Source organism: Carassius auratus, chromosome 5, assembly GCF_003368295.1.
Source record: "Carassius auratus strain Wakin chromosome 5, ASM336829v1, whole genome shotgun sequence".
In the NCBI taxonomy this organism is placed as follows: domain Eukaryota; kingdom Metazoa; phylum Chordata; class Actinopteri; order Cypriniformes; family Cyprinidae; genus Carassius; species Carassius auratus.
Window position 1 is genome coordinate 11,532,565 of NC_039247.1, and position 141,784 is coordinate 11,674,348.

The 141,784-nt window shown below is 37.8% G+C and overlaps 11 protein-coding genes, 2 long non-coding RNA genes, 2 other non-coding genes and 1 pseudogene across 24 annotated transcripts in view; 8 read left to right on the plus strand and 8 right to left on the minus strand.

Annotated features, from left to right (window-relative positions):
- Nucleotides 1–8,464: 8,464 nt before the first annotated feature.
- LOC113075474 (immediate early response gene 5-like protein) lies at nucleotides 8,465–10,780 on the plus strand. The gene has a single exon (XM_026248196.1). It carries the CDS (start codon nucleotides 8,643–8,645, stop codon nucleotides 9,549–9,551), a length of 909 nt encoding a protein of 302 aa, XP_026103981.1. The 5' UTR covers nucleotides 8,465–8,642; the 3' UTR covers nucleotides 9,552–10,780.
- A 2,968-nt stretch (nucleotides 10,781–13,748) lies between these two features.
- LOC113075501 (serine/threonine-protein phosphatase 2A activator-like) lies at nucleotides 13,749–22,730 on the minus strand. Its single transcript, XM_026248215.1, has 10 exons — nucleotides 22,590–22,730; nucleotides 20,740–20,849; nucleotides 20,302–20,388; nucleotides 20,039–20,164; nucleotides 19,603–19,720; nucleotides 18,373–18,472; nucleotides 18,009–18,133; nucleotides 17,570–17,670; nucleotides 16,285–16,392; nucleotides 13,749–14,954 (listed from the first exon to the last, which is right to left on the minus strand). The coding sequence occupies exons 1-10, from the start codon at nucleotides 22,627–22,629 to the stop codon at nucleotides 14,880–14,882; spliced, it is 990 nt and encodes a 329-aa protein (XP_026104000.1). The 5' UTR covers nucleotides 22,630–22,730; the 3' UTR covers nucleotides 13,749–14,879.
- A 402-nt stretch (nucleotides 22,731–23,132) lies between these two features.
- LOC113075483 (carnitine O-acetyltransferase-like) lies at nucleotides 23,133–30,477 on the plus strand. 2 transcript variants are annotated; one of them, XM_026248205.1, is made up of 14 exons: nucleotides 23,133–23,307; nucleotides 24,977–25,255; nucleotides 25,372–25,490; nucleotides 26,021–26,074; nucleotides 26,218–26,383; nucleotides 26,512–26,686; nucleotides 26,841–27,019; nucleotides 27,139–27,239; nucleotides 27,327–27,446; nucleotides 27,547–27,669; nucleotides 27,801–27,936; nucleotides 28,457–28,519; nucleotides 28,648–28,785; nucleotides 29,066–29,548. In XM_026248205.1, the coding sequence occupies exons 1-14, from the start codon at nucleotides 23,281–23,283 to the stop codon at nucleotides 29,279–29,281; spliced, it is 1,896 nt and encodes a 631-aa protein (XP_026103990.1). In that variant the 5' UTR covers nucleotides 23,133–23,280; the 3' UTR covers nucleotides 29,282–29,548. The 2 variants fall into 2 exon arrangements, with proteins under 2 accessions (XP_026103990.1, XP_026103995.1); XM_026248210.1 differs by lacking the exons at nucleotides 28,648–28,785; nucleotides 29,066–29,548 and adding an exon at nucleotides 30,345–30,477.
- Nucleotides 30,478–31,124: 647 nt separating this feature from the next.
- Nucleotides 31,125–32,234, plus strand: LOC113075565 (uncharacterized). The gene is made up of 2 exons (XR_003280980.1): nucleotides 31,125–31,168; nucleotides 31,273–32,234. It is a non-coding gene; the product is annotated as an uncharacterized LOC113075565 (long non-coding RNA).
- LOC113075517 (E3 ubiquitin-protein ligase LRSAM1-like) lies at nucleotides 31,955–42,213 on the minus strand. Of its 3 annotated transcripts, none has more exons than XM_026248217.1 (25): nucleotides 42,028–42,213; nucleotides 41,641–41,738; nucleotides 41,485–41,541; nucleotides 41,296–41,340; nucleotides 41,139–41,216; nucleotides 40,978–41,046; nucleotides 40,229–40,313; nucleotides 39,854–39,975; nucleotides 39,637–39,727; nucleotides 39,324–39,433; nucleotides 39,197–39,226; nucleotides 38,990–39,112; nucleotides 38,710–38,849; nucleotides 38,536–38,580; nucleotides 37,860–37,930; nucleotides 37,482–37,581; nucleotides 37,064–37,151; nucleotides 36,838–36,912; nucleotides 35,978–36,058; nucleotides 35,598–35,693; nucleotides 34,665–34,763; nucleotides 34,448–34,579; nucleotides 34,268–34,337; nucleotides 33,998–34,161; nucleotides 31,955–33,817 (listed from the first exon to the last, which is right to left on the minus strand). In XM_026248217.1, the coding sequence occupies exons 2-25, from the start codon at nucleotides 41,710–41,712 to the stop codon at nucleotides 33,695–33,697; spliced, it is 2,166 nt and encodes a 721-aa protein (XP_026104002.1). In that variant the 5' UTR covers nucleotides 41,713–41,738; nucleotides 42,028–42,213; the 3' UTR covers nucleotides 31,955–33,694. The 3 variants fall into 3 exon arrangements, with proteins under 3 accessions (XP_026104002.1, XP_026104003.1, XP_026104005.1); XM_026248218.1 differs by having other exon boundaries at nucleotides 41,641–41,801; XM_026248220.1 differs by lacking the exon at nucleotides 35,978–36,058.
- Nucleotides 42,214–42,371: 158 nt separating this feature from the next.
- LOC113075548 (60S ribosomal protein L12) lies at nucleotides 42,372–46,004 on the plus strand. Its single transcript, XM_026248232.1, has 7 exons — nucleotides 42,372–42,549; nucleotides 44,138–44,211; nucleotides 44,473–44,571; nucleotides 44,658–44,739; nucleotides 45,424–45,510; nucleotides 45,764–45,876; nucleotides 45,959–46,004. The coding sequence occupies exons 1-7, from the start codon at nucleotides 42,513–42,515 to the stop codon at nucleotides 45,962–45,964; spliced, it is 498 nt and encodes a 165-aa protein (XP_026104017.1). The 5' UTR covers nucleotides 42,372–42,512; the 3' UTR covers nucleotides 45,965–46,004.
- LOC113088002 (small nucleolar RNA SNORA65) lies at nucleotides 44,833–44,959 on the plus strand. Its single transcript, XR_003285761.1, has one exon. It is a non-coding gene; the product is annotated as a small nucleolar RNA SNORA65 (small nucleolar RNA).
- LOC113088012 (small nucleolar RNA SNORA65) lies at nucleotides 45,563–45,690 on the plus strand. The gene has a single exon (XR_003285764.1). It is a non-coding gene; the product is annotated as a small nucleolar RNA SNORA65 (small nucleolar RNA).
- A 336-nt stretch (nucleotides 46,005–46,340) lies between the features above and the next one.
- Nucleotides 46,341–47,930, minus strand: LOC113075555 (DNA polymerase epsilon subunit 3-like). Its single transcript, XM_026248239.1, has 5 exons — nucleotides 47,786–47,930; nucleotides 47,521–47,601; nucleotides 47,307–47,392; nucleotides 47,102–47,220; nucleotides 46,341–47,002 (listed from the first exon to the last, which is right to left on the minus strand). The coding sequence occupies exons 2-5, from the start codon at nucleotides 47,584–47,586 to the stop codon at nucleotides 46,845–46,847; spliced, it is 429 nt and encodes a 142-aa protein (XP_026104024.1). The 5' UTR covers nucleotides 47,587–47,601; nucleotides 47,786–47,930; the 3' UTR covers nucleotides 46,341–46,844.
- An 8,971-nt stretch (nucleotides 47,931–56,901) lies between these two features.
- On the minus strand, nucleotides 56,902–59,168 carry LOC113075581 (uncharacterized). The gene is made up of 3 exons (XR_003280989.1): nucleotides 59,055–59,168; nucleotides 57,395–57,555; nucleotides 56,902–56,951 (listed from the first exon to the last, which is right to left on the minus strand). It is a non-coding gene; the product is annotated as an uncharacterized LOC113075581 (long non-coding RNA).
- On the plus strand, nucleotides 58,211–62,355 carry LOC113075569 (protein CYR61-like). The gene is made up of 5 exons (XM_026248253.1): nucleotides 58,211–58,513; nucleotides 59,079–59,292; nucleotides 59,506–59,853; nucleotides 61,056–61,258; nucleotides 61,548–62,355. The coding sequence occupies exons 1-5, from the start codon at nucleotides 58,439–58,441 to the stop codon at nucleotides 61,863–61,865; spliced, it is 1,158 nt and encodes a 385-aa protein (XP_026104038.1). The 5' UTR covers nucleotides 58,211–58,438; the 3' UTR covers nucleotides 61,866–62,355.
- A 2,754-nt stretch (nucleotides 62,356–65,109) lies between these two features.
- On the plus strand, nucleotides 65,110–77,148 carry LOC113075587 (LIM domain transcription factor LMO4-B-like). Of its 3 annotated transcripts, XM_026248275.1 has the most exons (6): nucleotides 65,110–65,483; nucleotides 66,676–66,813; nucleotides 70,724–70,969; nucleotides 74,270–74,366; nucleotides 75,726–75,884; nucleotides 76,123–77,148. In XM_026248275.1, exons 3-6 carry the CDS (start codon nucleotides 70,731–70,733, stop codon nucleotides 76,129–76,131), a joined length of 504 nt encoding a protein of 167 aa, XP_026104060.1. In that variant the 5' UTR covers nucleotides 65,110–65,483; nucleotides 66,676–66,813; nucleotides 70,724–70,730; the 3' UTR covers nucleotides 76,132–77,148. The 3 variants fall into 3 exon arrangements, with proteins under 3 accessions (XP_026104060.1, XP_026104052.1, XP_026104066.1); XM_026248267.1 differs by lacking the exon at nucleotides 66,676–66,813; XM_026248281.1 differs by lacking the exons at nucleotides 66,676–66,813; nucleotides 76,123–77,148 and having other exon boundaries at nucleotides 75,726–75,890.
- Nucleotides 77,149–102,693: 25,545 nt separating this feature from the next.
- LOC113075605 (tubulin beta-4B chain) lies at nucleotides 102,694–107,512 on the minus strand. Of its 2 annotated transcripts, none has more exons than XM_026248291.1 (4): nucleotides 107,344–107,512; nucleotides 104,197–104,305; nucleotides 103,986–104,096; nucleotides 102,694–103,900 (listed from the first exon to the last, which is right to left on the minus strand). In XM_026248291.1, exons 1-4 carry the CDS (start codon nucleotides 107,398–107,400, stop codon nucleotides 102,840–102,842), a joined length of 1,338 nt encoding a protein of 445 aa, XP_026104076.1. In that variant the 5' UTR covers nucleotides 107,401–107,512; the 3' UTR covers nucleotides 102,694–102,839. The 2 variants fall into 2 exon arrangements, with proteins under 2 accessions (XP_026104076.1, XP_026104082.1); XM_026248297.1 differs by having other exon boundaries at nucleotides 104,197–104,407; nucleotides 107,344–107,492.
- A 4,778-nt stretch (nucleotides 107,513–112,290) lies between these two features.
- LOC113075622 (uncharacterized) lies at nucleotides 112,291–119,658 on the minus strand. Of its 3 annotated transcripts, none has more exons than XM_026248304.1 (13): nucleotides 119,095–119,653; nucleotides 116,944–116,970; nucleotides 116,439–116,648; nucleotides 116,074–116,151; nucleotides 115,812–115,994; nucleotides 115,437–115,565; nucleotides 114,872–115,084; nucleotides 114,626–114,703; nucleotides 114,365–114,547; nucleotides 114,032–114,154; nucleotides 113,041–113,259; nucleotides 112,883–112,960; nucleotides 112,291–112,699 (listed from the first exon to the last, which is right to left on the minus strand). In XM_026248304.1, the coding sequence occupies exons 2-13, from the start codon at nucleotides 116,948–116,950 to the stop codon at nucleotides 112,539–112,541; spliced, it is 1,662 nt and encodes a 553-aa protein (XP_026104089.1). In that variant the 5' UTR covers nucleotides 116,951–116,970; nucleotides 119,095–119,653; the 3' UTR covers nucleotides 112,291–112,538. The 3 variants fall into 3 exon arrangements, with proteins under 3 accessions (XP_026104089.1, XP_026104103.1, XP_026104096.1); XM_026248318.1 differs by having other exon boundaries at nucleotides 112,539–112,699; nucleotides 115,818–115,994; nucleotides 119,095–119,658; XM_026248311.1 differs by having other exon boundaries at nucleotides 112,539–112,699; nucleotides 114,872–115,081; nucleotides 119,095–119,654.
- Nucleotides 119,659–129,821: 10,163 nt separating this feature from the next.
- On the minus strand, nucleotides 129,822–139,395 carry LOC113075640 (probable global transcription activator SNF2L2; annotated as a pseudogene).
- Nucleotides 139,396–140,384: 989 nt separating this feature from the next.
- Nucleotides 140,385–141,784, minus strand: part of LOC113075650 (KN motif and ankyrin repeat domain-containing protein 1-like) — a 13,808-nt gene continuing 12,408 nt past the window's right edge. For both annotated transcript variants that reach the window (XM_026248339.1, XM_026248331.1), the window contains exon 12: nucleotides 140,385–141,784. This exon is cut by the window's right edge. The gene's annotated coding sequence lies outside the window, so the exon portion shown is untranslated.

Consider the following 141,784-nt stretch of genomic DNA (forward strand, 5'->3'; position numbering starts at 1 on the left):
GTTCAATTTTATTCTTACTCCAATTTTTTAAAATAAATATATAATAGAGACATTGCCATATTTTGTAGATATTCTTACTCCATGGAATGTATTAACAGCTTTTTAATTAAATTTGATGTGTTTGACAGATATTAAAATTTTATTAATGGAAAAAAAAAACTTGAGATGCTCAATCTCATCTCTCTTCTATAGAGGACACCTCAAAACAAACCTACAAAAAGAATTCTGAGCAATGTTTAGAGGTTTTAAACTGGTCTTAATAAATAATATCTGCATAGTCAATAATAGGATGAATTAATTGTGAGATTAATCTTTCCCTTACTTGAAATGAAAAGCAATTAATTGAACGATAGAGAGAACTCGGATACCCATATGATTTTTTTTAAAAAACAGAATCAATGTGATGCTTAAAGGATAATTCAGAATCGAGCCAGAGACCAAGATATTTAAATAGGTAGACTTTAGATAGGAGTGACACATCTTCAAAACTAATATCTAAATCAAAATACTGCGGACGATGGCATCTTTTCAAGAAAACCATACTACAGGACTTTTTGTGCAGGACTCTTTGTTAACGACCTTTTTTTTTTTTAAACCAATCCAGTAATGAGTTCAAGTCTAACTGCAGAGAGGACTAAATATATGAAATATCATAATGAGAAGAGTAAATAACAGTGCCGTCTGCATAAAGCTGAATAGAGGAATGTAAACTAATTTCGTGAACGTCATTAATAAATAAACACAATAGCAAAGGACCAAGTGTTGATCCCCAAGGATGTGTAATGTGTATTCGATTATATGAATATAGTGTAGTACACAATCATAACTGCATAGCAACAAAATATCAAGAGTAACTTTATAGATGGAACAGAGGATGAAAAAGTAAACACCTTATGTTATTAGAAGAAGCCACTGCACTCCCATAGCTGGGTTATAGTAACTAAACTTTGAGTGTAGAATCAAAATGAAGTCAAATGAATTTAAATACAATTATTTTCTTAAATCTGGGTTCTTTATCAAATATATGAGCAAATACATGAATACTTTGCATGTGTGTTTGTTTGTGCTTGTGTTGGATATTTAAAAAAAAGAAGCAAAAAAAGAATTTGACTGTGTGTGTGTGTGTGTGTGTGTGTGTGTGTACCTGTGTGAGGGAGAGATACAGCTCCCTCTTTCTTTCATTCTCTGTATCTCTCCAGTTCCCCTCCCCTCCCCTCCCCTCCCCACCCACCCCCATCCCTTTGGTGAACACACCCTCAGTCCATGGCATGCAGATGAGTCTCAACAGGTTACAGGAAGCTGAAATTCCAGAAGAGCTAGAAAGGCTCAGACAGGAGAGGCTCATTTGTCACATATGACATCAACTCTCAAACATTTCCTAAGAAAGCCGTTGATTCAACTGAAAAACTAGGGTGCATCTTAAGCAGGGCTGTTTATTTTTTAATGATTTAGGTCATTAAAGGTGTTCTGTGTGGGCTGTTTGTTGCCAAATGTAGCCTGCCCGAAGAGATGACAATTTCAAACCTGTGTATTTTACACTTGCTTAATGCTTGCAGCTCTGTATTTATTTAATTGGAAAATAGTTTATTTGTATTAGTGAAAATAATCACACTTGGTTTTACCCTGCCCTATATATATATATATATATATATATATATATATATATATATATATATATATATATATATATATATATATCGCATTTTTTCACATCACATTTTCCTGCAGAACTAATGCAGATAGAAATTGTCCGACAGACTTTGGAGGAAAGCAGGCGACTTTCCGACCGTTCGCTCAGCTCGCTTTACGGGAATAGAAACATGCGGGGAGATACAATCATTACCATGGAAACCAATCTTGCCTGAGGGGGATAGGGATGGGGAGGTCAGGACAAGTGGTTGCCTTGGTAACCGCACACATCGCTCACGCTCAGAGCCCTCCCTTAGCGGGATGACGTATTGCAGAGGGGGTCGACGACTTTAATTGGCCGAAATTCAGCCTCTGGGCTTGACACCTCCCTCCCAACACAGTTCGTGCTCTTAAAGGGGAAATAAAATACAATTTGTGGGCCGGGGCTAAAAATACTTCAGCAAAGGATAAGTCAGAATGGAACATGAATATATGCTATGCAGGATTATTATGGAGACTGGTGTCCTGCTCTAGACGCATAAAAAATGAAAAGTCAGTTGCGCAACAGACAAACGCAGAAGGGAGATAAGAACAGTTGTTTTAATTGTGATATAATTCTGCAGCTAGCGCAAAACTCAAAGACTGAATGATTGTCTTGAAAACTCTCTCCCATAATAATGCACAGGTTATCCTACTTTTTTATTAATAAATAAATAAATGGGATAATACTCTAACTTGCAAACCGAGATATATAGGCTACATTTACGTTTTATTTGTTTTTGTCAAGGAGGCGAATCGTCAACACTCTATTGAAAGCGCGTGTGAAAACGTGGCCAAATGTAGCCTAACAAAGCACCAACATATTTAACTCGTTTTCCTATGATAAAACATAATGTTCAAAATCCAGACAGAAACATCTTACCGTACAAAGCACCGTCGCGTCATACCGGTAAATTTAATCTACCAAAGTTCGATTAAGAAAAATATGTTACAGATCAATGCGCTTGCCTCGTGGGTTATTCATTTGTGCCTTTTGAGATGTGTCAGGATGTGTTTTTATCTCAGCAGCTTTGTCAGTCATGTTGTAGTAGCCTATACTATTGTCAAAAAATGTCTACTACAGTCTAGAACGTATGGTGGCGTCCGACCCTGTGAAATTGCATCTTGCGATTTATGTTGAGTTGATTACTTTGCCTTTAAGTTCACAAGCCATCCATCTGCCAAGCGGGGAAAGCTCCGCCCTGATATTTCACCCACTGGTCCTCCTGCCACCGGAATGCCCGCGAGTGTCCTGAGCAACGCAAATCACACTTCAAATCCCACAATGCTCCTCCTTTGATTAAACTACCTCAAGACCGGGGAATGTAGTTTTTCTCACGTTAATTTAGAATAACGCTCATTGAACATTTTATTTTTGAATTCTGATTAGGCCTATATTTTAGTTCTTCAAAGGCATTTAACGACGCAGCAAGGAACAGAAAATTGTATTAGGTGAGCTTGTACAATGATTAAAAGATTGAAGGTGTTTAATAGGCTTTGAGTTAAAGTGTATTTCCGCAGTCCAATGAATGGTTGAAAAGTTATTTTATTTATAGGCTACAAAAGTCAAACGCAAATCTTCGTGGTAAAAAAAAACTATAAATAAATACATAATATAACTTGAATTAGTGATTTTTATTCAAATTAAAGGGACTTCCAATGCATGTCATTCATAGTAAGTTAATAAAATCAGCAAATATTACGTTTTAGATACTTCCATTACTGTTGCATGTTTTTGTAATCTTTGTTCTGATCCCACTGAAGGATGTTATTGAAGTATATAGCAATCATATCTCTTATGACAGACAATAAGAACGAGGTGATCACTTTAACTAACAAGAAAACAGTAAATCCTACATTCCTTCCTAAGCTTTTAGAAGATAATTAATTTTCTTTCTGATGAATACAGAATACTGTTTGCATTTCAGTGAGTGAAATAAGTATTTGATCCCCTATTAACCAGCAAGAATTCTGGCTCCCACAGACTGGTTATGTGCCAATGTGGAACACAGTTTAGTCCTGAAGTTACTCCTAATGTCATCTTGTTAGGTGTATAAGACTCCTGTCCACACGATCTGTATCTTCCCACCACTTTGGGCAAGACCTGAGTGCTGTCAAAGCATATCAGAGACAAAATTGTAGATCTCTACACGGCTGGAATGGGCTACAAGACCATCATCAAGAAGCTTGGTGAGAAGGAGACAAGTTTTGGAGCAATTATTCGGAAATGTAAGAAATACAAAACAACCATCAATCGGCCTCGTTCTGGAGCTCTGTGCAAGATCTCGCCTCATGGGTAAAGGATGATCATGAGAAAAGTGAGGGATCAGCCCCAAACTACACGGGAGGAGCTTGTTAATGATCTTAAGGCCGTCAGTCACCAAGCAAAACATTGGTAACACGCTACGCTGCAATGGACTGAAATCCTGCAGTGCCCGCAAGGTCCACCTGCTCAAGAAGGCACATTTAAAGTTTGCCAGTGAACATCAATGATTCAGAGAAGGCTTGGGAGAAATTGCTGTGGTCAGATGAGACTAAAATTAAGCTTTTTGGCATTGACTCGACTCGCCGTGTTTGGAGGGAGAGAAATGCTGTCTAAAACCCCTAGAACACCACCCCTACTGTCAAGCACAGAGGTGGAAACATTATGCTTTGGGGCTGCTTTTCACCGCATTGAGGGGCAAATGGACAGGGCATGTACTGTGAAATCTTGGTCGAGAACCTCCTTCCCTCAGCCAGAACACTGAAGATGGGTCGGGTCATGGATATGTCTTCATGGTTTACAATGACCCCAAAACATACCACCAAGGCAACAAAGTGGTGCATGAAGAAGAAGCACATTAAGGTCATGGAGTGGCCCAGCCAGTCTCCAGACCTCAGTCCTTCAGAAAATCTGTGGAGGGAGCTGAACATTCAAGTTGCCAGATAAGAACCGAGAAACCTAAATGATTTAGAGAGAATCTGTAAAGAGGAGTGAATCGAAATCCCCCTTGAGATATGTGCAAACCTGGTGACCAACTATTAAAAAAAAACATCTTACCTCTGGGTTTCAAAAAGGGTTTTTGCAACAAGTACTAAGTCATGTTTTGCTTGTGGATTAAATACTTATTTCACTCACTGAAATTCAAATCAATTTCTAAACTTTATATAATGTGTTTTTTGGTTGATATTCTATCTCTTTACATTGCACAAAACCTACCATAAAATTTACAGACCCTTCATTTTTTTTAAAGTGGGCAAACTTACAAAATCAGCATGGGATCAAATAAATATTTCCCCCTCTGTACCATTGACTGATTCACTGTCGCTGGGGGTAGTGTTTATGCTTTTTCTGTTTACCAACGTATGAGACTATAGGACATGAAATAGAACATGCATTGTAAATAAATGTTTTATGTTACTATAAAAACAGTTACAGGACTCTATATTACAATCTGCTCAAGCTCACCTATAACTTCTTGTGTTCTACACAAAGATGCAAGAAGGCATCTTGATCTGAATCTTGAAGTTTGATTTGAAGTCTTTCGAGTATAAGTTAATGTGCAACCAAGATGAAAATGTTAAGGTCAGATTCAGGTGAGAAATTAGCAAGTATTTCCAAATGTAATTTTAAAGCTATAATAAAAATCCAATGATTGGTCTCACAGTCTTTATATATGTTATTATAGAAGAAGATAGTTGCTTCATTTTAGATTATTTTCATATTATTATTTTTTTTTTCTAAATGAACTAAACTAAGATCTGAATCAGTTCTCTCTGAGAGACTGCCCAGCAGCCAGCAGCCAGCACCAGTATTTGACTTACTTTTAAACTATTTTTATAGCTCACTTGACAACAGAGTTATAGGATTTACATTTTAACGTTAAAAATGACAAATTTTAAGTTAAGCTAGTTTTAAGTTAGCCTGTCAGTAAATACAATTATTTAGTTCTTGTGATGGATATTTCATAAATGGATAAGACTTTGTTCCAGTGAAGCAGAAATGAAGCATAACTTTGTGTCTGAAAAAGAAGTAATACAAAAATAAATACTGCCCATACAACTTTTCTTAACTTTCTATGCACAAAAACATACATTTATTTTATATTTATTTAATAGGATTAAAAAAAAACATTTACATTTCAAATTATAATGAAACCTGATTTGATTGATTTTGAAATCTCCATTCATTATCCAACAAGTGTTTTATAGGACCATTTACACCACCTTCAGTCACTGAATGTGACACTCTTACCACACCCACTCACTACAAAATGTGAGTATTCTTTGAAAAAATGTGAGAATGCCTAGCCACTTAAATCTGTAAAAGTTAAAAGCAAGAAGCCTATAGTGCACCTAGAGACTGTTTAAAATGCTACTAATTCCTCATGATTAGTAACAACCCTCATGAGGGTTTGCAGATCCAAATACTGAAACTGACCCCAACATGTATGTAATCAGCATATCATTCTCAAGATAGATAGATAGATAGATAGATAGATAGATAGATAGATAGATAGATAGATAGATAGATAGATAGATAAGAATGAGAAGGTTAGTGTTAAAATGGTCACCTCTGAAGATACTGTTAGGGTAATATAATAGAATGGTATGACATTAAATGAGAGGTTAAGCATTTTTATTTAGCTCTATGTTTTAGACAAATTACTAGACATTAGATAAAATTAGCCTGCATTAGTATTATTAGTCTGAAGTCACTAGATATCTGTGAAGAATCCTGATGTACCTTAAACTTTATTTTTGGAAAGCAACAGGATATAATTCAGCTGATCTTTCAAAGGTAGAAAGCCTGCGTATTTGAAAATCTTTAAAATCACAAATGGTTAACATTATAAACTGGTTACTCTGCTTGGACACCTGCATGAAATTGACACGAACTGACTTCAAATATCTACCAAAATCACCTTGAGGTTAGATGATTTAAAGTACTTGCAAAAAAATAATAATAATAATAAAAAGAAAGAAAAGAAAAGTTAGATCGGAGAAACAGTCTGCATCATTTGCTGATGCCACTTGGTTGGATATTTTGTTTTCTAATGCAATGACATTCATACATTTTAAATGTGTCTTAAGTGTCCAAATAGTATAGAGTGGATGGATGCACTGCTGCTCAAATGTGTTGCATGAAAGGACAAAATTGACTCAGCAGTGGCAGATTTATTAGCTTTTCACCACTGAAAGACTGAATGTGCTTGCATGTATTCCTTAATTGCAAGAAACAGCTTATCATTTAGTAAATTACAGTAGTTTTTTTTATTATTAAAGATAGCTAATTTTCTAAATATCTTCATAAATCTATTGCATATCATACTGTACCTAGTAGACAGCTTTTCTAAAACCAGTGCTGCATGACAAAACCCACTTTCGAACACAACTAAACTGTGCTCTAAATGTGTACATAAATATCACTTCTTCATTGCAAAGATTCCATCAGATACAAGATACAGATTCAGGACAATTACATCTTCCTCATATTATAGGACTTAAACTTCACCTGAAATTATAAATGTTTGGTATCTTCACTTCTTTTTGACATTACATTGTTTTAACACATGACTGTAATGTGCTCTTTTCATCATCTGTGTGATGTTGTGAGTGTTGGTTACTTTTGTTGGTTCCAAAACATTGTGAAGATTTGGGTGTTCCTGCTGTGGTCTATCACAATGAGCAGTTAGAAAATGCAGCAACTATTTTACTTTCTCAGAACCAAATATGATATTTAGAAAAATCGGATATGTAACACAGTCCATATTTTCACATTGGGCAGATGCTGACTAAAGTACTAGAGTGGTCATTCAGATGTATTATTCTAGAATATTATGGAGTGAAAAGGTCAAAGATTTGGGTTGAAACATTTTATAAAGATTATATGACACGGTCCTTTGTGGAAGTTTGTACAACTGTTTCTTTCCTGGAACTAAGTAGCAGTTTAAAAATAGTTGTCATTTGTTGATTCTGAGCTTAGAACTGTCTGTCTGACCATCCAAAGGGTAAATATATCTGTGAATATCTGTTCTGAAATAAATACTTGCTAACTTTATTTGTCATCTTTCCTTTTTTGACTAAAAATTATATCAGTGTTGTCCTCAATGTCATCAATTAGAACTAAAATGTTATTGCACATAGAGTCTGAATACATATGTTAACCTTACTAAACTATATATAAAAACTATATTAGAGAACATAATGCAATAGATTCAAGACTAGTGTATATGCACATATAGCCTACTGATAAAGTTAAAATTACATTTGCTGTCTTTAAGTTTGAATCCTCCATTTAATTAATGTTTTTCTCATACATACCTGTAAGCCTATAATTTGTCAAATAAACATAGCTACATAAAATATTTATATTTACTTAGATATTTTATAATCAATAGTGTAGTGTTTCATGTGCTTGTACGGTTTTAAACCTAACTTGCCAATGAGTTTAATGTTTTAAAAATATTTATTAACTCATACAGAGCGTCAGCTGTATTAAACTTACAGTGCTCAGTACGTTTTAATGTATAAAAAAAATTATTTAAGTGGATTTATGTCAGATCTTTCAAGTGGTCTGTCCAGCATACATGACAAGAGCGCGCACTCCGAACTCCGATGTACATTGCGCCTCATGAGAACATTCCAGTTTGGTAAAGTCAGTTTGGAATTTGAATAGCACAGAAGAACCGCCTCTCTGTGATTGGACGAGATCAAAACTTCTGGGTGGGATTTGCTTGTCACTCAACGATATTCTCAGTCCCTGATTGGCCGGAGGCAAAGTGGGCGGAAAGTTCTTCGCCATATATATACCAAGGCAGCAAGCGCAGGCTAATGATTGCCTACGCTCACACATTGAGGCAGAAGCGACCACGTTCAATGTTTCTCCACAGAGCTGACTTAAGCCTTCATCCTCGAACGAAATCTCGTGATTCAGAGTGAAATAAAGTTGGTTCCCTTCGTTGGAGAGGTGGGAAAACATCACGACCCGGACCATGATCAGCACCATGGAGTGTGCAGTGGATGCACAAAGTCTCATTTCGATATCTTTACGGAAAATCCACAACTCCCGAACGCAGAGAGGAGGAATCAAGCTGCACAAAAACCTGCTCGTCTCCTATGTACTGAGGAACGCCAGGCAAGTCTACATGAACGAGAAGTATGCCGAAATCTACAGGATGCAGCAGTACGAGGAGGTGATGACCGTCTGCAACGAGATCCAGGAGCTGAACCCGCTCGATCTGGTGGAGGACTGCGAGGAGCAGACTGGGGACTGCTGCGGCAGCGTGAGTGAGTCGGCGAGCCTCTGCGGCGCGCTCCTGCCCGTCAGTCACCAGGCTCCTTCGGTGCAGCACATACAGCCTAGCAGCGCCTGCTCGGTGCCCCTAGCTCTCCAAAACGAAGAGGTCTGCAAATCGCCGGACCCCTCGTTCTACCGCAGCTGCTGCGCGGAAGCCTATCCCGTGTCCAACTGTGACTTTTCGCCGGTAAACAATATGCACTGCAACAAAACTACAGTGCTCGATTTGGACACGCATGTCGTTACCACAGTAGAGAACGGGTATTTGCATCAGGACTGCTGCGCTTCGCTCCAACAGTGCTGCCAGGGCGCGCAGAGCCCGGCCAAGAAACGCAAGCTTGACTTTGGGTACTACGTGTCCGAGATCGAGGAGGTACCGGATTTTACGCCGTGCAAAAGAGCGAAATTCGAGGACTCTTCTTACGCGTGCACGGAGCCCTTAGACACGTCGAACATTTCTAACCTCATCTCGATCTTCGGCTCGGGGTTCACGGGACTGGTGAGCAGACAAGCGGACTTGGAGCAAGCCTTAAACGGACAGTTCTGTAGCAAACAAGCCCTGGCGAGTTTAGGGGCTTGGACGAGAGCTATTGTAGCCTTTTGACTCTGTGGTTAATGCGAATACAGATACTTTATGAAATTGTACAAAGTCTAAGACAAATTGACTTATTTTTGCAGCAAAGTTATTTAAGCGTTTTTATTTTGGTTTGTTTTTAGTTTCGTTTCAGTGGGGCAGGCGGACAGTGGTTGTAGCCTACCACTTGTAATGTATCCTTTAAAACAAATGTCGATATTACAACAAACGTTTTAAAACGAAGTTGAATTTCGTTGCCTTAAACCCAACGCAGACTGCTAGCTATGGCCACAAACAAGTCTCTGAATGTTTCGCTCGTGGATTGTTTCTTTTTTCCCCCTCTCCCTTCCCAGGAACTTTCACAAAGATGTATTGTAAAATAACATTACAACCCATGTAATGTTATGAATAACAGGCTGCAAACGGAGAAGCCTGCACACTGCACGCTTATTTCTCTCACAGTACATAACACTTTAAGCAGCCTTGTCATATTTTCTAACATTTTAATGTCGGAACGACTACCAGTTTCCTAGTAGAACAGGCTACAACAACAAGACTCTCTGAGCTCGTGCTGTCCTTAACGTAGAGCTACAGGAAGAGGACTGGCGTATACAGACTACATTCTGTAATATCATACAAGGCAATCAAGTAGGCTAATGAAGGTGCAATATTTGAACCCCCACCCTGTCGGATTTTTTTGTTTTCTGTTTTCTGAAATGTGCTGTTGAAAGTGGCGAGGACTGGTGCGTTCTGTTGACTGCACTGACCTACAGCTCCAGTTCCTCTGAGTGTGTTTGTAGTTCGCCTACGCCAGTCACCTCATCAACACTGAACGTTGGGGCCGTTAATTAACACTACAACTCCCACAATGCACGCCGTGATTTAATCTGCCAGGTATTTTTTGTTGACTATCCAGTCTCTAGCGTTATCCATTTCCCGCCCCCTTGCTCTCAGAAAAAAAAAGTTTAAGCCTTCACAGTAATTCATGATGCCAGCATTTGCTTGGTTTTGTGGGTTTGATTTTATTTTCTACAAACTTAGACCTTTTGTTCTAAAAAGGCAATCTCATAAATTAGCCATACGTCCTCGCATTATATAAGCACTATGTGTACTGAATTAAAAACGTTTTCAGACGTATTCTCCATATTTTGTTGGTATTCTTGTATTTTTGTGCATATTAAATTGTATATCACCGGGTAAAACTGTTTTAGAAAGTATTTGTTTAAAATTTATAACCTTAATAAAAAAAATGAAGCCTACCTCGCATTGCCTCTTTTTTGATAAACCTACAGTGTTCATTATAGTAGCCTTAAAATTCAGGCCTGCTGATATTGAGCTTGACTAAAAGCAGCTACACAACAGAAAGGTTCCTTAGCACGTCTCATCTGCCATATATCAACAACAAAGTCATATTCATTGTATTTGCCAAATTTTCCATACCTCACTGTAACAGAAATGTTAGATTTATAATCAAGTATTAGCCTACAGAAATAAATGTAGAGCATTTCTAGATCTCAGTGGCTCCAAAATGGCCAAAACTGCACTTAAGTTCCTAAATTTATATTTTCAGCATTGGTTTGGATCAGCTGAAATCTACTTTTAGATATATGCCATTAACTCACCTGCGGGATATTAAACTGTCACCTGCAGGCCAAGAATAGAACAACGAATGAAAAGGAAAATACACATATGCACACCATTAAAAAGAATACAACAGCGTGTATCATTTAATGAAGCCTACATTCAAGACGAGGGTTTTGAAGCAAGGATCGGATCCCTAACAGCAAACATTGGCCTGTCACGCGCCTCACGTCCTATTGGCGGTCACTGGTTTTAAGGAGCGCGCACATTTTTTTGCCAGAAACTCCCCCTAAACTTGCAGACTGTGTTATCTCTGCTGTATGCCACATGGTGGTGTTCTTCAAAATCAATGAATGAAGGTATTAGAGCGCCTATGTAGCGGCACCTCGGGCTGACCTCGGATCCGCTTCAACCCCCTCCACCCCTCCCCTCCCCGTCCTCTCCCCGGTCTCTCTCTCATCTCTAGCCGAAACCTCTCTGCTTCTCTCAATCTGAGATACCGCAGTACGTCCGACACATCAACGTCCAACACACATAGGCTGTTATCAAGTCGTTGCCATGGCTATTTTCGACGAGCTGCCTCGCGCATTTTTAAATATCGCTAATAACGCAGGTAATTCGTTCGCGCGGTAGGTTGTGTAGTACATTATGACGTGGCGCTTAAAACCGTGCAAATATGTAATGCTTGGTTGCGACATGTCAGTGAAATAACTGAATGATTCAACAAGGTTAATGTCGGCTATATATATAATGAGCGTAACACTTTATATTTGAGATCCTTGTTTGTCTTATTCTGAATAGGCTGATTTTAGGGGAAAGTTGTCTAAGCTAGCGTTACCAAATCAATTTTTTAAAAAGTACCGCTTGTATGTTAGTTAAATTTTTTGACAGGAATGCACAACTGGTCTGTGGTGTGTTGCGAGCTCCTCCGCGTGGCCAGCGCGGGAAACGCTACCATAGAGAGCGCGCGCACGAAACGAATGCAGATTTTCTAATTGTACATGATGGAAGGATCCGCGTGCCGTCAATTCTACACGAACACAAACCATTCGACATAGATAGCCTAGATAGCCTACAACCGTTGGACGTGATGTATATACCCAACACACTTCTGTTTACACCTTCCAAAACGAGCCGCTTTGTGAAAAGGGCGCAGTGGTTACATTAAATGTTAATGAAGACAAAAGGCACGACTTTAATCTTATCTTATCTCAGCTGCGCCTGTTGAACTCAGCAGTGGAGCTTGCGTCTGAATACAATTGAACAGAAACGGGATTTGGGGGGTTCATGTCAATTACTCCGCCAGCTGCGCGGAGTTTCACAATGGGGCGGCTGGAGAGTGACTGGGCAGAAACTGAATATAACCGAAAATGACTCGACTGAAACAGAAAATCACAGAGAGTGAATTGGCCTGGCCTGGTCTTGCTGAGAACTGTGTAGATAAAAAATAAATAAATAAAAAAAAAAACCGATTTTGTTTCAGAGATCCCATTTGGATAGCATGGAAAGCTTTTCTTATTAATCATAAATATTATTTTTCAGCAACACAATTTTAGCTTGAATGAAATGTAATAACCATTGTAATCTGAAATCATATATATATGTGTGTGTGTGTGTGTGTGTGTGTATGTATGTATATATATATATATATATATATATATATATATATATATATATATATATACATCCCTTTATGAGCCAACATAACTTTTTATTTGAATGATATAGTTTTAGATGAATTATAGCATGTCACATAACAGGAAACTGTTGAAACTACTTGAAATTTCTGTGAACTGTATATTGTGATGAGGAAAAGACGCCCGATTCAAAAATTGTTAACCCTGGTAAGTCTCTGTACAATTAGAAGTGACACAACGTACTGATTAATTAACTTAAATCTTAATTGTGGTGGTTAGAGAGCACAAAAACAGTAAGTGTTATGTCCCATTATTAAATAGTTCCATTCAATCTAAAAAAAAAAAAAAATCAACATTTTAATTAAATACTAAAACTCAAAAAGCCCATTGTAAGACAGTAATGATTTTACCAATGGATATTCTTTTGAAATTGTGACTAGACTTAAAAATACGAGGCTGGTCGTAACAAATGTTTTAAGCAAATCCTTAGTTATAATAATCAATAATGTGATTTGAATTTATATATCTTAAATTAAAGAGCTGGCTGCCATTCCCAAAATCATTGTAGAGACCACTGGTGAGAAGCGTGTCAACAGTCTGTTTAGGCCTACAAAGTATTTCGGAAAGTCAGCCCAGGTCTGTCAGTTCTGTCAGGCCGAATGAACTAAGACAGGACTAAAAGGCATGTTTTAATGTGCCTCTTATTTTAAAATGATTTTATTCTCAACCCAGGACACCATTCATCAATCTAAAGTGCTTGCGATAATGTGCAGAACTATATAACACTTACACTGTGAATGATATTTCTTCTGACCTAAAAGTGTTCACAGATGCTTTGCCCGGTTCTAACAGGATAAAGAATTGCTACATTAATGCTTTTCACCAATATTTCAGTATTTTGATCATTTATCTTAAAATGTTACCCCTTCTGTGTTTGTTTTTGAAGAAAACTGAAACCATTCATTTATACAGAATGTAGTTTAGAAATGAAATATACTTAACTTCTGGATGCAAATTAATTGGTTTAATTTAGCAAACAGAATACAGGGGTATTAGCTGCACGTGGCTGTTCAGAAACTATAAAGGTATTTTTGTTATTTTACTCATCTGATTTTCAGTGAAGTGAATATGAAAGAAACAAGCACAGCGAAAATGTAAACCTAGAGTGGTTGACAACTTCTTAATGCCTTACATAGGTGAAAATGACACTTATCAAAACCTCTCACAACAAACACATACCTCAGCAATCTTTGATAACTGAACAGCAAGAAGTTTACTACAAGTGCCTTTTGAGACACTGATTCTCCTTAAACCCACAAACACCCCCCCCCCCACCACACACACACACACACACACATTATTGTTCATTGGCTTCAGACCTTTGCACACAGGAAACAGAATCCATTAAACCAAAACCAAGCCTTCAAACGTTCATCTTTCTTTATATACACATAAATATATATAAATGCCAATCCAGATGAAAATGTATGTGGATAACTGGATCATGAATGCTTACTGCAGGTGTCTAAGTAGTAGTACAACTTCCTGCTTGCAGGGAATAGATAAATAAAACCATTCAGACTAATTGCATCTTTTAAAGGGAATATCAGAAGTGGGATTTCATATGCACAACTAGTAGATTGTGAAGAGCAGGGCTGTTTATATCTACTGTCCTGCAGAGTTTAGTCCAGCTCAACTCAAATACTCCTGAACCTGATAATCTAAGTCAGGGGTAGGCAACATTGGTCCTGGAGTGCCGATGTCCTGCAGACTTTAGCTCCAAACCTTATCAAACACACCTGAACAAGCTAACTAAGGTCTTTAGGATTACTAAGGCTATAGGCAGATGAGGTTTCTTTCAGGATTGGAGCTAAACTCTTGTAAGAAATCGGCATCCCAGAACCGACGTTGCCTACCCTGATCTAGGTCTTCAGGTTTACTTAAATCTTTTAGGCTTGGATGTATTCAAGCAGGTTAGGGACAGAACTCTTCAGGAAAGCAGATCTTCAGGAGTAAGACCAAGCACCGCTGGTGATGAGAATGCATATTTAGGTTTGTTAACTTGAACTGAAGTGGTTTCGTCCAAAGTAGGAGTTTTGGTGGTGCTCTCTGATGAGGTGCAAATTCTTTTTCTGGTCTCTCATGGTTTGACTGGCTGGATGGAGAGCAGGCTGCCAAACTTGAAATGCTGGATGACGGGAAATTTTTCTAGACACTGGGAGAGGATGACAGAGAAACAGTTTGGTAGTATCAATCAACTTTACAGCAAGAGAATAGATTTGCTAGCTTTCAAAATGTCTAATGCTATGGAGTCCAAACAGACGAAGACTATATACAGAGGTTATATACCCACATAAACTACTTTTAAAAAGTGTTGTTGTTTTTTTTTGCTAACTAAGGCTGCAATTATTTGACCAAAAACAGAATTAATGTGACATATTTTTTACAATTTAAAACAACTTTTTCTAGTTTAATATATTTCAAATGTAATTTATTTCTGTGATGGCGAAGCTGAATTTTCAGCAGCCATTACTCCAGTTTTCAGTGTCACGCGATCCTTCAGAAATCATTCTCATCTGCTGACCTGGTGCTCAAGAAACATTTCTTATTATTATCAATGTTGAAAACATTTGTGGTGCTTAATATCTTTATGAAAAGGATTCTTTGGCAAATAGGACATTCAAAAGAACAGCATTAATTTGAAAGAAATCTTTTATAGCACTATAAATATCTTGACGGCCACTTCTGATCATTTAAATGCATCGCTGCTGAATAAAAGACTAGGACCATGGAACACTTTTAAAATGTAGAGGATCCTCAAACTACACATAAGGTCGACGGAGAGGTGAAGCAGGAACCTCTCAGCATGTATTTTTTTTTACAACATTGTAGAAAAAAGTGAAATTGAGACAAAAAGCACATTAAAGATACAGCATTAAATCAAACCATATGAAATAGCTGTCATATTCGGAAGAAAAAAAAAAAACATCTTTAGCTTTTGTTTAACTTGAAAGACATCAGTAACAGTGACGAGTCCCTGGCTGATGGAGGCAAAGAGAGAACCGGAGTGTGATGTATACGGGGGTGGGGAAAGACCGACAGGGTGAGAGAGAGAGAGGGAAGGAGGAGGGGAATTTGCAGACAGACTGGCCCCTCAGCTTCGCTCTGCACTGAAGGGAGAGAAGGGGGAGGGAGCACAGCCCTCTTCTCAACAACACAGGATGTGGGCTTTGGAGGAGGGGGTGGGACACCCGGTTCTTCCCCTCAAACACATGCTCAGTTAACTCTTTCAGCTCTGCTCTCGAAACTTCACAGACTGAATCCACGGCTTGCCAGTTAAAATGACACATTTATAAATGTCACATGTAGACTATGTGAGTGGGTATCCTGCAATTCTGCTGTCTGAATAGAGCTTTAATTGATTTGTTTCAGTTATGATAAAGCTGGATTTAGTGCATGAGCTACCAATAGACCATTTACATACTCTATATATCACAAGTTTTTCTCCTGACGTGTAAAAGTGTTTTAAGTACAATGATACTTACTTCTGCTTTATACATTCGTATGAGACCTTGATTGACTTTGGACCAATTAGGAACAGCGCTGATGTTCCAAAGCTGATTCGAGTGTTCAGCAAAAGGGCCTGTTTTCATCTAAAAGAGGAAAAATATGTAGCGATTGAGATGGTAGTAAGCTTAAGATACAAAGTGCAATCAGCATTAAAGCTAGATTTAATGGAACTATTTGAATTAAGCTAAAATATAAATTCATAGAGTTTATATAATAATGTCTCTGTTTGCGGAGGAAATCAAAAATACACTACCGCTGAAAAGTTTACTGTGGGTAAGATTTAAAAAAAAACTTTTAAAAAAAGTCTCTTTTTTTCAGCAAGACTGCATTTATTTAATTAAAAAAAGGAAGAAAAAAAAAACAGTAATATTATGAAATATTATAAAAATTGAAAACAGGTGTTTGTAAGTAATTTATTCCTGTGATTACTCCGGTCTTCAGTATCACATGAGCCTTCAGAAATCATTTTAACATGCTGAAACATTGATACCCCCCCCCCCCCAAAAGAAATATCAAAAGAACAACTTAATTCAGAAATAAGATTAACATTATAAATGTCTAAACTGACACTTGTGATTAAATTAATGCATTTTTGCTGAATAAAGTTATTAATTTCTTCTTTAAAAAATCTGACCCCAAACTTTTGATCGGTGGAATAAATGTGTGAAGTAAACAAACATAATACAATTATATGAATATTAACAAAAGACTATTTACTCTTCTGTAGCATTAGTAATCTGACGGTCATCATCATGTCACTGTATTATGAAGTCTATTCACAGGAGTTTATGAGAGGGGCTTGTGGGCCGCCTTTGGGAAAGAGCACTTTATGAATGGCAGTGCTGTGTGGCTTTACTCCACACACACACACACACACACACACATACACTGCTCTCATCAAGCTGGACTTTCCAGAGACCTACTAGCCCCTCAAAGAGGAATGAAGAGAAGGAAATGAGAGAGAGAGAGAGAGAGAGAGAGAGAGAGGGGAAGGGGAAAGAGAAAGGAGGGGGTGGGCTCTAGGGGCCTTAGGAGTGATTCACAACAACATGCAGGAAAGGAAGGAAATGACTCATACGAGTGGAGTCCAAGCACAACCTCCCTGAGAAAGAGAGATTTAAACTATGTATTTTTAAGTATTTACACGAATGAAACGTAAGAGTTTTTGTTTGTGTGTGATCCAAATTTCATCCTCCCAACTAAATGAAAATGAAAGGATAAACGGTCCTTCCATGAGTAGATGCCAGATGACACACACACCTCACTGATGAATTTAATACAATCCAGAAAAATGTAGTCTTGGTGGTGCTCGTTTACGACCTTCTCCTCCACAAAGTGTCTGGGCTCCAGGGTTGGGTGGTCTGCACACAATAGATGAACAAACATAGTTCAGTTACACAGTGTGACCACCAGGTGTCTCCATCAACCTGGATCCAGCCATTTCAAAATCAATGTATTAGCTCTAGGTCAGGGGCGGCCACCGTCAGTCCTGGAGAGTTCAGCTCCATCCCTAATCAAACTGGAGCAAAACCCTGCACGACTGTGGCTCTCCAGGACTGACAGTGGCCACCCCTGCTCTAGGTACAGGGTTTTTTATATAAACTAAAACTATTAAAAACTGTAATTAATCCAAAATTAAATACAAATATAAACATTAAAGAATTAGTGCCAAAATGGGCAACAAAGGAGGAGTCATTACCTATAAGCTGTGAGCTCCCCCATATAAAGGGTAGGAACTGAAAGTCGTCCAGACCCCACACTCCCTGACTCCCTGCCGGCTCCATCCTATACGTCTTCTGCAGTTTGCGCATCACTTGCAGATACCTATGCCAATCAAATCATAATGCTTTATGCAAATGAGTTCTCCACTGCTTTACACCATCAACCACAAAATGCAACACTAATATACTTTGTCAAAATTGTTTTGTTGGCATTTAGGGTGCAGTAAAGTGAAGACGTGCTCATTGAAGATGCTAGGAGTTACAGATTCAACATATTTAAAATAAGAAGTCAAGCAAAAAACAATCAAAATAAGAAGTCAAGCAAAAAGAAGATGCACTAACTTGTAAAAAACTTTAAATATGATGGCCAGCTGGTCCTCCTTGCGCAGAGCTCCCACCTTACAAAGACAGCAGAGGAACGCAGCAAATGCTGCTTCATGACCTGCACACAGAAACATGTGAACATTTAATTATTCTCACAAAAAGACTATCAGCATGAATAATGTCAGACTTAGTTTGAAACAAGAACTGTATAGTGTACTTTATTTATTATCATTCAGTGTCAAAAGTATGAGAAGCGCTCAAAGGCAAATGTTTTGTGTTTCAACAGCACCCTCTAGTGATCCTTCAGAAGAACCACATTAACTATACACTTGGATAGTCTTAAGAGTTTATAATGGACCCTTTTCACAGTCCCAGAGTTCTCTCAATCTTAAGGCATCATAGTTCAGTAAACATCTTTAGTCATAAACAGAAACTACAGCTAATGATTTTCACTTTTGTTCCAATAACAAAAGAAAGAAATCAATGATAGTGCCTTTATGATTACAAAAGAGGAAAAAATATTGAGAGACTGATTGCACTGGATGGAAGAGAGAAAGATGTCATCACTTCCTCAGCTGCTGTTTTTGAAACATTCATGCAGCTGTGTTAACTAGTTTTGTGTAAAGGCTGGAATACACTACACAGTTTTTGCCCCGATTAAGTCTGGAGAAGTCGTCGATCATTGACAGTCTGCAGATTTGGGTTTAATATGTTTGATATTTTTAGCCAATTTTAGAACACGAACGGTTTTTAATTCGTCACGTGTGTCCTAATAAAAAGGCTTATCTTTCTGCATGAGTTTGTTGTGATCAGAACAACTTTAAAATCTGGTAGTTTATCTTCAGTCATTTAGTGTATGATGTCCAGTTGTCTGTTCAGATTTTAAAAGTAGTGTAGTTTATTCCAGCCTTAATTTAGTGCCAATTCAACATGACACAAAGTATAGTGTTATAAATGTACAAACACTTAAAAAAAAAAAAAAAAAAAAAAAAAATTAACTGAAAACACATCATCACAGTCTGTGAAAAAAATCCATATAGCTGAAGTTTTAAAATTACAAATCTGAATGAGAAGTTCATGTTTTGTGTTTATTATTCTCTCTGATGTGACAGTTAAATTTATTCAAGAGTTATAGATAAAAGTGAGAAAAGATATAATTTCTCCTCAAAGACAACTATGGAAAAACACGCATGCACAAACATTTAATGAATAAAATAAAGATGTCTTCTTGTGTATCCCCTCACAGACCTGTGCCATAGTCAATCCTGGTGGAGTTGCCCACAGACTCTTTCAGGTAGACCGCTATCTCTGGAGCAGCCTCATGACGCTCTGACGGCAGAACGGCTGTGACCAGAGCCTCTGCCTCCTGCACACACAAAACACTCTCACATCATTTCACCTCAAACCAACAGCACAGAAGTCATACATTGCCATAAAAAAGTATTCACCTTAACCAATTCCCTCCTTCAAATACTGGACTGAAAAATTGCGTTTTAATTTGGAGAAACACAATATAAGAACAAATAATCAAAAGGATGGTGAATATTTTCTGAAGGCACTGTATGCTTAACGTTACTGGCAATGCTTGGCTAAGAACTGACTCCAAAGCAAACTAAAGCAGTAAAAAGGTAAACACTGGTAACATTTAGATAGAAGGACATTTTGATTTCATGCAGGCACTCACCTGGTCTAGTTTAGCATACCATGTGCGGTATGCTTTATTGCCGAAGCGAGAAGGCTGATCTACTGGTGGCGTCTCATCGATCCAGCGATCTAATGTTCCCAACATATCAAGCAGCTTCTCCACTGTCTGATAGCAGAGAAAAGCATAAAAGCACACTTCTATGAGCTGATCCTTGAACCTGCTTCATCATGATCAAAACATATTCACCAATTACTTCATCTATTACATCCAGCAGTATAGAAAAAAGCAGGACAGTGACCCACCTCAGACACCTGGTATTCACATGTGAGTTTCTTTCCCTTCACACCCTCATTCAGGGTCAGAATGAATCCTATGTAGTCAGCATATGCCTACTTACACAAAACAGAAACATGCTCAAATGCAAGAAACGTAGGGTTTAATGATTAAGACTGCCCTCAATATAACAATAGAGCAGCTTTTTATAGGCCAGAAATGTTCATATTTGTATTTACATTTCAAATAAGTCTAAAACAATTGAGCACATTTATAACAGGAATATTAAATGCAGAGGTTCTCATTATTTTTTTAAGAACTGTCTCTTTAAGATGTTAGATGCCACACAAGAAAAAGTGATTCCTATTCCTACCTCTACTATTACTTTTAACTCCAGAGATACTGGGGAAAGATCCATCTCTCAGAGTAGCAGATAAACTGCTCTTATAGTGGGCTGTACAACATACCTGTGATCTTTTCCACTTGCCCATATCAGGCACCATGCTGATCTCCTTCTTTGGCACCATGAAGTTGAAATCGACAGGATTGGGAGGCTTGTCATCCTCATGAGAAGGGCCTATGCAAGAGATGAAAAACATGATGGATGGGAAGTCGTGGCCTAATGGTTGGAGAGTCGTACTTGCAATCGAAGGGTTGCGAGTTTGAGTCTCGGGCTGGCAGGAATTGTGGGTGGGGGGAGTGCATGTACAGTTCTCTCTCCACCTTCAATACCACGACTAAGGTGCCTTTGAGCAAGGCATCGAACCCCCAACTGCTCCCTGGGCACCGCAGCATAAATGGCTGCCCACTGCTCCGGGTGTGTGTTCACAGTGTGTGTGTTCAGAAGGGATTAAAGAAGTTTCAGTAAGAGCTGAAACTTTTACTAAAGTAAAAAATGTCAAAATAAAAATATAACCAGAGGTGGACAAAGTACACAACTTCCTTACTTGAGTAAAAGTACAGATACTACTGGTCAAATATTACTCTGTTACAAGTAAAAGTTGTAAGGACCGATTTGTACTTCTTTTTAAAAGTACTTAAGTATCAAAAGTAAAAAGTTAATGTCAATGCATTGTTTTATTATTGTTATATTGTTGTATGTAATACTTACAGTACCGTATGCCTCTGAATCTATGCCTGCCTTCCTCCATATCAATATTAAATTATATATTTCTAGAACACAGCTCCAGTAGTGGGATTGAATGTGAGATTGATGCACTCAATAACGTCTACAATGGTTTCCTCAAATAGTGCCCAATATATGTTTTTTTTTTTTTTTTGTGGCTTTTAGTATGAATATGTTAGCCTTACTGTTACCTAAAAGCTAGTGTGCTCCAAAACAATGACAAAATACACATTTAGAAGACCAAACCCAACGAAAATCTGGATGTCAGAATCCAACGTCACATTAGCGTTAATCTCCAACGTTGGACAGACGTTGTATTTTGGTTGAAAAGATGGTTTGACGTCAAAACTACTTTCTAGGACCTTGACAGAAATGTAGTGGAGTAAAAAGTAAGATATTTTTATTTCAAATGTAGTGTAGTTAAAGTAAAAAGTTTCCAGAAAAAAATAAAACTCAAGTAAAGTACAGATACTCAAAAAGTGTACTTAAGTACAGTACTCAAGAAAATGTACTTAGTTACTGTCCACCTCTTAATATAACAATGTCTAAACACAACGTTCTTCACTGAGCACGTCCTTAATTTGTTCCCTTACATATAGATCTACTTCATCCACACACCCTTATGATAATTTTCTTACACAAAGAGGTTTCTTTCGAATCCTAAAGTCCACCGATATTATTGAAGTCTGAGGAAAACATATGAACCCCATATTACTGTCCCTAAGAGGACATGTTCTTCATTTTCTTACCAAGAATAATAAATAACATAGGCAAAGTTTGTTCCCAGAATACACGTTAGAAAATGAACTTTTCATCATTCAGTTATACACAGACATCAAAATACAACAACATGCTAAATGTGTTCCTCCGCTATGTTAATTACTCTGACTAAAATATGTTTTAAACAGCATTGTAAGTACACTAATACTGCAAATAATTAATAATATCGAGTCGTTTGTTCGCAGGAAATGCGTAATAAACTATACATGCGTCACAGCGCAGAGCTGTCAGACTCATCGATTCATTACATGAGGCGCGGTGAAGCCACAATTAAGCGTTTTTCCTGCACGTGCACATCCCTTTCCCCCTTCAGATGTTGAACGACAACATGTATAATCTGCAGATATATCACTGGTATCGTCGCTTTTGAATTCTCCGTGTTTAAATGAAGATTAGACTGACGTGAGTTACCTGACGACTGCTCAGTCTCCGCCATGTTTACCGTCAACATGAAAACACGACCCTTCAACTCTCACCCGCAGTTTCGCGTAAAACTTTTTTTAAAAGACTTGATCAGCGACTGTAAATTGCTGTGAGAAAATGTTACTGCGACTATCGTATGATTTGTAACATGCGTAATATGTAAATCTAGGCTTTTATTGCACGATTTTATTATAATGAATCAAAAGAAATTTTCTTAACAGTGTAAAAATATGAGTGGACTTATTTTAATTTAATATTTAGAAATTATAAGTTTTGTTATATGTGATGTATTATTATTTAGAATGTGCATGCAGTATTGTGTTGTTGTGGAACAGTAAAAACAGTGTTGGGATATTAAATTCTGGACCATGGGAGTCTTGCCAATTTGGTTTTTAACTAATTGCTAGACTAGACTTTACCTTCTTTATTTTCATCAATCAATGTCTTTCCGATTATCGAGAACGATCGATCATTCAGCAGAACGATGACGCGGGTCACGCGACCGGGCGGGGGCTAGGCTCGGAGTGTCGCGCGCGCCGTCTAGCGGTGACGCGGAGCAGCGCAGAAGCGATGGCGATTGTGTTCCTGCGGCGATCGCTCGGTGGACTCTGACCGCAACTGGTCGATTCCGTGCCTCCTCTCAGACTTGATTTTGGGGGCGTTTAAGTGAACTTCAGTTATGTTGGGCATTCTTGCCAGGACGATGGTGAGTAACCAATGCATATGGCCGGGCTTTTAAACAAATTCTGATATTTTATTTTTACATAAACAAGGGTAACAGCTGTCAGCCTGAGAGACATTAAGAATGTTTATGGTTTGGTAGCGGTGGTGCTAAGAGCAGTAGGAAGTGCAGACACACACTTCATGGCAGTGATAGAAACAGTGTTCACTGACAGTTGCCTAAATACTTATGCAGGTACCTAACACATCGTGTGAATTAGTAAATGTCTTTAATACATTTCTTTTGTTTTTCAATGAGCCCAAATGCTGACTCGTGTGTTTCATATTTGAGTGCTTCAATCCAGTTATTTCTAAATGTTTGACTATATTAGTTTGTTAATGTGCATTTGTGTAAATTAAAGTAAAGTTCAATTGCAATTTTCAATACAATTCAGTTCAATAAAAAAATTATTGCCAAGACAACAAGTTGATAGGAATTTGTCTTGGTAAAACTCTCAGACGTAAATAACCTAAAAGACAAACATCATAAGTACAAAAAAACATACAGTGTTCACCAACAATACCCAGCAACCAGTAAGACATTAGACCAAAACCCGCAGAAAAAAGACAATACCCCTTGGCAGAGAAAGTGCACAGTGCATACAGTTGATAAAGTGTTGCTAGCAAGGGTAAGTGCTGTCTCTGAGACGTGATGTGGAAGTCTTAATGCTCCTATATCTTCTTCCTGATTGAAGGAGATTAAAGAGATGGTGAGCAGGGTGAGAGTGGTCCGCTATGATGTTTTTAGCCTTTCTGATTATTCTGGTGGAGAAAAGTGAAGAAAGTGAAGGGAGACTCCAGCCTATAAATTTTGATGCTCTGCGTACTACTCTTTCCATCCTAGATTTGTTCTGAGCGATTGTGTGACCGAACCAGACAAGTATGGAAAAAGTGAGCACGCTTTCAATAGTTGACCTATAAAAGTGGGTCATGGCAACTCGGCCGACTCTAAACTTTTTGAGCTGCTGCAGAAAGTGGAGTCGCTGGTTAGCTTTACTGATCTTAAAATTAGTGTTCATCAGCAAACTTAGGCAAAAAACTGAACTAGTGTGTGATTGACAAAACTGTGTGTATAAAGAGTACAGAAGTGGGCAAAGGACGCAGCCCTGAGGGGCGCAAGTGTTCAAAAACTTTGACTGTGAGACGTAATCACCCATTTTAACCACCGGCTTCCTATCGCATAGAAAGTTGAAAATCCATTTGCAAAGTGATGTTCTAACACCTAGCTCCTGTAAAGTGTTGATCAGCTTCACAGGAACGATGGTGTTGAATGCAGAGCTAAAGTCAACAAAGGGCAGGTGAATATAGGATGTGACGGTATCAGTAAAGATGTTAATATCCTGACCATCAGACCAAAAATTACTCCATACCGTTGAGTCTAAGCAGTCGTTTAATGTGTCTATGGCTTGTGGGGACCATTTCCTAAAAAGTTTGACAGTTGGTTTCGCCACCAAGTTTCTGGCGATATTTTGGTATAAGAAAAATAGTTTTGTGGTCAGACTCACACAAAGGGACCCTGGCTTTTTGGGTAATAATATGATAAAACCTTCAAACATATTAACAGAGACCAGTGCCATCATATCATATGATCATATTATAAAAAGTTCTGTATTATCTATGTCTCTTTATTATCTAAGATATAATACAATTTGTAGGTCAAGGCTGGCATGGTGAAACCCTCCTGCTTGGTAAAGCCAGTGTCAGTGACACGGATCACTGGGCGCTACTTGGCCCACCAGGAGGGTCTGCCTAAGCTACCGGTGCCACCACTGCAACAAACATGCGAACGCTATCTGGCCGCCCTGACCCCCATCGTGGACCCGGATGAGCTGAATCACACCCGGAAACTGCTGGAGGAGTTTCAGAAGCCAGGCGGTGTTGGAGAGAGACTTCAGAAGGGTCTGGAACAGCGAGGGAAGAAGATGGAAAACTGGGTAATAACTTGTTAGGTGATGCTTTATCAGAAGTCCAGTGTGATTGGCCAGAATAACTCTTTTAAATGCCTTCTACTAATGTTGCACTATTGTCTCTCTATCATTTCCACTGCTAGCTCTCTGACTGGTGGTTACAGACAGCCTACCTAGACTACCGGATGCCTGTTGTCGTCCATTCAAGTCCTGGGGTCGTCCTTCCCCGTATGGAGTTCAGTGATCGCCAAGGCCAAATGAGGTCAGACCAAAAGACTGTATAAAAACGGGTCAGACCAGTGTGGATTCATATAAGAATGTGTTAGGATTAGACAGCTGTGCTCCCTGGGAATGACCTTGGTGTTGCTTGTGCCAGTTAAAGGATCTTAAATACTTTGTTAATATTATTCAGCGGTCATTCACATGAATTATACAAAGTAACATTACTGCACAGTGAGGCAGTGGTTTTCTGTTACCTCTATGGTGACCTTTATACAGACTAACCCTCTTTTGCCAAGTTGAGCTTTGCAATTCGGAGAGTATGAACTGTTGCTCTCAGTAAAGTGCTGTATAGTAACATTAACTCTAATGAAGCTTTCACACATGACTGCTAAATCTGGCCACAGATCAGCAGTAAGATGTGTTCTGTCAATATCTTAAATCATACAGGCCAAAGGCACATGACACAGCAGGAGCGATGTATTTATAGTAGAATAATTCATTGGCAGTATGTTGGTGTCAAGCTGGTTCAAAATGACTGTAAGAAAGTAAAAGTATTTTTTTTCCTCACAGATATGCTGCTAAATTAATCGCTGGAGTTTTAGATTTCAAGAGCATGATTGACAAGTGAGTGACACATTCCTTACTTTCCCCTGTGAAGTCACAAGCCATTCAGATCTCTGTATATGTTTTAGGTAAACATGAATATTACTATGAATTAAATTCAAGAGATGGTCCAGTCAGGCCAAATGTCTTTCCTTTTTGATTAGTGAAACATTGCCAGTGGAGTATCTGGGTGGAAAGCCTCTCTGTATGAACCAGTACTATCAGGTGCTCTCGTCCTGCCGGATCCCTGGAACAACGAGGGACACTGTGGTGAACTACACTTTGGACAAGAGACCTCCCACACATATCACCGTAGTGCACAACTTTCAGGTCAGTCCCTGTGCCAGACGTAGCTTCCAATGCTAGGTGAATTGAAAAATAAATTAAAAAATATTTTTAGTAAATAGAAAAAATGGTGAGGCGTCTTTTCATCTTGTTCTTTTTTTCTTGTTATGAAGTTCTTTGTGTTGGATGTGTACAACAGTGACGGCACGCCACTCACCGTAGACCAGATCTACTTTCAGCTGGAGAAGATCTGGAACTCCTCTTTACAGACCAACGAAGAGCCCATTGGCATCCTCACCTCACACCACCGCAACAGCTGGGGCAAAGCTTACAACAACCTCATCAAGGGTGGCCACTGCCAACACTTTTTATTTTTAGCTAGACATATTAGTGTCTTCAGTGCTAGGAGCTAAAACCCTGATAAGCTTTATATAATGTACATTTAATTTAGGGCTAGGGTTCTGTTTAGAGTGGTACTTAACTGATTTTGTGTCACTTTCAGATAAAACAAATCAGGAGTCTGTGAGAGCCATTCAGAAGAGTATATTCACAGTGTGTCTGGATGCTCCCATGCCGCGTGCGTCTGATGACTTGTACCGCACGCGTGCTGGAGGCCAGATGCTGCATGGAGGGGGAAGCAGGTGGAACAGCGGAAATCGCTGGTTCGACAAAACATTGCAGGTGTTGATGTGTGTGGGCTCTCACTCAGATATGAAGCCCTAACCACTGATGTTGACATTGATGTTAGAAAGGTATCAAGTATAAGATCCTGGTAATGTTATGATTAATACTGTTCCTAGTTTATTATTGGAGAGGACGGGACATGTGGGCTGATCTATGAACATGCCCCCGCTGAAGGTCCTCCTATCGTGTCACTGATCGACCATGTGGTGGAATACATGTAAGATTAACAGTGGAGAATCTGTTTTCCCATGGCTTGATTGTAAGCATTGCTAACACACCTAAGAGTTTCCTCGTTTTTGTACAGGAAGAAGTCAGAGATGGTCCGTACCCCAATGGTGCCACTGCGTATGCCTCAGAAGCTTAGTTTCAACATCACGCCAGAAATCGAAAAGGACATTGAGGAGGCCAAACAACACATGAACAAGTAAGAAATTGAGATATTCCACTAACTCTGTGCATTCCCAACATTTTGATCAATTGTTTTGTTGGGCAAACAACATGGCAGTATCTCTTCTCCTCTGCAGCATGGTACATGACTTGGACATGAAAGTCAGTGTGTTTTCCCATTTTGGGAAAGATTTCCCAAAGTCACAGAAGATGAGCCCTGATGCCTTTATTCAGATGGCTCTCCAGCTGGCGTACTACAGGTAAACTTCACCAGCACTGCCATTAATGGTATTTGCTTGATTTATTTCTTAACTGTAACATCCTTCTGTTGGTATTAGGACGTTCATGATCAGTTTAATCTTTCAGCTGATACACAGACTCATTGTTTCAGGATTTACAAGCGCTGTTGTCCCACCTATGAGAGCGCTTCCCTCCGCATGTTCAGACTGGGCCGAACTGACACTATACGCTCAACATCCATCGAGTCTGAGAAATTCGTCCAGGCCATGGATGACCCAGCCAAACATGTACGGTCACCTCTAGAAATTCATATGTTTATTTAGTCAGCATTAATTTGAGCAGAAGTGACAGTAAAGACATTATTAAAAAAATATATTTCAAATAAATGTTTTCTTTTGAACTTTTTATTCATCAAAGAATGCTGAAAAACTGCATCAGGTTTCCAGAAAAGTATTAAGCAGTGAAACTATTTTCAACATTGATAATAAAAAGACATGTCTTGACAGAAAATCAGCAAATTATAATTATTTCTGAAGGATCACGTTATACCAGAGACTGGAGTAATGACTGCTGGAAATTCAGCTTTGCCATTACAGGAATAAATTAAAAATAGTTTTTACTGTATTTTTATCAAATAAATGCAGCCTTGGTGAGCATAAGAGACTACTTTCAACCCCAAACGTTTGAACAGTAGTTCAAAATGATCCTCATAGTCATAATCTCAATATCATCCTATTATTTTCCAAATGCAATTGTAAATTTGATCCAGCATGAAAGAAAATGTGACAATCTCATTTTGATTGACAGAACACAGAGAAAGTGGCTTTGCTAGACAAAGCAGTTAAAGCACACAGAGCTTACACAGACATGGTGAGTAAATGCATGCTAGTGATGTTCAGTTGATCACTGTTTTGTTTCTGCTGTAAGCACATATGTCAGTCATTATTGATCCGCACCATATAAATTCCACATTCTTTCTCCCATGTGTGGATGCGAAGGCCATCCGAGGTCAAGCCATCGACAGACATTTGCTCGGACTGAAATTGCAGGCTATTGAGGACATGGCAGCCTTGCCAGAGATATTCATAGATACCTCATATGCTGTGGCACTGCACTTCAACCTCTCCACCAGCCAGGTACTGTCTCTGGTCCAGGGTCAGAGGTAACAAATTAAACTGAAGTGCATGTTAATAAACACGTTGCATTGTGTTTCACATGCAGAGCAATGCATGTACTTTACCATTAACTGTACTCATTTTTGGTAATGATCAACTGATCACCGAAATAAGCCAACAATGGCTCTTCAAATCTGCTTAAATTATATTGCTGCAATACTAAAATCACCAGACCATGTAAAATTTATGATTTTACATAAGATTGAATTGTAATTTTAATTTTTGCACTCTACTCTCCCAGGTGCCAGCTAAAACCAACTGTGTGATGTGCTTCGGTCCAGTGGTTCCAGATGGTTATGGTGTGTGCTACAATCCCATGGATACCCACATTAACTTTGCAGTCTCTGCTTTCAACAGCTGCCAAGACACTAACGCAGCACGTCTGGCCCAAGCCCTAGAGGACGCTCTGTTAGACATCAAGACCCTCCTGGAACAGACGCCCAAAGCCAAGCTTTAAAGTTGATTATGTCAATTAGACTTGATCTTTGACCAGTTCAATCAAGACACTTGAGTTTACAACAGCACTCAAGAGAACAGGATTTTTAAGAGGAGATTTTTATTGAGTATTTGACCAGTCTAGATCAGTCTGGACTCTGTTCGACCACAGTCTTTAATGAGCCTTAACACTAAATGACCATTCTTACCTTCTTGTATAATTATGTGTTTTGACATTGTTTGTTCAAACAGACAAAAAAATGAAATAAATCAATTAGGTTTGTCAACAGGTATCTCTGATTTGTGTTTTCTTTGTAACGAGTTCTCAGTACAGAGAATGTACCCGGTATGTACTGTACTGTGATAAAAAAACTCTTCTTCTTTGTTCAATGTTTTAATAAATATAATGTATTTTAAATTCTGTTTATAGATTTTTAAATTCTGTGTAGTTTTGGCTGAGGTCATATTCATCTGAATTGGTTCTTGTGCATTACAAAGTTTTTGCCATTTACTGTTGTCTTATTTGTTTTTTGTTTTTAATGTTGCATATATATATATATCTATATATATATATATATATATTACAAGATGAATTTGCTAGAGACTCAACTATGGACTCTGTGCCTCGTTATAAGAAATGAGTAACATTTCTTATGGTCTGGATAACCATTCAAATAACATTCATTTTACAGCATCACTTATTGTTACATGCATCATTAATCAAGTAAATGAGAGTCTAACTTTGTTTCATTATATATAGCACTCATCAGCTCTTTATACCTGTCCACAGGTTCAGCCCTGTAACTGTCACTTTCTATGATGACCAGGAAAAGATTGATCTTTAATGTTTGACTCAGAAAAGTTCTGTAAGGAGGCAATACTTAAACTGATTTGTTTGTTTAAGAAAGATTGATGCATTCTAAGAAAATTCTGATTTTGGAATAAATGATTCTGTTTCTCAAAGTGTTCCTCTTATTTACTCAAAAGCTCCAGTGTTCTGCAAAATTGTTATAATGCAAAAGAATATGTAAATTTAAGAGATTGACTGTATTTGGTGAAATGACCTCTGAGCCTGTTTCTTTCAGTTGTGCGTGGCCCGGTGGAACAGTGAGGCTTCATCGGACTCTGGTCCCAGGAGAAGGTCAAGCTGTTGATGTTGAGGACACAGTGGAGGTGGCCTATTCTGGATGACTTTTACAGAAACTCTCTCTGGGACAGGTGATTGTTTTCAACTTTGTAATTGTTATTTTGGTGTTGAACAGACAAATCACATTGTATCAAAATATAAAGATTAAATAAATGTTGAAATATTTATAGCATCTTTTAATTCTAGAGAAGTTTCTTCTAAGTAAATGATGCTGAGTGGAATCATTTACAATACTGCCGTAATTCTCCTAAATATACAGATTGTGTTTTTTTTGCACTTTGTAGTTGATTAGTCAGAGCTCATCATGCCCTCTTTGAACTAATCAGTTTACTGTCAATTTAAATGAGTCTGTCTGGCATGTTTGCTGTGCAGCTGGACATCTATAAATGTGGAAATTCAATGTCTCTGTATCTGGGCAAAGAAAAGCTGCAACGAGTAAAGCTTGGAGCAGGCAAAGCTCTGAGGATGAGCAGCTTTTGATCATATGACCGTGACAACAATGTATCATGGTTTCAAGAACAATATTAAGCAGCAGTGTTTTAAACAGTGATAATTAGAATTTATTTCTTGAGCAGCAAATCTGCATATTAGAATGAATTCTGAAGCATCATGTGACTCTGCTTTGCATAACTAGAATAAATTACATTTTAAAATATATTAAAAGAGAAAATAATATTGCAATAATAATGATAATGATAACAATAATAATTATGTTTTTTTTTCAATCATCTATCTCCCCATCCCAGCAAATTCCATAACAAAGTAAGATCTGAGCCTATTATGGTACATAACTTGCTGAAATGCTATATAAATGTTATATATTTAAATGCAAATGAATAACCTTTTCAATGGCATTTGTATTTAAGGAGAGTATGAGTCTGAAAAAGCTAGAGGAACAGAACCGCAAAAGAGGTGTGCCCTACACTTTTATTCACACTCCAATTTCCTGCTCTCCAGTCAGATTAAAGGCAAAAATAAGCCCTTTAAAAACCCATAAACATATACATTGACACACAACTAATTGGTTAACTGGGGCATTGGGCTCCTCCACTCCTCAAGCGTCAGCTGAATCTCCAGCAGAGGGTGACAGATTCAGACTCGGAGGACAAACACAATCACTGTGCTCAGATCAGCCTTTTGGAGGCACAGGTGGAAGGTGAGCCCAACGTTTCATTCGAGTTTGAACTCTACTTGACATCTGTGGTACACTTTGACCGTAAAAGTGGCGTAGCTGTGCGGTTTTGATTGGGACAAAAATCCTAAACCAGAACATTCAAATAAAATTTTCGTAAGCAGTGGTTCTTAACCTTTTTGACTCCACAAGTCCCCCATTTTTCACAACAATATTCAAAGACCCCATGACTTTTCCAGTTGTTCATGAAGAAGAATTATGGAACAAGTTATCATTGTTGATGAACACTGATCTACAGTGTGGAAGAGTGTCTGGATAATGTGTGTTTTTTAGAGCTTGTGAAGCAAGGAGGACAGTCCAAGCAGTCTGATATCCAGTCATATCCTTTTAATAAAAGAAAAAATGACACTAGAGCATTTTGTCTAACAGGTTTATTTTGCATTGTTTATTTTTTCTGACGGGTGTGATAACACTTAAAAATGAATAGGCAGCACTTCAGCGGATGTGGTTGGTTGGGTACAGTTATAAAACTTAAAAAAAAAATGACATTTTATTTTGAATATATAGACAACAAGGGAAAAAATGAAATGGCAGCAGATATATTGTAAATGAAGGTAACAATCTCACTTTGTCATCACAGATAAAGTGTATTTGTGTTGTATAAAATGACCAGAAACTTTATCAGTCTTTACTACAGTGTGTATATAATTAATAATAACCTGCCATCAGAGAGTAGGTTATACTACATTAACTCCTTTTACACATTCTACTTAGCATTGTGATGCTTTCATAGTTTTTTTTTCTTAAATCACAGATGCACAGCAAATAAAATAATATTTGTCCAGTCTGATCCATTCAGCATAACTATCACACAAAGAACTCGGATTTAAAGTTTGTGATGTGATGTAACATGCTGATAAACACTTAAAGCTCCTTTCCTGAAATAAGAAATGAAACGAATTTGGTTCTGTTTACAGACAGATTAAGTTCTTTTTTCATTCTGTGCATGTTCAGTGAGAAGCAGACTTGCATTTAAGAGCACTTAGATGAAGAGAGGTTAAAAGAAGTACACAGATTTAGGACACACTATTGCGTGTGTGCGCAATACTTCTAGTTCCTGAAACTGGATAGTCGACAGTATAAAAGGACTGATAGTGCATTTGTTAGGATGAACGTTTGGAGCGTTATGTTGCAAGTACAGTGCTTTCAGAAAGGTTTCAGCTTCAACCTATAATTTCCAATTAAGCTGTGTTGCAAAGTCAGTTCAAAATGAAGCCTTTATAAGGCTGTGTTCTGTAAATTAAAGTTTATTCAAAGAGTCACATTTATACTGAAAATTTAAGTCTGACATTAAAAATAAAAATTAAAAATTACTTTAACATAATTGAAGTATTAAAATACCCACTACTGGCATTGCAGGGTAAAGGCCCGTTCACACACAGAACAGAGAGGATGAAGATAACTTTAACCATAACTGTATTAGCATCCACACCAACAGTGGGCAGCGTTCTGTTTAATATAAGTGCGCTGTAGTTACGTCGGCTTCCACTTTAAATGCTCAAGTCAGAGCAGATTCTGATTGGTGTTTATCAGTAGGAAAAAATTGTTCTGATAATGACTCGAATTAAATAGTTCCTCTGTGATGTCTCTTCTTGATGTGAACATCCCTGATTGGTGATAAATTTGGTCTTACTGTACTGCGATGATGCTAGAATTACATGGAGGACAGGGCATGCGGGGGACTGTGGTGAGTGAATGAAGATTTAGCTTACTATAGAGAACATGCAGATATTTCAAATGTAGTGAGAGAGGGGTGTTGAGTTGACACCAAATACAGAAGAGGCTCAAGTGATTATAGTAGTACATCAAGGATGATACTAAAGCTCAACAGTCATTATAATATATCTACTCCTATTAGGTTTGAGTTACTAATACTTTGTAGTTGTTAATTTCTTGGAATCTGACACGATTATGATGAACCATAAAACTTCCCATTGGACAAATGTCATGCTGTATAAGCTATTTTTTGATTGGTTAGTTGAAGTTGGAGTGGAAGTTGGACTTCTAAAGTGCTTGAAGGTTCACATACTACGATTTCATGCAGCAAATGGGAGGAAGGAACAACAGCGACACGTGACGTATGATCCTGACCGGCTTCAGCCGTGGTAAAGACGGACACGCTGAGATATAGAGCCACGGCACAGAGGGCAGGACTGCAGAGCACTGCTGCAAGTCTGACAACAGCATACATGGCCACACGGCAGGAAGATCACCTGTGACTGTGACACAAAACAGAACAGGAGAGGAAATCAGGAGTTCTTTCAAAGCTGCTGAAAAGCAAAACTCTTGTTTGAAATAGAAATTCTTTGTAACAGTGCAAAAGTTATTTTTAAAATATTCTTAATTGAATTAAGAATTGTATAAAGAATATAATTGAGAATAAGAATTGTTTGCCTTACCTCATGTTCCATGCAGACCACACACTCAGAACTGCTGAATCTATCAGGACTTGTGGGGGTGAGGGGGGTGTTGGGGGTCAGTGGAGGAGTGAGCTGATGTTGAAGCGGGGCACTTGGAGCGGATGGACCAGCTTCCTGCATCTCTTTTGCCGTTTTAGGAAATGCTGAAGGGACAAACATCTTTTGATACCCTCAATCATAAAAACAACACTGAGCAGAATTCACAAATGTCTCCTAATTATGTCCTTGACTGAAAATATATGATCTTACGGTCAGACAGAGTGCGTTCTTTGGCCCAGTGGAGAAGAGCTTTCTGGACACCAACCTCATTAATCCCCAACTGTAATAAAAAACGAAGGTGATTTTAATGGACATAAACCTGTGATGACAAATTCTTAGAGACACACTTAAATCCTCTTATAAAACCTCTGTGTGGTAAAATTGACAGACCTTCCTAAGGTCTTTGGAGGTCATGTGTCGCAAGGCCTCGGCAGTGATTCTGTGGTGAGCTATGACTGGCAGGTAGTGTTGAGCAGAGAGTTTACACAGCAGATTCCCCAGATCCCCATCCACAGCTGCTTCCTGTGGAGAAATGAGAGGTCAGCAGTGTCCGTGATTCTGTCGTGTTCACCCAGGATCTTTAGGCCTGTAGGAGAGCTGCTCATACCTGCATCCGCAGAGACAGAGGTTTGGCGTCCAGGAGCCTCTGATACTGGATCATCCAGTAGTTCTGCTGATTCGAATCACTTTTCTGGTCCATCTCCACCTGAAGAGTAAAAAAAAAAAATTACAATAATCATACATAAGCATCTGTTGTTTTTATCAAAGTCCTACGCAAATTCAATACTATGTTGCTTGCTTGTTTACTTAGTGGAGACTACCATGCCAGAAATGTAGGTAATTTTTTTCCACATCAGTCAGGTTTAATGCAGGATTTCTCAAGCTGGTCTGTATTTTATTTTTATTATTGACAGAAATGGGCATAAAATAAAATATTTTTTAAAAAGGCTGTTAGATTTAATGTGTATTTTTCAGATAATAATGTCCAACCAATTACAGGAATTAAGCAGCAAAACACAATGCATGGCAATACAATAAAGTTTGAACAGAACTAAATAAATAAATGTGTTTAACTATTATATAAAAATTATTTTACTTTTTTTTTAAAAGGCTAAATAACATGTATTGTTTTGATATTGTATGCTGGCCAATAAGAGCACACTGTGCTTTTTGAAGGAGGGGCTTTGTAGAAATGTACATGTTTTAGAACGACTGTGCTTAGAGGATCTGCAATAATAACAAGTCAGTGAAAAATAATGCATTTTTTGAACATTAAAGCATGCTAACATATTACACCCAATTCACAACATAATGAGCTTTGAAAATAGCATCATATGACCCCTTTAATATGTATGTTATGATAATATTTTTCCATACACATTTACACCTAACTGAAAATGATAATTTTAGAAAATATCTTTGTGACCTAAATGTGATTTTTCCAGCAATGACTGAAGCATGTGAAATGTGTCAGTTAACCTATCCGATTTCCAGTGTCTCTTTTGTGAAATCAAATCAAAGCTGGTCCAGAATCACTCACCAAAACCATCCTGAGCTCCTCCTCCCTTTGGTCCTTTTGTTTGAGTAACTCCTGCAGCAGGTCACTCAGAGCAGTCCTCTGGTCAGCCAGCACCTCCTACCACACACACACACACACACACACACACCGTGAATACAGTGAAAACACACACAAAGGATTCATACTCCTAGAATGCTGTGAAAACTCATAAGGTGGTGTGAGCGTGTTATTTAAACAGGAATGGGATGAACTGACCAAGTAATCTGAGAGAGAAAGAGAGATGTAAAAACAAGCAAGAGAAGTGATGTGCGATGACAGACTCATCATTACTCCGCTCTACACTGCACAGCATGATGATCACTGACAGGAAACCACCCACATCATCTACTGCTGCTACGTACCTGCAGGTTCTCAGTGTCCAAATTCCTCCTCTTAACCTCCAGCTTTGTCAGCTGCATTAACTCTGCCTCTATGAGTTTAATCTATGGATACAAGCATACAGTAGGGGTGTGAATGGCCCCATGGAGACATGATAAAACAGCCACCTTTTGGGTTCTGCATCCAGTGAGAGGTGGGATGTGAGAAGCATGGGCGGACTGAAACCAAAAAAAGCTTTTAATGACTAGAATGACTACATCTGATGAAGAAGGCCAACTGAAACATTGCTTACTCTAACATTAAATAAGCCAACTCAAAAATACCCACTGAATAGCTTTGTTAATGATTATACTACCAGGTTTGGGGTCAATAATTATTTTTCTAAGAAATGCATACATTTATTCAGCAAGGGCACTTTAAATGTATCAAAATTCACAATAAGATTTACATTTTGAATATTACAAATAAATGTTTTTCTTTTTTCGACAAAAATAAGAAGCATCACAACTTTCAAAACTGATAATAAGAAATGTTTCTTGAGCACCAAATCAGCATATAAGAATGATTTCTGATGGACCATGTGACACAGAAGCCTGGAGTAATGGCTGAGGAAAATTGAGCTTTGCAACAGAAACAAATGACAGTTTTAAATACATTAAAATAGAAAACAGTTATTTTAAACTGTATTACTATTTTACAGCATTCTGATAAAATGAATGCAACCTAAGTGAGCATTAGAGATTTCTTTAACATCTGAATGGTAGTGTATATGTTAATAATTGACAGTTTAACTCCTTCCATCAACCAGTAGTATGATATAAATCCCTGTATCCATGGGGTCTTATTGGCTCTTCTATCCCAAAAGAAACTTTATTCAGCATACCTGATTACGGATATAAGCATGCACACTGTCCTTCTGGAGTTGGAGAGCTTCAAAGGCGGCCTTCTGCATTTCCTCCTGCAGACAAAGAGCCGATTAAGGTTAATCATTCTAGACGTACTAAACAAACAGTGCACCACCTGTATCTGCCTGTGGAGGGAATGGACAGATGGAGTGCAATCTAGTTTTTAATTTATGTATGTTGTATGTTAGTGATTTAAATAGTTACCTCTTGAAGGATCTGACTAATGGCTTTGCTTTTGTCTAGCTGCTGCAGGGACAACACTTGGTCAAACTTCTTATCCATATTGTCCAAACTAAATGAAGGAAAAAAGAGAAATTATTACACAAGAAAAAATAGGACAGTTTTCTCATTGCTGAATGAAAATTCATACTCATTAATTTTTTTTTTGTAATATAAGCACAATAACATGGTAAGCAACTTCAAAGTCAGAGAATGTTGCTTTGAAATCCATACAAGTGGTCATGTGACACGCATTTGAAATCCATGTTATATAGATGACTAGAGAAATCAGTCCCGCCTGACCACTTGTAGTCAGATCACAGAGATGGACGTTAATATCTAACAGAGTAAAAAAGTGCTAGGCAGAGTTCAAAAACATATGTATTGGTGGGAACTGAAGCACCTCCTGCAGGTCTCTGACACCAGAATCTGTGTCTTGGCTTCCCTGGCCTCCTGCAGTAACCTTAGAGAGTAGCTCTCTGACAGCATCCTCTGCATGGCACCTGCAAACATGTAGTCTTCCTCAGTACCACTGCAAATAGCTGAGTTTCTTTTAAACATTATGCATTTGGGCTTTTGAGACTTTTGTTTTTACTGATAAAGACGAAAGATAAAAATGGGTGGGGGAGAGTGGGACAGGGACACGAGTTATAAACATCAACTTGTCTGGATCAGCTTGTTTTATCAGAGGTTCTAATGATTTTCCTGAAATATCTGATATCTGAAATCACTGTAAAACAATAAGGCCATTTTAATGATAAACGCAATTTCTAAAACTCACTTGCCACTTCCTTCTTCCTAAGAGAGTTGGCTTCATCATGTGTGATGGCAGTAAGGTGTTCCATTCGTATACTGAAAACAACACATTCATAACAGTTTTTTTACTCACATAGAAAAAACATCAAGGTAAGTCCCAGATTTCACCATTTTGTTTATAACAACAAATGTTTGGGGTCAGTAATATTTTTTAAGAAATGATTATTAGTATTACTTTTTATTTCATTTTATTATTACTTTTTTTGTTTCAGCAACGTATGATGCATTGCATAGTTCAAAAGTGACAGTAAAGACATTTATGACGTTATTGTAAATCTATTTAAAATAATGTTATAATACTACTGTATTTTGGATCAAATAATGTGGCTTTGGTGAACATAAGAGACTTCTTTCAAAATATTCAAAAACTTAAAGCACAACTTAAAGTAGCACTCCAGGTCTTTCTGACATCTCCAAAAATACCTGAATGTAACAGTAAACATGGGCCAAAAGCTCTGTGTGCTGTAGCAGCACCTCAGCAGTAGCACTGCCCAAACAGCTAAGTACTTGCACTAAATCTAGAATGAGGATTTTTTAAGTGGTGCCATTAGACAGAAAGAAATTCAGTTAGCAAGAGCTGCATTGATGGCAGCAGCTCATATTCCATTAGAGAGTTTAATCCATACGTAATTTCCACTCACCGGTCTTCCTCCAGAGCTTGCAGAAACTCGGCGCTCTTTGCCTGGCTATAACCCAATGAGCACAAATGCACAATAAATAAAGACCCTTCAACCACACAGGACCAATGGGCTTATCATAATTAAAGTGATAATGTAGCTACTGAAAAAGCAAGGCATTTCAAAAGTTGTTCACACCGTTTGTTATCAAGCAAGAGGTCAGAGATGCGACTCATGACACTGCTCTCTGCCTGACGTACTTTATCCAGTATTTTCTGCCTTTCTGTTTCCTGGGTCTTCTGCTGCTGAGACACACCTAACTCCAAGCGCTGCTGCTCCTGAGAGACAGAAAAGCACAGAGACGTTTGCATCAAATAAATGCAGCCTTGCCCAGACAGACTTCTTTCGGAGGTGGGGGTGGGGGCATTTTGTACAACAGATTGTTTTTGTAATTCTATTTTACAATCAAATTGTTTACCAGTTTGACAGACAGCAAGACATCCTCTTTGCGGGAGTTATTGAGGAGGAAGAGCTGAGTGTGCTCTCTCTGTTTCTCTTCAAGATCTTTCTCAAAGGTCAACTTTTCCAGCTGTTTCTGCTCCTAGTGGAGAAAAAGAGAGAATGAGATACATACTACTTCACTGGATGGTCCAACAATAACAAAAAGGAACCAAATCAAACATACCTTTCTTTTCTCATAGTCCATGAATTTGCTCTGCAGTGTCAGATAGACAATGTTACATTAACAGATCAAACGCCACACAATATTTTTGGGCACTGTATGAAATGGCTGATAAATAGTGATGACTGACCTGCCAGGCTTTCTCCTCACCATCAACACAATCCACCTCCTGCTTCCCTCCATCATGCTCCAGCACAGGCAGGAGATACTGAGATGGAGGGCAATACTCCAGACCCATCTCTACATCCCATTAAAATGAATTATCAAATGACTAAACAAACCAGCTGCATAGAACGGCCTTATACCGTCACACATGGTTACAATAATATTTAATCAGATCTTGTGCATAATCTGTATTGTACACAACCTGTATTTATCAGTCTGCATCTAATCAGACTGATCTGCATCTAATATAGCTTAGTGTTTTTGAAAAATATCTGTACCTGAGCAGAGGTAGCGCTGCACTTCCTCTGTGCCGGCGGTGCACACTGACGCAGGTGGATATCTCATAACCTGTGCGTCCAGAATCAGGCTCTGCCACACCACATACACACATACAGACACGAGAATGTCTTTGCAGTGGTCACATTGCCATTTGAGCTTGTACAAATATGCTCCAACATCTTTATCTTAAACAGACTTAAGATTTAAAATACTCACTTCCAAAGTGCGAACACTGGCCAGCTCTTTAGGTAATTCTCTAATGCTGTTCTCGCTTATGTCCAGTGTACGCAGGCTGCTCATGTGTCCCACAGACACAGGAATGACAGTAAGGCTGTTCTCTATACCCATCGAAATATTTTGTTAATTTAAATGGTTTCGGCTTTTTCACCATTTAATTTAATGCCTAAAAGGTCTAAATAAAATAAACTCTTTAACATAACATTCAAATAACTGTCAAAATCTCTCTGAAGACAATTCATAATTACCTGGAATCTACTGTAGTGGTCTACAGAAGATGCTTAAAAATGGATGTTAGTGAACACGTTTTGGTGCGCAAAAAAAAAAAACATTTTAAAAAAGCACAAAACAAACCTTTCACATTAAGCGTCTGTAGATGCCGTAGATCTCCTATAGAGTCCGGCAGCTGTTTTAATCGATTCTTCTCTACATTCAGCACCTTAGAGAAGAAATCAAGGTTGTATGTAAGCAATAAATAGGATACTAATTATCAATTAAAAACTATTTGAAGAAAATTGTTCCTTGCTATCTAGAGGATTTCTTTTGTTGTTGTTTTGGATTGAAGTTTATTTTACTCACCAAAACTGTATTTAAAAAAACAATACAGTAAAACAGTAATATTGTGAAATATTATAAAATAACTGTTTTCTATTGTAATATACTTTTAAAAAATAATTTATTATTGTGATGACAAAGTTGATTTTTAAAAACATTTTTCAATGACTCATGATCCTTTTTTAATCATTCTAAAAAGGAACATTTCTTATTATTGTCAATGTTCAAAACAGTTGTGCTGCTTAATATTCATGTAAAACCATGATACATTTTTTTCAGTATTCTTTGATTAATAGAAACATTTATTGGTTTTTACTACTGGAATTCTTTTAATTTAATGCACCCTTGATGAAAAAAAAAAACGTATTTAAAAAAATAGTGACCGCAAACTGTTGACATTTAAATCTACCTACCGCTAAACAGTGGTATATGCAGAAATTATGTCAACAGGTCTTTTACGAATCAGCATCAGTAACAGAATTCTGTTTTCAAATGCCAAGTAAGAAAAATAAATTCACATCAGCTTTGTTCATATACAATAAATATACCTGTAAGGACAAAAGCTGCCCAATGTCATCAGGAAGAGATGTGAGCTTATTTTCATGAAGGTCCAACACCTTAAAAATTGCCACACACAGATGTTGTTACCAGACAGAAGTGTAAAATGGTTATTTGCATGGCACTGTTGTCATCAATCAATTTCTCTCACCTTTAAAGTTGCTAAGGCACCAATGCAGCAACCTTTAGGAACAAGTGACCTCAGGTCATTTGCGTGAAGAATTAACACCTGCAGTTAAAGTGGAGAGTGCTATGAAAGATCTATTCCATCTGACCACCAAAAGTTCAGAAAGTAAAAAAAAACTCACTTTCTTCTGGAGGACTTTACATATCGAGAAGGCACTGGAGGGAACCTGCAGACAAGCATTGAGTAAAAATTGCTGTGATATGGATGGAATCTCAGATATCTAGCAATAATTCATCCTGTAATTCATCCTCTATCTTAGACCAGCATTTCACCAATATGTAAATAATGATTTTAAGCTTCTGTAATTCACCTCTGTGAGCTCACATGCAGAAATGTCCAGAATATCATCAGCACCTGCTTCTTTGGCCTGCACAAACCATGGGCATGTGTGTTAAGATTTGATGCAGTGCACTATGACAGTGGGACATGTTCCTAAAAACAAAAGCCACTTACAAGAGAAACTCACCAAGCACAGCTGGTACTGCAGGCGTTTTATGGCTTCCTCGCTGGGTTTCTTCTTTTTGGAGAACAGAAACATCCTGAAGCCAGTTAGATTTTGTTTGTCTAGTCAAAACCAAACATCCACAGAAGCCACTGAATGTTAGTGTGACACTTGTGTGACACTGACTGTGGGGTGTTGACAACCCCAAAGAAACAAAAAACAGAGTAGGACAGCGGGAACAAAGTCAAGTATGACAAGAAACACACAAATAAACATTGGTTCTATTAAAAAATATAATCACTCGAAATTCATAGCACTATACAAATGAACGTTATTTTTCATTAGACGTAAACGTAAACTGAAACCCTGTTTTGAAGCCAAATATCGCACGATATAAATAAATGTACATACCTTGCGCGAAAAGACGAGTGTACGCGATTAAACGCTAAACTGGCAAAATTATTTTTTCAAAACATGAGCTCCTGGAAATGTTTCAATATCAATTTATGGTCCGTGTTACCTAGCATACTCCGTCTCTAGCAGCACACACACACACACGCACGCACACACACACACACACACACACACACACACACACACACACACACACACACACACACACACACACACACACACACACACACACACACACACACACACACCAGGAACAACTTCTCGGAAGTTGTGAATGACGTAATGCTTCGCCGCAGTGTGAAAGGTTGTTCACTTCTCGCGATACTTCGTGGCCTATATATTACTGGCACCACGCTTTATCGGCCTTTTCCATTTTCGCTGTCGTGGTGAAGGTGCAACAGTTTTCGGTCGTCCCGAATCCGGGTTCATCCGACACCCTCACCAATTCTAATCGAACTGAGCTCAACATCATCTGATACACCATGCCTCCTAAATTCGATCCCAACGAGATTAAAGTCGGTATGTTTGGAATACGGTAAACGTTTTAACGGGTTTCTGATTAACGTTCGGTCTGAGCGGCCTAGTCTGCGCGCAAGGGACTAATAAACGAGTAGAAGGGTAAAACTACAAAAAATTAACGTGTAGGTTAGTTTAGTCATTTTAAACAAAGTGTATATATAACAATATATGTAGGCTAACCTAGAGGCGTGGATTTTGAGCTCTTTCTATAGTATGTTTTGGGATAACGTTAGTGTCTGCAGTTTATCCTTGCACGTGGTGCTTTGAACGATTAGGTTTGACGATTTGAATGTGTACTACACCGGTTTCTTGTTGTAGTTTCACAGCACTCAGGAAGTGTATGTGGACATCTTCAAATGTTAGGACATCTTCAAATGTTAATCCACAAAAAGCGAACAAACGTGAACGGCAACGTCAGAGTAGCATTTGCGGTGTATCTTGCTTTATCCATCCAGACTATGTAGATATTTAAACTAGTTAAACTTTAGGGGAGTTGCAACGTTTTGGAAGTTTCTCATAAAAACTACGGTTCTAGTATTAGTGCATATCTTAGGGTTAGGTTGGGAACCGAGTAATGAACCCTTTTATCCTTCCGTCTAGTGAAATCTAGGGGCTCATGAAGTCAGTTTTACTTTTCCTCCCGTTAAATTTTTTCAAACCGTTTTAATGGTTGCATTTTATCAAACGCGTGTCTAATTAATTGGAATCATGAAACACAATTTAACAATTTTAAATTTAACAAAATAAAGACCCTGTGAAACGATTTCCTCAAACTCAAGTGTTTTTTACCAAAATCTGTTTTCCCTGATTTTTTTTTTTTATTGCATTTTAATACTTCCATTTTGTTGTAATAATCAAAAGTATCTTTAAGTGATTTGTATAAGTGTACCCCTCTCCTCCCCGATATACTGTTGTGTATTTACGTTTTTTGGCTCCGTCAGTTTCTGATAAAAAAAATAAATAAATTCTGGTAAATATTTCTTAAATGTTTTAGTTGCATAAGTATTAATGCTATAGTTCAGTAAAATGTATATCAGTCACCGTTTAATGTTAAACTGAAGTAATATCTTTTTTTAAATTTCCCCCTGAAAATACTGGGAAAATGCTCATGAAGGGACTTTCTCAGAGCAGTTCTAGGTTTTAATGTTCTATCGAGGCTGAAAACAAATTGTGACATTGTGCGTTATACAGTAAATTATGCCCGGATTCCATTAGTTTTCCACCTCGCCGAAGTCCCTGTGTTATTTCTGTATGGTGGTCCATCTCTGCATGCTGTTCTTGAAGCACAATAGCATGTGTGCTTTAATAGGGTTTTAATCTCAACGCCAAAAAGAACATTCTGTACAGAATAGATTTGCTGTAATGCTGCACAGGTCTTCCTTTTTTACATTATCCAGGTATACCTATTAGTCCTTTGAGTTATTTGCAAAGGAACTTTTTAACTGATGCGTTCAGATCAGTTTAAATGAATGGTGCTCAATGCAGAGTAGTGTTTTAATTTAACCCAACCCCCCCTCCCAATCTTACAGCATCCACTGGTTCTGTGATTAAATTCTAGTAAAAGTAACTTTTTGATTCTTTTTTTCAGTGTACATGAGATGCACAGGTGGAGAGGTTGGTGCCACTTCCTCGCTGGCCCCCAAAATCGGACCTTTGGGTCTTGTAAGTATAACCATCTTAGTCTGTATTGTTTGAGCTTATTTATAAAAAAATAAGCCCCCCGCCACTGTCCTAGTCTGTAAAAGTGACTTTGAACAATCCAGTGGAGGCTAATAGTGGAATACCGGCTTTTGGAAGCGGGGCGGCCCCAACCTAATGGCTAACTCTCTGCGCCGAAAGGCCTGGAACAAACCGCTTGTGTCACAGCACATTGACTCTTTTCCATGCTGTATTGTAATTTTAATTTTCTGTTCTTTCCCTCAGTCCCCTAAAAAGGTGGGTGATGACATTGCAAAGGCCACCGGTGACTGGAAGGGCCTGCGAATCACTGTGAAGCTGACCATCCAGAACAGACAAGCAGCGGTAAGCCCTTGAAGTGTTTCCACCCCTATATTGGCCCTTGAGGTCATGTAGCCTTTAGATGCTTACAGGTTTTGTTGTGGTTTCAGATTGAGGTGGTCCCATCAGCCTCTGCCCTCATCATCAAGGCACTGAAGGAACCTCCTCGTGACAGGAAGAAGGTCAAGAACAGTAAGTAGCTTTTTAGCCCACCTTCGTACCCCGTATTGGAGGAATCATGTCTTTTGTGTTTTCTGGTCATGTGTGTTTATTCACCATTAGCCTCCCGCCACTGTGCTTGTCTGTAAAATAGACTGTGTACTGCCAAGGGAAGGCTTATAGTGACCCAGCTCTAGGAAACAGGGCCGACCAACTTAATGGCTGACTCTGTGCCGAAAGGACTGGAACAAGTTCTATTGCATTTTTTTTTTTTTTTATTGGCCAAAATGTTGTATGATGCACACTGTCATTCAGAAGTTTGTGGTCAGTAAGAATTAATTTATTTCCGTCACGATGCATTTGATTTATCAAAAGTGGTCATTTTGAAGACCATAAACTTTACAGAAGTTTTGAAACCAAATAGCACTTTAACAAAAAAAGGACAGTGCCTTACACGAAGAGAAATATATGCAAATAACTGCTAATAAGTTTGATTGAAACTTAAGCTCCTTAATGTTTCAGTAAGACTGAATTCAGCCAGGATGCTTTGTTTTTCAAAAGCAAATTTTAAAGTTTTTAGCATGAAAGACTTCTGCTTATAAAACTACAAATCTCATCGACCCCAAACTTCTGAAAGGTAATGTACATGCTATTAGTTTGACTAGCGCATTCTAGATGTCCTGATGTTTGTAATAATGTTTCCCTTTTCTTTTGTAGTTAAGCACTCTGGAAGTGTTACTTTCGACGAGATCATAAATGTTGCCCGTGTCATGAGGCCACGATCTATTGCCAGGGAACTTAGTGGTATGTATTTTAAGAATTTATACATCTGGCAGCAATATTAATCGATCAGCCTCCCGCCACTGTGCTAGTCTGTAAAAGGGACTGTGTACTGTCCAGAGGAGGCTAAAAATAACCCAGTTCTAGGAAGCAGGAATACTCAAACTCAGTGGTTAAACCTGTGCCAAAAAGCCTGGAACATGTATTATAACAGTGTATGATTTGAGTTATATTGATTTAGATCATCGTATAAACCAATTTGTTGTCTGTTTCTCAGGTACCATTAAAGAGATTCTTGGCACAGCTCAGTCTGTAGGCTGCACCATTGATGGTCGTCCTCCCCATGATGTCATTGATGACATCAACAGTGGCAAAATTGAATGCCCAGCTGTAAGTATTAAGTGCCATTATGCTTTGGAGACAAATATTTTGTCTTTCACTCACTGGTTTTAATTTTATTTTTTCCTCCCAGGAGTAAGAAGTGGATTCAAGACAAAAAAATAAAACCGTTAAAATGACACAAGTCCATGTGTTTTCTTTCACTACTTCTCAAACAGGTGGCTTGATTAAAATGTCAAACACATATCAAGGTGTAAACTGAATTCATAACTTATTTTGGAAAAATAAGTCTCTATGCATTCCCAATTTCCGCTAAAGATTGTAAACCAGCAGCACTGTGATAACAGCAAAAATACTAGAGGACACGTCTAAGACCGTATAGAGAACCTCTGCATAGAGACCGCCAGAACTTTATTGGTTCTAGAAGTGTATATAACTATTTGGTTTGTACCATATTTTGGAAACACACGAGCATTCAACTATAAGACACCAAGAATATAAACTGATGACACTGAAACCATTAAAGCTATTTATTTGAAAAAAAAAAAAAAAAAATCGCTTACATCTAGTCAAATATTCCTGAGTTATACAAAAACTGGCTTAGTATAAAAAGTTTAATAACAGCTGAACATTATGAAATGAGTACTTTAAGCTGCCCACATCTTATTTGTCATCCTAAATCAACATCTTTCACCCTCCCCCCCCCCATTTCTTGACCAGGGAACAGTACCATTTACTTGCTTCAATCCTATAGCCACTACAGTGTTGTATCAAACTGATTAAAGTGAATTTGGAAGAGACCTTTTACAGTTTCTCTTGAAATATACCATACTGTATTCAAATGAGCTCTCAGCAGGAATGTTGCCACAGTTATTTTTGCACAGCTGCTCAATTTCATTAAGTAATACACATTCAGAACCATAGTCTTGTCTTTGTCGCACTATTAATGTGGAAACTGCCATTTGCCATAGTTGATGGAAACCAGGACGGATTGAACAATTAAATAATCCTGTTTCCTCTCAATTCTCCACATCCTCTTCCTCTCCTTCATTCTCTCCCTCCTGCTCATCCTCCTCTTCATCTCTACTCTTGTCATTCTCATCCGTGTTTTGCTTCTCCTTATCCTTGCGTTTTTGCTCAGTTGCCTCCTTCTTGCCTTTCTGACCTTTTTTGTAAGCTGATTTAAAAAAACAATGTCAGCACAAAGCCGTTAGACACATTAATCAGATGCTTTTATGAATTCATAGATCTCTGGACCTGTTCATATAATATTTACCTTCAAGAGCTTCCCTCAGGGGTTGTAAGAAGCGCTCAAACTCCATCTCCTCCACAGCGGACATCACATCTCCAGCGTTCAGAGTCTTCCTTTTTGCTTTCATAGCAAAATTATTTGCGCTGATGTCAACACAACAGAAATTACATTTGGGTAGGTTGCCAGAATAGAATTTCTCATACGAAATGAAACGAAACGTCTTACTAACCAGGATGTTGCATAGAGAACGAAAATACTGGCTGCTTGAGATATCGCTCTTCTCGCTTCCTTGGACACGTTAACTCCGTCTGGCAACTAAACACGAGGAAAACAAGTTACCTTGTATAATAAACACAATATAATAGACTACAGTGACTGAAAGAGACAATTTACATAAGGGTTTCATCTCAATGGATAAAATAACCAGCTGTGGTGACACTTACTGCCTCCTTTATAATGCGCGTGATGACAGCATTGGGAAGATTGAGGTCCTCTGGTCTCTCAGCCATTACACCGAATACACACTAAAAGAGATGAAACACGACGATGTAATGTTTTTGTTTTATATTAACCGATTTGGGTGGATAAACATGCGTGATCAGATCTCTATCTGAACGACCGCGAAAACTTTTTGTTAGCTTAGCCGCCTAACTTACACCAACTACAATACAAAACGATTGAAGTGTGTTAAATATCGAATTTCGTTACCTTAAATATGCGTTAGCTTGTTTATCAGCAATTCAGCTGCATACAGAACAAGCGAATACGAACAAAAGTTAATGTGTGCTTTACTAGTCCGCAACCCGCTTGATCATCCAAACCCAGGCTTTGACCTTTCACCTCTAACCGCTCCGCCAACCAATAGCCGCTCAGTTATGACGTCAATTTGTAGGCAAACCAGAAATATTTACGCCAGATTGGTGCGCATGGTTGCGTACTTTCACGTTTGACCTGTAATATAAATTACACAGAATACCTCAAATGTGAATTTCAAAGCCGCTTTTTTATAATGTCTTTAACAATACAATTATTATGACGGTTCACATCCTGGTGACAGTTTTAGTCCTTGTGTGTGTCCAAAATGGACCTAGTCTTATTTTAGTCATAAACTGAAAACTTATCTTCTAAAAAAAATCATAGGAAATTCCCAAAGAACAAACATGTTTATTGTCTTCTTGGTTTTATCTTTATTTTTCTAGTAAGTTATGAATAATTGCGCGTGGGGTTTTCAGTATGAAATAAAGGTTTATCAAAGTAAAACGGGGAAAACCTATTTCAGCGCTGTTTCAGTGTTTGATATTTGTTGGCTTGTGGGTTGTTGTTTTTGGGCCACTCAGCGGCATTTGATGGCAATTTAATTTATCTGCATCTCAGATCGTGTGAAGTATAAACGCATATAGCTAAACCTCGTTTACAAATTGAACGTTTTTTTCTTTATTTTTTTTTTCTTTACAATACGCCCTCTTGTTCATCTTATCGCGAAACCAGTCCACATGAATAATGTGTTTATTATTATTATGAAGCATGTGCAGTGGTCACGTAGCAATACAGTGCAACTGCTCAGTTTACACGGAATGTATATTGTAGTAATTTCATGGTCTCGCAAGAGCGTTTGTTAATGTTCTGAGATCATTTCTATTTATAGCATTATGTTTTAAATGTTTGAGAGTATTGCTTGCGTGAGTATGAATGTGAAACATCATTTAGTTGCGTTGCTGGACCATCAAATAATGGGAAAAACTTTAATAGGCCTATTTCAAAAGGTTTTGAAGCATTTGCCTAAAGTGTCTAATCTATATATTTATTTTCTTATGGTGGAAAACTGTTATTATTAATATTAGTATAGACTAATTAATGGTGATGCTTTAAACAGATTTAACAAAAGAAAAATAAATCACTGTATGAAGCATAATCTTCTTGTCTCCATGTGTGGCCCCCCTGAAATAATTAAGGATTTATAACAAATTTCATGTAGATTTTTCCATAATGAACAAACCCATAAAAGATAACTGTTTGGGGGCGTGGCTTTTTTGAATCTTCATCACCCTTTAAAGTTTGCCATACAATTGTGTCAACCTCACTTGTGGTTAATGGCAAAGACTTTCCATGACTTTTTTCCCTGATTTCTTTGATGCTCATCAAATGGGTTGAGGTTAGAGTCATAGCTCACAAAGCAATTAACATTTAACACCATGTTGTCTTTTTATAGAGATTGTTTCAAGTTTCATTTGTTTTCTTCACACTTTGCAAATGATGTCATTCAAATGCTCAAGTTTTTAATGGCATCTTTAGCTCTAAATGAGACTTCGTACGGCTGCAGTTTACTACACTAGATTGTGAACTAAGTTTTGATTAATTAGGATAAACCTTAATAACAAGAATCTAATTCGATTTATCAAAGGGCATCACATTTGACAATGTTCAGAGTCAATCTCAAATGAGGTCAAACTTTTGTCTTCTAAATTCCACAAATCATATATTCTTTTCATTTATGCCAGCTCTCTTTATAATGGGTAATCATTAGATAAAGACTAATATTTCTACACATCTTTACACCTGAATAGCATTTAAGACTGATAACTTGGATGTGGATGTAATTTTGGTATAATGGTGGTAGTGTATGATAGCAACACCAGGTGTCACTAATAATACTAATACTGACAGTTTGTTGTTTTGTTTTTTTAATAGCTGCAGTTAAGATCACTCATTTTCTCTCTCTTATAATTGTTAATTAATTAGTAAAATTATTTATTTATTTTTCTGGCTTTCATTGTAGGAGTCCCATGAATATGACAGGAAAATGCAGATTGAAAATGCAGAATTTGACAGAAAAATGCAGAAAATTCACTTTAGCTTTCCTTTCACAATAATTAAAGCAAAGTCACTGTGTCACCACCAAAGCAGCTGTCTCTTTCATTATTTTATTAATTGTAATCAACTGTACAACATTATGTGACCTGGAGACTATTTATATTTCCATGTTGTTTATATGAAAAAATGTCATGTGTAGAATACAGCACACCTGCTTTAGTGTGTTAATCAACTTTAAGATATTGATTCAGTTTTTTTCACAGTTATGTTCATGACTACAGCATTTATGATTATCAATTTTCTGCTTGAAATAATGCGGGATTGGGGCCATTCTGTTTCCATTTAAAACATTCATAATGTTTCACTGGACTTCATAAGAATTCAAAAGTGAACGATGTTGCTCAACTATTCAGCTGTAATTTCTAACTTAATGCAGGGTGTTTTTTGTGCAGTGAAATTTAAAGGGTGATGTGTGATTGTTGCCGTTGCTTTTAACCAGTTGATTATGACCTCATTATCTTTATTTTTTATATAATTTATTTTTTTGTCCCAGTAATTCAGATGACTAATATAAATAGGTGAGTGTACAGTATAGGCTTGGTCAGATGTAGACAAAAGTCAGGATTTCACACCTCTAAATTTGATGCTTTAAATAAATGGAAATTTCCAACAAGAAAATAAAAGTTGATGACAAGAATGGTTAAGCTGAAGAACTAAAGTTCTGAACTGTAGATCATTCATTTAAATGCATTACTTTTAAAATCAACTCCTCAAACATTTTTTTGAAAAATGTGTTCCTATGAGTTGTACGTGTCAGATTTACAACCTTTCCACTATAAAGGCCATCAATTATTATTATGACTCTAACTCCTATTCACATGCTTCCACAGGTTACAGTTCCTAAGGAAGGATAGGAAGTCTGAGTTTCCCAGTCTCATTCATTTCCCTTCAATGTTCAACCAAGAAAGATTGAATAGAAACAGGAAAGTCCATCAAGCAGCCCACTCCAATAGATGTTCTCAGGAAAGGCCACAACCAAACGAACACATAAATACTCCCGTCATTGTCTGGACATTTGTCTGCTTCTGCTTGCTCTAGAGGTCACCCAAAGGCTCATGTTGAAGGTATATATTGGCTCATTTGTATTGGAATATATTTCAGATTTTCTTAGTGAAGAGATTGCAGTGCTCTTATTTTATGTTCACTGGCTGCAGATAGTACAGATTTGCCTCAGTTATTTTAATATTTACTTTCAATCAGTGCTCTGTACTCTGAATCTTCATATAGGATCGAAAGATGTTTCACCTCATATTTTACATTTATTTTTTTAAAATGGCATTCAATGGCAAAATGCCTTCAACCATGTTCCCATTTTGGACAAATCTTTTTACTTCCAGTACACTCGGGAATGGATATGTGAACTTGTCAAAAATGATTTGTATTACATATTTACTTTTGTCATTTATTGCATAACTAGACACTCTTTATTGTGCTTTTTTTCTCGGCCAGCTGTTTCCGTTTTGTTTTATCTGTTTAAAGATTGCTTTCATTGAGTCTCTAATCAATCAAAATACATGAAAACTCTATCCATGGAGCCTTTTAAAAGATTGTAATTTTTGTCAAAATTATGTTATGAAAATCTGCTTTCTTTCGTGCATTCAGAGTCACCGTTTCCATGTGGGAAAAAGTGTTTTCATGAGTGGTCTTTTTGTGAATTTAATTTGACCTTTTTGAACTTTCATACAAGATGGCATTAAAGAGACAACAGCTTGCATGGAGCAGCCTTTAGATACAGCACATATCATGGGCTTATAAAATGAATCAAAAACTTATGGGTGACTACTAAAATAATAAGTATATAATGGCACTCCCTAACTAAATCTATTGTCTTTGGATGTTGCTGCATTAACACTGTTAGGTGCCAATCCAAAATGATCACATACTAGCTGCCTTATGCTCTATGATGGACTGTTTACATTTTTCTATTATTAATTACATTGATTGATCCAGGTTTTTGCAGGATGAAAAGTGTTATGCAGTCCGAGTTTCTCACTGTCATAACAACATATTTTAAGCTTCCATGAACAGAACCAAAACATTGGTTGCAAGCTGCCATCAACAGTTACCTCAGCCTCGCCTCTAATCCTCCCTTAAGCAGGGACCTCATCTTCATCCATGCATCTTATATTACACCTCATATCTCCTGCACACCTGGAGATCTTGTCTTTCACAGAGGACAGTTGTGCTGTTGAAAGTTTGGGCAGTGGAGGAGTGAGGAGGGTGGTTCTGCTCTCCCAACGGCTGTCAACACCTCCATTTTGACGGAGTGAAGGAAATCAACCTGAATGAATAACAGGAGAAGTGAATGTCTGAATGAACCTCATTGACACACACCTGTGGAGATCACCACCTTCACCTGTTTGAACTTCTGACCTATTTATGAGGTTAAGGGGCCACATGCTGCAATACAGGGGACAGAAAACACCATGCGAAGACACAGTTGATTCACATTATGTGGTTATGAATATGCAGTAAATATCTTGAACAAACATCTCTCCACATGAAAGCTTTCCATCCTACAGACTATTTTAATTTCTGATATTACACAGCTGCTCAATCATGCCTTTTCTTGGTGTCCTGTTACTTCTGCCAAGATTCTGATAATCATATCCAATGGACACTTACTTTATACATTCATGAAGTTTTTAAATGTAGAACCTACACAGAGTAGTAGCAATGTAGATGAGAAAGGCCACAGGAAACCAAAGCTAAAGGCCTGAACGAAGGAAGAGGTCCAAACTCTGCTTCTAAGTTATGCTTAGAAAGGTGCAAATCTTATGTGAAATGTTCTGTCTCTGTTTGCAAAGAACATTTTCGCATTGTCTGTGATAAAAAATGTGGGGAGTGAAGGTTCAGATTAGAAAATACTTTACATTGGATCTAAATTAGTTTAGAGTTTTAGTTTTTTTTTTTTTTTAAGGCATCCTTTGTACAGGCTTAGTATTTTGTAATTTAGCAGTATTATTGTAAATGAAGATACACACACACACACACACACACATTTCAAATAACCTCAACCACAGATGCTGCATTCACTGCTTTTACCTTTTTTTTCTTATTATAATGCCCCAAACTTGGAAAACAACTCATTTCCCACTCATAATTATGACTTTAAGGTTCTTCTTGTGAAATAAATGTTTAAATACGATCTTTCTGACAGCCTGCCTTCAAGTGCACGTGGAAAGCTTGTACCCTGAGTTGGAAATTCGTTATCATGTCACACATTCAGAAAGCAAGACAAAATAATTATATTGTGGACAATTCAAAAGGATGAAAATTATTCATTTCCATCACTTATTTAGCCTATGGTATCAAAAAAAAAAAAGTTTTTGTTAAGCAAACCTGGAAAGTGTTTAACTTTTTGCCATTTATTGTTTCTACTTATCTCTCTATATAAATCATAGATATGTTGTATTCTCTATAATACAGTTCAGTGTGTCTGCCATGTTTCAAATTGACACGACCCTTCCCATGACCTACTGTACCACTTCTGCCAAGATTCTGGAGGATTCAATGGACACTACTATCCCATCTACAGAAGAGGGGTTGTGAATGGCAGTGAAGCAACACAACTGACACTGATCACATGATAGTGACAACATTACACATATGAATTTCATACATACGTCTCACATTTAATACCATTATAAAACCAAATATTTTTTAAGGATCTGAAGTAAGTTTCAACCCAAATTACTATACTAGATAGTATGCGACTTCGGACGCAGCTATAGTTACCAATTGTAGTGAATCTAGATCTTCAGTATTGATATACCGAAATACTTTTCTGATAATGAACAACTGACTCCAGAAGTGTACCTTGGCTCAAAAATGATTGCGATCAATGAGGCAGATTTGAAATGAAATGAAGCATTCTGAACAGACGTCATTTGAGGAATGTCTTTTTGCACAGCACTGGCAGTGGAAAAAGTCGGGATGCTCTGTACACATTGGGCACAGGGCTCATCAGAAGCAAACAAACAGAGGCAGCTCTGTGATGATGCATGAGTCTGTCAGAGAGCCCCCAGCTCTGAATACAGACCAGCCAGTGTAGGGTCAGACGGAAACTGAACTTCTCGATCAATCACAAGCTGGTTACCACATATACACAGTGAATCTCATGTATGTGCATCCACTCGATAAACTTCCCTTGGCTCTCTTTGAGTGCTATAAGTGGAAATCGAAGGAATCTCCAAATATCCAGACAAGAATGTGCACACACAAACACAAAGGGTTGTTTGAATTCCTGTTGAGTCTACTCTTTCTAGACCTAACATACCTACTGTAACCTTTGCAGAAAAATATCAACTGCAAAAATAATTCATATCCACCGCTCTACGATTTTCCCTCCTTGTGATTTACGAGTGTTGAGCATTCTTAAGTGAATCATCAAATCCTGCAGACCGTTCCATTAATTACCCTGAGGTATCTTTGGTATCTGCTCGCAGTGTTTCACACCATGCCAGTATTTTGAACCCTTTCAGTTTTTCCGCCTCTTCAACGGGTGAACCGTCTGTTTGATTGTGTTGGCCTGAATGTGGCATATTTCAGCTGCCCTCTGAACAATATCAAAAACAGGTGTTATTGATACAAGGTGAGTTGTGTTGAAAAACGGATGTAAAGAGGAGAAAGATACATATTTGGGGAGTTAATATTGGCACTTGTATCTTCATTTTTCCATCTCTGGTGTGTTTAGCAGATTATTTCCAGGAACATTTAAAGATGTTGCTGCATCAAATAGCAAAGCTAAACAGCTCCAGGGGCACAAACTGGTTCCCAGCAGTTTCTCTCTCACACACTCACTGCAAAGTCATTTACTGACCGAAAATGTCATGTTTGATCTAAGCCTCATGATGTTAAATGAACTTCTCATGAAGGAGTCTCAAGCTCACATTTGATATTAATTGAAAATAAAAAAAGTCTACTATTATAACCCTTTGATTCTTTGTATTTGACATTTTCAGAACAGTTTAACACTGACCCCTCTCTTAGTCTTATTGCTGTAACATGAAAAAATGATTAATATCTAAATGTTATTGTATTTATACATCATGGTAATATTTGATGTACTGTTATAGTTATTTAAAAATTGGTTTGAATAATAAACATCACAAAACAATTATTTACAGTATTTTTACAGTAATGTGTATGACTGTGATAAGAATCAATAATAAAAATAATGCATTAGAGACATGTATAAATTGTCATTGTAATAGCACAATGCAAAAATTAAATAGATAAATAAAAATCTAAGGTTATTAACTGTAGAATGTTTGCTTCATTTAAAATATTTAATTTTATTAAATCTTATTTCTTGAGATTTCAGTTCTTTTTCCACATTACAGCCACAGGTTTTTTTTTTTGGTTTTTTTTTTGTGATCAACATTTTTTTTACAGATTAATTTCACTTTCAGAAATAAATCACAAGTCAAGGTTCAAAAGAAATATGTACAAACAGATGCCATGAAGCCTTCCACTTATACAGAGAAAGAGGAAGAAAAATAAAAGTACAAAAAAATCAGTGAAGCATAGTAGGGATGTCAACTTCTCATCCTATCTAGCAACGTCTCAGCAACATTTGTCAAACTCCGAATAGTGTTGTCCTTAGCGCCGTTGAGGCTGGCAGTGGTACCTTCCTGCAAGACAATGTCTCTGAAGTATGATAGCCAAGTGATTCATAGTGTTTTGAGATTGCCTTGGTTTCAGCAGATGTGGTTTCCACTGCTTTGCAGACTCTGTGTGGCAAGTCTAAGTGTTGCCATGGTATTAGTTTATTAGTTAATTCAATCTCTATTACCGTACTTTTTTACTTCTATTTTAAGGCAAGACTTTTATTATTCTGTTCCCAGGCAGACAGACGAATATACACACACTGATTTCCCACTGTGCAGTTTTGACATACTTCTCTTGCTAATGTGCAGAGCTGCTGATCCCTCACTTGACTGCTTCCATAGCAATGCAATGATGTTCCAGACATCAACAAACAGACAAGAGTTTGTATCTTTATTTTTAATTCTTTTAGCATTTATGATGGATATCTGTTTTGTCTGACAAATAGTCTAACTCATACTTAAAATTAGAAGTATGTGTGGGAACCATGGTGAGTTAAGGATATTGAGAAATATGGGACACCCAAGATTTGATGTGGATATTTCTAGTTCCTAGTTGGCTTGTCATGTCATTGAGGTCTCATTTGGTGGTCTGAAGTATTGTGCTGCAATTAAAAAAAAAGTAAATTGCATGATTTACTATTATATTCACTCTTAGTGTGTGAATATTATTTATTCTCTTGGCAAATAACTTTATTATCACTTGTGTTGGACTGAAAATAAACACAGAGAAAAAAAATGAACCACAAAATAGATGGCAATGTGGTTGAAATGTTCATGACTTTCAGAAAAAAAAAGTTTGAGAATGCTGTTGTGATGGATGTACGTACAGAATAAAGACATGATAAACGAACTAGTCCAAGTGTAAAAGTTTGACTCACCCTCATGTTATTCCAAACTTGTCTTTTCTTCTCTAGAATACAAAAATATATACACTACAGACCAAAAGTTTGGAAACACCTTCTCATTCAAAGAGTTTTCTTTATTTTTATGACTATGAAAATTGTAGATTCACACTGAAGGCATCAAAACTATGAATTAACACATGTGGAATTATATACATAACAAAAAAGTGTGAAACAACTGAAAATATGTCATATTCTAGGTTCTTCAAAGTAGCCACCTTTTACTTTGATTACTGCTTTGCACACTCTTGGCATTCTCTTGATGAGCTTCAAGAGGTAGTCACCTGAAATGGTCTTCAACAGTCTTGAAGGAGATCCCAGAGAGCTGCTTAGCACTTGTTGGCCCTTTTGCCTTCTGTCTGCGGTCCAGCTCACCCCTAAACCATCTCGATTGGGTTCAGGTCCGGTGACTGTGGAGGGCCAGGTCATCTGCAGCACCCCATCACTCTCCTTCTTGGTCAAATAGCCCTTGATGCCTTCAGTGTGACTCTACAATTTTCAGTCATGAAAATAAAGAAAACTCTTAGAATGAGAAGGTGTGTCCAAACTTTTGGTCTGTACTTTATATTTTGAAGAAGCTTTAAACTGTTCATGTTCATAAAATAAAAGCTATAAAATGGACAAAAACAGAAAGACATGTTTGAGAGTATCGTCTTTTGTGTTTCATTAAGATGTGTAAATGAGATTCATTAAGATGTTTTTGAATGAACTTTCTCTTTAAGAGAAGAACTAGTGACCTGGAATTTGACGCATACACACAAATCTACCATGGAACTATTATGTTATTATAAGAAATCTCATAACCTCAGTGAAATCACGAATTTCCTTAAAATGGTTTCTATCCATTGATGAATCATTATGAATTGCACATGAAGTTAAAGCACTTGTGTCATAAATACGTCCTTACAGTGTGTGTCCTAACTAAGATTCACCTGTTCAAATGCATGCCGTATGACTCTGTTATCAGCCATTCCAGTCATTTGCTGCATATGCTGTGACTAATCTCCCTCTGACTTGACCTCTGACCCTGTAGATGTCACACCAGAGGAATCATCATCAGGGGAATGTCATTCCAACTGCTCTTCTGGCACGTCTGTCAAAGAAATGAATGAAAAGCTCCACACAGTGATATTTCTACACCACCTACTCTTTCATACAGATCATTTTCCTCTCTTTCTTTCCCTCTCTCTCACTCAGATTTTTGTGAGTGGATGCTGTACGTCAATGAGCGGGCTGGCAGCTATGTGCCATGTGTGTGTGATGTCTCGCCGCCATGGTGGTGAGAGCGAGTGCTGTCTGACAAAACTGTCTGTGCTGTCTGTAGGGGAGGTGAGAGGGATTGCTCAGTGTGTGTGTGTGTGTGTGTGTGTGTGTTACTGGATTCTCCTCTGAGCAAAAATGTGCTAGAATACCTTTCCTGTATTTCACAACAGCCCAGACTAGTTCCTGAACTCAGACACAAACACCTTTCAGTATTTCTAGCAGTTTCTCCAGCTCTAGTTTTCATATGATTTCTGTCTAAGGTGATCGTTAGCGAAGGCAAAATAAGATATCAATAGAAGTATATACATCTAAAGATGTTTATTCTTACCATTAATTCATAATAAAAGAGACAGGCAAACCAACTAAAATGTATTGACTCTATATCTTTTTCTAAAGTGACCTGTCAAATCTGTATGTGTGTGTGCGTGTGTGTGTGTGTGTGTGTGTGATGTCAGAGGGGGCTGCGCACGGCTGTCTATAAAAGTGGCAGTCACTAAGGGAATCTAGTGAGAACAGAGCTTTAGAGTTTTGTGCATTTATCAATTCATAACAGACGTCAAGAGAAAGAGGCGAGAAGGGATTGTCAACCAGACAAATTATTTTTGGACTGACAGATGCAGAGAGGATCTAAAGGCACTTTTTGAACATCTGAAACACTGTTTGTTAATCATCCAAACAGAGCACAAACGTAATCATTTTGGATAAAACTAACTATGTCCCCTCTGAGGATCGTAGCAAGACAAGGACATTTTATCACACTGGTGCTGCTGTCATGGGCCGCTGTGGAGGTGAGTTTTGTGCTATGTTTGATGGTTTGAACTGGAATGTGCATCATTTTCTGCTCTGATACATTATATTTTTGTACTGCTCTTTTATAAACTATGATTTGAGACCTTTATTGATTAATGATTTGAATAAAGTCATACTGTTGTAATATGCACTGGTATAAAAATCACTTAATCACAATTTCAGTTTTCGGTTGCAGATAAAACTTTTTAATTAAGCATCTGTTACAAATAAAATAATTTTAGTACACAATGTGATAGGGCATTGAATCCACTTTCGTGCCTTATTTGTGTCAGGTTTTGGCTTAGAGACCCAGTACTATTCTTGTATGTGGTCAAATATAGAGGCAGCATGAACTTATAACGACTTTATAGTGTCTGAGGAGGTTACTGCAATTAATAATTTGCTTCATTGCAAAACTATGGCATTTTTTATTATTTCTTACATTTTTTAAGTGAAAGCAACTTATTATCTCTTGATTTGTGGGATGGATGAAAGAAAAATATCTCATATAGTCTAGTGTATTAAAATTTCCGTCCTTACTTGTTTCCTTCTGTGCTTCCTCAGGTGCAAGGAGGCTGTCCACTAAAATGCTCTTGTCCTTCCTCGCCCCCCTCGTGTCCTCCGGGTATCAGTTCGGTTCTGGACTCATGTGGGTGTTGTCGGGTCTGTGCCAGGCAGTTTAACCAGGACTGCAGCCCTACTGAGCCCTGCGACCACATTAAAGGACTGCGCTGCCACCTAGCGGCCGCTGGAGACCCTGACAGAGGCCTGTGTAGAGGTAAGAGGAGACAGTGCCGTTGTTGTTAACTACAATTAAAAAATCGATAGATTAAAAATATTTTTAAAAAGCCTAAACTGATTTGCTGGTGTTAGTTGGTTTAAGCAAACCAGACAACAGAATCAATTTAAAAAATTACTTTTTATTTTTATTAAGGCTAACTGTGGCACTCGTGTTAATCAATCAATACTGTTAATTCTGCATGACGACTAGCTGAGGCTCAAGGTCGTCCATGTGAGTTGGATGGACGGGTGTATCAGCACGGCGAGGACTTTCAGCACACCTGTGAGCATCAGTGCACGTGCGTGGATGGAGTAGTCGGCTGCGTCCCACTGTGCCCACACCGCATCTCTCTGCCCGACTGGCGCTGCTCCCGCCGCCGCCTCATCAAACTGCCCGGCCGCTGCTGCCAGGAGTGGCTGTGTGATGATGACAACCGCATTGCTGAACAGGATCCGTTGCCTGACGCACATCCACAAAAGCAGACAGACCTAATAGGCAACGAGTTACTTGTAGCTCCATCTACTTCTTGGGATAGCAGTGCAGGAGCCCCTTATCAAGGTAGATGAATAACATTGGCTTTCAAGAGAAACTAAACCAACTTTTTTTTAGTTAATGATCTGTAAGAATGGGGCTTTATTAGTGATGTTCATTGATTCGAGTAACTTTTTTGACATTTGAGTATAGAGTGTTTTAATTCTACAATATGTGGTGTAAAAAACGTCTGAGTGCTGCCCTCTTCAGGTTGAACGGAGGCTACTGCAGTTGATTTTTCCTATTGGATGTTTGGGGTGGCAAGTGACATAAGCAGTTTCCAGCTCACCACGCCCCTTGGTACGAGCTACCACGCCCTTAGCAGTATAAAACAATCTTGTTAGTTAGGAGTTAGGAGCTGGAATTGTGAGTTTTGAAAACGACCAGGATAGACTACAAACTGCATTATACGCGGGATTGCTTCTCCAACGCAATAGAGGTGGAAATTAGCTTCTCCACACAGCTTGCGCTGAAAAGCGACGCGGTGCGGGAGTTAAGACCGCAGTTTGAGCCAGCGGATCGAATTGATATGGCTCAGGCCACAGACACCTCGACATCCTCCACTTCAGGTGAAGGTGGGGGAGAAAAGTTCTACTTCAAATGAACGCTCTGTTGCAATGCTCAGCCCCGCCCTCGCTTCATCCCCTCAGAGCCTGACTCCACCCACTGGCAATATTTAAATAATGCTGAAAAGTGGGCAGAGCACAGCGGAGATAGAGGGGATGAACCAAGGGCAGGGCTGAGTGCGTGGGGCGTGAACCTGAGACCCGCAGTGATGGATTGATTGACAGCTGCTGTCAGAGTCGCTTAAATGGAGAGTGACTGTAGTGACGCAAGCATTGCAACAGAGCGTTCATTATAAGTAGAACTTTTCTCAATTCAATTCGAGCAATTCGAGGGGAAACTGCTTACGTCACCTGCCACCGCTTACGTCACTTCAACTGCAGTAGCCAACGTTCAACCTTAAGAGGGCAGCACTCAGACGTTTTTACACCATATATTGTAGAATTAAAACACTTTATACTCAAATGTCAAAAAAGTAGCTCGAATCAATGAACATCACTAATAAAGCCCCATTCTTACAGATCATTAACTGAAAAAAGTTGGTTTAGAGTTTAGTTACTCTTTAAAGATCATGAAACAAATGACATAACCAATGCATTATTTCCTAACTTTTGATCACAGAAAAAAATGAATCATGGATATAATTTTTTTTTATATGTTCGTAGAGTGGATTTCATCCTCTAAGTCCCACGACGTCCTTCCTCCCACCTGCTTACTGCAGGTCACTGATTGGTCCCCGTGCTCAGCCACCTGTGGAATGGGCGTGTCCAGCCGTGTAACCAACAGTAATCCTGAGTGTCGGCTCCTCAGTGAAACTAGGCTCTGTCAGATACGAGGATGTGACGTCAACCCTGCACCATCACTGAAGGTAAGTGGTGGCTGCAGTCTGATAGAATTTTTTAGATTTAAAAAAAAAAACAAAAAAAAAACGTAACGTTACAAAATGACTAAGATTTTTTTAGTAGTAGTAATTTTTCAAAATATTTTCTACATTGTAACACTGAATGTAGGTGGTAAAAAATACATCTGTATCTGGGAATAAGATAAATAATATCATATTAAAAAAAAATGGCTTCTGTTGGCTTCTGTTGCTACTGAAGTAGATTTCTCTCTCTTTCTCACATTCTCTTTCTCCTCCTCTCCATTCCTTTTTTCAGAAAGGAAAGAAATGTCAGAGAACCACACGAACACTGAAACCTGTGCAGATCGTATTTGCCGGATGCTTCACTGCTCGCCGTTACAGGCCTCGTTCATGTGGATCCTGCTCAGACGGTCGCATCTGTGTTCCCTCTGTGACACGTACAATCCGTCTACACTTTCACTGTCCCGAGCCAGAACGAGACGACTTTACCCGCAATGTCATGTGGATACACCGCTGCAGCTGCAGTCAAAGAAACAGCAGACAGGGCCTGTCATCACAAGCAGAGTTCTTCAATCTGCCAAACGATATACACACATACACACATGGACATTAGTTTAAAGAACCTATTTAAAGGCATCTTCTCAATTTTCTACTGTACCCAATGTTCTGTGCAAATGTTTTAGTCCATTCATCAATACAACAGTATAATCTCAATATAACAATAATATGTAGCTATATCAATTATATAGACATTTGCTGTTAAATCAGGTTTGTAGTGACACATGGGAAAAATTATGACTGTAAAGCTTAGGAAAAATATAGTATAATCCATACCATACACAGGCTAATAATTCAATATTCATACCCTTTTGTTGTAATCATAAAACCAGATTTACTGTATATAGTGTAAATATGTATTAATTCCACTGTACATATATATATTGTTTCTATTTTATAATATTTACCAGACTTCAGTTCTTGTGAAGTGTCATATTCAAACCTCAATTTTTTGAGGTGAATGGCAAATAATAATATGGAGCAAATACATTTATTTGTATAAATATAGTAGTTTCATTTTGTAAAATAAAATTTTGAACAGTTTACGTTTTGGCTTTGTGTTCTTTGTGCATGATATTTACAATAAAAGTGAATAGAATAGAATAGAATAGACGTGGAATTACAATAAAAATGATGTTGTTTAGCAATTAAGTTATTAATAAAAAAAAATAAAAAAAAGATCTAGTCTTCTAAATAAATGTTCACTTATACCTTCATTAGAACACAGCATGACCAGGCCAATTTTTCTAAAGGACTTCAATGTTGCCACTGTTATATTTCCTCTTGTTCAGCTTCTCTCTGCTTTGTCTCTGTCTCTTATACTTTCACTCAAACATCTACAACTTTCAGCACTGTTGTGACGGGGAGCAGGAAATGTCTGAATGTGTTGAGGGTGTGCAGGATGGCAGGTGGAAATATGTGATGCCTGTACAATCCCACAGAATACAGAAGCTTTGAGCCACACACACTGTGAACATTTGTCACTCTTTGATTAGTCAGCATATGTTTTGTCTGCATGTCGGGTAACACACCCACCGCTTATGACAGAATCTGTTAGAATCTGTCACAGATTTAGGTATGTTCTGTGTGTAGTTAAATCCAGTCTGAAGCACTTATTTAAAAACGTTTCTGTATTTAACGGTTCTGTACGTGACTTCTTTATTTGAATACCCATAAAAACAGGGAAGCTATAAATAGATTTTGAAAGCTACTTGTGTGTCTGCTCTGTATTCAAGAGCTCCAGATTAAATGGGAATATGAGCGCCCTCTATTGGCTTAAAGACGCCTCAGAAGTAGAAACAATAAAGAACTTCTAGAAACTCCTGTATTCATTATCATATTCTATCACTGCATTGTATAAAACATGGATGAGTTAAGCTCCATTTTGCTCCATTTTATTATACATTTGTGATAAACGATAAAAATTAAATCTAAATTCATATTATATTTTTATAACACTATTCTTCACCATTCCAATATAATTTATGAATGATGAAGGTACCTATGGATGGGCCTATGATATGGCTAACTAAGCAAGACTACCATAAAGAAAAAAATGTTTCAGACTGACTAACGATATCAATGACACATGTAGATGATTTCTAGCTACTGACTATCACATAACGATTTAACCTTCTTGTCTAATTATACCTCATTTTTGCTTGTAATGTGCTCACAAGAGAAAGAGGGAAAGAGGTCATCCAAACAACAAACAAACAAAAAAGATTCTTAGTAAGATGCATATAAGAAATTTCCACAATGAAAACTGGTCTAACACCCCAGTGTCCTCTGACTTTGTTCTCAGTATTCACAGTTTCTTCCTGTCTGCCTCTTTATCTCTTTCCCTCCCTGACTTAGATATTTTCTCACCCATACTGATGTGCCCTGTCCAGCTCTCGTGGTCTTCTCTCTGTCTATTTCCTTTCTCTATCTCATGCAAAGGGTTGATTTTCTATGAAACAATGGGGCCACCAGGGAGATGGGTACCAGGGGGTTGGGGGAAAGGAGTGGGGGATACATTTACCTTTGTAAGAGTGGCAGGGGACTCCACAGTGTCTCCTCAAAGACCAGTCTGCTCAGGTGATCCCCAAGGCAGAGTGTATGTGTCTAAGAGCTGCTTGCTTTGAAGTCTTTGTATGCAGAGCCTGGATTTGAATAGATAGTCCTTTTTTTAAACAAATGACATTGCCTTAAATCAGAATAGAGCTGGTAGATCCTTCTATGACCGATCTTTAACCCCTTCAATGTTCACTTAATTGTGTTCTCATGATACTTACGGGTTAATGAGAGATGGTTAGAGAGAGAGAGAGAGAGAGAGAGAGAGAGAGAGAGAGAGAGAGAGAGAGAGAGAGAAATTGGTCAAATTTAGAAATGTTATTTATATATTTATGCTTCCAGTTTAGCCATGTGTATAAACAAAACAGTTCATAGAATCCACCACTAGATGTCGCTAGTCCCTCAATACCTGAATAATAAGTCAGGTCAAGTCAGCTTTATTGTCAGTTCTTCCACATGCATCAATACATCAAGTATTATATAATGCCTTTGCATTTTTACACTAATTTTCATGCAACTTAAACTATGAACTTACTACGTAGTACAAAGAGAACAATGGCAGGTATAAGACTTCTTGTCAAATTGTGCCATTACCGTTATAAGTAAGGCATTGATTTTGCCTCGCAGGTGTGTTTAGTATTTGACAACATAATTCACAGCATTTCTCAGTGGTAGCACTGCCTGTAAGTGAGAGGCCAAGGCCAGTTCATTTAAGCCTGTAATGGTAAATCAAGGCAAATTGGACAGTATTGCATTGGTTAAATAAAGATTTACGGCGCCAGAGGTAATTGGCTTTCCATCTTGGCCAGATGTTCGCAGCTTCGATCTGCCGAGAGATGCAGCAAATATAAGGTGAGAGCACGTGGTGGTGTTCAGTTTAACAGCTGCCTGTTTTCCTCTGGCGTAAGCACATATGCTATTTAGACTGTCTGTTTTTGCATCTATTGTCGGTTTCTTAGAAACTGTCCATTGGTTAAAGAGCGTAGCTGATTAATTTAAAAAAATTAACGTGGCCGCGCCAGTCGTCAGGAGGCTTAAACGCTGTGGATAACGACTGCTATTAAGTCTTTTCAGCATAACTCAGCCGTGGTGATTATGGGCAATTTAAATTAGTTTCAAATAGTTTAAAGTTGCCCAAACAGCCATCCATCATCCTGTCAAATACCACGCCCCCTCGCCGTTCATTGGCTGCGGAGGTTGCACCTATGGCACGTCATCAGAGGAGTGACTTTAAAATGTTCTCCCTGTTCGTTCATGTGTAATTTCACTGTCAACAGATGCCAGAAGTGAGGTTTCGCGGCTCTTAGGATGTTTTAGACACTGAGTCATAAGGAAGCGAGTTATAATAACTCTAGTTTGGAGAAGGCGTCGCAAATATCATGTGCTCAACACTAACATGAATCTGACGGTCGCAGCGGAGCGCTTCTAACGAGAGGGACGATCTGGAAGTTGGTTGGAACAAGAGACACTCGGATTATAAAAAGCGTATTTTCTTCAACGCTTTTTGGGAAGACGAAAACAGAATACATACACAAACACAGTCAGTCTCTCACTGTTTAATAGTTTGTGAGTGATCCCAACACCTTTTCACTTCTTTCCAGACTGCGTACAAATAACGGTGAGTAAAAACATACAATAAAAAATTACATTCGTAGAGATTGTGAATAGTTAAGATTTTTTTCAATATGGCTTTCTGCTTTAACAGTTTCCACTTAAGTTTGTGCGTGTTCAAACACGCACCTCACAACGTATATTCCTATAAGATGTCATTTTGTTGGTTTTTAATCACACCTTTTGTAGTTATTTGTCACTTAGCTGCTTTATCTAATGCAATTTTCCCAGTTTTGCAGTTTCCCAAAAGCAGACCATTAGTGCACATATATTGGGGTTGCAAGTGCTACTTTTCAAGTTTAGCTATGGGCCAAAAATTTTAAGTGTTATTTAGAGTTGAGTATTCTTTCTATTTAAGCACAGCATCGCCAACCTTTTATAATCAAACTTTACATTGCTGCGTAATGCGTGCTTAGGCTGCAACTTCTCCGTGCAGTGAACTCACACATCTCAAATCATATAGTGAGCTCCCAACCTAGACAGCTGGACTCAGTTGAGGCTCTGGTTGAGGACTAGGTTAAATGCTGTCTACGTAGGCAGCACACTATGTTTTGACACACAATCTTGGATGTACGCTGTCACTGGAGCGGAGAACTGTGCACAATGGGGAGTTGTGCGCGGAGTGTTAATTAAAAAGAAACCCGTTTTAATGAAACTGCGAAGCGTGTAGTTATAAGGCCCCAGAGCGCATTATTAACAGAGAAGGATATACTGCTAATTCGCGGTGGTGCCGACCAGGGTTTGGTCATTTGCTCACTGGACTCGATACTATTTTTAGAGGCTGCAAACCACGGCGTTATGCTTATGCTTTTAATTATAAGCGACTCTAACTAGATTTTTGCGTAGTTATTTGTTTTCTTAAGCGACGTGTTATGACACTTAAAATTAACTGTTACAACACAAGTCAATTTATAGATATTGAAATAAATGGTTCTGCCGTTCTCTCGCGTTAGTTCTGAACCGACGTTCCTCCCAGCAAAAGGAAAAGTTGAGGCGCAACCATAAAACACAAAACTGTGTTCTTAAGTCTCATACTACACCATTAGGCTAGTAATTGATGATATGTGATTTGTCTCGTGGTGTAGACCCATCATTTGCTCCGTCAAGCCGACACCAATCCATCAGTCTGCGCTCGGTCAGCGACGGTATTGTGTTTCTCTTCATTAGCTTCTGTTTTTGCCTCTTATTTCATCAATCAGGCCGTTAGTCGAGTGGAACTGAACGAGCCTCCCCCTCTCTGACCTTTCTGATGACAGTGTTTAAATAACGAGAGAAAGAGAGAGAAGAGTTTGGGCTGGTTCAGGAGTAGCTCCTCACTTCGAAGCTATCTGTACTTGGTTAACCGGAGTTCAGTTTATACGTTTGGGAAAATGGGATGAATGCTCGACTTGAAGACCAGCTTTGTAAATGCAGCCTAACTAATCTTGCTCCATAAGTAAGTCTGCAGAGCTTTGATGAAATTCTCCACCATTTATCTAATTTCCAGAAGTTGGCATATATCAAATTCTTTGATGACTCTGTCTGTTGATGTACAGCTGTGCTTTTAAACCATCTATGTGTCTTACCTTTAAACAAACCTTGCACCCCTATTAAGCAGTATGTAAGTCATGAATTGTTCATTATAACACAATGCGTACTGCCAAAGATGTAGGCCTGTAGCGTCACAAACTCCTGGTACCCTGTGGTAACACACTACATTAATCCTCATAGCTTAAAAAAGGATGTCGCCAAACGTTTCCTGAGAAGGATTAACTTACCTAAGTTATTAGAGGGGTAATGTAATTGTTCTGTATTGAAACAGCCAAGCCTCAAAGCGTGTGATATTCCCCCAGGGTCCCATCCGGCTGCATTGTCTCTCTAGCTCTCAGGTCTGCAGGAAAGGGATGATTAAAAAATGGGGGATTTGCATTTTCATGAAATTAACTGATGCAGAAGTTATTTGGCAACCTGCTTTGGAATGGCACTTCTGCAGGTGTGTGAGAATGACAATCTGTGGTGCTTGTTACCGGTGTCAGTTATAGGGAAAAAGGTCCTGAGGCAAAATCTGTTTGTGTAGGAGCGCTGAATAAATTTACTTTTGATTCAGGGTTATAGTCTTGTAAAGCTGATCCCAATGCACTTAATAAGATATCAGGCTTGTAGTTTGTGTGAGACTTACAAATATACCCTACTCTGACATGACAATGAGAAGATTAGAGCCGAGGGGGTTGGAAATTTGGTTTGAACTGGTGCCTGGCAAATTCTCCTGTAAGAATTCAGGCATGCAGGTTCATGTCAGTTTCGGGATACTCGTGCTTGTGGAGGAAATGCTTACGCAGTGCTCCGAGCGTTGTACTAGACCTGCTTGGTCAGTTTTATCAGGTAAGTGGAGGGAAATGTAAACCACTCACGTACAAAAGATCTCTCTTTCCAGGTTATCTTTCTACAGATTTGCTAGGTTTAGGATTTCCACTTTGTGTTTAAGGTGTTTCCCCAAAAACGTTTCATCTGGACAAAAATTGTGTAGTGTAATTCAGCCTTTACTTTCTTTAGTGTAACAAAAAAAAAGCTATTTTAAAAGTACATACAAAACAAAAGAATAAAAAAAGCCAGGAGAAGTTTTTCCAAGAAATTTTGGAAAACCAACATGAGGGTGAGTAAATGATGACATTTTTAGGGTAACTGTCCCTTTAGGAACCTAATGTACCTGATGTTCAAGCATCTGTTTGTGGAAAGCGCATGGTGGCCGATATCTTGTGTCCGACACAAGGCTAGGAAGACGGATAGGACCTGAGGAAAGCATTCCCAGTCCTTTAGAGCAAAGCACAAAGAGGTTTCCTGTTGCTTTCCTCTCCTCTTTTGACCCCTGGTCGACCCTACCAATCAGCAGGGCTCAGTTATGACCTCTAACCTGGCCTCCATGTCCAGTCTGCTGCCGACTGACCTCTCCTTCAGAACAACAGAGGGAGGAAATAACAAGTGATATAGCCTCAGCCAGATGTCCAAAGCCTCTTCCTTACATTGATGCTGCCATCCTAAAGCAGAAAACTGCACTGTTTGGTGCTCACGGGATTTTGCTGAGGTTTTCCGAATCCAGCAGTGAAGCTCGCTTTGTGTCTTTTCAGGAAACAATGCAGAGACACACAGTTATTTTTAGAAATAAAATGTGCAAGCATTTCCAAATGTGTTTGCGCATATGTATTGTGCCTCGAGTCTGAATGTCTTTTGCTCTTGTTGGACGGTCTAACCTTCTCAAACCACAGTCTCCGTGCTTATTTCAGATAATGTTAGAAAATGTAATACGCTGGCCTGAAGTTAGACATACTAAAACTGTACTTGTATGTGTGTGCAGTGCGGATGGTTAGAGGTTAGTCTGAATTCATCCTTCTGGAAGTGCATATCGAGAGCGGGAATAGTTTGCTTTCCTGCTGGTGAACAGTAACTCATCAAGGGAATACACTCCACATAAGTGAAAACATACTCGAGCTAAAATCATCAGACAGGGAATGACAAATCAGCTGCACTTTCATTTGGAAAACATCATTAACAGTGGTTGGTGTTGTGATTGAGTTCTCATGTTGGTTGAAGGCTGTTTACCACAAGGCATACCAGCTACAAACTAGGACATATCATAAAAAAAAAAGAAAAGGATTTGGAGTTTAATTTCTGAATTGTTTTTGTTTACATGGTACAGTGAGAACCGTGGCAAACCAAGGTCATGTTTGTAACGTCTCCTAAAGTTAAGGATAACTGATTCTAGATTAATATTCGTATTTGGAGATGCCATATGGATATGCCCTCAGATCAGCTTTCACACTCTGAAAGGGGACAGACTTTAGTTTGTCCTTATGGTTCTAGTTACTGCCATTTGAGAGCAGCACTGCCTCCAGCTGGGCTTGATCTCCACTCATATTTGCAGTGAAAGTTCTGGAAATGAGCTGTAGATATAAACTGATAATGTTAAGGCAGATATAAAAATCTGTGGACTGCATCATTTCCATAGAATCGCCTGCAGCATGAGTTTTATTAGAGTTCCGTGGCAATAATATTGCACTTTAACTGCAACTTTTAACTATAACTTTTCTTGAAGTATTTTATTGAACATCATTATGTTTGTACAAGCATATTTTAATTTTGAATGCATTTATTATTAATACAGATTTAATGTGTTATTCATAATGTTGCTAAATATTGTTAATAAAATATCACATTTATAACATTGCTATGGTGGTCATAGGTTGTTTAGCAGTGCCTTAAAGAACTGGCTTTATCCGTTTCTCATTCATTTCAATAAGAGAGGGTTGTTCTCCACTGGTGAAGCTCTGCCAAGACATACAGGGAAGTTTGCTTTCTGTTTATCATCTGTCATCTGTTTGCTTTCAGCTTCATTAACAGTTTATGGTATAGACCACATCTATTTTTGCAATGCACTGTGGGATAAAAAATATGTTGTTATGCAGTTCTGCTGATTATTGTTCCCTTTGAGTGGGAACCTTATTTACTTTTTATTAATTTTCTCCCAGCCAGCAAAATTTTTTACAGCAAACATTTGCTTCCATTTTGTTACATAGAGAAAATAAGTAAAATGTTATAACTGACCCTTATGAGGAATCATTACTTAAAGAAAATACAAAATATTTCAACCTTTTAGAAGATATCTACTGTTGGAGGGTTGCATTACTGTGAGTTTTCCTCATTCAGAATATTAAAGAATAGTGATTAACAACAAACATCTTTTTAAATGTAATAAAATGAATGTTTAAAACAAGAACCTAATGGGGACCAGAGCCATAGAGAAGTAAAAAATCGAATAACAACAACAACAACAAAATTCCACACATTATGAAACCATATTATGTATTCAACTGGCAGTGCATCCTGGGAGAATTTGCAATAGTATACATCATCATAGGCATTATCCTGTTCTTGTTTACTGTTATAAACTCTAAATTTCCCCCTTTCTTTCTTTCTTTCTTTCTTTCTTTATATGAATTGTTATTATAATCCCAGTCATTAAGTTTTATCCTTTTATCCATTTTCTCTGGATGGGACACTGAAAACGCAATCAGCAGCGGGGCACACATATATCTGTCCCATTATTCTGCTCTGATGTGTCCTCAGGATGATAAGGATGTATTGTGGTGATTTGTTTGAGGAGGTTTGGAGGAACATCTCTAATGGCTGATCTTCTGATAGTGGTAGAACTACGCCTCTGGAGAACACAGGCCAGATCTGCTGATTTATGAGTTTCTCCGCTCTATCCCGCAGGCAGGCGATGGTGAACAGCCGCGTGGAAACCTCGGCCGTTGCGGTAACAGGAGGTAGTGGCGGGGCAGTGCGCTCCTGTGCAGGCTGTGGAGGTGGGATCTCGGATCGCTTCCTGCTCTTCTCCATGGATCGGTACTGGCACACGCGCTGCCTCAAGTGCTCCTGCTGCCAGGCTCAGCTCGGAGAAATCGGCAGCACCTGCTTCAGCAAAGGAGGAATGATCCTCTGCAGGAACGATTACATCAGGTACTAAAAGAAATTTCAGTCGGGATTTGGTTGGACTGATGCAGAAACGCTGAATAAGAGCAAATAAATGATGTTCCTGGTCACAGCATCAGGCATAATGTGTTACACAAGAATCTTACTGAGACAAATCAGTAATATGTCATTGACTTGTGAGCTTGATCTTTATTTCATATCGTTTGGAATATCCATATCTCGTTTCCAGATTTAGTAAACAGATTTGTTTTAAATCCGTGCACGACTTTTGTTTGGGCTAGGATTTTCTATTCATAGTTTAATATTTATTTTGATCAAAATTATAATTCCAAGTTTAGGGCAAATTTACACGAGTAAATCAAGTGTTCATTTGTTGAATTTTTTTTTTATCTGAAATTAGCAGATTTTCTTGGGATGAATGTAGAGCATTTGTGTGGTGTGTGGTACTGATATTAGACCTCTTCTCTGAGGCCACGCATTGTAATACACGTTAATGTGTAAACTGTACAAGAAAAGTTCAGCGATCATGACCGGAAGTGTGTGGGTGCATGTAACATGGCATCTGGAGCAGCCATATTCCTCAAAGGCTCCCCACATGTTTTTCATGTGCTGTACACCACTTTAGACTCAAGCCGTAGTGTTTAACCACATAGTCTGTGATCAAATTAGAAGTCAACTCAGAATTGTCATTATGTTGTAAATTTTGACCAGTCTACAAAACAACCGTAACCTTGTTTTGCAAACCCTAAAAATCGTTTGTTTATTTTTCTGGCGGTTTCCACTGGGTTTTATGATTGCTGGTATGTCTGTATGATGATTACATAGCTCTTTGATTGAATTTGGCCTGTATCCCCTTGTATATTTTGAGCTGAAGGCATCAGAGGTGAGGAGATTAGATTTGTTTATAATCACTGAGGCTTTGAAATTGACCTCTGTGTGTTTGGATGTGTTCAGTGATGCATTGGTCCATGACGGCACGCCGTTGTTGCCTGTTAGACCCACACTGGTCTGTTTGGACCTCAACCAGGGATGTCTGACTGTTTGGCATTGCCACGCAGATACTTTTTTTTTTTTGTGCCTGTGATTGCTTTAGAAGTGCCAGAGAAACTGTGCAGACCTGCCATATTTGAAATAAATATTACAAATACAGAACAGCTGTCATAGTTAATTCTAAGTTAACGTAAAGATTGATTTTAAAGCAACTGGCAAACTTTTCAGTTAGTCCCATGTTATTAAACTTATAATATATAAATAAAATGTTAGATTTTCTATTGTATATATCATTAGAATTATTATATTTATTAACATTAAATTATAATAATATATTTTATACATTGATTTAAATATTGTGTGTGTGTGTATATGTGTGTGTGTATATATATGTGTGTGTGTGTATATATATATATATATATATATATATAGATAGATGGATAGATATATATAGATAGATGGATGGATAATAATATAATATTAATACAATTATTTTTTTATATTGGTTATATTGTATACATTTTTAATTAAGATTAAATTATTATTATTATTAAGTAAATATAAAGTTATATATTAATAATTGATATTTATTTAACTACTATTCTTCTACTTCTTATTATTGCTATTATTATTATTATTATTACACCTATATAATATAAACTATTAGTTTAGAATGTAGGATGCAAGACTCAATTGGTGAAAAATTATACAATTATTATTATATTGTTGTTGTTGCTTTATAATGCAATGTATTACCCTGGTCCACAAAACCAGTCTCAAGTCACTGGGGTATATTTTTAGCAATAGCCCAAAAACATTGTATGGGTCAAAATGATAGATTTTTATTTTATGCTAAAAATCATTAGGATATTTAGCAAAGATCATGTTCCATAAAGATATTTTGTACATTTCCTACTGTGAATACTGTATATCAAAACTGAATTTAATATTAGTAATATGCATTGCTAAGAAGTCATTTGGACAACTTTAAAGGCGATTTCCGCAATATTTAGATTTTTTTGCACCATCAGATTCCAGATATTCAAATAGTTGTATCTCAGCCAAATTTTGTCAGATCCTAATAAACCAATAATCAATTGAAAGCTTATTTATTCATTTGTTCAGATGATTCAAACAATTGACACTTAAGACTGGTTTTGTGGTCCAGGGTCACATATATTGTATCTATTTTTGCAGTTCAGGCAGCCTATGATCAGTTGTTGTTTTATAACAACTCTGGGTTCTATAACAACTCAGCTGAGAAAGACATACATCTCTTACAACTCTGTAATTCGGCAAACATCTTATATGTGTCAAGGGTGGTCATGTGGATATTTCCTTCATGAATGCATGTAAGGTGTACTCAATCTGCAGTGTATTAAATATGGATAATACAGCTCATCAAAAGGGCAGAGCTTCATTACCAAATGACACAGCTTGGAGCTTGAGGTCTGATAAAAGTCGGGTGCATTAATTAGGGAAAACAGGGCTCCTTTCTGCTGTCTCTTATTAAATTACTGTTTGGATTAAGATCAAAAATTCATTACTGCAAGCATTCAGAGCTGGGACAGTGATAGCGGAGCAGGGGTTGAGAAAGAGAGAGAGAGAGGGCGGGAGGAAGAGGAGAAATTGAGGCGGTGAGAATTAGCTGCCAAACTGGTCTGGTTACTGCACCATAAAGACCCCAGAGAGGGAGCGGAAGAAATGTTTCCTACTGAAACATGACTGTGACATGGTGGCTCCAGGTGTTTTGAATGAAAACAAGTTGTTTGTATGCATGTGTGTGAGTACAATGTGTGTATGTTGCGTTTTGTTTGTGTGCATCTGAGTTCTACTCTAAATGACAGTGTGTAGAAGTGTTTTTTCTTTTTTCTTTCAGCTCATCAAGAGCACAACTCATTTGAATGTTCTCCTAAAATTGTCCATAACAACCTTAAGCTTAGGCAGCAGAGTAATCAAGTGCACCCTAATTAGGAGCCAAGGGTGGATCAGAGGGTCCTATAGCCACCCCCACCCATTGCCACCAATTACACTGTCACTCCAGATTAGCTGAAAGGCTGCAGTCTAGGACTAGAGGAGCTCTGGTGCCCTGCCACACGCTCACAAACACATTGCACAGCGCTTCAACTTCAAGCTATAGATGTATAAAAACATTTCCCCAATTGTGGAAGGAAAAGTGGATCAGTGCGAGACAATTTATTTTCTGGTTGATTTGTGCGTCATTTTGCAATATGGGATTTTGGATGTTATAATATATTGACTTTTTAACTGATCTCTTATAACTTTTTAAATATTATTAAATAATAATTGATTTGTTGTTTTACCCCATCTGTGCAGGTTGTTTGGTCACAGTGGAGCCTGCAATGCCTGTGGACAGTCTATCCCTGCCAGTGAGATGGTGATGAGGGCCCAGGGGAACGTCTACCATCTAAAGGTTAGCAAACACTAACACATTGTCAGTATTTAAGAAAAAATAGATGACACAATTGTCAGTAGGTTCCTTCTTTTTTAGCTCAGTATTTTGGCCTCAACTCAGTGGAAGATGGACTTCTTTCTGGGGACGTGCTAGACTTCCAATAATTCTGTCCAGCTAAACCCTGCTCTTTCTTACAATGAATGCAAGCTCACATTTACTGATGGATAGAACAAAGTCCCCATTTCCTTTCTGTTTCTTTTGATGGATGTACGTCACAATACGAATAAAGATATGTTGATACTTTTGTTACATCATAACTTATCTGACAACAAACCATTAGAAATAAACAAGTTGAGAAAAGATGAGCCAAACCTTTCTATCACAGGACAGGTCATAGACAGAATTACTCCACATCGAAACTTGTATGGTTACAATTTTTGAACCAATCCCAAACACGAGGGAATGTTTTGTACATTGTAATTACCTAATTCCCTTTGACACTGGCATGTAAGCCAGCAGGAATTGCTCAACATAAGCTTGAGTCAGTGCCTCAGTTAGATTTATCAAATTGTACTTCGTTTTAAATATTGCATTGCAACTCCCTTAAGACTGGGAAAAAGTTGAAAGACTGAAATGCACAATTCTTGGATTTTTGCAAGACTTGGACCCACATTCCATATCTCCAGAGTGAGAATTCGAGAGATTATGGTATTAATCTATGTGTTTATACTTCACATTATTTGGTTGGAATGGAAACATCTGTAAAGACTTGAAGTAGCCTTTTTATGAGGAAATATATTTCTCATTGAATTGTCAGCTGAAGTCTTGCATTTACTGAACACTGATAGCAGGATAGTCTCAAGAGACGCCAACCAAAACTCATCAACTAAGCGTTTTCCCAACTGCGCCACACATTCCTTCTTAATTATAGTGGTGTAGGTGTCAACCTGTCTTAATAATATTTGATTGGAAAAGGAAACCACTCCCTGATTAAGCTGAGTGGATCAGTTTGGTTTCCCAGTGGTCCATGTTTGCATAAGTTTGCAAAATTGGGTAACTGCATCCTGACAGAATTTCTCATTTGTGAGTATCTGAAGAAATGTGAGCTTGGAATATAATTGATTTTTTCAACCCCCTCCCCCCCCCCAGTTCTTCTAACAGTGGAAAAATATTTATATAAAGGACTTTATATATAGGACTATTTATATATACGACTTTCTTTCTGAAATCATATCATATCTAAAAATACGAAAGAAAAGATGTCACTACTTCCATTTCCTCTCAGCTTTAACCATGTTTTAGGCTAATTGACTTCTTAAATGACACACGAGACTTCCAGTGAAATAACTTTTTGCTTTGTTTTTCTTCTCGCCACAGTGTTTCACTTGTGCCACATGTCGAAATCGCTTGGTCCCTGGTGACCGATTCCACTATGTCAACGGCACCATCTTTTGTGAACATGACCGACCAGGTGGAGCTTTGCTCAGTAGTCACCTGACCCCCCTGCAGAACAACACCCTTCTACCTGACCAGAAGGTATGATATAAACACTGCGACTTTTTAAGAAATCTTTGTGCAAACCTATAAGTGTCAATGATATCCCTCAACTTGCATTTAAAGCTGTAACTTTAAGTTACTTTAACAAATGCTGTAAATGTAAATTTGTTCCAGATAATAGGAAAACATTTTATAAAAATGAAGAGTGATTGCTATACTGCATAATTTTTTCCTATTTAGGAAACAAACTGATCGGCTATTTGATCTTTTTACACAGGTGTGCTGAAAAAATATGGATTTATAATTTGCGGTGTGCCTTTTCTTCAAATTTTTCCTCACACCTTTCCTTCAATCGATCATTGTGAAAGTCCACCCACACCCAGGATCTTCCAGCCCACTTTCGTGCATCCATCCACCTTAGAAGAAGAATTCAGGACTACGCAAGTACTGTGAGTCACTTGCGAGACAATCATCCCTGACGAGGGAAACATAATCATATTGAAGAAAGTCGCAGAATCTGAAAATCATCATATGCACTCGTATTTGGTCTGTCTGGCCATGACTGGGATGGCCCGAGCCTGAAAGGCTTAGACTCTTAAAGAGCAGCTAATTTAAGCAGGGGTGATGTTCAGCATGATTTTGTTCCCTTTTGAGAAGTTTCTCAAGAAATGTTGTGGACAATACCTGAAATTGTGGACTGCGGGGGTCTGTGGATTATGTTAGATATCACTGCTTGCCAACAAAATGACATCCATAGGTCAAAAGACTGTTAAAACTAGCAGTTTGTTTCAGCGGTGGTTGCCTTTTGCTTACTGGCTCTTTTCACGTTAAGTGTAATTTAATTCTTTTTTTAAAAGGCTCTGTCATCTTTGGTGCCTAAAACCAACAGTTTTTCCTCCTTTGTCATTTACTTCCTATTAGTTAGTAATCATACACATGCACAATACAGAAACGTGAACATGTATTGTTTTGTCTATTCGAGTTTAAGACATATGAAGCACTCTTTTTGAGAGAACCGTAGATTGCAGAGGAAACGGCATGTTTTTTTATTCCATGGTTTGGTAGAATAAATTACATGTCTGTATGCATATTCTCTAATAGAGACTGCTATTCAGTGTCTGCCAAGACTTTTGGGAGAATGAGGGAGATGGAGAGTCAAATTGTACATATTTTTATGTGCTGTTGTATTGTGTTCAATGGTTGACCTGTTTCCTTGTGTCCTCGGTTTAAATGGAGGGGCCTTCATAACAATAAGATATCTGTAAAATAAAAAAAATGCTTAATTAAATAACTATAATCATCACAAATGTCATCTTGACATCTCTGTTCAGTGTACAACAACGTTCGATGGTTTTGGCTCGGTGTGTTGGACTCTCATTGGAAGTCGAGACGGCTCTCCAATAGTCCTTGGCCAAATACACGGTTCATTACCTCCAGATTTCAACACAAACTCTTGCATCTGCATCATTATAGAGAGTAATGAAAGCATTTGAGCTGGCACTTTCTCTTTCTCCTGCCGAGATTTCAATCTGCGGGTCTTGTTTAAGGAGGTCTTGTGCATCTTTGTGGACGTCGCTACAGAAATCAACATTAGATTCCCGCCCCCTTTTTTTCATCTGGCTCTCCTTTCAACATTTTATTTACTTTTTCATAATCTGTCTTTTTTTGATCTGATTTGCTGAGGTGTGAGAAGTTTTCTCATTATGGCATTTTTGGTAATTGCCTTTTGGCATTAAACTACCCCCATATCTTATTTAATTAGCTAATTAAACCCATCTTTCTTTTTTCAGCTAACTTTGGCCTGCAATCACAAGGTGTTCCTTTCCAATTTACGATTAATAAAAAAAAAAAAATTCCTTTCCCTTGCATTTCTTATGAGAAAAATGGAAGGCAAGCATACCTCATTATGGCTGTTGGTTTGTGTGAATTTTGGGAAGGGAGTGTAAAAGCTGGCTGTGACGACTTCACATTGAAGAATTCTGTATGTTTGTGGAATCATGAAAGTGCGGGGTTAAATCACATTGGGGAAAAAAAAAACTATTCAGTGTGCTTTCTTTATATTATATATATAGCACTCTGGGGGTGGGCAAAATGTACCAGAGGATACAAGAAAAAAAATTCTCCACATTGTAAGTAGTTTTTTGTACATTAAATATATAGCAACAGCAGCATATATTTTGTGAAGCAGGTACTTCTTACAGGTATCATATTTAGGGGTTTGTGACATCAAAAAGTTACAAATGTAATAAAATAAAAAATAACATCACTGATATCAACGTCTGAGCAAACATAAAGCAGAAAAAGCAATTTGAAATGAAAGCTGCTGTGTGGTAAACACATTACGGTGAGTGTTTACAGTATTGTGTAGTTGCATTCAGATCGTCACATCTGGGTCGTACCGTTTAACCAATTAAAATCATTTGGAGGTTCTCATGAAGCCAATCTGGCGTCCCATGCATCCTGAGACCATGTAGTTTAAATTCGATGCTCCATAATTATTCTGTGGCATGAGATCATTAAAAAAATATTAAAGAGAAATTCATTAACTTATGCAAATGATTCTAATTGCAATTATCTCCAAATCTTGATAAGTGAGAGGAGGGGACAGCAAATCGCAAAAATAAAATAAAAATATCCCTTGGCCATTCGAGTAGCTCTTTGCATTCAAACGGATCATGCTTCAACTGTGCATTTCTAATTAGTCTGACTTATTCAAAAGCCAATTAACGGTTTCTCAAATCAGAACTCTACCACATGGTTCTGGCAACTTGTAAAGTAAGAAAAAAGGGAGAAACTATATTTTTAAGTACACTGATTTCGAGAAGCCCTTGTCTGTGAGGACATGAATGTAGTTCCCCCACACCCATCTTCAATTCACTAATTAATCAAATTAACACATGCAAATTAGTGTAATTACATTGTTTCCTCACCTCATGTTGTGTGAAGATGGGAAAAAGCAGAACAGATGAAGGGAGGCATAGGCTGTAAACTTCTACATTATTCCTATAAGGGATCCTCCACCCCAAAATGAAAATGTCGTCATTAATCACTTACCCCCATGTCGTTCCAAACCCGTAAAAGCTTTGTTATGAAGCGTCAAGAAAACTTTTTGTAAGCGAAGAAAACAATAACCTAAGCACAGGATATAAAAATAGATTATGTATCATTCTCTGTGAATATTATGTGATGTTGTCGTTATTCCTAAAAATATTCAGACATCTGTGAAAATAAAGGCTCAGAACTGAATAAATTTATACCTTTAATGCAATCTAATACCCTTTGGATAAAAGCGTTGGTCAAATGCATAAATATATAATAATATACACATTGGGAACCAGTTAATATAGTCACCCCCCCCCCCCCCTCCCCCCAACAAAGGATTTGCAAGATGCAAACTCAGAATTCAGTGGAAAAGTCAGAACTGTGAGATGTATACTCAGGATTTATGAGGTAAGATTTACGAAAAGTCAGATTTTTGAGTCAGCATGGCAAGTTTATACAGTATCTCGCAAGTCTGAATTTGTGAGACACAATGTCAGATTTCTAAGATATAACATCAGAATTGTATAATAAAAAGTCGCAATGACCTTTTTTATTTATCTTTTTACTTTGTGTCATAAACGGCCTTCCACATTCAGTAACAGCTCAGGCAAGTGGATGAGGCAGTCACGTTGTAAGAGGTCTATTATAATATCCATGTGTCATTGTGTGCTTGCTAACCACAGCCAAAGTAACTCTAATAACTCAGAGATGTCCCACAAAGGCACAGAAATCTGAAAATCTAATCCAATGCTCAGTCATTTAATATAAGAAGTCATAGGAGAAGGCTTTTGGTTTAATACCCTGCCCGTATTACTTTGGTGCATATGCACAGCTATCTTTTGTTTCAGCAGTCTATGGAGTCAGATCCTGTTGCCTGCCTAAGATATTTATATGTATATATATGTGTGTATATATATATGCATATATATATATATATATATGGCCATGGTCAGGCCTCCCTACTTGAGTCTGTTTTTAAGCTGCCAGCATCATAAACTCCACAGCTGTTTGGCTTCAGTGATAGAGAAGCAGCGGAGAAGAGTGCCAAACAGCATACTGGAGAGACAGAAGAGAGAGACTGAAAATGGGTAAGGAAACTTTATGAACAGTTTAGAATGCTCAATGCTGATTGTACAGTATCTCTTTTGAAAACATCTTGCAGCAAAAGTGGCAGAAGAAAGTATATCAAGTTTTTTTTAACCAGGCTAATCTGTCCTTGAGACATTCTAAAATGCTTATATTAAACAATCACATTCTTACTGATGATGCATAGGCAAGCAAATGCACAGACAAGAAAACAAACACAAAACATGCAGTGACACGTAATGCATTACATCACATTTTAATTATTTAATGAGAAAACTTGTGCTTGCATAAATATACAGTAGCATGCATCATCAAGCTGTATACCGAATTTAGTCTTTTAATATCATTGTCTTTAATAAGTATTAGTAAATACATGAATGTACATTAATAAGAGACATGTTTTTCACTCCAAGCATTTTAGGCTGGATTCCCTCCACAAGCAAAATGTCTGTCTACACCTCACGCAAAATGGTGTGTGACGTGACGCAATCAATCACAAAACGCAGCCAGTCAAAACTCTTGAATCCTCTTTCTTCAGCTGAAGAGCATAAAACCAAGACGTCACATTTTCATGACTTCTGTAATGCTTCACCACAAGGTATGTATACTCTTCAGATGGTAAGTTTGCTTGTGGAACATGGAATAGCTAAGCTTTTACAATCAACATCATCTCATCATTGTTTGATGTTTGACATACATGAGTGACTTTACTCCGGTCCAATGAGATTTCAGTGTGGGCGGGGCAACGGTATCCTTTCTTTTTATTTCTTTAAACAGAGCAATAAGCCAGTAAGAAGAATAAAAGGGGGGTGGAGGTGTTACTGGCAAAAACATAGACAAGTCAGCCATCATTAGTGGCTCTCATTAGTAGACTTAGCAGAGCATTTCTTGTTCCTAATGACCTTGTAACTACTCTACTCAGACAGCCCAGTCAGAGTCAGCAAACAACAGCAGAGAGCAAGGTTCTGTTTCTGTTCACAGATAAATATTGTGAGGATATATTTTACTGACGGTCAAAGTACATTTTTGGTTGTCAGCTCATCTTACTACCAAGGGATTTATGTGGCTGTAAAGTACCTCAGGGACACCAAAATACGCTCCGTAGACACTGCTGTCCCAGCAGCAGGGGGTGTGAGGTCACTGGACATAGTGTGCACGTCACTGATAAATAAATGAGCATGACCTGAGCATAACTGAGGAGGAGAGGATGACAAAAATTCTTCATTAGGGGGTGATAAGGAAGAGGGGGGATGGTGGGGTGGGGGGGGGTTCACGGATGCTGGACAGCAATTCCATCCAATCAGAAGACTTTGAATAATTAAACTGATCAGTTTAATTAGCTCAATTAAGTTGATTTGACCATGGAACATGGCCATATGGTGAGAGGAAACAAAAGAGGGGGAACTAATTAAAAGTAAAATAATGAGGATTTTAATTAAGCAGTTCCCCAGACGTCAGCAAGCAGGGATCTGGAGTCATAATTAAAAAGTGCTGTGGTGCTGGCAACATTTTCTCCCCTCTGTTTTAATAACTGTGAGGGGCTCCATCCATCTAATTAAATCTGTAAATGAATTAGCAACATCGAGGGTCTTCGCCGTTTTCTTTTTTTTTTTTAACAATCCACCTTCACTTACAGGAATAACTTTGTGCACATGCTGCATGCACACATTCGAGTACCCGACACGTCTGCTGTTAATGAAATGAATCATTATTGATACACTGTCACAAAGTTACAGGTGCTTGCAGACGCCAGGAGCAACGTGTAGCCTCACCTCAGCATGGATACTTGTGTATACTGGCACTTGTGTGGCTGTTGCTCTCTCTTTCTTGCTCTTATACGGTATGCGTTAAATGTCATAACAGAAGTGAACAGCTATTTTGAACAATCATAAATGGACGCAACTAAACAGACAGAAAATCCAATAAACTGCTGATACTGCTGGTGTAGACTCATGATCAAGATGCAATAATTTTTAGCAAAATTTTCCAGCATAGTTTTGTGGCATTTATGCACAATGTGCCTATTTGTATATTTTCATGTCCTCATATATATTGAAATTATATTGAATTATATGGAAAAATCACACTTGTTTTCTTTTTTTTCTATCAATCAAAATGAATTGAGCATTGAATGTGAGTTTTAAATAATTATAAAACTTTAATTTGAGAGGATTTTAATATTTTGCGATATGTGCTTGTGTGTTGGAGTTTTATTAGTAAAAAAAAGACAAATTATTAATCAATATTACAGTTTTTTTATATATTCCCTTAATGTAATCAAAATGTTTTAAACAATGTTTTTTTCCTGACTTTTGTTTTCTTTAGTAATAATTGTATTACTATGTGCCCTCGTCCTTTGACCGTTAGTGTTTTGTAAAATAAATCATTTCTAGCAGTACCAGAACAACACACATATCAGAGAGTACTACTAACAATGGATTAAATGAATTCTGTAGTAGATTTAGTTACAATTAGGTGATTGCTATGCTTAATAATAATAATAATAATAATAATAATAATAATAATAATAATAATAATAATAATAATAATAAATTCAAAGGTTTGGGGGTGAATGTGACTTCTAAGACATTAATACTTTTATCCATCATAGGGGAATTAAATTGTTCAAACATGACATGCATTATATAAAAGAAATCTAATAAATCATGATAAATAATGGTTTAAACAAAATATTAAGCAGCACAGCTGTTTTCAACATTGATAATTATAAGAAATGTTTCTTGAGCACCAGATTAGCATATGAGAATGATTTATGAAAGAACACGTGACACTGAATGTGAGAGTAATGGCTACTGAAGATTCAGCTGTTATAAAATAAATAACATTTTAAAATTTATTCAAATAGGCATTGTAGTAATAAGAATGTTGTGCATTTTGTACTGTATATTTGATCGAATAAAAGCAGCCCTGGTGATTATTACAAGAGGCTTTTCAGAAACATTCTGAACGGCAGTATATATATATAACACTGGAATATTTATTTAAAAATAAGTTATAGAGCTCAAACTGTACTTCATAACAACAATGACCCAGTTAATCATGTTAAAAACCTTCAGAACATTTCGTGTAGTGTCTTCTCAGTGCCCGGTGTCTCTGCATCTGTGGGCCCAGTCCAGACCTGATCTCTAGTTAATTGTCTGTGTTACCTTCTTCTGTCCTACTGAGCAGCAGGAGACCATGCTGTGGATTAATTGCTTTGGTTTTGATGCACTATTCCCCTCTCTTGTGAGTACAGTAGAGACGTGCTGTGTGCTAGTTTAAACAACAATGGACAGACACCTGCTTGTATGCATGTGTGCATGAATTTTTGATTTTAAATGACACAAATGTTTGTCTTCAGCTCCAGCAGCACAGCTGAATGCTTGAGTAACTTTGTAAGCTTTAATAGCCAACAGACCTCATTATGAGATGTCTCATGAAACTTGAGAGAGTACGGCTGTTGGCTGATGGGTAACATTGGGTGGGATGACCTAATCTGGGCCTAAGCTTCCAAATAACTCATTAATGAGGATTTTGTCATGCTCTTCACAAACGCAGACATATTAAAACATAAATAATGTATATGGAATTACATTTGACCCCTGTCAGATCGAAAGCAGTGAAGAGTGAAAACTCAAAAGCTATTGATCCAGAGCATACATGCGTAAAGCTTCATGATGGAACTTGAAAAAAAACTGATCCTGTTTCCACTTTTGGAAAGAACTCCAACCCGGATCCTCCCTCTGTAGTGTGCTGATCTGAGTTCTTGAACAGCTGGTCCAGGGTCGGCTTTAGAGGGGCCGCCATGACCCTGGGAGCTAATTAAAGCAGATAAGAGCATTAATGAGCTCCAGGCTGATCAAAGGGCCGCAGCTTGGCCTGGGTGGTGGGAGATGTAGGCGAGATTGGAGGGGAGCTCTGTTTACCCCTGTCAGGGTCAGTAATTGGGAAGGGAAGCACACAAGCTGTTCCTTTTGCACGAGTTGAATACCTTTACAACGGACTGTGACTGGGCCACATCAGTAGCTTTACACATTGGTTACATTCCATCCTCTGGTCAAATGGTGCTTCCAGTCAAGGAGTACTGACCCTTTCCAGATAATTTCTTGATTTTATTTACATTCATTTTAAGTTAACAACTCTTGGTTTGAGGGTGAGGTCACCTTAGCGAAACTGCATCATTTATTGACAATAGCATAGAGATGTCCGAATCAGCTCACGAAGATGTCTATTTCAAACTAAGCAGCTTTCTGTTCGTCTACATGGCAGTTCATGCAACCAGCTTGAAAATGAGTGAAACCTGCGTGGGAAAACCTTTCAGCCTGATGTGTAACTGATCACAATGATTCCTATTGAAATGACTGGATTTTTCAACAGTAAATGTGACCATAAATTAAGTTAGATTTTGATGGCGTGTTGATGGAAATTTAATTGAAAATGACTAAGCTAACTCATACAATCTGATTGTGCAAAAATACACAAAAGAACACAAAACATCAACATTTATTCTCTCTATATAGTCTGATCCAAAGCATGCTGGGAACTAGACATCTGCTGGAACTCGTTCAGTAGCCTAATATAATCAGTTATTGAGCTCATGTAACTTTTTTCGATTCAATCTCAGAAAAATTAACAAAAGTTATCACCGGGACAGTATACCAAAAGGTACACCTTCGTACCTTATTTGCTGCTAAATGGTGCATATGAGTACTTAAAGGTATGTAGTACCATTCGACCACCCCAGTGACAGCTTTTTGACATTTTCTTCAGAGATGTACAATAAACTTGCAGTAAATTTTTTTGTATTTTAAAGACTGGAATGGACTTGCACTTCTGGGATGGTGCTTGCGACGAGCTTGTACTCAACAAAAATGAGTGAGCGTGTGCACGCCGTGGAGGGTGCGGTGAAGAGGAAGGCCACCTGTATTCACTGCAGGGTGTGGGAATGTCCGACTCAGCCTGACCTTACCCCGTCCCCTGCTGCTGGAGGAAAAACTCGTTATCTGAGAAATCCCTGCTAATTACGCCTGCTGCTTACAAATGTGCACACACACACTTACACAGCCAAGCGTGTAAGCCTAAAAAGACACAAGACACCATCACCGGAGTAGTTCTGTAGGAATATGCATCCAAATAGCTGAATTTGTCTGCAGTTTCGGGCATATTCCCTTTCAGTCTTTTGTTTAGAATAAAGCTGGTACTGTGTTAAGTAACCGAATGATATTAAAGTCCCTCTCGCTCTCTTTTTTAGTCTCTCTGTGATGAAGGCTGTGGGCCAGCCCGTCTCTCAGTGGGACCGGGACGAACACGGGCCTTCATTAGCACTCCCTAATTAGGAACAGATGCAATTTACAGCACGGGGCCCACACCAAGCAGCCCTCCTCTCTCTTCCTCCCTCCCTGTTTTTCTGCTTCCTCTTGCTTTTCTGTCTGCCTACAGAATCATTTTGTTTCTCTTTCTAGATTCTTTGTTTTTAGATGTTTAGTATGATTTGGAGAAGTGATGCTTATATTTTTTTGAGCAAGAGCTACATGTGTAATTGAGGACACTTCCAACTCCATTACACCATGTTGGTCCAGTGCCACCCTCCCCAATCACCCTCTGTTTTTCTGTCTGTCTCTAGTACCGATTCTTTAAGTTCTAAAGCAAGCACTGGCTTTTATTTATAATGAATAGTTTAAGCTAGGACTAGCTAGAAATGAAATCAAAATCTTAGCCTGTCTCTTAAAAACGGGCCGTGTATGCATTTGAAATGAGTGCCTCTGCAGACATCCCTGTGGGAATTTAAAGGAAATTGCTAGGATTTTTTATCTGGGTTTTTGAAAACAGCATGCATGCTGTTTAAGACAAGCTCAGAATTCCTCCTGGGTTTGCTAATTAGACTCAGTATCACATTTCTAAGTTTTTCCAAAGCTTTTTTGTATTGTTTCCTTTACATTCCCATCATAAAGGCTAAAGTACCATTCATCGACACCAAACAGAAAATGCATTCCTTTTAAATAATAGTACATGTTAATATAATTAATATTAAAATGGCCAATGTTAATGACTCGCTTTCAGAGAAATAAATTAACATGCATTCAAATATGTTATACTCACCTAGCAGCTTCCTCTCAAAACTTAGTCTGAGAAATAAATAACAAAATAGAACAAAAATAGAAAAGAGTGGTGTAAATGAGATGAATAAAAAAAGCACTTTTGCATAAATCAGCCTCCATTCTAGTCTTTATACACACGTATTCCGCTGTGAGTGTCGTCTAAACAAACTCCTGAACACAAAACTTCATTGTTTTTTTTTTTTCTTTTCTTTTAAAAAGGTAACTGTACTAAGCCATTAATTACATTTATATATATATATATATATATATATATATATATATATATATATATATATATATATATATTTGACTGATTTTTTTAATCTTTATTTGATTTATTAAATCGGCGCTAATATTTTTATATTTATTTGATTTCATAAATTATATTCCATAATTACTTTATGATACAAACGATTGGCACAAAATTGTTTACTTCACCTTATTTTCGAGAACTGTAATGGAAAGCATGATTATTCAGAGCTTGTCTTTTGGGTCTGGTTTGTGGGACATGTTTGTCTTGCCTGCCTCACAATGCCAAGCTGGTGCCAAACAGGAACGCAACCTTATGCTCTTCTGCCTGCTCCAGACTTCCAGCCTGATCCATCCATCCATCCATTTGGTCTGTTTTCCCTAAACTCTCACAGCAGCCTAGACATAATCTCCCTAATAACCCCTTTAAAGTCAACTCAGAGTGCGAGAAGCCTAAGCCAAAGGCCCCTAATTAGACACCTAAAAATAAAAAGGGGACTTTACGGGCAACGTGGGCAGTTTGGGGAATGTTTTAATGAGGGGGGCTGGAGCTGACAATGGTGTTAGAGTAATTTGTTGATTAACGCTGCTGACACCCCCTCCAGCCCTCCCACGTCTCCACAGCACTCCTCATCCACAAAAGGCTACTGTTGGCAGGAAGGACTGGTCAAACGTCACACTTTTTAATGTCCCGCTGAAATCACATCACCTGTTATATACACTGCTTCTATAAATATGCTTCTGAGAAGATGAAGTTATGCCACATATTACGAACTATAAATGTAAAAGTTTACAGTGTGTCAGTAACCATAAAAGTCCTAAGAATTATGTTTAGCTTCTTGAAACATTTGAGTGAAGAAATCCAGTATGTTAATGTCTGTCCCTTTTTAGGTTTTATTTCCACCATTTGTCTAACAACTTTTTATTTACTTATTTAATTTTTATGAGTAATTAAGTATGAGGATACAGGAATTGAGGCAAGTTGGTCTTTCTTGGTTTACATTTCTTTATACAGTAGGTAGGAATTTGATTTATAAGGTCGGACAAACTCAAGACCTACAATTTCATCTTCAAGGGACTTCAAGATGGAATACAGAAATCAGATATAGTTCCATTGTAATCCCTTACGAAAGGAAAATATATTTATCAATATATTTCATAAAATATATTGTGATATATTGTAATATATTATTTTCCCTTTTTATTTTCTAATATTTAATATATTTGAATACATTTAATAATATATTGATGATACATATATTATATAATATATTGCAAAATATACAAATGATTGCCGCTTTTAATATATTGCAATATATTGGAAAAATATAAATATATATAAGAATATATTCCTATATATTACATGATATTTTCCAATATATTGCAATATATTTTTGTTTCATAAGGGATTCTAACATCTGTGCAGTAGCCGCTGTGTGTGTTGTGTAGCACCACATAGTCACATGTAATGTGTTGTGATAGTTTGTCAGACACAAATTGCACTTGCCGGGCTAAATCCTCCTGGGAGAATCCAGCTGGCTGACCAGATTGAAACTGCAGCTATGGTGTTTCCACATTTAAAGTATTTAATGTTCATTGAACCCATGAACAATATCTAACTGAAACTGGAAACACAACAGAAATCAACTTGAGAAAGTCACCACTGATAAATGACTACTAAATAGAATGTAGAAACTTTAATTTTCTGTAAAGCTGCTTTGCATCATGAATGGCGCTATACAAATAAACCTGAATTGAATTAAATTAAAAATAATCTTGTCCATCTGGTCATGTGCTGTTCAGCCCTGTCCCAAACATGTTACTTCTTAGATCAGGTTAATCCTCAACTGGCCATTAAGAATTAGCTCATGATATTAAAATGGGTTGCTTAAATTACCCCTGCCTGAAATTCTTTATTTAAAATTTGGTTTAAAAATGACAAATATTTCAACAGCACAAGTGCTAGGCCTACTAATCAAGCACCTGCACTGAGATCCCAAGGGAACTCTTTAGGTGTTTTGCACTTCTCACATACACACACACACACACACACACACATTTAACCCTAACCCTAAATGGGGACATTACATAGACTTCTATGGTTTTTATATAGAGATAGTTATACACAAATAATAGTTATATAGTTGATAGTTATGGATATATAACCTAAATCCACCCCTAACCTTACCCCTCACAAAAAAAAAAAACCTTTATTTTTTTTTACCTTTATTTTAACTTTATTTTATTTTTATACCAGTTTTACAAATGAGGACATTCCCAAATGGAAGTTTTTGGTGATTTTTGTCAGGTTTTGCTCACATTTGGGTACAAATTTGTCTCCAAAATATGGTGAAATAGGTACACACACACAAGCATACATAACTGTAAAGACACATATAAATTCACACAAATACCTTTACCCATCCGCACCCCCTCATGAGATCAGTAACAGGAAAATTGGTCTCTCTTTCTGACCCACTTGGGATTGGCGGAACTGATTAGCATTGCAGGGACAATTAGCGCCAGTCTCAGTGAGGAGCACTGAAAATAACCTCTTCCTCATCATTTTCAGTCCACTGAAACGGCACACACACAGATTAACTCGATGTGTTTTTTTCCACCTGGAAAGTGGACTCAAATAACATCAATGCTTCATCCATGTGTTTTTCCTCACAAAACTTCCTTGGATTCTTTTTGATTCTGTTAATATTATACAGATGTATGTCTTTACCAACATATCTGTTGCTCTAATACAATAACACTATACACTTAATTCTCTTTAATTACTAGTCTCATTTGTGTTCCACAGGTTTGAACTTACATGAGGGTGAATAAATGATGACAGACTTTTCATTTTATCTTTGAGCACTTACATTTGCTTTCAAAAGATAGCACTAATAAAAATATGGTTAATTAAACTACATTATCAACTGAAATGACAGTAACTTCAGAATGCTCCCCACAGCGATTTTGAGAAGAACTGATTGGAGAAGAGCAGAAAGGGGGCAGGACATATCAGGAGGTGGGCGGGGCTGTGTGCCAATGAGCCGTGTGACATGATGCAAGTCAGCAGACATATGGCTTTGCTTATGGAGGGTGGAGAGAAAATAAAACAACGGAGAAGTCACATGGAACGTGAGGCTAATGGGTTATGTCCATCGACACACATTCAGTACGGAAACAAAACGTTTGACTATATTATTTGATAAAGGGACAGTCAGTCAGAGTTATGTGGCATTTTAATTAAGGTCATGAGGCGTGTGATATGAGGTTTCAGAGGTATACCTAATTGGACTGCATGTGGTACATTTAATATATTTTGCAGAGGTCATCCCTACTGAAGCTTATTCATGAAACCTAAAGAGCAAACATGAAGCCCAGGTTAAAAACGGTTGACCTTTTTCACATTTTTAATGCTGATTTATGTGCTGACACTATTACAATGTATTGTTAGCTGAATGCATAATCCATCAAGCCCAAATATTTAATAAGCAAACATGCATGGGGCTGTATTAACATGTGCAACTTTTCAGACTTCATCACTTTGGCATTTGAATGTGAGGACATTAAAGTTTGAGTCTCAAAATCTGTAAAACCAGCTGCCATGTATCTGACAATTAAAGAAAGCGATTGGATGTCTCTTCAATACATTAAACATTAAATTGTTCAGTACCCTCTTAGAAGCAATATAAAGCACCTGGTGAGATCACAGGAAACTATATGGTAAATGAAGGTCACTACAGAAGAAGAGAAGCAAGTGTTTGAGTACATGTGTGTCCAAAAACACAAATCACTACATCCATTTAAATTTTGGAATTTCCAAGATGGCCTTCAGATTAAAGAAAGACTAACAGTCTACTTTTAAACCGTAACATCATTACAGTTAACTAATTCACTGAGTAAGAATATGCCACTATGGAAAGAAAGCATTATTGTCTGTGACTGGTATGGAGTTCACAGTGTACAGTATATCTGACCTAAATGACTAAAAAGACATGTTAATGGGAAATCCTCCTCTTGGGAGCTCAAAATGTGTGGCTCCATGGATTAATGACACGTGTTCACCCCCTTTAGCCATTTCCTCTTGGCTCACTGTGTAAAGTTATATAAAGACCCTTTGAGTCTTCAGTGCTGTCCCATATTCTTTTTATATATTACAGAATCACATAATTTACACAATCTATGTCTGATGTGTGTGTGTGTGTGTGTATAAATATATCAAAGCATAAAACAAACTTTTTAAGAATGTAATAAATATTGAGCAAATAAAGATATGTGAGGGATAATAAACCAAATAAATACATAGACAAGAAATATTAATTTGAGAATTTGTTTTTATTTTGAATTGTTAAAAAAATATATTTCAAATTAATACTGTTCCTTTGAACTTTAAATTCATTAAAAAGTCCTAAAAAAAAGTTTAATGGTCTCTTCAAAAATATTAATCACCAAATCAATATATTAGAACGATTTCTGAAGAATCATGTGACACTGGAGTAATGGCTGCCGAAAAGTCACCCTTGCCACCATAGAAATGAATGACATTTTAAAATAGAAAACAATCATTTAAATATTTCACAACATTTTAATTTTGTATGTATTTTTGGATCATATAAATGCAGCCTTGTAAGTAAAAGAGACCTCTTAATCTTTCCAGCCTAAACTAATGAACGGTACGGTATATATACGGTACATGGTATACGTTTACATCTGCCTGGAAAGAAACCTCAAAGACTCCAGCCTCTTTCTCTTTCTTTCCTGGCGGGATGTGGAGTTATGAAGATGTTAGGCCCTCTTATTGAGATGCAGTGTTAGAGCTGCTGGGAGGTTTCAATAAAAAAAAGTTTAAATTGTATAGGTGAGGCTTCACTTACAGCGTTGGAGCTAATTGGCAATAAATGAGTCCATCTGGTTTCATTTGCAGCTTGCAAAACCAGGAGCATAAGTGTGTGTGAAGGAGAGTGAGGAGGCTAAACACCATGCTTAAGTTGAAATCTAGTGTGTGTGTATGGCCACAGAGCGCTACCCCAAAGCGACCAGTGAGCTTTAGACAAGCCAGGTTAGTCAACAATGTTGAGAAGCAGTCAAGAGGGTGCACCGCTATGAATAGCCATATGATAGACTATGGAGAGTATGTGATTACCTCAGCACTGTGTGCACTGCACATTTAAGCAAAGCAAAACAGTGGGGGTGAAAAATGATTGGGAAGGACAGAAAGATTTCTGACTAGAGGAATAGAGTGTGTGTGTGTGTGTGTGTATCTATTAGGCTGTTTGGGGTTGAGTAGAGGCGAGTGAAAATGTGTGTCCTGGGCTTCTCGTAGATTGCTGGTTATTTTCTTTACCCGGGCAGCTCAATCATGCCCCGTGTGTTTGCGCAGCTTGTTAATCAACGCGAGTGTGATTAGCCCTGAGCCAGACTGATCAAACCCTGCCGAGCACAGCCAAGGCCAACCCCATCCCTCCCTCCACTCACTCACACCCCCCCACACACCCCAGACTGGCTTCATCCAGCCCAGAAACCTCCTACTAACTGACTGAATTCTTTGTGCATTTGGAAGATTCTCCTTCCCTTCGCTCTGCTCCACCTTGAGGAAACCGAAGGAACAAGCACCTACAGTATTTCCTTTCTCAGGATTAGGCATTTGTCTTCACACTCAGAAGAATATTCTGGGTTATATATAAGATAAGATCAATCGACACCATTTGTGGCATATTGTTGAATTTTATTTTATTTTATTATTATTTTACTTGTCTCTTGTTTTCTTAAAAAAGAAGAAAATTGAGGTTGCAGTGATGCATTTACAATGGAAGTGAGTGTGGCCAATTTTAAAAGCCGAAATATGAAGCTTATATTTTCATAAAAGCTCTTATATTTAGTTTTATGTTAACATATGTGATAGTTGTGCTTGTAAGCTGGTTTCAATCAATTTTAGGGTTTATAGCTTTTCTATGTTGTCATCTCTCCATAAAGATTTAAGATTGGACATACATCTACACAGAAAAGGTTAGTAAGTGATGTTTTAATGCTAAAAATATAGAATTCATGTATTGTGGCTGAACTATTGAAACAGTGAGTATTTTAACATTTAAGATTGGCCCCATTGACTTCCAACTGTAGTGCCTTGCTGTACCTCAGATTCAGTAGTGCTGTTGACTGAACCCGGAGTATTCCTTTAATTAATGATGAACAGCTTGTGTTCTTCTACTCACACACTCACTTGTTCATTATCTCTGTTGACAAGGAGTGGACATAAGGCATAAATCACAAGAGAGGAAAGGTGTTGCTTTCCTTAAATTTTTCATAAACAAAGCTGAACCTAAGAACCTTCTGTTGGTTACCTGCTGACCACTGATGCAATCCGGTTTGTGAATGCAATCCGGTTTCACAGGATGCAACTGTTTATAATGGTGTTCAAGGTCACACATTAGTTCTTTCTCGCTCTCTCTCTCTCTCTTAAGGCTTCTCTCCATTTCTGTATGATGCCCAATTGGGTTAGATGCTATACATTCTGTTTCAAATTAAGATTTTGGCCATCGCAGAGGGAAATTTCTCAGGGTGACTAACACACATGTCCCACTATCAAATCTGAAACAATAATTAATGCCAGGGTTCATCATGTGGAGTAATGTAGGACTATGTCTGCTAAGTATATTGTGTTTACTGTGCATTTTTTATTTATTCAACTATGGACAATTTCTTAATTGTTCTTAAAGGGACAGTTCACCCAGAAATGCTAGTTCTGTCATCATTTACCCAATCTTTATGATGGTTTAAATATGTGGATTTTTTTTTACATTTTATTTCTTCTATATGAAATAGTGTGAGGGTGGGTAGATGATTTTTTTTGAGAGATAGAGAGAACTATCCCTTTAAAAGCTTTTAACATGTTTAATTTGTTTACACTCTTTAATTTGTACATACATGCATCATTTGTCATTTTTGCCTGTTTTGTTCTGCATCCATTCTGTGTGGAACATTTTAAACTTGGTAAACAAGTACTCTATCTTTTGGTAAAAGTATCTCAAAGATCCATCAAAACTAGGTTCATTGCCTGGTTTCACACCAGTTGGTGAGAGGTGCGATATTGAACCTGAGGGGAATGAGTGAGCTGTGTAAGCTGTGACAAAGCGATGCTAATTAGCTTTAAGACGTTAGTTGATGGCGGCGGCACAGGTTAAGAGAGGATGTCTGCTCATTAGGAGAGATGGAGAGATCAGGAAGGTGATGGCTCAGTTGGGAATACAGGATGAGCCGATGGTTGGATTTGGAGCTGAAGAAATATGTGATGACAGCTGTGTTTTCTCAAATGCTTGATTTTTCTTATCTGTTTTTACTAACTTTCTTTAACAAATTTCAAATTCATTAAATCGGCCAACAACATACACTGAACAAGCCTTTAATCCCTCGGCTTACTTCGGAGAGTTTTACACACAATGAAACCTCTTGTGCAGAAGACAATTGCTGTATATATTCTTTGTCACGAACATCCTAACAGACATCCTCTTTGAGTCCTACCTATTGAAATGGGTGACAAAAGAGGGAAGAGACAGCATGGAAAAGTGCCCAAACCTGCTAAGGGTATCTGTTTTCCTCCGCCTGCACAAGGGAGAACAGCCGGACGCTGTGTTTGGGTGCGTTCTGATAGCGGCGCTTATCGAGAACAGTCTCTCTCTCTTCCTCCTTCCTCTTCTCCTTCTGTCTTCCGACCTCCGCCTCGAGAGGAAGGCGCTTATGTCATGCCGTTTCCCCGGGCCTTGTGGGAGAAGGAATGAAAGAAATACATTGAGAGAGAAATGGGAAAAGGTGCATGCATTGCTGTTTGTAACTTTATCTTCATGGCGATACACAAAGAATGAAAAGAATCCTCATTTTGGCTTCTTGCTTAAGTAGATAATTCACCAAAAAGCAAAAAATCTTGTCATTAATTATTCACACATGTGATATTATCACTTCTGAGAACAAATATGAAGAACTTTGGATTCAAATCTAAATGTTGTTCTTTTACACAAAAAAGAGAAAGTAAGTCATACAGGTTTTGAATGCCATGAGGGTGAATAAATGATGACAGGCTTATCTTTTGTGGGTGAAGTGTGTGAAGTGATTTTACAAACCGTAAGCAGCAGAGGAATATCAAACCTGCCAAGTTTCCTCTTCTTCAAACGAGTCAACTGCAAGGAAGAAATCAGAAATAATAATGGTGCCAAAGAAAAGAAGTCTTCCAGGGTCTGTGAGAGGAAATGAGCGTTGTAACTGAATGCTGCGTGGTGTTGAGGCCTGAGGGCAAAACTCAAAACCTCATATCCAGGAAAAGAAGCCCCCTCTCTCTTTATTTCTCTCACATCCTTTCCTCTCCATCTCCCTTCCTCATCTCTCTCCCACACAACTAGCACTCAGGTTTGTCCTACTACTATCGCTACCCCCTTCCCCCCAACAGGAAATGAAATCCATTTTAAAATCATTTGGAAATCCACAGGGGCTTCAGACCAGGAAATAATCAGCGTGGGAGAAAGAGAGAGACAAGCCAGAACGAGATAGAGTGCTGTGGATGGATACAGGACAGAGATGCTCCATGATTTCATATTTGTCTGCTCTCCCCCTCACACTCTGACTCTTTCTCTCCCGTCTGTGTCTTCTGTATTCCCATCCCTCACTGGAAACTGGATATTAGACAGTGGGTGGCCAGTCCTGGACCTGGATCTCCCTTTGCCTTGCCACCCTGACCCCGATCTGACCTTCAGTAAAAAGTGCCACCTAGGTGGCGCTGTCCTCTTATCGCCACACTGATAAGATCTGGCTTGACATTTCTTTGGTGCAATATCTTAAAGGCTACCACTGAGCTCAAATGGCCAAAATCCCACCTTTTCATTATTCTGTTTTCACCAGTGAGGCTCTCACTCTCCCTGGACAGTCTGAAGGCAGTATAGACGAGAAATCAGACGCCTCAGACTTCGATGAGACTTGTCCATATAAAAAAGACCTTTGAAACAATGAAACACTGAGGCTATCAGAATAAATGTGTTGAATTCTGATGTGGTAAGAGCAGTATACATACAACATACATATTTATATTACATTAAATTTACATTTATTAATTGCATGTTTTATGTTAAAGTACATGTCAATGTGAAATACTATTCACACATGATTAGACATGTTACAGAGTAAAAAAAAGTTTGGGTCAGCAAGTTTTTATTTTATTTTAAAGAAATTACTTTTATTCAGCAAGGGTGCATTAAATTGAGCAGAAATGACAGTATTATAAGACAATTATAATTCTACAAATGATTTTATATTTCATTAAATGTTGTTCTTTATAATGATCAATGATACAAAATGTGCCATGGTTTCCACAAAAATAGTAAGCAGCACAACTGTTTTCAACATTGATGATAATAAGCAGCAAATATTAAGGAAATTATCATTGATGACAATAAGCAGTTTCTTGAGCAGCAAATCAGCATATTAGAATAATTTCAGAAGGATCATGTGAAACTGTGTTAATGGCAGGAATAAATATTTCTTAAAATAAAATTATGTATTTGATTACTATATGTATATATATAAAAGGATTACACACCTAATGTGCCTAATTCTGTTTGAATGCACAATCTCTCAAGTAAGAACTTCCAAGGAATACTTGAATGCGCATTAAAAAATTAAATAGGGTAAATTTATTTAAGTTGGCTTTAAATTTAATCTTTAAAACAATGAACTGTGTGATTTCCCAAACAGTTAGCATTCCTACAAGCCTTTGAACTCATTTTTTTAAAAAGGCATTGATGTGCTTTGGTGTGCCTTTTTGTAATTTAGTATTTTTGGTTTGCAGACATACCCATGTTCCCCTTCTATAAAACGGGCATGCTAAAGAGAAACGACCCATAACAGATCATTTTCCAAGTGTGTTTAGCACTGGCTAATTTACACCGAAGCGTCTCAATCCGCTCCAGTGGTTGCCTGCCGCTGCCTCCTGGTGGTTAAAATCATGCGACCAAATCCTATCTGCCATTAAGCATTTACTTTTGTTTTCATAATAAATTTATCAGAATTATAAATTAAACTGAATGATCAAAAATACAAATAGCAATAAGCCTGTAAAGACAAATAATGATGAGGTTGTTGAATTAAAAAATATCCACACCACAGACACACCAACGAATGTCCCAAAGAAGTCCACTACCACTTTACCTAAAAAAAATAAAATAAAAGTGACCTGAAATTTCGCTGTAATCATGTCCTTGTTACACCATATTGTGAAAGAAAGTGGACTAGATTGTGAAACGTTTCTAGTCAGTTTTGTATTGCAAGTCACAATCAGGAGGAAAAGCCCCCAGAGAATGTTCACTCATCAATCAAAGTATGGCATTAGTGATGTGTACTGTCCTGATTAAAGCCCACCACAGAGAGGCGTGACAGTGTGTGCTCCAGTCTACCTAAATCTCTGTCATCACGGGCCCTATCTCAGCCCTCGCTCACTAACCGTTGAGAGACTGATTGCTTTGAGGAATTCCACAAGCATTAATGCATTCACAAATAGGAAGAATAAAAATGCAAGACAATAATTCCTTTCATTTAAATTTTTTTTACACAATATAAAATACTAATATGTAGTGCACAATATGGAGTATCACATATACAACCCTGTATGCAATATATTGTAATACTAATAAATACATAGTTTCATAAGTATGTAAAAATCCCTTCCTTTCTGGATATTAATTGGTTACAGGCAAATAATAGGATGGTCCCAGACCAATAAACGTAAAATACATTTTAAATAAATTCAGTTCATTTATTAAAAATGTAGCCTACAGTTTAGTTCAAATATAATATAATAAAATAATAATAATTAAACAATTATATTTTATAGTCATGTCTGTTGGGTGCAATATAGTCGCTTACTTAAACAAGCATTAAAATATAAATGGTTAAGTTAGACTGCTGTGATATTTTGACAGTTTATATTCATTTGACCTCCAATAAAAGCATAAAAATGTAATATTCACAGCCAAATGTGTCAGTTAAGAGGATTGGTTGCCAGAACCTACAATTCTTTTATTCTATAAATTACTATCAATTCTTTTAGTGTTTATTATTTATTTATTTATCAAAGATGTTATATTATAATCTGCATGCCTCCTGTATTAGGACCTTCCTTACAGTATACTGTGCCATGAAGAACAAAGAAATAAAATAAAAATCTATACAGACACTCTTCAGATAGTTTACTGTACTGGACAACCACATAGCTACCCTCATCTGATAAATTGACCATAATATACAAATTGACTGAAATAATCCCGGCATCTCAGGAGAGCACAAACTCAACTCCAGAGGGAAAATCCAAGCACCAAAAGACTTTTCCGCTAATGTCAGTTTGTAAGTCACTTTTTCAACTTTGAATTCATAAATGTGTGAATGACATCTAATGTGTGTGCGTGCGTGCAGCGTACGATGTGTCGCCACGGCGCGTGACGCACCCCAGGATTAGACAGTTCCAGCGTGGAGGGGCTTGATTGATGAGCCCATTCCAAATGTTTTCGCGTCCAAGTCAGTGGGAGTTTGAGTTGCCTTTGCGCATCTTAATACCAAACAAAACATTAGCGTCGGATTCCCAGGGCTGGCTGCCTCTCGCTGGATTTCATTAGTCACCCCTCCACAGCACACAAATGCGCTGCATGGCTCCGGGACATGGAGAAGAGAGAGGGGCAGAGAGGGAGAGGAAGGGCAGGGGGCCATTAAGGGATCATCATCTCATCCGAGCTTCCCCACCGCTAAGGATCAAAGTGTTAGAAGGAAACGTTCTTATTCTCCAGTAGTTTCTGATCAACTCTGCTGCTTACTGCAACACCACGTGAATCTGAGCCAAAAAGTAGATACACGTGAAATAATTACGTTTTTTTCAAAGGCCTCAGTTGCTATTTGCTTATTTAATTGAATGATTTTGCTGTGCAGAGACCCCCAAGACTCAGCTCACCCATCTAAAGCTATATTTAAACTATCCCTGCTACATACCCGACAGACTCCATCAGGAGAAACACTGATCTGATTCAAACACTAATGAGGGCACTCATCTGTGTGTTTGTCTCCCCTGCCTACTTTTCATCCTGCCAAGCCTTGATGCAATTACACCCCCACATCTGCAGGGGGCTCCCTCCGCCCATCGGTATGGGGCTTTCCAGGGGCCCTGGTGCTCCTGATTCACGGTTAATCAATCATGGTGCCTGGGTAATGACGCCCCACTGCTCCCCTAATGTCTTCTGGCGGGAGCCTCTGCCGCTGGCATTGAGCTCACGCAGGCACACATATGGCCGCTCCGAGTGAGTGACAGGACCCCTTTTGCGTGTGTGGCACCCTGCGCGACGGAAGCCATCAGCTCCGCACATAGACACGCGTACAACCACACACACACACGCCTCAGGCAAGGAGGAGAACGAGTGGAGAGAGGGAGGAAATAGGGAAGAAGTGCCACTTGGCCAATCTTCTCACGTCAAAGTGAACTGTCAAGAACAAAGCAAGTAGGGCAATGTGATATTTTACAAAGCAGCTTGGGTAGAGGAGCATTTGGAGCCTTGTGACACAGGGTTGTGTGACATTCAGAGCTGAATTTGGGATGTCTTTTTGAGTTCCACTTCAATTCATGACGATTCACTTGAATTGTATTGAAATGATGTAGAAAACAGGATGCAATTTTAGGCAGAAAAGCAAAGCTTTTTGAGGCAAACTATGAATGTTGGCTTGAAGAAGACTTGCTTTTTAGCTTTAAAAAGTTTTAAAAAGCCTTGAAGTTGGAAGGTTTATAGACCTTATGGTCAGTTTTCTGCACTGATAATAATTAGCAGCATTACTTGAGCTGAGCACCAAATCAGCATATTAGAATTATTACATTTTTAATACAAGATAATTTCTAATAGTCAAAACAAAAAATCTGTAACCAAATTAAATTCAAGTGCAGTCTACTCTGGGGAGCTGTTTTTGCTCTCCCGAAACTCCTGATCACGTAGATTCCTATGGAAATCACTGTATTTCACTCACAATGTTTCGCCAAGCACTGGTAAACGTGCACGACTGGAACTTAAGAGACTTCTTTCAAAAAAATGATTTCAAAAATCTTACTGACCCCAAACCTTTGAACAGTACTGTATATATAAACAAAATGTAGTTAAACAACACTTCATTACGTAAGCCCTTTTATTTAATGAGGTATATAATTTTTTAAGTTTTTTAAGTTCTAAGTTGCCTTTTGTTTCATGTACTTATGAACTTTTAGCCATTATTTTTCATTATTTCTCATTCCTAGATTTTATTATTCATATTTATTATTTTTGCCAGATCATTTTTACTTGATAAACTTAGCACATATGGCTTTAATAGCTTTTGGATGGATTTCCAAAAAGGCCCTTGTCAAAGCCGGGGAAAAAAATTACAGGAAGAAGTTTTAGAAGGTTAAAAAAAACTATGCAGAAAACATTATTGAATTTGTGATATTAGTGAAGCACATATTCTTTAAATCTGTCCTGCCAGCTGTCTGTGTCTCTATGTACAGTCAGAGTCATTGTGGACTGGTTTATACGGTTGGCTCATTCATTCTGTTTATATAAAGAGGTGCTTCTCAGGCTCCAAGCATTTGTATGCAGTATATAGAGTGGCAGAGGCCCATCTGTGCAGCCTAAAACCATCCTAATTTATGTTTCACACCTCTTGCTGCCGCCACACTTTGCATCTCATAGCACATACTCACTTTCTCTCTCTCTCTTTCTCTCTCTCTCTTCAGTGACAGTGACAATGAAGTTGCTTTGGCTGTTAAAGAGCAATCCATCATCTGTTTAGAGCGCTTCATCAACATTGTGTACATAGCAGTGCTAAAACAGAGAGGATTTATGCTGCACAGACAGAGGCTTTTTCTAGTGCCATATGGATGAGGAATACAATCACAAAAACCAATTAAAAGGAATAACATGCATGCATTAGGTTGTGAAAGCTGAGACAACAAAAGATCACATTAGTGGCTCTTACATGAGCTTGTGCTCACAGTATCAGACTACAATCTGTTTCAAATCTTTTACAAAACCAGTTCTTCTTTTTTTGCTGTTTACTTTTGGATTGTTTCACTTTATCGTATTTTACTTGTATGTCACTTTTCTAGCAAGATATGGATTACTGTGACTCTAAAATAGAACTGAGCCCTTACAAGAAACAGCTGCGGTACTTTACCATACTTCCATGTGCATAGTACATAAAAATAATGGTAGTGCATCATGTTCAGAATTTCTTTATTTTTTTTTAAATTATTTCTTTCTTTTTACTATTTAATAAATATACTGCAGTACATGCCGGATTTCACTGTTCAGAAGGACTTGTCAAATTATTGTCCAACGTTTGCCAAAAAAAAAAAAAAAAAAGGAATTTGGGATGCAACAGTATAAAAAATCTGAAGATAATGTTATTTCTGAACTACAAGGTATATATATATATATATATATATATATATATATATATATATATATATGTGTGTGTATATATATGTGTGTGTGTATATATATATATATATATATATATATATATATATATATATATATATATATATATATATATATATATATATATACACTATTTTGTGTGAATAAATAATTAAATACATAGTCAAATGGTTCAATCAATTTTATACGGATCACCACATTATAATATACAGCATGAAAACTTTACATTAAGCTCTGTTATTAAACTATTTTTTTTAAAGACAAACTTAATGTGATAAATTACAGCAAATGTAATCTTAATGTAACACTATTAAAAACATGAAGACTTTCAAAATAAAAGATCCAATATTGGCCTATAAGTGATATGTTAAAATATATTAAATATATATAATTAAAAAATAATCATTAGATATTAATATTTAATATTTTGAAATATAAAACAATTGACAGTTATTATGAACATTAAAGCACAGCCAGTATGCCATATGATGATGTACTGTCAATCTACAGTATGTTAATTAGAGAAAGGCAATGTCTATAGTCACTGGAAACTTCTAAACGCTGCTAACTTAAGACACCATTACTCAATAAATGAAGCCCTCCTCTTCGATCTTCAACACACACACAGCTAGTTGATTCAGTTAATGTCCCTTCCCCTTCTGCTCTGGTGTCGACTGAAAGCAATTCAACTCGAAGCTTCTTTCCTTCAATGTTCCATGAAATTGGGCCAGATTGTTGTGTCACGTTAATTAATGTAATCCTCGTAGACCTGAAAGAGCTTCGGGTTAATAATTAGATCTGCTTTGATGACAATGCTGTATATAATATTTTAGTAAAGCTCAACATCTTTTATCTGAGAAAGATGTGGCAGCGATTCAGCAGTGCAAAACTGTATGTAGCGTTTCATACCTAATTGTGTTTATGCGTGTGTAACCTACAGCAGCTGTGTATTCTGTGTAACTCTGGGTCACATACCTCTCGAAACGGGTAGCTGGCTAGCTGCAGCATACTTGTACCTCTCAGTCTCCCGTTTAAAGACGGAGCATCTCGAGTCTCGACACAAGCGACCTTTTCAGTAACGTATCGCCATCTGCTGGCGAGAACTGAATTTCGACACAATATAAATGCCCTGGTATTTAACGTTTAAGTGTTGTGTTGTTGGATGTATGAATAATTCAAATTTAAAATACCAGCAGTAATCAAAATAATATTTTTGTATCGATTAACTCTTTCTTATATTTGCAGTCCGAAGCTTTTCATGTTCGTCTTAGTAGCTCCAACAGTAGAGCTCGGCACTAGCAATGCAAAGGTCATGGGTTTGATTTTCAGGAAATGCATTAACTGTTAAAAATCAATACCTTGAATGCAAATTAAGTCACTTTGGATAAAAGCGTCTTCCAAAGGAATACATGTAATTTAAAGTATTTGAGTTAATCTCAATATTTGAAACACTACATTTTTCAGCTAGTCAGTTCATGATGATTGAGTGATGTCATCATCCAGTTCAGCTCTCTTCCAATAGTGTCCGTGCAATCAGTCAAGTGTCCCCAACTAAGTCAAAGGCAACAATGGCAAGGAACCAAAAAAAAAAAAAAAAAAAAGAAAACTCTTTTACTGTCTATGGGAGAAACCGGGCTCAGTCAGGGGGCCACTTCTACTCTGGGCAGAAGAAACTAGCAGTCTTTTTGAACGCTAGATGGCAGTCTTGCATCATTGAATGATCTGCACTACTGTTGCACATAAGTTTTGAAATGGGATGCTTTTTGTTTGTTGTTATGGAAAGAAGCCACTAATCTTACTTTGATTTTCTATATTGTTATACAAAAACAGTTTAATCTATAATCTACTTTAATGCATGTACAAGGAAAAAGGCCAAAGACTAGACACCCAACAGACTGCTATAACATGTAGAGCTTTAATACACATTTGTGTACATTTATACCTTTTAGTTACTCATGAAAGAAAGAACAGAACAAAAGGTCAAACCAATTAGAAACTGAACAGAACAGCAGTAAACAAGAAGTTGAGCATTCAACTCTTTATGCAAGCTCCTCTTCTCCCTCTTCTTCGAATTCTCCCTCCTCTTCCGCAGTGGCATCTTGGTACTGCTGGTACTCTGACACCAAGTCATTCATGTTGCTCTCGGCCTCTGTGAACTCCATCTCATCCATCCCCTCACCGGTGTACCAATGCAAGAAAGCCTTGCGCCTAAACATAGCAGTGAACTGCTCAGAGATGCGCTTGAACAGCTCCTGGATGGCAGTGCTGTTGCCAATGAAAGTGGCTGCCATTTTGAGACCTCGAGGCGGGATGTCACACACAGCGGTCTTGACGTTGTTAGGGATCCACTCCACAAAATAGCTGCTGTTCTTGTTCTGGATATTCAACATCTGCTCATCCACTTCCTTCATGGACATGCGGCCTCGGAAAATAGCAGCCACGGTGAGATAACGGCCGTGGCGGGGGTCACAAGCAGCCATCATGTTCTTGGCATCAAACATCTGCTGGGTGAGCTCGGGCACCGTAAGAGCCCGGTATTGCTGACTCCCCCTGCTGGTGAGAGGGGCGAAGCCAGGCATGAAGAAATGCAGACGGGGGAAAGGCACCATGTTGACGGCCAGTTTGCGGAGATCAGCGTTGAGCTGGCCGGGGAAGCGCAGACAGGTGGTGACCCCACTCATTGTGGCAGACACGAGGTGGTTAAGGTCTCCATAGGTTGGTGTGGTGAGTTTGAGCGTACGGAAGCAAATATCATACAGTGCCTCATTGTCGATGCAAAAGGTTTCATCGGTGTTCTCCACCAGTTGATGGACGGACAGTGTGGCGTTGTAAGGCTCCACAACGGTGTCTGAGACTTTGGGTGAGGGCACCACGCTGAAGGTGGTCATGATGCGATCTGGGTACTCCTCACGAATTTTGCTGATGAGGAGTGTGCCCATGCCTGACCCGGTGCCACCTCCAAGGGAGTGGGTGAGCTGGAAGCCTTGCAGGCAATCACAGCTTTCTGCTTCCTTACGGACTACATCGAGAACTGAATCTACAAGCTCAGCCCCTTCGGTGTAGTGACCCTTGGCCCAGTTGTTTCCTGCACCGCTCTGACCTACGATTGAAGAAATCCAGATCATACCCGGCTCATTTTGCTCTAGATTTTAACATTTAATTAAATGACATGAAACCAGACTTACCAAAGACAAAGTTATCTGGACGGAAGATCTGCCCAAAGGGTCCAGATCTCACTGAATCCATGGTGCCAGGCTCCAGGTCGACCAGAACAGCACGAGGTACATACTTTCCACCTGTTATAGAAAAGAGCACATTTACAATCTAAAAAAAATAAAATAAAGAGCCTTCCTTGCCAGGTCTTTGTGTATTATTATGCTGCGAATGCAAACTGACCAGAGGCTTCGTTGTAGTACACATTAATCCGCTCCAGCTGCAGATCACTGTCGCCGTGGTAAGACCCCGTCGGGTCGATTCCGTGCTCATCACTAATCACCTCCCAAAACTGATCGTACAGGGGAAAATTTGTCGATATTGACGTAAAATTAACACTTTTCACAAAAGTATCACGTCAATAACGTCCTCTTTAGCACTGTTGTCATGGCAACTACAAACCACAAACGAAAGTTTACAGAGGATTAATGTTAAAAGTTGTGATAAAGAAATAGCACAAAAAATATAACTAGTCAACTATAATTGGTTATAGAAATAAAATAACTAACGTTACACAACATATAAGTTCCTTTAAACTATGCCCTTCGCTTTTATTTGTTAACCCTCCATCCTAGAACCATAGACATATAAATAGCTAGACGCCTCATTGGCCGCTCGACCGCACGTCAACGTCGCCGCCATATTGAAGCGGGCAACTCTCATTACTGTCACATCAGGAAAGAAGAAAACATACCTGACTCATCGACAGATTTGGACACCTACAAACCGTCACACGATAATAAAAACAGATCTCGGGGTGTTATCTTTCACAGGTAAGACTCAGCTGTTCTTCCTCGATGTTTTTTTGGTCATTTTTAACATTATGTTGACAGCTTAATTAACCACCCGTGTCAGACGATTAATAATATCGCTAGCGTAGTTGTGAAAGCTGAGACTTTATAAGTTTACGAGTTTCAAAGTTTAAATGAATTCTTATTACGTTTTAACTTATATTGCCGTTTATATAATAAACTAAATGGTGTTATGAGCACAATATACAGAGTGAGCCCGTTGACTTGTCTAGATTAATGATGGAGCTAAAGCTTCTCTCTTTAATTTCACTACCGTTACTTATCTACAAAGATTAAGTGGTAACACTTTAGAATACTAGTCCTTTAGTTAATGTTAGTTAATTCATTAACAAACATGAACAAACAATGAACAATACATTTATTACTGTATTTATCCATCTTTGTTCATGTTAGTTAATGAAAATACAGTTATTCATTGTTAGTTCATGCTAATTCAGAGTGCATTAACTAATGTTAACAAGCACAACTTTTGATTTAAATAATGCATTAGTAAATGTTGAAATGAACATCAACTAAGATTAATAAATGCTGTAGAAGGACTGTTCTTGCTTAGATCATGTTAACTAAAGTAGTTAAATAATATTAACTAATGGACCGTTATTCAAAAGTGTTACCGATTAAGTTTATCATCACTTGATTATAAGGATTTCATTGCTTTTCATAAAACTGTGAACTGATTCTATGTATTGTCTTTTTTCTTCCCTTTTAGCCATTTGCAAACAGGACAAGGAAAGCTGAGGAAAGCTGTTCTCTGCATTTCCAAGAGACAACACGATTCCTCCCTAGACTAGTGTTGTGTTTGTACTAAACCCAGAGCAGCCCTGAATGAATCGACAGAATGACCCAGCTCATATTCTGCATTCTGCATTTAAAAAGCTTTGCACAGGCTGTTTAATGCTGATAATGTACTGCGTGTTTCTTTACACAAAAACTACATGATGTTAATAGCCTAGAAATGAAAAACACAGGAGCTCATATTGAGTAATGCAATATCATGATAAACTCATTGTGATGTTGTTATAATTATTATTAATTTTGCGTAATAAGTTTTTGAGGGGAGCATCTCATTTTCTGGTCTGTGATAAAAATAACTATACTTTGAGATTTTGTGGTACAAGGTAAACCTTACACACTCACACCCAAACATTCATATGTGTTAACATACATGGAAAAATAAATCACCGTTTCAAAATGTGTGTGTTTTCTGCATGAGTGTGTGTAATGTGCATTATAGAACATATACATATATATATATATGTGTGTGTGTGTGTGTGTGTGTGTACATGTATATATTATACGTGTATATATTATACTTAAGGAGCTCATTAATTAAACACAATTTGGAACTCATGTCCACAATTTTTTTGTATTGTGTCTGAATTTGATTAATAATTATTACACAAATAGTATTTTAAAATTACATTTCAATTTTTTTTATTTTACTCTTTAATTTACTATTAATTTATTCTTCATTTTTGTCTATTCTGAATTATTCCACCCTTGATATTACATATTCTTCTTGCTATTGTTAACCTATTGTTGTTCAGTTTTTTATTATGGTATTATTCATATTATACAAATAATTTTATACTATTATAAATCTATTATATTGAATATGTTATTGTACCGTTGTACTCGCTTTTCATATCCATAGCCTCATCAGTTATGTGTTATTATTTGTTGTGGAGTTCATCTGTAGGCTATAGTGTGTCACTTTTTGATTTGTATTTACTTGTTTTATTAAATTTTCTCAACAATATTAAATTATTAGTATTTAAAGATGTATTACTTAGATTTTATCACAGAATTTCAATGGGAATGAGCTGTGTTCTGATCTGAGACACGAAATAGAGAAAAAAGAAAGAAAAATGTTGGGATTGAACACAGAGAAAGCAATAAAACAACTACATTTAATTTAATGTATATTCAAATTAAATTACATGCATATGTCACAGTTATACTAAATTAACATTAGAATTGTAAACCGAAAATAATCAATGAAATCAACAAGTGAGACAAATGTGAGCCTTCACAATTCCTTACGAAAATTAATAATTTTCCAAACCTAACTAAATAACTGGAGGCAAAGTTTTTAACTGCATGTAGATCACAAACCTGAAATCGGTTGATAAATGTGAACGTTATCGTGTTTTTATTCAGAAAAAACGGCAGCTCCCCGTTTCCTTCCATGAATTTTTAAGGCAGTCTTGCCCTCACTAACATGGCGGACGCGTTGACGTATCGCAGCAACGGCTCAGAGCGGCCAATGAGGCGTCTAGTTATTTATATGTCTACGCCTAGAACATTCCAGCATCTCACTCAATCCTATTCCATTATCATTGATAGCACAATTGTTTATACACTTATTTATTTATTTATTTTTTGTCTGTGTGTTGTTGTCTCTGTGTACTGGAAGCTTATGTCACTAAAACAAATTCCTTGTATGCGTAAGCATACTTGGCAATAAAGCTCTTTCTAATTCTGATAATCTCGTAATCAATAACGTTAAGTTACTCACTTTGGCACCGATTTGGTTTCCACATTGACCAGCTTGCAGGTGAACAATTTCCCTCATGTTGAATCGTTAAGGATAAAGCACTTGTTTTGTTCAAAACGAGATGTATTGATCTATCTTCCACCGCGCGTCGACACTGCGTGAGCACGGCGAACAGTTTTCAGTTATAAATAACGCCAGCCTTTGGATTTAAACACGGGTGGATAAACGAAACGTCAATCATTCTTTGCCCGCGTTTGATTGGTTGAGGTGCTCGCGCTATCATGACGCTTCTGTGTTTGATTGGATTAGAGATATTTAATCATGGCTGCGTTCAGCCCCGACAAAACGTTGCACAACGTTTTTTAAACAGAAACGGTGATGAGTTGAACACACTGTTCTGATGACGCAAGAGTTGCAACTATGGCAGCTGAGAAGGCCATTAATGTCAAGCTGCAACGAACACATTTGTACATTATTTTCCTTGAAGTGCGAGTTCACTTTAATACCACGTGCTTTATTTACATGTTGCTGCTGATTGGACTGCAGTTCTGACACACCCACCAAACAAGAGAAAACGCATCTCAAACCCCGTTGCACACTGGTGCAAGGCGTTTCCAGGAAACAAGACGTTCAACCCGGAAACCGTAGCAAAACGTTGCGCACCGTTTTGAACTTGAACATGCCCCAGTTGTCAGTGGTTACAACACTGCGAGGTCTCCCAGAAACCGTTTTGTATTGGTAACCAGATACGCATATAGACCAGCTGAGCTTCTATCATTGAATAGACGTATTGTCTCATTGAGCATCATGTTACCAAGCACCACCTTCACCAAACAGTGATATGACACATTTGGACTATACATGCGTTCGTAAACTGAATGCATTAGCCTAACTTTTGGCACACTTGACAATATTATAATTTAATTTTCAGTTTGCTGGTATTTGAAATGTGAGGTATAGCACCAGTTGTAGGCCTATGTCATGTCTGGAGAAGTGAGGAGCTGCTTGTAAAGACATGCTCAAATGTTACTTATTGAACATCAATGGCTGACATTTAGAAACTCTGTGTAAATTCTGAGTCATAAAGCAACACCATTTGAGAACCAGAGATCTGTATCTCTTTATTACCAAGTTTATGTTTGCCTCATGTCTCTTGAGATCATAAGAAAACGTAACTATTTTATGAAGTGGGGATTTTATTCATTTGTACAATGTGATACGTGTGGAAACATATCAACATTTCTAGACAATTTTTAGAAAATTAATAAACATGAATGTCCACCGCTAAACCACAGAAAACCTATATTAACCACAGATTTGCAAAAAATTTAAAATAGTAACCAAAATACTATGAGATTGCGTTGACTTTTCAAAGTTATGTCAGGGGTTATCTACTTGACATTCACTATTTTGGGTCTTCTTTTGCTGTAGAGCAAGTAACACTGTAACTCAGGCCGTAGTCAGTTCATTGTTTAAGATACTCTATGTGTTAATCTGTTGAGCTTACAATAGTCATACAGTATCAACAACTAAATCATTCTTTTCTGTATGAAGGCTTAGTAGTAAACTATCCTGCGATAGAGATCACAAAAATATGTAGGCTACTTCCTCCACTGAGTCTTTGTATTTTCTTTTTGTATAGGACCTCCATTAGACCCATTCTGATAACGATCTATCGCTGTTGATGTAAATAACAAATGAATGAGAGCATGAGAAAATAGTTATAGTACCCTGTGGCTTTGAAATTAATATCTTTGACCCTGTTTCAGCCCATCTTTATTTAATGTGACACAAACTTGAAAATACACAGGTACAGACAGCAAACATACACACAAATGCTCAAGAACATAAAGAACATACTATATAATATAACATAAATATATTGAAATAGCTAAAAATAGCTGGAAGCAGATTAAACCAGAAGTCAGATTCATGAAATTTGTATACAAATGGCCACGCCCACTTTTATGAGGAAAAATAATAGCATTAAGAAGTATTTGTATAGGCCTGTATTGTGCTCCCATCCCTAAAGTGCTGGGTACAAGTGGGATGTACAATATCGCTTCATTATTTATGAGTATCACAGGTGTCAGGATTCAGTTCATGCATGCTATGACAGAAGCACACGTAGTCTGAGCAAGCACAAAATGAAATATGATTAATGACAAGGCTGGAATGAATTTCTACAGCAGGGACATATGTTGCGTTATGCCAGTTGTTGCTGGTTGTTGACATACAACATGCTATGTATTATAATAATCAGGTCTACTTATCAGCACCTTGTCAGACCACAAATAAGGCCAAAAGAGCGTTTTTAGACCAAGAGATCCAAGATTCAAGATTTTATGACATGTAAGAGGACAGTTTAAACCTAACTCTGATTAAATACTGGTGTAGTTGTCAGAACTATGTGACTATTGTAAGCTCAACAGAGCAACGCTATCAACTATTAAACACAATACTCTCAAACATACTTTTCAAAAGTTTGGGGTCAGTAAAATTAAAAATAATAATAATGATGATACTTTTTCTTCTCCAAGCATGCATTCAATTGATCAAATGTGAGGACAGTTTGATGGCTACAAAGATTCCTGTTCCATTTCAATGAGAAAAGATTTCTATTTGAATAAAAACAATTGACAGTACTGTTTTCAACTTTGATATTAATAAAACAAAATGTTTCTTCAGCACCAAATCAGCATTTCATCAGAATCATTTCTGAATGATCATGTGACACTAAAGACTGGAGCAATATCTGATTGGAAAAACAACAAAAAACAAATCTGACATTTTGACATCACAGGAATAAATCACATTTATTAATATACAAGTATTAAAACGAAAACAGTTGTTTTACATTTTAATCAAATTTCTCAATATGACTGTTTACTATGTTTTTGTTAAAATAAATGCAGCCTTAGTGAGCATAAGAGACATAAAAAATACATGTGAAATACAGTGAAATACATAAAAAATGATCACCAACCCTAAACGTTTGAAGGTACTGTGTTTTTAAGATATTAGTTGTTAATACTTTATATTAATCGAAACTATAGTTTAGGGTGCTGATGTGTGAATGAGGTACTCACTCGGTCCCCGGCAAAGTCTGAACTTGAGAGGCTGTATATACTGTATGTGTGTGTGTGTGTGTGTGAGGAGTGTAAGGCAAAACATGCACTGCATTATTGATTAAGACTCAAAGTGTAACAACACTGGCAGCTGCTGCTTTGAACACACACACACACACACACACACACACACACACAACTCTTTAATTAAACAAGACAAAAAAGAAGAATTTGAATAGGCAAAATGGGACATCATGCACACTCCCTATAGCTTTTGACCTGAAACTATGATTTCACCTTCTTCAGTTTAGTCTAAGTTGACTAGACACATACATATAAAATGTTTTAAGCTTGTGTTCCACACACTTTGGTTTAAAGGTCTTATTTAATTTATTTATTTTGTGTTTTCTTTTCACTTTGTTGCTGGTGATCCCTATGAGGAAAGCTAACCTAGCTGAAAAACATCTTCCACTGTCCAAAGACACAGAAAAAAAAACATCTCTATAGAAACATCAGTGCTGCTATAGAAACTCTCCCCACACAGAGGACTCATACAGAGTGATATAGGTCAGCTGTGTGTCATGTCATTCATGGCCAAGGAAATGCAAAACAAAGCAAAATTTTCCCTTTGTTTGCTATCCAACATATACCAAATAAAACAAAAAAAACCTTTGTTCATTCTAAGTTCATTTCCTTGTTCATTTGAAGAGACCCAAAAATTAAAGTCAAAATTTTATTAACAAATGCATGGGTCTGAAAACGTCCTTTATATATCCTTCCACTTTACACTCTTTTGCATACTCCTGTTTTACAATGCAATGCTCTCATGTTAGTTTTAAAATCATCATTTTATCTTAAAGGCTATTTATATCACTGATGAGGCTGTTTTTACGGGTTAAATTTGTAACGGTTTAACACTTTATTTCCACAAAACCTCAACCCCAGCAAAGGTATATACATTTCAGTTTATCAAACAAGATTTTGACCTTTATTTTATTTAGGGTGAGTATTCATTAAGGAGGGCATGTAAAAATAAAGATAAGAGCATCTTATGTTTCGCCAGCAACACAATGTGATGAGATGTTCATGCAACATGACACCTTGCCATTTCAGGTTTGCATTCTCACCCAAGATCTTTGTGGCTGTGCAAGGTTAGTGTTCACATCTAGATGCATATGCATATTTATAAGTGAATTAAAGAAATACGAGAAATTCAGTAGCTTTATTTATCTGATGAAAGTTGACGTATGAGATGAAATATTCAAATGTTTTTTTTTTTATAAAAATAAATATTGTGTCACTAATATAGAAGTTGTGTTTACCAGTCACACCACAGAATTAAGATAAATAACTACATGTATATATTTGCATGCATATGTTTTATTTAGTCAAAAACATTTTGATATTTTATTAGGATTCATCATCATTTTATACAAGTCACCATCTCTTATCACAATGAAGGAATTAATACCACCTCAGAATTAAGAACATAAAAATGAGAACATAAAAGTACCAGAACCAAGCAAAAAAAAGAAGAAGAAGAAAAAAAAACCATGCATATTGTCAAAGGTAAAACCTTTGGCCCCTGGACCACAAAACCAGTCTTAAGTCTCTGGGGTATATTTTTAGAAATAGCCAAAAAAAAAAAGAAACAAATTCTGGATCAAACTTATCGATTTTTCTTTTATGCCAAAAATCATTAGGATATTAACTAAAGATCATGTTCCATGAAGATATTTTGTACATTTCCTACCATAAATATATCAAAACTTTATTTTTGATTAGTAATATGCATTGCTAAGAACTTCATTTGGACAACTTTAAAGGTGATTTTCTCAATATTTTGATTTTTTTGCACCATCAGATCCAGATTCCAGATTTTCAAATAGTTGTATCTTGGCAAAACATTATCCGATCCTACAAACCATACATCAACAGAAAGCTTATTTATTCAGCTTTCAGATAAATCTCAATTTCGAAAAAATGTACACTTAAGACTGGTTTTGTGGTCAGGGTCACATATATTCAGATGATTGACTTTCTGTTAACATACAATTAATATCTTTGATCATTAAAAATATTTATATATAGATTGATAAAACGCATGAGACTGTATAACTGACTGAATAATTTTTCTTGTTCAACAGTTCACCTCCCAGCAGGTTTGACGTTATCCTGGAAGTAGCCAGGGTTAGTGATGTTGCCAGTAGGTTTGTAAAAGGCCACAGTGATGAATTTGCCCTTTCCATCTGATGCCAGGCCAACCCCGACCTGCTCTGTAGACCCCCAGATCATCTGGGTGAAGTTACCTGTGCACATGTTACATTTTCAGTTAGGGTTTGTGATAAGACTTTGATTGTACTTTGATTGTATTGACTTTGATATGTACATATGTAAAACATTTCTTACATATGCGCTTAATATTTCCTATTTTATTTAATAGATTTAACTGTTTTAACTCTTTAACTGATATGAGTGCAAAATTAGTCTACCAGTTCCCTTCTGAAAGCCAGGTGCTGCAAAGTTGTACTTCTTATTTTCCTTGTACCATGATTCAGCAACCTCTTTTCCTGCAGTTCAAAAAGAATCAGTTTTAAGTTATAATATAGTGTTCTACAGTTCCTTAAATAATAATTAATAACCAATTTACCTGTGGGAGGCACCATGGTGGATGTCCATTTGTATGACATAGTCTCTCCATAACCTTTGCTGCTGCTATTTAGGGTGTTAATGCTAATCAGGTGTGCTGCCCAATCCTGAGCCTCTTTACTGAGGATGGGGCACAGTGACAGAGGCCGTGCTCCATGTTGCCGTCTGTAATTATTTTGTGCTTCAAGAAGAGACTGACGAAACTGGGACAAGTTCTCACCTTCATCACAGGAAAAGAAAGAGTTGTAAATCCTGAAGAGGCACGTCGGTGGAATGCTTCACTTTTAACATACTTTCAAATCATTTTGTGCACATACTGCCTATACATCAAATGGTGCTGTTTCCAAAAAGTAGTCTTTTTGGGAGATGAACTTCTCAAACTAATTACTAGTAACTACTACACTAATTAAAGTGCCCCTATTATGCCATTTCATTATGCCATCTTGAGTAAATAACATCATTTGGAGCCAGAGTCTGTGCAGTAGTGTCATGAGGTGGAGCCTGTCTATGGGTGGAGCCGCGGTATCAAACTCTTGCCCAAACTGCCCCAGACCCAATCAACCGTAACGACACACCCCGTTTTTATAGCATCAAATTACTAGCATGATAACAATTACCTTTAATGACCAAAACCATCTTTCGACCATCCATCCAAATTTTATTGGAAGTGTAATTACTTTTTTCATTTTGACCCACGTCCCATTCATGGAGAGGGTGGGGTTTATGACCTGTACTGCAGCCAGCCACCAGGTGGCCATCAAATTCACTTTTCAGCAAGTGTATACACTTTAAAAATGGCATAATAGGGGCACTTTAAAATCACTAAAATTATCTGAATAAGGAATTAAAATGTCTTTAAAAAAAAAAAAATTATTCTGCCATTATGTTGATGTTAAATGGGTGCAAATGCATCATAATGCTGATTTATCAAAGCGTGTTTTTTTCTAACATGGTCGAAATAAGCTTTCATGGTCTCAGTTTTGAGTGCTCACCTTCTAAACTGCTGCTCTGTGGACACTGACTCTTACGTGTTGCTGGTCCAGAACTGTGAGATGATGAGGGCAATTGGTTTGACATGATGCTGAGAGCAGAAAGTGCTTGTCCAACACTGTCAGCTGAACATCAAATAAAAATGTATAAAACTGTGAATATTGTATATTGTACAGTAAGTGTCTTATTATATATATATATATATATATATATATATATATATATATATGTGTGTGTGTGTGTGTGTGTGTGTGTGTGTGTGTGTGTTTATATATGGTCACACTTTCAGTTTAATCAGTATTATATCCATGCACACGTAGTCATACCAGACTCACCAGATGGGGTGGATTTGAAGTCTGCTTTGGAGCCTGCTGGCAGAACATTTCTTTCAAAATATCCAGCATTGCTGATATTTCCTCCTGGGAGGTACTGACCCACAACAAAAGTTGTTTTCCCATCAGTGGCCAGTCCAACCCCCACCTCTTTAGTGTCTTTCCACACCACCTGTGTGAAGTGACCTGGAGAAACCGACAGGTGTCAGACTAGAGACTAGAGCCAATGTCTAACCACCATTGAGTGTTTACAGATGGATTCACCTGTTTTGGAGGTGAAGCCAGGCCTGCTGAAGTTGTAGTCTCTAATTTCACTGTACCAGCTTTCCACTGCCTCACGTCCTGTGTAAATGACAAACATGCAATGTTAAAAAAAATGCAGACAAGATCATGTGTTGATCCCCAAGATCTGGAATTTATGTAAAGACTTTACATCTAAGATGCCTGGCTAAAAGTGAGCAAGTGAAACATAAGCAATTGTTACAGATATAATCGCTACTAAACTCTGACCTGTGAGTTTTTTGCCAGCTGAGCTCCAAGAGTAATACACATTCTCTCCATACTCCCCACTACTATGCACGAGTTTCCTGATTGACAGCAGGTGTTCGGCCCACTCCTGTGAGGAGCGGCACAGGTTTTTGTTTATGGTGAGGGGAGGGGCTCCATGCTGTCTGCGATACGCATTGTGAGTCTGCAGGAATTCAGCCTCAAAGCTGCTATCTGCTACAGACAAACATAAAGAGTTATTTGATGTGCACAAAGCACATCCCATGCTGACTGAAAGAATAAAGACAATTCTCAATTATTTGTTTTTCTTTTAAATGTATCGGGGCACACATGCTCCATTTCAGAGGCCATAAAGCATCAGTCCAAAGAATGGACTATCATATTTTATTTGCATTAAGCCTAGACAGATACTTGTGATGAATGGTGAGTTTTTAAACACAGTCCAAGTTTGCATTTGAATAAACAAGATGACCCAACCTGAAAAAGTGCTGAAAGAAATACATTTAATGTCCATTTATTTATTATAATAAAGTATTTACATGAAACAAATAACATTAACTCAATTTACCCTTTAAGCTGCTTCCCACATGATGTCCTCCTTGGCCCCGAGGTGCTGATATTTCAGTACCACGAGGCACTGAAGGTGCTTGCTTCGAATGAATGCCTGATGCACCATGCACTTGTTCCACTTTGTCAGCTGAATGTTGCCAGATACAGCATATAAAATTTTTTCCTATACTATAATGCTCAACACCTCTTTTACAATACAATCTTTTACAATATTCACTATTCCATATCTTCAATTAGAACTACTCTCTATCATTTTTCTTAATAATTTAGTAATGATTTGCTTAAAAATAATCATAAGAAAGTTGAATAAAAACATCTGAAAAGGAAAAAAAAAGTATATATATATATATATTCCACTAGAAAGTTTACTCACTTGTACCAGTGGACTTTGAGTCTACTTTGGTGCCCGCCGGTAGGACATTTTTTTCAAAATAACCTGCAGTATTGACGTTTCCAGCTGGGAGGTACTGACCCACAACAAAAGTTGTTTTCCCATCAGTGGCCAGTCCAACCCCCACCTCATCAGTGTCTTTCCACACCACCTGTGTGAAGTGACCTGGAGAAACCGACAGGAGTCAGTGATGTAAAAGTGACTAGTGCAACATTTAGCCCAGAGTGTTTTCCGGTGCATTAACCTGTTTTGGAGGAAAACCCAGGCCTGCTGAAATTGTAATCTTTAATTTCACTGTACCAGCTTTCCACTGCCTCGCGTCCTGTAGAAAGTGGAGACATAAGGTATGTTATTGTTTCTAAAAGAAATGAGTTGACAGTGTGCAATACAAATGACGTTTATAAGAACACAAATGCTTCATATCTCCAGTTTAATGTCTTGAAGTTGCAAAGTTCTGACACTCTGCATAATGCCTGCAAGGCTTCTAATTCTAATGTATTCAACTCTGACCAGAGCGGTCTAACTGGATTTGACTGTCCCTGATCAAATAACTGATATAGCGTTTATCCATGATTTGCCTCTTCTGTTGTTTTCGAGCTGAAAGCTAACCTGTGAGTTTTTTGGTAGCTGAACTGTAAGCATAATACAGATTTTCTCCGTAGTCCTTGTTGCTGTGTTCGAGGCTCCTGATTGACAGCAGATGCTCCGCCCATGCCTGTGCAGAGCGGCACAGGTTTTTGTTTATGGTGAGGGGCGGGGCTCCATGCTGTCTGCGGTACGCATTGTGACTCTGTAGGAACTCGGCCTCAAAGCTGCTGCCTGGAACAAGAGAGCAGAGTTTAACAATGTGCTGGAATAAAAGCAAATCAAGTGATATTTTGTATAAAGGTTTATTTCAACTACTCTTACTCGTAAGATGCTAGATAGTATTCATCATTAGCTTTGAATGAGTTGGGATTGATTAAATGTTAAAACTAATACTTCATTTAAAACTGGATAAATGGTACTAAAATATTAATAACAAAATAAACACATACATAACTAAAAAGAAAAGCCAAGTGAGAACTAATGGGAAAAATAGATCTGAGATTGAAAAAAAATAGTCTAGACTCACCCGCCATGCATAAGGCTATGTGACAGACTGCAAAATAAAGACACCAACATGGCAGTTACATAAACCACAGTGATAATTTTCAAACGGTTAAACACGTCAAAACAGAATATCTGGGCCACTCCCAGTGCATCTGTTGGAATGAGAGCAATGGAGAAGATACTGAAATGGTAGTGTGTTGCTCTTCTAAAATACTGAGAAATCCATTTAATTCAAATTATCCATATAAACAAGGAAGGGTTACCAAACTCTGTAAAATGTTTTACCTTTATTTCTTAAACAGTATGTTAGCATTTCTGAAGGTATACAATTATTAACCTCAGATGACCACAGACTTATTTGGAATGACCATATCAGATTTCCACTTCATTGCAGTACACTAGTCTGTACCTAGAATTCAAACAAGATGTGATTCCTTTCTTGTATATTCACTCCGGACTTCTATGCTAATGCCTAGATCATGCTCCCATCTGACTTTAGATTCAGTTCTAGTTCAGGTGGGGGTTTATTTGTCATAAGGGCATTAGGGCTGTGCAAAAAATCTAATGCGATTTTCATGTGCATCTTGTCAGTAAAGGCACTCCTGTGATTAGTACCTAGTATATCTCCAGCAAGTTCGTTCAGATCAGGATTGCCAGGTTTTTAAAAAAATACCTGCCCAATTACTTCTCAAAACTAGCCCAATCGTGTTTCGTTCCGGGCGATAAAATATATATATTTTTTGGTGGGGTTCCCTTGGTAAAATTAGCATTTTAGGGGCTAAATATCACGTTATTTGTATTGGGGTCGCTTCGACCCACGGACATGAAAAACAACCGCAGACTTGGCAAAACTGGTTGGCCTTTACTACACAGAGCTGTAGTTCACTGACAATCTACACAAAATCAATTTCAAAATCAGAGGCGATTCTTTTCTCGATTTTGAAAGCGATTTTGTGTAGCTTGTCGGTGGACTATGGCTCTGTGTAGTAAATGCCGCTCCACCTGAACCAGTGTTGCCAAGTCCGCGGTTGATGTTTTTTTGTCATGACTGCTTCAACACTAACTGTGGTTACTGAAACCACGCCTTCTTTCGTTGTGTGAACATTTGGGCTGCATTACGCAAATATTTCAACATAGTGACATAGACATGTGGGGGCGAGTCTGAATGAGCAGTTTTAGAGGGGTGTGGCAGAGTCTTACAGGTATCAACTTTTGTTTTATTAGCAATCACTTTAGTTACTATTTTAATCTGTATTAAGAAGTGAGTACATTGTAAAGGGTCTTTACCTTTTCTATAAATAGCTGAAATGATTACATTAGAAAATGTATTTGGGAAGCATTTATCCTCTCTGAATTGGTCCAAAACATCCACGAAAAATGGTGTAAGCAAATCTCTAAATTTCTTATAGAATTCAAGGGGTAAGCCATCCTCCCCTGGTGGTTATCTAAGTTAAATCTATTCTCTTAAGATATAGGTCGACAGAGGAGACAAAAGCTTACATTTGGTTAAGATCTTCATTCACTTTGGATGTGCAAAGTGCTTAATAAAATTCTTTAAAAACATTGTTTAAATCTGTAGGGTTATTGGAAATGTTGTTACTAATATCTATAGAACTGCTGTGGTTGCACAGTCAGTCAATGAAAGAGCAAAAATGTTACTTTTGCAAGACCTTTTATTCTTTTGATATTAAACTTCTTGTAGGACAGGAACACTAAACTGCAGGATACGATATGGGCTGTAATTTGCATATAGTCATACGATATTAAAATGAAGTTAACTAAACCCCTACAAGCCCCGCTTAACTTGCCTTAAAGTAATGAACTTGTTTGTATTTGTCTGTCTTAATTATGTTTTTAAATCTGGTTTGTTTTTTAGAGAGAAACAGGTTTGATGGCATACCATTACAGTGAATTTGCATAGTTTGAAGACGGGCAGAAAAGCATTACTGTAACATACACAGTTTGAGACAAAAATGTTCTCTTCAATTCAAATAACATAAATGTTGTATGAATAAAAGCTAGATGTTCTTTTCATCTACTGTGCTTAAAGCATCAGCGGTGCACTTTTGGATACATGGATTTTTAATTAGTGTCATATGTAAAAAATAAAAAAACATTAGGCAACATTATACAGTTAGTTTTACTAGCAATCATACTTAAAATGCATACATACCTGTCCTGTAGTCTCCTTGAAGCAGGATTTGTTTGTCTATGGACACTGACTGTATTTCTCTTCCTCTCCTTCCCTGTACCTTGCTGACAAACTGAGAAATCTATGTACTGTATAGCCGGTATCTGTCAAGTGATTGAACGCCCTCCAGGAAAGAGCACTCTGACGACACTACACACAGGCCCACATTTTTTCAGGTTTACTGAATTACACACACATACAGCACACACATGAACTCTCATCATCATTATCACAGACTAATTTGAATTCTGTTAAGAACAGGAGAACAAAGTTCTGACTTGTTCAATCATGTGACGTTTAGTTTCTTCAGCTCATGTTTACTCCTGCCATTTTTTCTCTTTCAGTGTTGTCCTTACACTTGCATGTTGCGATAGCACTTCCTCTCTTGTGTTTGTTTCCACAGACTTTTTTTTTGTTCCGTTTGTCACCCACATTGAGTATTCATAATGCACACCACAATTTCTCAATCAGATACAGGTAATTTTGTTTCAAATGAGTGGTTTTGAATGGTTTTAGAAAGGTCACAAACATGTAAAAACCATTAAAAAATACCACAGACCTTATGTGTCTGAGCTGTGGTGCAGTGGGATATGCTCAATACAATATAATATGAAAGTACTATGTTAATTTCTTTAGCACTTTAGATGTTTGACAAAATAAATTGTTTTTAAGGTTGTTTATTTCCTTTTCAATTTATATCTTGTAGATAGGTTGCTTCATGTATCTCTGAGGAGTTTCCACAGTTCTTTTATGGATTTAGGCATATTAATTGCACAACCCAGGGTTATTGGAAAAACTTGACACTACCAACATTTTGGCAAAACAAAAACATTTTTTACCTGTTTTTTTTTTCACAGTTCACTGCAGTTTTCAGCTGTAAACACCAACAACATAGTAATATTTCAAATATACTTCATTGTATGAGGCAGATTATCAATTAATGAACACTGACTTCTGTGTGGTTCCTTGCTCAACACAAATAAGACACTAGTGTAATAAAATAAATGTTATTAAAAAAAGATAGATAAGAGTAATCGACAACTACAAAATTAATACCATTAATGAAAAATAAAGTGCATACAATGCAAGTGATTCAGTTGGGTGTTGCTATGGCAGAGTTACGTTATCTTATGAAAAGTTAAACTGAAACTAATCAGGTGAAGAACATTTTATGCCTTAAATAAGTGAAAGATTATTTTTTCCTAACTAATTAGCTATATAGTGATTAGTTTCTATCAGAGTGGGGTAATAAAAGTTGTTTTTTTGGTAAAAAACAACTAGGCTAAGCGCCTGTAACAGTGGAATTAATAACAGTGTAGTTGTAGAGGATAGTCCCACATGTGTACCAATAAATTTGAAGACAAAAAGACAAAATTTGCGCACTTGTAGATGTTTTGCTTTCCCACACAACACAACAGTTTCTTCTTTTCGATTCCTTCAATGCAGGTGCATGAATCCTATCCTGTGACTTCAAATTGACTGATACACATGTGGGACTATCCTCTACAACTACAAATTCCACTGTTGCAGGTGCTCAGTTGTTTTGCACCAAAAATACCTTCAAATACCTTCACCAAGTGAATCGGTGGGTTTTTGTTAAATGTGAGCCAAAATCATCACAATTACACGAACAAAGACTTAATCTACTTCAGTCTGTGTGCACTGTATTTATTTAATACACAAGTTTCACAATTTGAGTTGAATTACTGAAATAAATGAACTTCTAACTTATTGAGATGCACCTGTCTTGACACCTATCACCTGCGGTCTGTTTAAATTCCCATTCTTCAGTGTCTCTTCCATCGCATTGCTGCTTGCAATTAACTCCCTCCTCCAACCCCAACTCCACCAACTGAACCAGTAACACGATCTAACTTGTTTTTTCTTACAGTCTCTTCATTGGAAGCAGTCGCTCACATTTTGTTTACAACTCACATAATTGTGAATTGTAATTATATGCTTATAATTCTGTTCTCATGGCACTGACAGAGACTTGGATCAAACCTGAAGATACTGCCACCCCTGCAGCCCTCTCCACTAATTTCACTTTTTCCCACACTCCTTGTATCACTGGGAGGGGTGGAGGTACGGGTCTGCTTGTATCCAAAGAATGGAAATTTGATCTTCAGCCATCACCTACAGGTACTGGTTCATTTGAATCGCATGCCATTACTGTAACCCACCCTGTTAAAATCCACTTTGTGGTCATTTATCGTCCCCCAGGTCAACTGGGAAACTTCTTGGAGGAGTTGGATGTGCTGCTATCAAACTTTCCTGAAGATGGTACTCCTCTGGTACTGCTTGGTGACTTCAACATCCACCTAGATAAACCCCAGGCTGCTGACCTCAAAACTCTGCTCACCTCATTTGATCTCAAGCTAGTGTCTACTACAGCGACTCACAAATCAGGCAACCAACTGGACCTCATCTACACGCGCTGTTGCTCTGTGGACACCTCTTCAGTTGCTCCACTGCACACCTCTGACCACTTCCTCATTACTGCTAACCTAGCACACTCCAACGCAGGTCACCTTTCGACGGAACCTACACTCGCTCTCTCCATCTCGCCTATCTGCTGTGGTTTCATCCTCACTTCCTCCACTCTCTCCGTTTTCTGTTCTGGACACGAACAGTGCCACGGACACTCTTTGCTCCCCTTTAACATATTGCTTGGACAACTTTTGCCCACTGTTGTCTAGACCAGCACGCACTGCCCCATCTGCCCCCTGGCTGTCCGAGGTTCTCCGTGAACATCGCTCTAAACTCAGGGCTGCAGAGAGGAAATGGCAGAAATCAAAAAACTCTACTGACCTCAGTGTGTCTCAATCTCTCCTCTCTTCCTTCTCTGCAAATGTCTTCACTGCTAAAACATCCTACTACCACAACAAAATTAACAGCTGCAGTGATGCTCGGACACTCTTCAAGACTTTCTCTTCTCTTCTTAATCTGCCGCCTCCACTTCCTCCATCGACTCTTACAGCGGATGACTTTGCAGTTTTCTTCACAAATAAGACAAGATCCATCAGTGACCAATTCTCCACAGCGCAGACTGAGGACAACTTCACAATGAACAACGCACACTCTTTATCCTCCTTCTCCCCACTCTCAGAGATGGATGTCTCCAAAATTCTCCTGTCCAATCATCCTACTACTTGTCCACTTGATCCCATCCCCACTCACCTCCTTCAAGCGATCTCTTCTTTAGTCATACCTTCGCTTACTCACATTATCAACTCCTCTCTTCACTGGAACATTTCCCTTAGCATTCAAGCAGGCTCGTGTGATCCCACTGCTCAAGAAACCATCTCTAAATCCAGCGCTTCTTGAAAACTACAGACCGGTATCCCTTCTTCCATTCATTGCAAAGACACTTGAGCGAGCTGTGTTCAACCAGCTTTCTATGTTCCTTGGACAGAACAACCTCCTGGACAGCAACCAATCTGGCTTCAAAAGTGGCCACTCAACTGAGACTGCTCTGCTCTCTGTTACTGAAGCCCTGCGACAAGCAAGAGCAGCTTCAAAATCCTCGGTACTCATCTTACTGGACCTGTCTGCTGCTTTTGACACTGTAAATCACCAGATTCTCCTGTCCACCCTCAGAAAGATGGGCATCTCTGGAACTGCTCTCCTGTGGGTTAAGTCCTACCTCTCTGACAGATCCTTCAGTGTGTCTTGGAGGGGTGATGTTTCAAAGTCACACCACTTTGCTGCTCACATTTCGGCCTGTCTGAGTGACATTTCTAGCTGGATGAATGACCATCACCTTCAGCTTAACCTTACGAAGACAGAACTACTGGTGGTTCCAGCTAACCCATTGATTCATCACAACTTTTCTATACAGCTGGGCTCGTCAACCATAACTCCTTCGAGGACAGCCAGAAACCTAGGAGTTGTGATGGATCATCAGTTAAGCTTCACTGACCACATTGCTACAACGACCCGGTCCTGCAGGTTTGCCTTATACAACATTAGGAAGATTAGACCCTTCCTGTCAGGGCAAGCAACCCAACTTCTTGTCCAAGCTCTTGTTCTCTCCAGACTGGACTATCCAGAATGCAGCAGCGAGGGTTGTCTTCAATGAGCCAAAAAAAACTCACGTTACTCCTCTCCTCATCAGGTTACACTGGCTACCAGTAGCCGCTCGCATCAAATTTTTCGCCTGCACTTAACCAACTAACACCAGCACTTTTCCTTTTCTTGTCTTTTCATTTAAAAAAAAAACCTGGCTATGCGTTCTATACTAGACTTACTGAGACTTGTCATGGCACTTGTATACTGTTGTTGTTCTCTTGTTGACCTGACTGCTTCTATTGTTCTCATTTGTAAGTCGCTTTGGATAAAAGCGTCTGCTAAATGATTAAATGTAAATGTAAATGTAAATGTTCTGTACCCCAGGGGGGTTTGTCTTGCTGCTCTCCCCGCTCTGTCCAAGCATGGTTGCATGGACAGGCGTATGGAGTGTTGCCCTGAACATAACCATACCGCCAACACTAACTATGCATTATAATTGTCATAAATATAATTGACAGAAGTGGTCCTGATTGAAATATATTCATTCATTCATTAAAAAAATGCGGGAAGTATTTTGTTAGAGCTAATCCAGCTGAACATTATGCAAGTTATCATTGTTGAATTTGTTTATTAAGTCAAGTCAAGTCAAGTCAAGTCAAAGAACTTTATTAATCCCAGGGGGGAAATTGCTTTCCATGTTACAATTGCTCTCAAAAAAAAAAAAAAAAAAAAAACAAGAATATATATATAAATTAATAATAATTATATAAGTTATATATATTGCACACTAATCTAGTATTCATAAATAAGCAATAATAATAATAATAAATTGTATTGCACATGAAAATCCCTTATTGCACATAAATTGAAATTTGCATTGCACAAGAGAAATTGAACATCCATTGCTCATAAATGTCCAAGCACTTATAGAGAGGAGTTATACAGCCTAATGGCCACAGGTATAAAGGATCTTCTGAAGCGTTCAGTGGAACACTTGACAGTGATCAGTCTCTGGCTGAATGTGCTCCACTGATGGGCCAGCACACTATGTAGTGGGTGAGAAGTATTGTCCATGATTGAATTAAGTTTTGACAGCACCCTTCTGTCAGCCACAACATGAACAGGGTCCAGCTCCATGTCAAGTATAGAGCCAGCCCTCCTAATTAATTTGTTCAGTTTATTTCTGTCCGCCACCTTCATACTAATTCCCCAAAAGACTACAGCATAGAAAAGGACACTAGACACCACAGACTCATAAAACATCCACAGCATAGTGTTGCAGACGTTAAAAGACTTGAGCCTCCTCAGAAAATACAGCCTGCTCTAACTTTTCTTGAAGAGTGCTGTTAAAGTACAAAAAAGTTAATAAATTCCGCAGAAAAATGCAGGGTGATTAGAAGCTTTCAAGTTAAATAATTTTGAATAGTTTGGAGTGGTATTGGTTATAATCTTGTTCTCCTCCTCCCTCCTTTTCTGTTTGACAGTAGCGTGCATTGCATTATGGTGTTAATGTGAAATCTAAGCAAAGGAAAATAGTTCTCTTTTTTTATGTGTAAATACTGAAGACTGTCTAAAGTGGAACTATGTTTCTTTGTTCTGCTGCATAATGCATAAGAGCAAAGCAAAGAAATTGCATAAGCTCTCCTCATTTTATGTTTTGGTTCAGGTGATCTGATCAATTAAATGCCAAATGTTTTTTTCTGACAAACAAACCAGACAAGAGAGTTAATTAACGTTGGTGGACTTGACTTGAAAAATCATGTGTATAGACGTCATTCAACTGATGTCAAACAAGATACCTTCTGATGTTCATTCATGTTTATTTCGTGCTATGACTAGTAAAGAGGAAGAGATTATCTTTTTATGTGGAGCTTGAACTGAGGTGCTACAGCGATCTGTCACGACAGCCACAAAACAGTATTTGTTGTTTGAATTAATTTATTACCAGAAGTAACCTGCTCTGTCTTGTCTGTCGGTGCAGTGTCAGTGTCTTCTTTGCTCTGCGATGTATTTTTTACTGCGTTTGAACATAATAATGTGTGGCCTGAGAGCGGCACGGCTTGTCGGACATGCATCATGAAAATTGACCCTTTACATGATGCAAAGGGTCAATTGCATCATGAAATACCACTTTCTTAGTTTCAAGTGCTTCATCCTCCTTGGCCAAACCATTTTAGAGTGACTCTTTTTATCTTTAAAGGGGGGGTGAAATGCTATTTCATGCATACTGAGTTTTTTACACTGTAAAAGAGTTGGATTCCCATGCTAAACAACTCCTTCCGGTTTGTCACAAGTTTTGTAAAGTTTTTTTCGAGTATGGCTCTGTGTGACGTTAGATGGAGCGGAATTTCCTTATATGGGTGCTAGGGCACGTCTGCCGGAAGAGCGCGCGCTCCCGTATAGCAGAGCACTGAGAGGCTGAGCACAGCCTGATCAGAGCGAGAGTGTCGCGAAATGTCACAAAAGAAGAGTGTTTTTGGTTGCCAGGGCAAGACAACCCTGCACAAATTACCAAAAAAAAAACAGCATTAAGGGACCAGTGGGTGGAGTTTATTTTTACAGAGCATCAACGGAGTTGTGCAAGTGTTTTTGTTTGTTCCCTGCATTTCGAAGATGCTTGTTTTACAAACAAGGCCCAGTTTGACGACGGATTTGCGTATCGTTTATTTCTTAAGGATGATGCATTCCCAACGAAAAAGGGTCACGATCGTGTGTTGGAACCGCAGGCGTTGAGTAAAACTGCTTCAAATATCTCTGCCTCCTTTTTAGTGCGTCCCCTCCCATACCGGAGACCCGGGTTCGAGCCCCGCTCGGAGCGAGTCGTTGCTGCTGCTGCTCTCGTTCAGTTTCAGCCTCGGGATCTGATTCTGGATCATAAATATACGTTGAATCTGACTGTTAGCCATGGTTTGTTTTGGTTGGTGTTTTCCTCACGGTGTCACAGCTTCCAAACGCTCTCAACGCAAAAGCCTACTGGCGCTCGTGATTCTTTAGCTCCGCCCACACGTCACGCCTCCAGTCGGTTGTGTTTTTCCGGGAAAAATCGGTACAGACTATCTTTCTCTTATGAATATAATAAAACTAAAGACTTTTTGGAGTTATGAAGGATGCAGTACTACTCTATAGGTACTCAAGATTAACAGGATATTGAGTGAAAATTAGCATTTCACCCCCCCTTTAATGTATTTATTGCTACTTTTTTTATTATAAATGATTAAAGATTAAATTATTAAAGATTTAATTATAAATTGTTATACATGATTTTATTACAAATTATAAATAATTGATTTATTCAAATTAGTTTATAATTATGACTATCCATTTTATACATTCATCCCAAAGTTCATAATCATAACAGGAATTGTTGAGGTGAATACATTTGTTGACAGAACCTTTATCTGAGTTTGTTGATGTATATTTGCGTCCTTTAGTGGTTAATATTAGATTGAATTTACAAAACACAAGCTACTTTATAAATCTTTTATTGTCGGTACAAATACCTTAATGACCAAATACCTATTTAGTTTTCTTTGGATGTGGTTAGCTTATGTACAACCATCCCACATGAACAGGTTTGGAGACTTTGAGGTTTTATTTAGATCGTAGTGAAGACAGGAACTCTCCAAATCCAGTATTGTTATATATGGCAAGATTGATTCTTACTAAAAATTATTTTCTGTATGAAAATGATTGCTATTATAAACACAAGGTATTGCAATGGGTTCTTCTTTCACACTGGATTTAGCAATACTTACGATGGGGTTTTTTGAGGAAACCACCTCTCCAGTAAACTTCTGTTTTATCAGAGATATTTCGACATCATTTTTATAGTTTTCAAGGGCTCACAGGAGAAACTACAAACTTTTTATGTATGTATATGAATAGTTTTTGTGGTTTTATTAAATGCAATATGTAGTGTAATGATGGGGAGTTTCCATTTCTTGATGCATCATTTTTGAAAGTTGATCAAATCTTAATGGTATATCATAAACCGACTGATAGAAAGTCTATTAGATGCTTCAGAAAGCCATGTTGGATCAAAGCCTAGATCATTTTTGGGGCACCTGAGACACCTGCACTTTTCTTTGTTTTTCAGACCTATTCTAGCAGTCAGCATCAAGTGCCATATATCATTATAAACAGGAGAACTTAAAGTTTAAGTTTTACTGATTGAAAGTCTAAATTTTCTTTTTGTTTTCTCTAAGAATGAATGAAATTACAGAATTTTAAGAAAAACGCAAGCAACAATTGGGTGTATTTTTTTTACTGCGTACTCAAACAGAAACTCCTAAAGTTTGGATATTTTTCTTTAGAAATTTGTATCTGGGTGTTTTACACTTCCAAATAAAATATTGTTTACATATAACATTCCCCAAGCAAGTTATAGCCATTTATTACAATATTGTTATTTGGGCTTTTAAGTGAAAAACAGGCCTATTTCGTTTATTAACAATAGAGTTGTGTCCAAAAACATTTAAGGAGTAAAGAAACTGAAAAGAGTGTCATATAAAAACTAAATTATTTTTTCTTTTATGGTACCATGTGCTAAGTAGGAGAAACTGTGTGTCATGTTTCAAGGCTGTGTGATAGATGAAATGACTATTTGCCTTGTGAACAGAATGGAAGTAAATTGTGGAGGTAAGGGTTGTGACTCTCATGGTTATATTTAGTGTGTTTAGTTTTTACGTGTGTATTTGTATAGTGTGCTTACTGGAGATAAACTGATGGGTGTCTCAAAAGATTGAGTAGATGTATTCAATAATCTGTACATGTTTTTGATATTTTCCCGCTTCTCCACATGGAGCTTTAGTTTTTGGCGCCATCTTGTGGTTTTGTGGAATAGCTACATACGTGCAGATCATGTGTCCTTAGGAAAACAGCCATTGGTTACGCTTAAGAAATAAAGGTTTCAAAAATATATAGGTAGGTTACAGGTAAAGTTTTAAAGCGTTTATGATTTCCGCTACTTCTAAAAACCTTTAAGTATATATAATATCATAGACAATATTATGTTTCTTTACAAATCCATACGTGGTGCTTTAAACTAGAACCCACTTAAAGCGATAGTTTACCCAAAAAATAAAATTAGCCCATGATTTACTCACCCTCAAGGCATCCTATGTGTATATGACTTTCTTCTTTCAGACGAATACAATCAGTTATACAAAAAATGTCTTTGCTCCTCTAAGCTTTATAATGGCAGTGAATGGGTGTTATTTCTCAATAGTCGTCCAATTAAGCACACCCATCCATCATAAAAAGTGTCCCACATGGCTCTGGGGGTGAATAAAGGTCTCCTGAAGCGAATCGATGCATTTTTGTGAGAAAAATATCTAGATTTAAAACTTCAAAAGCAGTAATCTCTGCTGTAATCAACTGTAGTATGCAAGTTCACAATGTTTCATTTTTGATGTTAATGTAGTATAGTTTCACAAAACTAAAGTCAGACTATTCTCTTTTTGCTTCAAATTTCGAAATTATTAAACAATTATTGTATTAAGGAGTATAAAGAAATTGCAACAAATGATCATTTATGCTTGAGGATAACAAAATTAAAGTAGCTTTTTATCTTTTTTTTTCCACATGACTTTAGGAATACGTCCTGCTTGCACCTTTTGACTTTCCTTATTATCCATGGTCTGTTTTGGTAATTTTGTGGTGTAAAGTTGATCCATGATTTATTAAAACAGTTTCATATTAAAGTCTGTTTTTTAACCTAAAAACAACTGTTATGGGCTTTAATTACCCTACATAGAGCACTATATGCACACACAAAAAAATGGCAAGACTGTCAGCGTTTCACAATTTGTATCACATTAACTGCACAGTTTCTGGGCATCGCACTAATAAACATAATAATGCACGAATAAAAAAAAATGTCCTGCATAAATGACCAATATCTGTCCTTAACTATGCTTAAAATGTGTGAGGGCCATCCTCTGTGTTTGTGCCATCCTCATACTGCATGTGCAACGATTACTAAACCAGAACTGAAGACCAGGCTAAACCATTTGAACTGTATTAACAGCATATGAAAATACGAAGAGTGTTTGCATTGAAAGTTAAAACTGCTGAAGACATTGAAGTTATCGGTCTTATTTCTCACCACAACTGCTTTCAATGTACACACTTTAACTCTTAAAACTTACATTTTTCAACGAAAAAAGTGCTATTCATGAATCAGTCTAACAAGACATCAGTTATCACACTGTAAAATAAAGCATTTAGACAGCCTAAATTACTAAATTAACAGGAACTCGAAGCTTACTTTTACGCTAAAGTAGTACAGAGCATATAAATCCTGCTTTAAAAAGGCAAAATATCCTAATGTAAATCAGAAATATAACACACCAGCTTTGGATTACCTACAAAGCACTTAAAAGGAAACTGATTCACATTAGTTCCTCCAATTTCATAAAAATGTTTATTTTTGCAGGATGATGTCTCAAACCTTCTTGCCCGTTCACATCATAAAAACCACATACATTTACATTCCAGAATCTGTCCACAAACACACCACATCCCCCATCCATTATAAGCTGAACACACAAACGTGACCGCATCATCAATAGGTGCCTCTCTTTGAGGGCAGGATCTGATCTGTCACCAAAGAATACATTGCCATCATGCCTCAAGCTCCTCTATGTATAGATAGTTAAGCTCCTGTGATAATCTAAGAAAGATTAAGAGCTACTAGATACAAATTTTACTTTTTTATTTTTTTAAGATGTTGACAGTTAATGAAGGAAAGGGAAATGTACAAAGAGTCACCAAAACCACTGATTAAAAATTCTCTGAAACAGAGACATAATAGCTTGCAAATTTAGCACAGCTTAAATGCATTTAAATCCATTTAAATGATCATACAATATAATATGCTATATTATAATTTTTCCATCCTTGCAGAAAAAAGAGTGAACGTTTTCAGATACTCTGACCTTTTCCACCAGGACATTATCAATTTTGGTTTTATGACCTATTTACACTTTATAAATACATGAAAACGATGCAAATTTCAGATGTATTAATGCAGAGAAACTGCATTTACAATGTTGTTTTTAGAATACAAAGGTTTACAAAGGAGTTTTAAGCTACCATTATGAGAGATCACATTCAGAGCAAATCCTTGACAGAAACATCAAGGAAATTGGACTGAAATGACCATACCATGTTCTTTAAATGGCATACAATGCTCGTGATATGAAGCTGTCATTTGGCGTCTAACTTAATAGTCCTCTTGTGTAATTCTCACATTCTTTTCCAATATCTTCAACGCTGTTTGTGACCTCCTTTGGGCTGGAATTACTAGGACTAGTTTGATTTTTCTCCTTTTTTTCATCCAACTTGGGTTTTGTTGTCTCTGAAATAGACAAAAGAAGAATTTTTTTTTTTACTTTACATGATACTTTATTTACATTTTTCAAAAAAATAAATAAATTACACACTTTATCATTAATAATTTGCCTGGATTTGATTCCTGGATTAAATTTTCCCTTATTCCACATATTTTCATCTCTAACGGGACAAATCAAAGATGCATTTTGACTTACGCTTTAGGTTTAAAAGACGGCCACCATCTGCTTCACTGCTTCCAACGGCATCATTGTCTTCCTCGCTGAGTTCCACTATTCGCTGTCTTGCACTCTCAAAAACAGACTTCAAAACAATGGAGTCCTCAAAAATCTAAGATATAAAAAGAGTTTTTACAATTTACCCTTTATAGTCACTGAAACACATTTTTTTTTGAAAATATTCAGACCTATTTATCACACCCACTAAAGGGACAGTTCACCCCAAAGTGGAAATAGTATGGGAAAAAATACCATGAAAGTCAATGGCTACCGTCAACAGGCTTGAAACAACTTGTACATAAATTATGACAGAGTTTTACATTTTTTAGTGAATTATCCCTTTATGTACTAAAGTAATAGTTTTAACGTTAAATGCAAATATGAGTAGTCTGTTTTTTCATGTTAGACAGGCTCTAAGTTTACATATACCCATTTAAGTTAAGAACCTGCAAATAAAACATTCAAAAACAGGGAATGCAAAAGAAATTTGGGTAGCACTTTATTTTACAGTCCTGTTCCTCATGTACATTCTATGTACTTATTATAGTAATTACAATAACTAGGTAATAACTAGGTACAAACTATGAACCTACACCTAAACCTAACCCTACCCCATGTAATTACCTCGTGTTACCAGAACTTTCTTAGATAAATACACTGCAAGTACACTTTAAGTACATGTTAGTACACGTACTGTAAAATAAAGTGCAACCGAAATTTGAATTCTGTTTTAGAATGTATTTTTTACAAGAAGAACATGTTCTTAAGACACACCTGAGATCCTTCCAGATTAAACGTCTGAGCATTGTGGCACATCTGCATAATATCCTTTTCAAGGTCTGGAATGCACCTGTATTTGTGATTACGAACTCTCTCCTACATAAACAAAACAATACAAGAACAGTGAAAAAGTTATATAAAGAGCCATACATGTATTTCCTGTGAAACATTTGAAGTAATGACAGATTTTCATTGAATCTGCAAAAAAAATATGTTACTCTAGAAAATATATTACTCTAAAACACAGCCAGCAAAAAACACACAACCTGTGCAACTAGAGCAGAATGAATGCATTTTTTGAGCTAAAGTCATGTCAGTGCAGATAACAACGGTCTAGTGGAAAAGGGGGTGACCACAGACTGTATAAAAACAGGGACGTAGGAGGTTACGTCACCCATAGGTTTCCGAAGAGAGTTTTGAAACCAAAAGTGGGCAGAACGGGCCATTGCCATCTTGGCAGCGCATCACTCTGGGGTACTCAAAAAATATGCATAAAGACGGGAGCTGGTTGTTGAAGCCACGCCCACCTAGCGCGACACCTGTGACAGCAGCAGTGCACCTGTCACTCAAGTGGCCACGCCCTTAATTATGCAGAACTTTAAGGCTTAATATAACTAAAAAGGATCAGTTATAAAAAAAAAAACTCACCCCCCTTACAGTTGTCATGAAGGGCAAAAGTAGCTATATAGACCAAAATACTTTTTTTGCACCAGGCTGTAAACGTTTTTTTCCTGCTGTAAAGTTGATTATTTTAACATTGTGAGTCTATGGGGTTGACTCCCTTTTGCAGCCAGCCTCAAGCGGCCAGTCGATGAATTACAGTTTTAGTCACTTCTGTATGGGCTTCACAAGAGATAGAGCGGGAGGTTGCCTTTCAGGGGTGACGAACCAGAGGGTGAGGATTGGTTATTTTAGAAAAAATAAGACAGGACTATGGGATCTCGAATAAACATGTTAGGATAGGATATCAAATATAATGTAGCTGATAACAACTCAAGTTCACCCTGATCCTCCTGAAGTCGACTGGCTTGCGGATGAGTTCGTAGTACTCTGGCACCTCTTTTCTTGAGGGCAGCTGTACGAAACCTTTACTGATCTGTCGCCCCAACCTGTAGGACAGTGATACATTCAAAAAATAAGAATAATAATTGAGTACCAAAAAAACTGTTATACATTTGATTATGCTGTCTGACAGCACACATGACTTAAACTTAACTGACCTGACTTAAAAACAAAGGGAATCAGTATTAACTTCAAACAGTTCAATGTAAATCCTTTTGTTTTAGTGTCACCATTTACATCGTGTCATGAAGTAAAATACAGAGTCAACAACAACCAGTTAAGTCTGCGTGTTTAACTACGAACGTGTCCTTGTAGTTGATGACCATGTCTACGATAGTGTTCATCTGTTTTGTGAGCTTGGGAGGGTTGGGTGGCAGCTTCTCAGCAGGAGGTCGACCCCGTCGCTTTTTGACCTTCTCCACCACTTCTTGACCAGTCTCAGAGCCCTGGTTGCCTTGTTGATCGCTTTTTCGTTTCTTCAAGTTGCTTTCCTCCTCCATAACCTCAGACACTCCGTTTTGGATAGCCTGAGACTGAGGAAAAGACATGATGAGCAGTACTGGATATAACAGAAATAAGGATTTTGTCGTTTTAAGAACATAAAACTGTGATCATGAACTGGAACCAAAAAGTAGTCTATGCTCATTGTGGACAACTTCAGACCAAAAATGTAAAACTATAAATAGTCATTGTTCTACATATTTCTTTCTGTTGATGCATCGTCATTAACTTACTTTAACTAATTAACAAGAAAGAGAAGTGATGTTTTGTTAGTACTTGATTTTAAACTTTAGAGTTAGGACGGAGTAATATTTTCCAAGAAGGTTCAATCCCTTAACTTCAGGTAGCCTGTCATGATAATTAATTTAATAAAGGTTAATGTTCATTTATAAATAAACTATTGTTCATTGTAAATTCATGCTCTTTCATAATAAGGATATATACATATATAAGGGTGTACAAGGTGCACATGTGCAGCCAAAAGAAAAAACGTGGGTAAATAAGTTCAGACTCAGTTGCATATCAACATGGATGACCGCTGCTAATGCACATTCACTGTTATAGATCTAGAATAGTACTGTAGTACTGTATAAAATTTCCATTCAAACTGAAAGCATAATTATGCTGCTGGTTTCAAAGCAATACGTAAAACTGACATTTCATTCACTGACGCACTTCACTTACGCACTTACGCACTCAGTAGCGCAAATATCTGAAAAGAGTCTGGCCAGAGATTAATATAGGGAGATACGAGGGTCTGTATTACCTTCCTATTAAAGAAAGTGTTACGGTAAACTTGGATCACGTGTGCCTTAATAACCAATCACAGTACAGCCTTGACGTCACTGAATTTCAGTTAGAGTTGTGCAACACTGAATCACCATTTACGGATACCATAAGAATGAATGAGAAATGCTGTAAGATGAATCCCAGCTGTCACAAAAATGTTGTGTCTTCTCTTATAAAATGCCTTTTTTATTGGTGTAAGCTCTAAAAATAGTCCAATCAAAAAGTATTGCTTAGTGTAAAACATTTATTTTGTTAGAGATTAGCTGATAGACTGTGGACTCATTAAATTATAAGCGGTTTCCTCTAAACTATAGACATAGTGAAGCCTCTCCTCTATTGACATCCATTAAAAAAATGGCCTCCGGGTCTCCTTTCCCATGTAACGGCAAACCAGAAACGTAAGCATTAGCCATTTCGTTTCTTTGGACAAAATATTATATCAAACACCACTGCCTCTTTTCTTCTCATTTAAACATATTGTAGTGTTTTACAATATTTGTGGCTAAAAAAGCTATTAATAGCCACAAAAATTTTGTTAAGACAATGCGGGCATACTTTGATTATCTTCACTGTATATATACTTATAACAAAACTGGCAGGTGGGTACTGGCAGGTGAAGTTGGCTCCGAAGGCCAAACCAAAGAATGCCTTCACCATTGGCCAGGGGCTCCAGGTTGATGGAGCAGGTCCAGGCAGGTTTCTCACCGCCATTGCTGCATGGTATATCATGACAACCTGTTGGTGCATGCACCCGAATTTGACAGAGCACTACAGCATCTCCAGGTGGTCTTTGCTGCTATTCGCCAAGCTGGGTTGAATTTTAGGTGTGCGTTAAGGCCCGCCCCCGGTATACTTCACATTCTGCGTTTTGTTCCATCTCACACACAGCCTCGTCCGCACAGCCTTCAAAAGGCTGACGAGCTTGACAAGCAGTACCACTTCTGTCTCATCATTCATGTCGTGCATGCGCTGTTGACAGCCGTGCACATCGTCCGCATGTCTGCGAGCTGCCCACGAGCCCTCTTGATGACAAAACCTACATAATGCGGACGGTGTGTGGATGTGGATGGTGCATGGATGCAGATGGATGCAGTTATACTTTTATCAGTGGCGCACGAGATGCGACGATTGCATTCTAATGTTTTTGTTAGCCTATCCAATTGAAGCAACTAGATGCAGCACTGCTGCGACGTTCATTCAAAATGTTCCAGAAATAGAGAACATTCAGTCTGGAGAACATCTTGTTTACATCAAAACGGAGACCATGCCATTCACACAGAATGCATATTTCATCTTCTATCACTGTTGCACTCATGTCTCGTTGCACAACAGAGCCACATGTTTAGAAAGCCATGTAAAATTAAGGTGAGTTCAACTTTTTAAAAACCTATCTCAAGACTTTATTTTGGGTTTTCCTCCATCCCACTACATCTCATTTTTAAATGAAAAATGTACTCTGTGTGATTGGCTTTCCGCACTTTGCATTAAACTATGCATGCATACATGATGCTTTGTTTATAGTTCTTTAAGCAACTTAATTATAATGGCGCTTGGAGTAGAAGTGAAAGCTTATTACTCCCAATTGGCCACCCTTACCTTCTGTGATGGTCTGCTTCACCCTCAGTGGCAGACATCCGACGGCAAGGCCACCTTATTGAAATTGCTAGTGCCCCACTTCTTATCGCGTCAGTTCTACGGCTAGTGCATGGCTCAGTGGGGACCAGACATTTTGGAGTAGAAAAGACTCTTCTATTCTATTGGGCGGGATGCCGACTGGAGGTTGAGTTCTATGTACTCTGCTGTGATGCATGCACCGCCAAGAAGGGACCCACCGGGCGACCCCATGTCCCGCTATAACAGTACCTGGTTGGGGCTCCCATGGAGCATGTGGGGGTCGACATCCTGGGCCTTTTTCCATTCTTAGAGGCTGGGAACCATTATGCCCTTATTGCCATGGACTACTTTCAGTAAGTGGCCGGAGGAATACGCAATACCTGACCAGAGTGCAGCCACCACAGCAGAAAAACTCTTAGCGGAGATTTTTTGCAAATCCACAGTAATCAAGGAAACAATTTCGAGGCCGAAGAGTTCCAACAGGTGTCTTGACTTCTTGGGATATGCAAGACAAGCACAACTCCCCTCTAAACACAGAGTGATACGACACATACCACTGGTCCTCTGGGCCTATCAAATGAGTCTACGGGGTGCACACCAGCTGCCCTTATGTTTGGCCGGGAACCATAGATACCAGTGGAATAGTCCCCTAAAAGGAAAAAGGGCTTCTCTCCAAAGCTCCACAGTCACTGGCATGGCCCATGTGAAGCGCTGGCCAAGATTTCTGATGTTGTGTACTGAGTCAAGCTGGGAAGACGACGACAGCAAAAAATGGTGCTCTATCTTGATCAACTTGCCCTGTACCATCCCATGGCCATAGAACGCTCCGAAGAGGACCCAGAGGAGATACCCCAGGCAAACATGATACCACATGAAGCCTATTCCCCAGCTGGTCCACCAGCTGGGGGAGGGACGGACTCAGCAACAGAGGAGACAACCAAGAAACTTACGAGACTACATCTGTGATGCTGCTCGTATATATATAATGATGAAGGACTAGAGTTGTTGCAATCAGAGATTATTACTGCCGAGTTATTTTATGTTACTGAGTTCACTGGGACAGTTGTCTCTTAAGGGAGGGGGTAGTGAGGCACACAGACTTTGGGGAAATTGCTGTTATTGCTGCACCGGCAGTAATAGGGTTAATGAGGGGAGTTCAAGACCTGGAAGCGAGAGAGACGAGCAAGTTAGGCTGGTGTGTCTGAAAACGGTTGTTCTGGTTCTAATTAAAAATATTAGATTTAATTTCTAATTTCTAATTAAAATTAAATGTCAGTTTTAATGAACAATAATAGCCATTAAACATCTAGAACTGAATAAATATGGTAATTTTTTTACCATATATAGTAAGAAATAAAGACAAATGCAAACAAATCAGGCAAACATATGCTACATCAGCACTGCACGACAGTAAAGAGAAATATATAAAGTTATGAAACTTGGTGCTCAACCAAAACGATATGACCAGGAAAAAATAATAGATTGTCTGTTGGATATACCCAAAACTAATAATAAAAGTGAAGTGACATTCAGCCAAGTATGGTGACCCACACTCAGAATTTGTGCTCTGCATTTAACCCATCCGAATGCACACACACAGAGCAGTGAACACACACACACACACACACACACACACACACACACACACACACACACACACACACACACACACACACACACACACACACACACACACACACACACACACACAGTGAGCAGTGGGCAGTGGGCAGCCATTTATGCTGCGGCGCCCGGGGAGCAGTTGGGGGTTTGATGCCTTGCTCAAGGGCACCTAAGTCATGGTATTGAAGGTGGAGAGAGAACTGTACATGCACTCCCCCCACCCACAATTCCGTCCGGCCCGAGACTAGAAACCACAACCCTTCGATTGGGAGTCCAACCCTCTAACCATTAGGCCACGACTTCATAGTAATATCTTATGTTTAACCACTACATAGACATGAGAGCCAACAGCAAATGTCAGAATGACACTAGGCTATATAAAAGTTGTTATTTCATGATACCTGATGCATTAATTAATGTTTAAATGATAATTCATCCCAAAAAAGAACATTTGTGGATTATTGTGATGCTTTTGAAACTCATTCTGGCGGCACCCATTTACTGCAGAGGACCCATGGGTGAGCAAGTGGTGTAATGCCAAACTTCTAATCTGTTTCAATGAAGAAACAAACACATCTACATCATGGATTGGCTGAGGGCGAGTTCATTGTCAGCAAATTTTCATTTTTGGGTAACTATTCCTTTAACAATTTAAACTTTATAGTTCTTCAGTGTTATGTTACAATTTCTAAAATTCTTATTCTTATAATCAATATTCTATAATGTATAAGAGCTATTTAAGACATCTTTCAAAAAAAATTATTAGATGCACAGTGCATGAAATTTTTTTGCTAATTTCTGTAATTTTCTTAAGCCATATGTAGGGATTAATAACCATTGCAGAACTTCTTGTGCCATCATCAACATTCTCTATTCAAATAACAGCTAATAGACTTTGTGGTAATTCATTCACTAACACGTAAAAGTTTGCAGTGTTTAGGATATTTGCCATGTATTTTAAATAATAATACTAATACAGTATAGTTAGCATTAAATTACTAAGCTCTTTCTGGCCTTTCATTCGAACACTTCCAGGTCCAAATCATCATCTTGGTTAAGCGTCTCACCAGGCAATCTGCCTTCAGTCTTCAGTCCCCTCTAAAACGAGCAGGTGTTTTCACTTTCCTTTTAATATTTGATAAGGAATCACTTAATATGCCACGAGCTTTGTATAGTCCAACACGGGGGCAGCTGGGGAGGCAGGAGACACTGGTATACTGATCTTCTGTCCCATTGTGTATGAATCTCCAGCCAACATGACTTAGCATAACGGTTCAGTCACGTACAGTTCACCATACAGTCCACCAAACATGTTTAAAAACACGGTAACTTATAGACGCAGCGGCTAGCAACGTCTGTGAGAATAAGCACATGTCGAATTCATTGTGTGTGTGTTGCCTAATCTGTGTTTTACATAAAGGCAGTTAAACTGCAGTGATATGCCTGCTGCAGAGAGGGATGAAAATATGAATTCCGAGTACGACGCTATGCAGGCTAAATTTCTGTCTAAATAAAAAGCGCGCGCGCGTACAATACAGTCTAAAACTTACATGCAAAAAGAAATCACACAAAACAAGACGAAATCTACTCAGGTGAGAGAGCAGCCCCCACAGAAGCAAACATTTCATGCAAATATCATCTATACGGCTGTAAAAGAAATATGAAAGTGCGACAATTCATTTATTCACACGTAACGTTACCCCATGGGACCATGTGGAAAGAAGGAGGCCTAATAATCAAAAGATGGAAATGGAATGTACACTGACACACGCATACGTTCGCATGCACACACGCACAACTTAACCGCTGCACGCAAAATAGGCAAAGCACATCCAGAAGAGTCACTCTGTACATGGTGCAGCAAGCCAAAACCCGCTACGCTAAACACGTAGGTTCCTGTAACCTCTAGAAAAAAGAAAAAAAGGTGTCAGATTCCACACAACCGATTTATCTGTGCAATATTTTCCTTCACCAGACAGTTTCTCTCTCTCTCTCTCAACACACACACGCGCGCGCGCTCACATCCCCTCTCTCACTTTGTGTCTGTGTGCCCATGTGCTGAAGCCTGGTGTGATTGCGTGCTCTATGCGCAGGAGAGAGAGCAAGTGAGAAGAAGGAAGAGCGAGAGAGAGAGAGGAAGAGGGCGATTTACCTGACTGTGGTCTCCAGGCTGGCTCCAGTCTGGAGGAGAGAGAATTAGTAAACCAGCAGTGCGCAGCCAGTCTCTTCATCAGCTGATCACTCAAAACGCACAGCCCAGAAGGGGGGCGAAAAGCGCCCAGCTTTTCATACACAAATCAATTGCTGTTAGGATGTTGAGAGAGAGAGAGAGAGAGAGGAATAGCTGCGAGATGCCTTCCTGCTAGTTTATCCCTGTGGAAAGGCCTGCAGCTCCCCCCCCCCCATTCCAACCCACCGCATATTTTAAAATCTACTGTCGCAATCTTTTTTCCCCCCTTCTCCCTCTCTTTTATACTCTTGTTCTGTATTTTTAACCGCCACTGTTAAAAGAAGCGGGCTACATTTTTGTGCCTATGCAGGGTTTTTTCTCTCTTTTTTTTGCAAGCTTTACTGACATCTTGAGAGGATTCCAGGGTTGTTAATGTAGTGTTGCATACACTCAAACACATATGCACATAAACTGGCATGTTTGTATCTGCGTCTGCATAGAGATTCTGGTGCAATAATTATTACCAGATAGTCCAAAACATAATAGTTTCTGTCTGCTTCCCTTTTAGAACTAAGACTACAGTAGGCTACTAACTTATAAAGTAGCTTCACATGTATCTCACAGATGTGGTGTATTCTTAAGTATCCTTATGCTGTATTATTGTAAGGGCTCAGCGGTGTCCTGATATTATTTACAGTAGAATGTATTCTTGTTCAATTATGAGCAGATGATGGCAAACCTGAGATAAATTTATTTTGAAACGTGTTGCTGAATTGGTGTACAGTAGGTGTGAAAATGTGCTGTATAACTAAAATAAATAAAAAGCGGAATGGACAAAACAGACATTGAGATAAAGCTGAAAAATGTGTGTCAGGGACACATACACCAATAAACATAAAACTGGCCATGTGTTTATCATATTTCTACTTAAAAGTAATCTCAGCAATAAACCATAATACCTCTACACGTGAACAGCAAAATAACATACAAGAGGTTGTGATAAGTAAAATCAGCTCTATAATGTCATGTGTTATTTTAGCATTATGTAACTTGGTTTTAAATTCATTATAAAAATTGTTTGATAAAAATTTTTCTACAAGGCTAAATTGCCTTCTGTCATCAGAAATCCATGTGATGAGTCATATTTCTGCTTTCAATATTTTCCATAATAATTTTCATGAATGAACTATGCTTCTTAAGTGTGTTAAAAATCAGTTTTAAGGTGCAACATCATTCATGTAAATTATAGCTTCATTATAAACGTCATTGTTTGCTTCATCAAATAATCATATATTTCTGACAAGTATCAATATTGTTTTATTACAGAAGAATTTAAGTCTATGCTTGTGTTGTGGTATGATTACATGCTGTCATAATTTTACATTTCATATGCATGTTTCGCTATCAGGTCGACAAGGGCATTTTGGTAAAACATCTGAGGCGGTTTCCATGGCAACACCACCTATTACTGGCTGCAGACCGCACAGAGCTGTAATGCTAGAGCATTCCATCACAAAACACAGACACACTGAGCTGAACATTATCAAACACAATGAGCTACATAAAGATGAGCTAAAATCCAAAGACATGCTGAAGTACAATCAGTGAAGATTTATTCAATTTAATGTCAATATAAAGTCCATGCATGCTTCTTATATAGATAATGTGTCAGGTATCAGTATTCCAATACAAAAATATGGCTGTAACTTAAAAATAAAAGCTACACAGAAAGCAACTCTTCTAAGCTAATCTAAATGAATGCAGCCTTTAAAATCAATTTCTCACCACAAGATATTGTTTGTGTCTTTTATCTGACAGCCATCTTTTTCAGTACAGCTGCACTGATTCTACATAAGTATTGAATGTCAGCTGTTGTCCTTTACATGTGCTAGGCTTTCCTTATTCTTAAATAAAAATGTCCTTCATTTTGTGAAGAATGTCTTTTGTCGTGCCAATAACTGCAAACATGATTGTGTAACTTCAAGAATGGACTGTCATTATGCAGTAGAATGTAATGATATAACAAGATCTCATTTAAAAGATTAGATCACACCAAAAAATGAATGAAAACAACCGTCATCAGGTACTCGCCCTCAAGTCCTTCCAATGTAAAACCTTTTTGGAACACAAAATATTGAATGTACTGGCTACTCTTTTTCTCAGAGCCTTTACAATAAATGGTGAATGTAGCTTTTAAGCTTAAAACATTTTTGTAACTGAAAAAATAGCGAGATGCAATGGCGAAAGACACCCATCTGAAACATATGTACATAGATGCATATATTTTTGAATTGTCTGATGTATTATGGCTCTCAAGAGATCCTCTCCTAAGATTGGTCACTGAAAAGCAGTATCATGAAAGTAGTCCATTACTACTTGTGCTCTATGCAAGTCTTTGGAGTTTCATCATGTTTTTATATTCAGTTGTAACAAATGAATTCAAAATTGTAACCAATTCAAGACAAGTTCTAAATTCAGATGATGTCTGAACAATCAAACGCCCTTCACACTACATGGCATTTCTTATCAGGGTAATAATTACCCATCTGTC

What these genes read in the sequence shown, in the direction of transcription:
- LOC113075501 (XM_026248215.1), bottom strand. Translation starts at nt 22,629, where the DNA reads ATGTTGACGGTAAACATGGCGGAGACTGAGCAGTCGTCAG. An exon ending in GGTATGCTAAACTAGACCAG is followed by an intron (nt 19,721 to 20,038) that starts GTGAGTGCCTGC and finishes TTGTGTGTGCAG; the next exon opens with GAGGCAGAGGCTCTGGTCAC. An exon ending in ATATTTAAAGTTTTTTACAA is followed by an intron (nt 18,134 to 18,372) that starts GTTAGTGCATCT and finishes TGATTGGCATAG; the next exon opens with GTATCTGCAAGTGATGCGCA.
- LOC113075555 (XM_026248239.1), bottom strand. Translation starts at nt 47,586, where the DNA reads ATGGCTGAGAGACCAGAGGACCTCAATCTTCCCAATGCTGTCATCACG. An exon ending in CGCGCATTATAAAGGAGGCA is followed by an intron (nt 47,393 to 47,520) that starts GTAAGTGTCACC and finishes CCTCGTGTTTAG; the next exon opens with TTGCCAGACGGAGTTAACGT. An exon ending in CCTGAGGGAAGCTCTTGAAG is followed by an intron (nt 47,003 to 47,101) that starts GTAAATATTATA and finishes TTTTTAAATCAG; the next exon opens with CTTACAAAAAAGGTCAGAAA.
- LOC113075622 (XM_026248304.1), bottom strand. An exon ending in AGCTACCAAAAAACTCACAG is followed by an intron (nt 116,152 to 116,438) that starts GTTAGCTTTCAG and finishes CACTTTCTACAG; the next exon opens with GACGCGAGGCAGTGGAAAGC. An exon ending in TGGCTTCACCTCCAAAACAG is followed by an intron (nt 114,548 to 114,625) that starts GTGAATCCATCT and finishes CGGTTTCTCCAG; the next exon opens with GTCACTTCACACAGGTGGTG.
- LOC113075569 (XM_026248253.1), top strand. Translation starts at nt 58,439, where the DNA reads ATGTCCCCTCTGAGGATCGTAGCAAGACAAGGACATTTTATCACACTG. An exon ending in TGCAGGAGCCCCTTATCAAG is followed by an intron (nt 59,854 to 61,055) that starts GTAGATGAATAA and finishes ATATGTTCGTAG; the next exon opens with AGTGGATTTCATCCTCTAAG. An exon ending in ACCCTGCACCATCACTGAAG is followed by an intron (nt 61,259 to 61,547) that starts GTAAGTGGTGGC and finishes TCCTTTTTTCAG; the next exon opens with AAAGGAAAGAAATGTCAGAG.
- LOC113075605 (XM_026248291.1), bottom strand. Translation starts at nt 107,400, where the DNA reads ATGAGGGAAATTGTTCACCTGCAAGCTGGTCAATGTGGAAACCAAATC. An exon ending in GTACTACAACGAAGCCTCTG is followed by an intron (nt 104,097 to 104,196) that starts GTCAGTTTGCAT and finishes TTTCTATAACAG; the next exon opens with GTGGAAAGTATGTACCTCGT. An exon ending in TCCAGATAACTTTGTCTTTG is followed by an intron (nt 103,901 to 103,985) that starts GTAAGTCTGGTT and finishes CTTCAATCGTAG; the next exon opens with GTCAGAGCGGTGCAGGAAAC.
- LOC113075587 (XM_026248275.1), top strand. Translation starts at nt 70,731, where the DNA reads ATGGTGAACAGCCGCGTGGAAACCTCGGCCGTTGCGGTAACAGGAGGT. An exon ending in TGCAGGAACGATTACATCAG is followed by an intron (nt 70,970 to 74,269) that starts GTACTAAAAGAA and finishes CCATCTGTGCAG; the next exon opens with GTTGTTTGGTCACAGTGGAG. An exon ending in GGAACGTCTACCATCTAAAG is followed by an intron (nt 74,367 to 75,725) that starts GTTAGCAAACAC and finishes TTCTCGCCACAG; the next exon opens with TGTTTCACTTGTGCCACATG.
- LOC113075474 (XM_026248196.1), top strand. Translation starts at nt 8,643, where the DNA reads ATGATCAGCACCATGGAGTGTGCAGTGGATGCACAAAGTCTCATTTCG.
- LOC113075483 (XM_026248205.1), top strand. Translation starts at nt 23,281, where the DNA reads ATGTTGGGCATTCTTGCCAGGACGATG. An exon ending in CCGTAGTGCACAACTTTCAG is followed by an intron (nt 26,384 to 26,511) that starts GTCAGTCCCTGT and finishes CTTGTTATGAAG; the next exon opens with TTCTTTGTGTTGGATGTGTA. An exon ending in TGGATGACCCAGCCAAACAT is followed by an intron (nt 27,937 to 28,456) that starts GTACGGTCACCT and finishes TTTGATTGACAG; the next exon opens with AACACAGAGAAAGTGGCTTT.
- LOC113075517 (XM_026248217.1), bottom strand. Translation starts at nt 41,712, where the DNA reads ATGTTTCTGTTCTCCAAAAAGAAGAAACCCAGCGAGGAAGCCATAAAA. An exon ending in GTGAGGAGAAAGCCTGGCAG is followed by an intron (nt 39,227 to 39,323) that starts GTCAGTCATCAC and finishes CTGACACTGCAG; the next exon opens with AGCAAATTCATGGACTATGA. An exon ending in TAGGAAGAAGGAAGTGGCAA is followed by an intron (nt 37,582 to 37,859) that starts GTGAGTTTTAGA and finishes ACATGTTTGCAG; the next exon opens with GTGCCATGCAGAGGATGCTG.
- LOC113075548 (XM_026248232.1), top strand. Translation starts at nt 42,513, where the DNA reads ATGCCTCCTAAATTCGATCCCAACGAGATTAAAGTCG. An exon ending in TCCCAACGAGATTAAAGTCG is followed by an intron (nt 42,550 to 44,137) that starts GTATGTTTGGAA and finishes TCTTTTTTTCAG; the next exon opens with TGTACATGAGATGCACAGGT. An exon ending in TATTGCCAGGGAACTTAGTG is followed by an intron (nt 45,511 to 45,763) that starts GTATGTATTTTA and finishes TCTGTTTCTCAG; the next exon opens with GTACCATTAAAGAGATTCTT.